At 33.5% G+C, this 144,179-nt stretch overlaps 1 protein-coding gene and 1 long non-coding RNA gene across 3 annotated transcripts; both read left to right on the top strand.

Annotated features, from left to right (window-relative positions):
- Positions 1–21,258: 21,258 nt before the first annotated feature.
- On the top strand, positions 21,259–35,016 carry LOC144362829 (uncharacterized). Its single transcript, XR_013422641.2, has 3 exons — positions 21,259–21,406; positions 29,538–29,641; positions 32,392–35,016. It is a non-coding gene; the product is annotated as an uncharacterized LOC144362829 (long non-coding RNA).
- Positions 35,017–82,275: 47,259 nt separating this feature from the next.
- On the top strand, positions 82,276–124,076 carry LOC144362830 (uncharacterized). 2 transcript variants are annotated; one of them, XM_085502950.1, is made up of 4 exons: positions 82,276–82,495; positions 113,609–113,691; positions 114,204–114,643; positions 122,859–124,076. In XM_085502950.1, the coding sequence occupies exons 3-4, from the start codon at positions 114,228–114,230 to the stop codon at positions 123,022–123,024; spliced, it is 582 nt and encodes a 193-aa protein (XP_085359076.1). In that variant the 5' UTR covers positions 82,276–82,495; positions 113,609–113,691; positions 114,204–114,227; the 3' UTR covers positions 123,025–124,076. The 2 variants fall into 2 exon arrangements, with proteins under 2 accessions (XP_085359076.1, XP_085359077.1); XM_085502951.1 differs by lacking the exon at positions 113,609–113,691.
- The last annotated feature ends 20,103 nt before the right edge of the window (positions 124,077–144,179 follow it).

Below are 144,179 nucleotides of genomic sequence, written 5' to 3'. Positions count from 1 at the left end.
TTGATCTGATACATTCTATTCAGATATACTTTGATATGATACACTCTATTCAGATATGCTTTGATCTGATACATTCTCTTCAGATATACTTTGATATGATACACTCTATTCAGATATACTTTGATCTGATACATTCTATTCAGATATACTTCAATTTGATCTGATATACTATATCCTGATATACTTTGATCTGATACTTTCTATTCAGGTATACTTTGATCTCCTAGATTCTATTCAGATATACTTCAATTTGATCTGATATACTCTATTCAGATATATTTTGATCTGATACTTTCTATTCAGGTATACTTTGATCTCCTAGATTCTATTCAGATATACTTCAATTTGATCTGATATACTCAATTCCGATATACTTTTATCTGATACACTCTATTCAGATATACTACTACTTTGATCTGATACATTCTATTCAGATATACTTTGATCTGATACATTCTATTCAGATATACTTTGATCTGATACATTCAATTCTGATATATTTTGATCTGCTACATGATATTCAGATATACTTAGATCTGATACATTCTTTTCAGATATACTTTGATCTGATACACTCGATTCAGATATACTTTGATCTGATATACTCTATCCAGATATACTTTGATCTGATACTTTCTATTCAGGTATACTTTGATCTCCTAGATTCTATTCAGATATACTTTGATCTGATACATTCTATTCAGATATATTTTGATCTGATACATTCTATTCAGATATACTTTGATCTGATACACTCGATTCAGATATACTTTGATCTGATACATTTTATTCCGATATACTTTGATCTGATACATTCAATTCTGATATATTTTGATCTGATACATGATATTCAGATATACTTTGATCTGATACATTCTATTCAGATATACTTTGATCTGATACATTCTATTCAGATATACTTTGATCTGATACACTATATTCAGATATATACTTTGATCTGATACATTCTATTCAGATATACTTTGATATGATACACTCAGATATGCTTTGATCGGATAAATTCTATTCAGATATACTTTGATCTGATACAATCTATTCAGATTTAATTTGATCTGATACATTCTATTCAGATATACTTTGATCTGATACATTCTATTCAGATATACTTTGATGTGATACATTCTATTCGGATATACTTTGATCTGATACATTCTATTCAGATATACTTTGATATAATACACTCTATTCTGATATGCTTTAATATGATACACTATATTCAGATATATACTTTGATCTGATACATTCTATTCAGACATACTTTGATCTGATACATTCTATTCAGAAATATTTTGATCTGATACATTTTTTTCAGATATACTTTGATCTGATACATTCAATTCTGATATATTTTGATCTGATACATGATATTCAGATATACTTTGATCTGATACATTCTATTCAGATATACTTTGATATGATACACTCTATTCAGATATGCTTTGATCTGATACATTCTCTTCAGATATACTTTGATATGATACACTCTATTCAGATATACTTTGATCTGATACATTCTATTCAGATATACTTCAATTTGATCTGATATACTATATCCTGATATACTTTGATCTGATACTTTCTATTCAGGTATACTTTGATCTCCTAGATTCTATTCAGATATACTTCAATTTGATCTGATATACTCTATTCAGATATATTTTGATCTGATACTTTCTATTCAGGTATACTTTGATCTCCTAGATTCTATTCAGATATACTTCAATTTGATCTGATATACTCAATTCCGATATACTTTTATCTGATACACTCTATTCAGATATACTACTACTTTGATCTGATACATTCTATTCAGATATACTTTGATCTGATACATTCTATTCAGTTATACTTTGATATGATACACTCTATTCAGATATGCTTTGATCTGATACATTTTATACAGATATACTTTGATCTGATACATTTTATTCAGATATACTTTGATCTGATACATTCAATTCTGATATATTTTGATCTGCTACATGATATTCAGATATACTTAGATCTGATACATTCTTTTCAGATATACTTTGATCTGATACACTCGATTCAGATATACTTTGATCTGATATACTCTATCCAGATATACTTTGATCTGATACTTTCTATTCAGGTATACTTTGATCTCCTAGATTCTATTCAGATATACTTCAATTTGATCTGGTACATTCTATTCAGATATATTTTGATCTGATACATTCTATTCAGATATACTTTGATCTGATACACTCGATTCAGATATACTTTGATCTGATACATTTTATTCCGATATACTTTGATCTGATACATTCAATTCTGATATATTTTTATCTGATACATGATATTCAGATATATTTTGATCTGATACATGATATTCAGATATACTTTGATCTGATACATTCTTTTCAGATATACTTTGATCTGATACATTCTTTTCAGATATACTTTGATCTGATACACTCGATTCAGATATACATTGATCTGATATACTCTATCCAGATATACTTTGATATGATACACTCTATTCAGATATACTTTGATCTGATACATTCTATTCAGATATACTTCAATTTGATCTGATATACTCTATCCTGATATACTTTGATCTGATACTTTCTATTCAGGTATACTTTGATCTCCTAGATTCTATTCAGATATACTTTGATCTGATACACTCTATTCAGATATGCTTTGATCTGATACACTCGATTCAGATATACTTTGATCTGATACATTCTATTCAGGTATGCTTTGATCTGATACACTCTATTCAGATATGCTTTGATCTCATACATTCTATTCAGGTATACTCTGAAGGGATACACTCTATTCAGATATACTTTGATCTGATACATTCTATTCAGATATACTGTGATCTGATACACTCTTTTCAGATATACTTTGATCTGATACACTCTATTCAGATATACTTTGATCTGATACATTCTATTCAGATATACTTCAATTTGATCTGATATACTCTATCCTGATATACTTTGATCTGATTCTTTCTATTCAGGTATACTTTGATCTCGTAGATTCTATTCAGATATACTTCAATTTGATCTGATATACTCTATTCAGATATACTTTGATTTGATACACTCTATTCAGATATGCTTTGATCTGATACACTCGATTCAGATATACTTTGATCTCATACATTCTATTCAGGTATACTCTGAAGGGATACACTCTATTCAGATATACTGTGATCTGATACACTCTATTCAGATATACTGTGATCTGATACACTCTTTTCAGATATACTTTGATCTGATATACTCGGTTCAGTTATGATTTGATCTGATACGCTATTCAGATATGCTTTGATCTGATACATTCTATTCAGATATACTTTGATATGATACACTCTATTCAGATATACTTTGATCTGATACATTCTATTCAGATATACTTTGATCTGATACATTCTATTCAGATATACTTTGATCTGATACACTCTATTCAGATATACTTTGATCTGATACACTCTATTCAGATATACTTTGATCTGATACACTCTATTCAGATATACTTTGATCTGATACACTCTATTCAGATATACTTTTATCTGATACATTCTTTTCAGATATACTTTGATCTGATACACTCGATTCAGATATACATTGATCTGATATACTCTATCCAGATATACTTTGATATGATACACTCTATTCAGATATACTTTGATCTGATACATTCTATTCAGATATACTTCAATTTGATCTGATATACTCTATCCTGATATACTTTGATCTGATACTTTCTATTCAGGTATACTTTGATCTCCTAGATTCTATTCAGATATACTTCAATTTGATCTGATACATTCCATTCAGGTATACTTTGATCTCCTAGATTCTATTCAGATATTCTTTTATCTGATACATTCTATTCAGACATACTTTGATCTGATACACTCTATTCACATATACTTTGATCTGATACATTCTATTCAGATATACTTTGATCTGATACACTCGATTCAGATATGCTTTGATCTGATACACTATTCAGATATGCTTTGATTTGATACACTATGCATATATACTTTGATTTCAAAGACACTATTCAGATATACTTTAATTTGATCTGATATACTCTATCCAGATATACTTTGATCTGATACATTCTATTCAGGTATACCTTGATCTCCTAGATTCTATTCAGATATACTTCAATTTGATCTCATATACTCTAACTAGATATTCTTTGATCTGTTACATTGTATTCAGGTATACTTTGATCTCCTAAGATTCTATTCAGATATACTTCAATTTGATCTCATATACTCTATCCAGATAAACTTTGATCTGATACATTCTATTCAGGTATACCCTGAAGCGATACACTCTATTCATATATACTTTGATCTCATAGACTCTATTCAGATATACTTTAATTTGATCTGATACACTCTATTCAGATATACTTTGATCTGATACATACTATTCAGGAATACTTTGATCTCCTAGATTCTATTCAGATATACTTCAATTTGATCTGATACATTCTATTCAGGTATACTTTGATCTCCTAGATTCTATTCAGTTATACTTCAATTTGATCTGATATACTCTATCCAGATATACTTTGATCTGATACATTCTATTCAGATATACTTTGATCTGATACACTCGATTCAGATATGCTTTGATCTGATACACTATTCAGATATGCTTTGATTTGATACACTATGCATATATACTTTGATCTCAAAGACACTATTCAGATATACTTTAATTTGATCTGATATACTCTATTCAGATATACTTTTGTCTGATACACTCTATTCAGATACACTTTGATCTGATACATTCTATTCAGATATACTTTGATGTGATACAATCGATTCAGATATACTTTGATCTGATACATTCTATTCAGATATACTTCAATTTGATCTGATATACTCTATCCTGATATACTTTGATCTGATACTTTCTATTCAGGTATACTTTGATCTCCTAGATTCTATTCAGATATACTTTGATCTGATACACTCTATTCAGATATGCTTTGATCTGATACACTCGATTCAGATATACTTTGATCTGATACATTCTATTCAGATATACTTTGATCTGATACACTCTATTCAGATATACTTTGATCTGATACACTCTATTCAGATATACTTTGATCTGATACATTCTATTCAGATATACTTCAATTTGATCTGATATACTCTATCCTGATATACTTTGATCTGATTCTTTCTATTCAGGTATACTTTGATCTCGTAGATTCTATTCAGATATACTTCAATTTGATCTGATATACTCTATTCAGATATACTTTGATTTGATACACTCTATTCAGATATGCTTTGATCTGATACACTCGATTCAGATATACTTTGATCTCATACATTCTATTCAGGTATACTCTGAAGGGATACACTCTATTCAGATATACTGTGATCTGATACACTCTATTCACATATACTTTGATCTGATATACTCGGTTCAGTTATATTTTGATCTGATACACTCTATTCAGATATACTTTGATCTGATACATTCTATTCAGATATGCTTTGATCTGATACATTCTATTCAGATATACTCTGAAGGGATACACTCTATTCAGATATACTTTGATCTGATACATTCTATTCAGATATACTGTGATCTGATACACTCTTTTCAGATATACTTTGATCTGATATACTCGGTTCAGTTATGATTTGATCTGATACGCTATTCAGATATGCTTTGATCTGATACATTCTATTCAGATATACTTTGATATGATACACTCTATTCAGATATACTTTGATCTGATACATTCTATTCAGATATACTTTGATCTGATACATTCTATTCAGATATACTTTGATCTGATACACTCTATTCAGATATACTTTGATCTGATACACTCTATTCAGATATACTTTGATCTGATACACTCTATTCAGATATACTTTGATCTGATACACTCTATTCAGATATACTTTTATCTGATACATTCTTTTCAGATATACTTTGATCTGATACACTCGATTCAGATATACATTGATCTGATATACTCTATCCAGATATACTTTGATATGATACACTCTATTCAGATATACTTTGATCTGATACATTCTATTCAGATATACTTCAATTTGATCTGATATACTCTATCCTGATATACTTTGATCTGATACTTTCTATTCAGGTATACTTTGATCTCCTAGATTCTATTCAGATATACTTCAATTTGATCTGATACATTCTATTCAGGTATACTTTGATCTCCTAGATTCTATTCAGATATTCTTTTATCTGATACATTCTATTCAGACATACTTTGATCTGATACACTCTATTCACATATACTTTGATCTGATACATTCTATTCAGATATACTTTGATCTGATACACTCGATTCAGATATGCTTTGATCTGATACACTATTCAGATATGCTTTGATTTGATACACTATGCATATATACTTTGATTTCAAAGACACTATTCAGATATACTTTAATTTGATCTGATATACTCTATCCAGATATACTTTGATCTGATACATTCTATTCAGGTATACCTTGATCTCCTAGATTCTATTCAGATATACTTCAATTTGATCTCATATACTCTAACTAGATATTCTTTGATCTGTTACATTGTATTCAGGTATACTTTGATCTCCTAAGATTCTATTCAGATATACTTCAATTTGATCTCATATACTCTATCCAGATAAACTTTGATCTGATACATTCTATTCAGGTATACCCTGAAGCGATACACTCTATTCATATATACTTTGATCTCATAGACTCTATTCAGATATACTTTAATTTGATCTGATACACTCTATTCAGATATACTTTGATCTGATACATACTATTCAGGAATACTTTGATCTCCTAGATTCTATTCAGATATACTTCAATTTGATCTGATACATTCTATTCAGGTATACTTTGATCTCCTAGATTCTATTCAGTTATACTTCAATTTGATCTGATATACTCTATCCAGATATACTTTGATCTGATACATTCTATTCAGATATACTTTGATCTGATACACTCGATTCAGATATGCTTTGATCTGATACACTATTCAGATATGCTTTGATTTGATACACTATGCATATATACTTTGATCTCAAAGACACTATTCAGATATACTTTAATTTGATCTGATATACTCTATTCAGATATACTTTTGTCTGATACACTCTATTCAGATACACTTTGATCTGATACATTCTATTCAGATATACTTTGATGTGATACAATCGATTCAGATATACTTTGATCTGATACATTCTATTCAGATATATTTTGATCTGATACATTCTATTCAGATATACTTTGATCTGATACATTCTATTCAGATATACTTTGATGTGATACAATCTATTCAGATATACTTTGATCTGATACATTCTATTCAGATATACTTTGATCTGATACACTCTATTCAGATACACTTTGATCTGATACATTCTATTCAGATATACTTTGATCTGATACACTCTATTCAGATATGCTTTGATCTGATACATTCTATTCGGATACACTTTGATATGATACACTCTATTCAGATATGCTTTGATCTGATACATTTTATTCAGATATTCTTTGATCTGATACATTTTATTCAGACATACTTGGATCTGATACATTCTATTCAGAAATATTTTGATCTGATACACTCTATTCAGATATACTTTGATCTGATACATTCTATTCAGATATACTTTGATCTGATACACTCTATTCAGATATACTTTGATCTGATACACTCTATTCAGATATACTTTGATCTGATACACTCTATTCAGATATACTTTGATCTGATACACTCTATTCAGATATACTTTTATCTGATACATTCTTTTCAGATATACTTTGATCTGATACACTCGATTCAGATATACATTGATCTGATATACTCTATCCAGATATACTTTGATATGATACACTCTATTCAGATATACTTTGATCTGATACATTCTATTCAGATATACTTCAATTTGATCTGATATACTCTATCCTGATATACTTTGATCTGATACTTTCTATTCAGGTATACTTTGATCTCCTAGATTCTATTCAGATATACTTCAATTTGATCTGATATACTCTATTCAGATATACTTTGATCTGATACACTCTATTCAGATATGCTTTGATCTGATACACTCGATTCAGATATACTTTGATCTCATACATTCTATTCAGGTATACTCTGAAGGGATACACTCTATTCAGATATACTGTGATCTGATACACTCTATTCACATATACTTTGATCTGATATACTCGGTTCAGTTATATTTTGATCTGATACACTATTCAGATATGCTTTGATCTGATACATTCTATTCAGATATACTTTGATCTGATACACTCTATTCCGATATGCTTTGATATGATACACTCTATTCAGATATACTTTGATCTGATACATTCTATTCAGATATACTTTGATCTGATACATTCTATTCAGATATACTTTGATCTGATACATTCTATTCAGATATACTTTGATCTGATACATTCTATTCAGATATACTTTGATCTGATACACTCGATTCAGATATACTTTGATCTGATACATTTTATTCCGATATACTTTGATCTGATACATTCAATTCTGATATATTTTGATCTGATACATGATATTCAGATATACTTTGATCTGATACATTCTATTCAGATATACTTTGATCTGATACATTCTATTCAGATATACTTTGATCTGATACATTCTATTCAGATATATACTTTGATCTGATACACTATATTCAGATATATACTTTGATCTGATACATTCTATTCAGATATACTTTGATATGATACACTCAGATATGCTTTGATCGGATAAATTCTATTCAGATATACTTTGATCTGATACAATCTATTCAGATTTAATTTGATCTGATACATTCTATTCAGATATACTTTGATCTGATACATTCTATTCAGATATACTTTGATGTGATACATTCTATTCGGATATACTTTGATCTGATACATTCTATTCAGATATACTTTGATATAATACACTCTATTCTGATATGCTTTAATATGATACACTATATTCAGATATATACTTTGATCTGATACATTCTATTCAGACATACTTTGATCTGATACATTCTATTCAGAAATATTTTGATCTGATACATTTTTTTCAGATATACTTTGATCTGATACATTCAATTCTGATATATTTTGATCTGATACATGATATTCAGATATTCTTTGATCTGATACATTCTATTCAGATATATTTTGATCTGATACATTCTATTCAGATATACTTTGATATGATACACTCTATTCAGATATGCTTTGATCTGATACATTCTCTTCAGATATACTTTGATATGATACACTCTATTCAGATATACTTTGATCTGATACATTCTATTCAGATATACTTCAATTTGATCTGATATACTATATCCTGATATACTTTGATCTGATACTTTCTATTCAGGTATACTTTGATCTCCTAGATTCTATTCAGATATACTTCAATTTGATCTGATATACTCTATCCAGATATATTTTGATCTGATACTTTCTATTCAGATATACTACTACTTTGATCTGATACATTCTATTCAGATATACTTTGATCTGATACATTCTATTCAGATATACTTTGATATGATACACTCTATTCAGATATGCTTTGATCTGATACATTTTATACAGATATACTTTGATCTGATACATTTTATTCAGATATACTTTGATCTGATACATTCAATTCTGATATACTTTGATCTGCTACATGATATTCAGATATACTTAGATCTGATACATTCTTTTCAGATATACTTTGATCTGATACACTCGATTCAGATATACTTTGATCTGATATACTCTATCCAGATATACTTTGATCTGATACTTTCTATTCAGGTATACTTTGATCTCCTAGATTCTATTCAGATATACTTCAATTTGATCTGGTACATTCTATTCAGATATATTTTGATCTGATACATTCTATTCAGATATACTTTGATCTGATACACTCGATTCAGATATACTTTGATCTGATACATTTTATTCCGATATACTTTGATCTGATACATTCAATTCTGATATATTTTGATCTGATACATGATATTCAGATATACTTTGATCTGATACATTCTTTTCAGATATACTTTGATCTGATACATTCTTTTCAGATATACTTTGATCTGATACACTCGATTCAGATATACATTGATCTGATATACTCTATCCAGATATACTTTGATATGATACACTCTATTCAGATATACTTTGATCTGATACATTCTATTCAGATATACTTCAATTTGATCTGATATACTCTATCCTGATATACTTTGATCTGATACTTTCTATTCAGGTATACTTTGATCTCCTAGATTCTATTCAGATATACTTTGATCTGATACACTCTATTCAGATATGCTTTGATCTGATACACTCGATTCAGATATACTTTGATCTGATACATTCTATTCAGGTATGCTTTGATCTGATACACTCTATTCAGATATGCTTTGATCTCATACATTCTATTCAGGTATACTCTGAAGGGATACACTCTATTCAGATATACTTTGATCTGATACATTCTATTCAGATATACTGTGATCTGATACACTCTTTTCAGATATACTTTGATCTGATACACTCTATTCAGATATACTTTGATCTGATACATTCTATTCAGATATACTTCAATTTGATCTGATATACTCTATCCTGATATACTTTGATCTGATACTTTCTATTCAGGTATACTTTGATCTCCTAGATTCTATTCAGATATACTTCAATTTGATCTGATATACTCTATTCAGATATACTTTGATCTGATACACTCTATTCAGATATGCTTTGATCTGATACACTCGATTCAGATATACTTTGATCTCATACATTCTATTCAGGTATACTCTGAAGGGATACACTCTATTCAGATATACTGTGATCTGATACACTCTATTCACATATACTTTGATCTGATATACTCGGTTCAGTTATATTTTGATCTGATACACTATTCAGATATGCTTTGATCTGATACATTCTATTCAGATATACTTTGATCTGATACACTCTATTCCGATATGCTTTGATATGATACACTCTATTCAGATATACTTTGATCTGATACATTCTATTCAGATATACTTTGATCTGATACATTCTATTCAGATATACTTTGATCTGATACATTCTATTCAGGTATACTCTGAAGGGATACACTCTATTCAGATATACTTTGATCTGATACATTCTATTCAGATATACTGTGATCTGATACACTCTTTTCAGATATACTTTGATCTGATATACTCGGTTCAGTTATGATTTGATCTGATACGCTATTCAGATATGCTTTGATCTGATACATTCTATTCAGATATACTTTGATCTGATACACTCTATTCAGATATGCTTTGATATGATACACTCTATTCAGATATACTTTGATCTGATACATTCTATTCAGATATACTTTGATCTGATGCACTCTATTCAGATATACTTTGATCTGATACACTCTATTCAGATATACTTTGATCTGATACACTCTATTCAGATATACTTTGATCCGATACACTCTATTCAGATATACTTTTATCTGATACATTCTTTTCAGATATACTTTGATCTGATACACTCGATTCAGATATACATTGATCTGATATACTCTATCCAGATATACTTTGATCTGATATACTCTATCCTGATATAATTTGATCTGATACTTTCTATTCAGGTATACTTTGATCTCCTAGATTCTATTCAGATATACTTCAATTTGATCTGATATACTCTATTCAGATATACTTTGATCTGATACACTCTATTCAGATATGCTTTGATCTGATACACTCGATTCAGATATACTTTGATCTCATACATTCTATTCAGGTATACTCTGAAGGGATACACTCTATTCAGATATACTGTGATCTGATACACTCTATTCACATATACTTTGATCTGATATACTCGGTTCAGTTATATTTTGATCTGATACACTATTCAGATATGCTTTGATCTGATACATTCTATTCAGATATACTTTGATCTGATACACTCTATTCCGATATGCTTTGATATGATACACTCTATTCAGATATACTTTGATCTGATACACTCTATTCAGATATACTTTGATCTGATACATTCTATTCAGATATACTTTGATCTGATACATTCTATTCAGATATACTTTGATCTGATACATTCTCTTCAGATATACTTTGATCTGATACATTCTATTCAGATATACTTTGATCTGATACATTCTCTTCAGATATACTTTGATCTGATACATTCTATTCAGATATACTTTGATCTGATACACTCTATTCAGATATTCTTTGATCTGATACACTCTATTCAGATATTCTTTGATATGATACACTATATTCAGATATTCTTTGATATGATACACTATATTCAGATATACTTTGATCGATACATTCTATTCAGATATACTTTGATCTGATACACTCTATTCAGATATACTTTGGTTTGGTTTGGTTTGGTTTTCTATCAGGGTATATTCTATTTGTAAACGATTTTTTCAGCTAAAGAACGTGCCCAATTATCATTCCCATGTTAACATAGATCAGTTCGCCAATAGACGCGATGACGAATTCGAGAGCGAATGAAACATATTATTTGAGGAGCTAAACGTAATAGTGTTTAATGCGCGTGGTCGTCGCGATGTGCATGTGCGACATTTCTGTTGATAAATATTGATTTCCCAACAATCCAATGTGCTCTTCAAATTGAAATCACAAATATGAGGTTTGACCTGGGCACGACTTGCACTGATTACCACCGGTGACTTCTTCGATACCTTCCAATCACCTAAAAATTACCTAATTAAGGCTTGGAATCGTCTCAGTTTGTATTCATCAAAGTCGCCATCTTTGTTTATATGAGTCCTATATATCTCGCGCATGCGTTTCAGTGGTTGTCGCACCGCGCCGCGTCGCGTCCTGTTTGATATGGGACTCATAGCAACAACGCACGCGTGTAATATACATTGTTTGATTACGTGAAATTCAAACACGCGCTGCGCGACGACCACCGCGTCCCCTTTCAGTATCACGTGGCATTGTTGTAAGTAATACAACAATTAATAAATACCATACGCCGGTCATGCAATAATTACTTACCTTAACCTCCAAGCTGCTGTCCATCACACCTCTACATTGTAGGTATAAATATTTGATTCGATAAATTCGATGAAGTTGTATTCGGTTGGCATATTTGTTTGCATACAATGTGCTATAAGAACCAGCGAATCTAAACTGGAATGCAGATGATTTAGATGAGTTTAGATCCAAACACGAATTCGCGTTTGAAATATTATTACGTATTACGTATTTAAAAATAGGGCTCACTCAGACGTCCTTAGCAACGCCATTCCATCCTTTGCAATGCAATATGCGTGTTACCATACAAACTAGAAAGAGATTAAATTTAGAATTTAAATGAAACCAGTTGCGCAGTGAATGAAAGTGTAGTATAATACTTTGCAGTGTTTGTCGCTAAAAGCGTACACCCACACAGACACCAACACAATGTCTATAAAAGTTTATTGACATATCAAGCCGCATTGCTTCGTGAAAAAAAGGTATTCTTGAAATTCGAGTTACTATTCGAATGAAAGAACACGTGCAACAAATAAAAGTAATCGATTAAGAAAAAAAGAACGTTAATCATTTCATCTTGACAATATTCGTGCAGTTTATTGTTTCCAACTATTCATCACTGTCCATGAGATAAATTAAATCACTGCTCAGATTGTGACGTTACTATGGTAACTGATAGATGTACTCCAAGTGCAACATGCTTTTCTGTCGATGTATAGCATCACTAATCTGTGATCGTTTAGATTGTAGAATTTGGGAGACAAGTACATTTCAACGGTGTATGTCTAAGTACAAACTCACAGTTAAAAAGTGGCTGCTTCGTTTACTTCCTGATAAAAGCGATATTGAGATTTGTGTTGTACTATTACTTAATGGGCATTAAAACACGCTCTGCACATTCCCTGTAGTTTTATTCGTATCGCGAAACCTGCGATAAAATGCACACATTGTCACAGTTCTACTAGTGAGTACTTCGAGCCATGGGCGCCTTCCATTTGTGGCGAATAGAGTGACTTTTAACTCAGTATCATGAGTGGGTAGGTGTTTTTTTGCACTTTTGCTATATAAAAAAATAATTAACATCATTAGAGCAACGGGCGGTGACATAGTGATGTTTTACTTGCTATAACACGATGTGTTTCATTATTGTAAATGTAACGAGCGTATAACAAAAGATATACGTAAAGGAATAACACGAAAAACCACGCATGAACTATTTTTAAAAATAGGCCAATCTTTATAGATATAAATGTGGGGGAAAATCGAGAATTCACATTAAGATTCACAGATTGATCATTCTCCGTGTTATCATTTAATGTAGTTTTAACATTTTTTAAAATTGTCAGATATTTTGTGGTATGATTGGTCATTGGTTCACTTGATTGTATACAAAATAAATATTAATCGATCAAACTTAGGGAAAATGGGTCGCGGACGTTTTTGTGGATAAAATGTTTTCGCAAGTGAAAGCTCTTAAGCTTCGAGCTAAGCCACTTTTTCATTCTTGAAAGCTGTTAACGTTGTGGTTGTTACTTGATAGTTATTGTATTGATTTGTATCACAAAACTGAAAATTTAACGGAAACACAACAGCAAATACGTCATCGCTCGACTGTTCACAACACGACATGTCACAAACAGTGACGACATGATTCAATACACGGAGGAGGAATAGCATAATGCCAGTAATCGCTACTACTGAAAAAAAAGTCACACGAAGTACACTTGCAATTACGTTGGGTTTGATTCGATGCTTTATAATTAGACTTGGATGACTTTCCGGGAAAACCCAGATTTGCGATCAAATGTCTGTCTAGAAAAAATGGGAAATTAGGTACATGAAAAGCGATCTGAAAAAAGTATATAAATATGCTTTATAGTTGAAACATCTGATAGATAATCATACTGAAATGCGTATCCTAATCGTATATCTTTCTTGAAGGCAAGAAGATCCGTTGGGAATAGATTTAAAACACATGCAATTACTGTGAAATTTCATCGTCACTTTGAAGCAAAGTGTATCTCAATTTAAACTCCACTGAGGTTATAAGATCGTGTATAGATCATAAGCGAATGTTTTATCTTGAGACGTCTCTGGAATGATTGTAATCTTAACTCTAATCACGTTACTATCGATTCATTATATTCGGTTTGTGCGATAATTTGTTTGTTATATATACTTCACATATGCATTCTTGCTTCTGTTTTTATCTATTGTTTGGATAGTACATAAAAAATAGCGTGTCGATGCATAGATGTTCATATATCAGATAACAACATTACAGATATGACACAACACAATATATACATCTTAACATCGGGGGGGGGGAACTGTTATGTTTATACTACTAAAGATAAACTTTTGTAATTCCTGGTGTAAATGAGATGTACAAAATTGGAAAAAGAGATTATAATTTAACGTAGTATGGCTAGCATCAGATCGCATGTATACACGGTTACAAGAATGTACAGTTTTATAAATGAACAAATCCCGTCGATATTTGTAGTGCTATTGATATATTAGAATCATATAAAGACAATGAAATTATGTTTAAAAGTGAAGATGTGTATTTTGAGCCAGAGAAACAAGACATCGTGCCGAGAAATAGGTACGAATGGACGAACGAATCCCACATCAGTATTCCCATTTTTTTTCGATCTCATACATACTGTGACTAATTATCTACAATTTCTTCTTTGCACTATTTATCTATTTAAATCACATTTATTCATTCTATAAATAGAAATACAGAAGCTAAGAGATATAATTAAAACAACAAATAGGAAAGAAAACTTGAATGTGAGAAAACACACGCACACATGTAGGCGAATAAGAAAGGCCAATACTTGTTTAAACATTACCTGAATTTTTAACACGCGATTGACCTGTAAATTGTACAGGTGGGTTCGTGATGCTGTAGACTATGGGTTCGCGTCAAGAATTCCATTCATATGCCGTTGTTATTTATTAGCTACAGACATGCTACCGGCAGTTCGTTGTCGTTTTTCCACATGTTCCTACCTAAACAAGAATGCAGTTGATAAACAGATACCCAACAGTTTCTTCATGTTGCTGACGAAAAAAAAGTCAGAAAAAAGTCGATAAAAGTCGATGTTTCCAAATCTGTACAGTTTATGATTAGTAAAATTGTGACAATTGTGAGTGAGTTTGGGTTAAAGGGTATAATGTTGTAATAAATCGCAAATGATGCGCAATTCGAAACTTCCACGTCACCAGCAACGTGTGGATATATAACACGAATACAAACTTGTATATTCATGGTCAGAACGACCTACCCATGTACGAATTTCTTCAGCGACAAATATGGCCAACATGCAGCGAAGACCACTTGAGATAAAAAAAAAAAGGAATCGAAATTACAGTCACGTAGCCGAACATACAAACATAAAACACGGGAGCCAAACTCATAACTCGGTAAATTCGCCTCAAAACATTTTTTAAAGAATCTGACAATAAGAAATTCGTCAAGTATTTCCACTAATACTATTTATCTGTGCTGTTGATTATATTAATTATATTTCTATATACTTTTTTCTCCAATGTTTTAAATATGAATAATTAATTATACTGCGCATTAATACATAATTCTCCATTTAAATGATTCGTGAGGTTTGTTTAATCCATTAGCGAAATGTCATGCACCTGGATAACGCAAAGATTATATAAGTAATCTTATATACATCATTAATCACCATAAAACCTCATGTGTAACGCAACAAAACCCAGACGCACATCGTCACGGTAGTAGAGTTGCTCATCATCAGATTACGCGTGTAACACGCTAGATTTATTATTATTATTATAGACACAAAGTATTGTGCTGTGTTAACATGGCTGCTTTCGACGTACTAAATTTTTACCACATGTTGTCTACGATATACTGTTTTACAAATCCAATTCTTGTACTTTTTTTCCATAAATGAAACTACACAACAAAAAGTATAAATTGTCAAAAAAAACAAACAAAGGGGCTAGAACGCTTTCCCGCTGCACTCAAACTTAAACAAAATTACTATAGTAGGTAGTTACGATTTCATACATTGAACGCAACATGTTTCATAATCTATCAAATGCGTTTTTAGAATCCGTAAACGTGCAGTACAACTTGGTATGCATTCCTGTGTGTATGTTTAATTTAGTCAGGTCACATATTTCATGGTGATATCCATGTCTAAAACATAATTTGAAAAAATAGAATCGTTCTGGCATTCATTTTCGATATTGAGGTTTTCTATAATTAATAGTGTTGCTGTGCGATGAAGTGTCATGTGTGCAGTTGCTTCGCTAGAAGATTCGGCAATTAAATTCCAAGAGTTTGCTATGTACCAGATGGCAAGTAACAACAATTGTCTCGGCTTCAATGAAGTAGATTTTTTTCTATCATACTATAAGAACATTTTCTATGATTTTTTTTTCAAAACGTGATTAAAGTATATAGGAATATATAGCAATAGGAGCAATTGAACTGAAAATACACGATGGTGGTCTGATTCCGGTCTATCAGAGAAACCAAATTTACTAAATCGGTCATAATCATGCAAATTTGTCAACAAATAATCTATATAACTACCAACATGACCTTTAACACACGTGAAATAACCTTCATCCTGACCGCATCGAGTCTACCATTAACAAAAAAAGCGAACCAATATGTCTGTAAAAATCTAAAAATAAACGATCATATGCATTAAAGCTCAAATCTTTAAAACTTCTTAGTTGGAACGTCGCATCATTATTATCATCGTTACCAACAGGAACAAAGCGATTTACATCATTTTGAGGAAAAATCAGGCAGATTTGTCTTACGGGTAATGATACTTTATATTCATTATTTTTTCATTGCTTGTAATGGCAAAGGATACAGACATCCTTAAGTCGGCGGTATTTCATCATCAGACAAACCTAAACCTTATCCCTGATCCTATTTACAGATTCAGCATTTCACTGCCACAGGATTAAACATCCACTGATGAGAACGATTCTAAAGTACTGGCTTCAGTAAACTGTATCGCGAATCGCATCGTTTGGATTCAATTTTATGGCCGCGTAAAAGATAATGCAGCAAAGCCTGACCTTCCTCGTCGTTTGTTGTATCTGTAATTGGGAATCATTGCAGCCAAATTGATTTTGCTGCACTATTAATCTGTGGTACATCTCTTTGAACATTCTCCACGATCGACTTTTAAAAGCCTTTTAATTATAAACGTTAGCTACTATGATTATCAAATAAATGAAGCTCGTCAAATACAAATATTCAAAATGCAATTTCTTCTTTGAAAAGCATTTGTTTTGAATACAGGATTGCGTACATTATTGGCGTCCCAGGGGGGTGATGCATTTGTTTGAAACATCCAATAAATCTAATCAGCTTTTTGCTGATGTCTTTAGCGAAAAACCTAACTCGCGTAGTGATATTTTTCAGAGATACAATGCTTTCAGAATCTCTTCAGGGATTAGTATTATTGCCCAACACTTATTGAATTCCAGTTCGTTCCACAAAGTAGCAACACATAAAAATGTTTCTTTAAATCAAGATGTATCACTACAACTAAATGCGTGATTCAAAGTACCCCAAGATGTTTCTCTAATGTTATTTTTGGTACATTAAAAAACAATAGCGTTTTTAGGGTAGCATAGACGATATGCATATAATATACAATAACCTTTTGTACTGAAGTAGTAATGTAATATAAATATTAATTAATTAATTAATTAATTACCCCTTGATTGGTTTATTTATATAATATACAATGTACGTGCGAAATTATTTTTGTAACGACTTGCTTATTATATTCGTGGCCAATAGTCAATATGAATAGTGATCCCTGAGAGAAAAACTTATGGGTTTTGAAAATTAAATTGTGTGAACATTTGTTTGAAATTATAAATGAAAACAAAAGAAAAAGATGACATAGAATAAATATCATAGCGAACCTCGGGACATCTGTGAAATTAAACATTACATTGGTTGTAGATACAAAGCAATTACGGTATATGTACCAGATATCCTATGCGACAACACAGTGCACACAGCTCTAATATCGAAGTCCAGTATACAACATGTTTTAATAAAAGCGTGTATGCAGAAATCTTGTTTGGAAATCCACATCCTAATAAAAACATTGTGAGTAAAAAAATATGAAATTTAACACAACAGGCAGTACATCAGTCAAAGTACCGTATGGCCTAGTTATAATGTATATGTAATGTAACTCTATAGTATTAAGTCTTTGTCATGGAATATACACAAGATACAGTGTTGTCATCAATAATATTTTTTCAATTGCAACCAAAATCAATACAATACTGGCAGAATTCTTTCCACTAATGGCATAGCTGAAGAACAAAACAAAATGACACAGTCCCCACCAAATTTTATGAACTCAACAATATGAAATAACAAAGAAAAACATAGCTCAGAAGTAATAGTGATGCACGTGTATATGTAATTGCACTTGGTAAAAATGTTTTGAAGGTAATTAATAATGTATGTTTGAGCAATGATGAAATGTTGACTTTTTACATATCATCATTACATATCATCATGTATTGTTTCAACTTAACCTTTTTGTTTGCACAGATGTATCTCTTGATATTCCATCGGTGTATTTATGGAGACGACCATTGCATTGAAAATGAACGGGCATGTAAACTACACCATAAAATAGAAAATTGCCACCAATCGACTATATTTGCCCGAATCACAAACGACGATTTAACGCTTTTACATAAAATTGGCTGCCAGTCGGCCATATTGAATCAGTAACACAAATGATGGAAAAGATGTACTTTTATTCAAGAGAAACTGTGCTTGGAGCTTACAAAAAAAAATGCCCGCCTGCCGGTAATATTAGTTCAAATCCTATCGCAAATTGTGTATTTGTGTTTAAAGATTTCATTCAAGGCTTTTAACAACATTAGTAAAAACAAAATAGTCATCAGTCAGCCATTTTGTGTCTGGTATGAGAGAAAATGATATGTATCAAGACGTCGAAATGTGCAATATATGTACACATGTATGTTCTAGTTCAAAATGTATACCACGCCTGCTCGATTACCAAAAAAATAATTATTATTACAACATGGATAGAGTGGGAGTACGCTCAAGTCCCGAAACCGAAACAATATACGACACAAAGACAGACGAACGAGCGGAACAAAAAAAGAAACCAAGAAATTGAAATTAATACTTCAACAAGCCACAGTTGTTTTTAAAAACTCACAAAACAAGATCTATTTAGTTCAACACTTTTTTTCAATAATTGCTGGATGGACGTCAGACGCTTCAAGGAATAGCCCAATCCTTCCTCAATATTAACATTTGATCTCTCTGTAATTTGAGCCTTACACATATAGTCTGTGCTACGTACACGGACGTTGACAACGCTCGTTCATATTCAGCTTCTACTGAAAACAGCATGCAGTTTTTATTCATTTTAACATTCAATAAGCATAACTCTATTCTTTAAATCAACTGAAGTGAGTCAACAATCATTTCGAATCACATACAATAGCACAGTGATTACATCCCACGAGATTGTATTCGAGCAGTGCATTATGTTTACGTCAATGCCTATATTGAATTTCCCCTTTCCCCTATTACAATTTCATTTCAACTTACGTGTCATGTTAGTTCGTATAATTTGTAGCAGCTGTCATTCAGACAGAGTATATATATGAATGCGGTAACCATGGACATTGATCACCCATCGGGATATTGTACAACATATTATGTAATTCGCAATCATATATTTCATGAGGTAAAGCACCACGAGCAACTCATTTAAAACGTAACATTTACAACATATCTTCGATCTGGTCTACGTGTGGATATCTATTTGTCATTTTGAGCGGCGAATATATTCCAAAACCATTCATATTTGTTTTATGTCATTGCAGCATATGATTTTAAATAGACATACCATTTATTTCTAAGTTTAAGTTTGCGCCAACAGGCTCTTGAGGTAATTTTCGAGGAATATAGTTTAGTTTGTTCAATGCATGCATTTTGAAGACTACGTTGACACTGATATGTTGTAGAGCGCCATCACACGTCAGCTCATATTTGCGTTCACAAATAGAAGCTTGTGAATACGACATTATTAGACACTGCGGCATCACCGACATACAGTGGTCGCACTGTGTCTAGGAACATATCGACCGTTGCATGCAACGACTTTGATGTAATGGTGATTGTCACAGCGAGGACTCTTCAATAGAAATACAGTATTTTCACAGATATGACTGCTGCTAGAAGGTAATTAGTATAGAATTGTGTTTTCATTGGGTTACAATTATGTGAATTGTTGTGATCGGCCAAATAGCATACTATGCGACTGTTGAATGAACTATTGACCATTGTGAGTCTATTCCGATTTGACGTTGTCTCGTTTACTGTTATCATGATCGGCACGGCTAGCGTTATCACATCGCATTCACAGCTTTTCTAGCGTACTAACCATTCTGTTGTTTGGTATTGCCGCATGATTCAGTGCGTTAACACCCCACCTTCTCATGCATATCTCTATACACCCACACACGCGCGCGCACACACACACACACACACACACACACTAGCAAACCGTATACATCCGTCAGTTTATTTTTCTAGGTTCTGGATCACCAGTCTGTGTCGCCATGGTTGTCATTTAACGTCATATTTTCAACCGCTAGTTGTTATTCGTATGATGTGGGTTATTTGGTAGCAATTACGGTATCTCAACCTGCATTGTGAGCGTTGTAACCCTCGACATTGCGTCGTATTTTCATAAAACCTTTCTGGGAAAGTGTACTTATAAACAAGCGGAAATTGGTTAGTTACTGCAAAGGTTGAATGGCGTCAATCCTAATAGTTTGAGTTCTATTATCGAGTGTCCAATTTAAACCTTCCTTGCTTGCACAGAAACGCAGCTGTCCAATCTTCCTAATCAAAATGACATAATCTCCGATGAGGTGGTATATACATCAAAATCCGCGTATAACATATAAGCCAACTTCAGTGCCGTAAACAACAAAGGTCTGAAGACAAACTGACATACCGGTGTTTGCTTTTTGGTCACTTCTAAACCTTTTTCATTTTTACTGTGATAATTTCAATTCTGAGTTAATGATAATTCTGACACGACAGAGTAAAATCAGTGAGTGGGTGTACATTAAATTTACCGCAGCATCACACACATAGGTGTGTGTAGACTCATTATAGAACACGTTTACGCCGTGTTAATATGCATAGGTCCGATCCTATTTCCTCAGTCTTACATGTATGCTGTTAGATAGATCAAGTAGTGAACTCCCCTATATCCCTATGGTGTCTTTACACGTTGTATGATTGGTTTAAGGTTAAATACGCATTTTATAGTATACATGTGCAAATCTTAATCACGTCCAATACTAATCTCGTTGAACCGAAATGTAATTGCAATCCACTGGCGTAGTTTCATGATGTCCCATATTTCACACATGAGAGTGTGTGCGCCTCTCGTGTGTGTGGATATTCGGTATTTTTCAAATCCGTGCTTCAATTTAAAACACAACAGATCATGTTACGTGATGATACACTTATCTGCATACGATCGCTGCTTTCTTTGATTTAAACGGCTAAATACGTGCTCGAAAAATAAGAGAATTGCAGGCAAACGAGCCTTGATTTTTCGTTCTCGGTACTCGCGTTGAAATCGACATACTGTTCCCTACTATAGGCCACAGCTGTAGTGGAACTCCACGTGCAAACTGCGATATCTTACTTGGGAACCTTAGTTACCTACTTCATTGTACCATTTACTATATTCAGATGTAGTATTGACGTCACGTTTATTTTTCCGAGAAAATCATTACCTCCCATTACTTTTGTGTCATAAACGCTACACCGCTCTTTGAAAAAATCGTAAACCACAGATGATAATGGCGTGCTTTTTTTCAGTTCACACACGCCAAGATTCCCCGGGCATATTGATATTAGGTCACATTCGCTCTAACTATATATATTCAATGCATGCCTAACATAATACCTTAGGCATTGAATAGATGCAATCACTAAAAAGGATATTGAAGGAATTGTGTAAAAGCAACTGATTTTGCAATCATATACGTCAATCGGTTTCCAATTGTTCCTTTACTCATTGCTTGTATATACAATTAATTTGAAGAAATATATATGTCAATTCCAGTCGCACTCTGAAAATACAAATACCTGGCATTTTGCCATAATGGATTGTTTTTGTTCAGTTGAAAAGTCGAAATCAATAATATAGTACAGTGTCATCCGTTGTATAACTAGACAATCACTGCATTAGAATCAGTGTGACATTTGGCATATAATACAGAAGTAATTGACTCTCAATTTTGTTCGTATGTCTAACAATCTCCATAATAATATAATTCTGTAGAACGTTATAACCTTCTATGCATAAATCACCTAGAGCACATAATCCGACTGTTAGGCAGAAGTGGTTGTATCTAAAGGCAATGTATGACATTCAAAATACCGCGAATTTTGGTATTATTACTACCTTATTCCAATGACATTCTTCGGATCAGTACATGATTTAAGCTGATTGCACTCACTCTTTGTAATAATACTAATGAAAGTAACTTGTACAGCCACGATAGAATTTACCAATATTGTTAATTACAATACACGGCATTAATCATTTAAACTGCATAATGCCATTTGACTTCAAGAAACAATGAAGACTACCTGCTGAATCGATGTGAGGCTTCATTGATACTGAACATGTCGCTGCCACGGGGCATTGTAATTGATGGGATTGGAGACTACTCGACAGGCAGGCACATCCATTTTTTTCTTTTAATATTTGTTTATTATAGTTTATATATATATATATATATATTGAGTGCAATTTCACATCGATCATACTTATTACTGGTAAAATTAATAGGATGATATAAATCACTTGTACATTGTACTAATTCTTTTATTAGAATTATTGTGTTGAGAGACATTTATAATTATTAAATATTAGTAGTATGATTATATATTAATTATTAATTTTCGTTATTATTAGCATTCCAAATTTTCAATGACTCTTAATTTAGTCGTAATTTAACAGCAAGGATTGATTAAATTAAACCAATTGATTTAGAACATTCTGTGCCGGTTTTGTCGACAGAGAAGATATTTACATACATTTCCGAATGTAAAAAAATTCATATTTCATATATTCTTCGGAGATTATATTTTGAACTGTATTTTGATATGCGCTCTTGCATTTTCAATGAAGTATACACAATGAAATATATGACGACTACAAGATGGGTACGTGCAACTATTATCCGTATTATAGGGAAGGCCGTTTTAAATAAATGTGATGTTTTCAATTTATGTTAAAATATCTTTATTACAATTTTCTATAAGTTATGTTCAATGGAATATTAAATGCAGTATTTGTCACAACATGATTTAACGATTGCCTCGTCGTACGTAGCCACATGTATGGGTAACCATGGTACACCAACTGATACGGCAATAATTCGAACCGTGTCTGTTTTATGTTGTGCACTAATCCAGGATCATTTTCCGCTCAGACTACTATGATTTCTTAATTTTGGCAACGTTGTCAATTAACTAAGACTTGTATTTCGTCATGGTAAATATAACCATTGATAAAATGAGAAAGTAGTGGCCATATTTATTTTCTCGTGGAAACAGTGGGGCGATTGTACAATATTCACGAATCGGTCATATGATACACACTTTCGGACATGCCGCGGTACAACGTAAGGTATCATCAGTAAATCTATAAGCCGGGCGTTTCTCCTTTTTCCCACGATCGCGTCGATGGAAAAATCGAATACTATAATAAATTGAATGCAGACAGGAATGGCGTCGTCCGAGTGCGAAAAAATAATAATATTCAACCTCATGTATATTAATTTAATACCATATTTTTTCTATGGCTCATTGTTAAGAACACTCAATGAATACACTCATCCTGCCGTTAGAATGCACATTATTGTACTTGAAACATTTACCGTTGCAGTACTAGTGTGTCTGACGCGAAATTCCGAATTGATTACAAAGAAGACATACATTAAACATTTGAAATTGAAAGTTCTGTAATCTGGACTCATACAATCCACTGTAATGTGTACTCAGTGTGCCTTATCACACACTTGGGCAGTGGAATAATCTCACCATGATGTATCAGTACCGACAGCTGATCAGAAGATCTTGGAATTTAGATCGAGTACTGTTTGTATTAGTCTCAACGATTGGATCGAATATTGGTAGGAAATTAAGCCGTAGTGAAGATGAGATTTCGTCTTCTCATCGAAAGGCATTTATATAGTTTTATTTTATCACTTGTACGAGTTTATATTATAACTGCGTTATCTTCGTGCCAAGACACGGTGTATATAACAGTGCAATGTATCTATTGTAGCATACAACCAGTGAACCTAAGAGCGTTTACTGAATGCATTTTAATGAAACTTTGCTCAGCCACACGCGACTTCTGCAATACACCCGCAGTGTGATAATGGTAAAATGAATGTTGTCAGAAAGAATACTTTGTTTTGTATTTGTTCAAATACGGTATAGTAATCACATTTCCACTAGACTGATTTTCGATAACAATTTATTACGTGTTTACTGTGTTTGTGGCAATTTTGCGTTTTATTGACCAGTGACGTGGCGATTTGATTTGTAATTATTGCCGCATATAGTAAATAGACCACTGCGTGAATCACGCGTTATGCGTGAAATCGAACGTAAAAACAGGACAAACAAAGGTCATAGCGTCGTAGTGGCGTCAAACATCGCGTGGGATTCGACAAACGCGAAAGTATTTTGGGGAACATTTCCATGCTTAATAATGTGCTGTACACATTTGATGATAGACAATTTCGATTAAGTGAAGGTATTCGGAAGCAATATTCCTCTGTCGAAGATCGGCCGGTCGATGTGAGCTACGAAATAAAGAAATTCGAGTTGAAAATCAAATCGTTCGATTTTTACAGCAGACGTTCGACGCGCGTCTTTCATGCATCTCGCGAGATCTCGCAATTGTACGGAAAATCACCTATTACGTGCACGTGATACAACCATGAAATATTTGTTCATAGCGAAACCACATTATATATTTCTTCAAAGATTGATTATATCAAAATCCAGAACATCAGAAATATGTATTATTTTTTTTCTGTGAAAGTTTCGTTTGAAAGGTCTGAAAATATAGAATCACGCAACATATAAAGATAATTAATTTTCACCACCAGAAATTTAGTCTAAAAGAAATGTAGTATATAATTCCACTGCAGATTGTTATTATCTTGAGTAAAACGACAGAAACATTAATTTTGACCATTTTTCTTGCATATATGCATAACGCATTCGCGGATTACAAGAAATGTATCATCTAATAAACGTTTTAATAATATAAACAAATATTTGATTCATGTTCCCATGACAACACATTATCACACAAGCGAGTAATTAATATTTACGAAATACATTATTTGTTATACTGCCAACAGTTCCAGTCTATGATTGACTGGCAATACTATAACACCACCATAACATCAAATACACTAGGGCAAACATGCAGACTCGTTTGCAAACACCTGGTATCACTCCATGCTCCACATATCATAATTTTATCCACCAAATAATGTGAATACTCCAATTCTGATCATTTCATCTCCTGTACACATACGTATGTGCTTAAACGAACGTCACATGCATATTGTTATTGTTTGTTGTTCATTATACTTTGTTGAAATCTCCCACACGACTATTGATTTTCGAATAATATATGGGTATTGCAGTGTTTCGTATTTTATTTACAATGCGTTATTTACTAAGGATGTACAAATAATACAATAGTTAATATTTAACTACACATATGCAGTATCAATGATCAATTGAACTTCGATAGAAATCATAATACAATCTTTACCACAGTATAATACGAAACTTCTTTTATCTGCATTATATACAATGATTTATACAATCTGTGCATGGTGTGCGTATTTAAAAGTTGAAAAAAGTCTTTATATACGCTAAAATAAACCACGTAACAACTGGTACGCGATTTTATAGATGGCAAAGAACACTGAAAACAATTCGTGGACGCCATCTGTGACTCGTTTTGTTGCACAGCTCCAAGGTTCAGTAAATTAATATGATCGTACATTTGCAGTTTTTTTTCACAGTTTTTTTTCCGCTATCGATATAAAAGATTGTCTTCATAATATCCGCTGTCTTTCACTGATTACGCGCTACTTACGTATTCTGCTGGAAGGCTTTTGTCGGCAAAATGAAAAATGCTCCGATCCGTGTAATCGATAACTTACGAGTAGAAAAACCGTTCTGTGTCTCACCGCCGAGCTTTACACAGAGAAACAGAAAGCCACACTTAAATCACATTTCAAGGTGCATTAATTTTGCGATGATGAAACGGCGTTTGAATTTCAAAAAAACAATGTCTTTTACACGCGTTGTACGTGTCGCATGGGACCCACTTCAAACGAGACGTGTCACGACTACCACGGTGATTTAACATGACCTCAAACAGTGGATATTTAGCATAGCGAAGACAAAACAGACAAACACATAACAGGGGCTCTGAAAACTACACGATCAAACACGTCGCCTAGTCATTGAAAATGAACGCGCTCACTACTGGACCAAACGCACTGTCCCAACAAAAGTTAGCTGGAACTTCCCATATAAAGAACTCTTCTCAGAGTATTAAATTTAAAGAAAAAAAACGCAGATAAAACAACCCATATATATATATTCAACCCAGGAAAGAAACAATTAATTACGTAATGTACTCTACTTCACCTTATATTCAAAACCTTGGGTATATTACTAGTAGGTATATATATTTAGTGTATAATATTTCATGCATCATGAATTCAATGACGTCATCCAACATAACCCTGGGGAATCGAGCGAAACATTGGTGAGAAAAGTCATTATAATCTTTCACAACTTTTCAATTGAAAGTTTTATATTTAACATTTCACTTGTGTTATTAATACTTCAGAAAGCATTTATTTTGAAAATACTTTCACTACATAGTAACTGTACATAATTCAGAATTCTATGAGAGTTGTTCAGTACAGTACGTTCGTCAAATATTCTGAACATATTGTCGATGAATATAATAATCAATTCCTGTGTTCAATGTAAAGAAAGTCGAGAATCGTTATATAACAAGCAGTCACATGCATAAGCCTGATTAGACGGATTTAACAGATAACCATCGGAGTAAATCGTGTATTACGTATTTACCCTCTCCTGAATTCACCATTAGTAACTTCTGAGTAGCATTGCCATGAGCAGCAGGGGGGGGGGGGTAAATAACGCGTCCCCGTATATTTATTACGACAAAGAAAGGTACATTATCGAATAAATGTATTCTGATTAATAGTAGTCAGATAGTCTTAGTGTCTTCGAACATATGGTCCATGCGAAGTTAAATGTGAATACTGATTTATTTTCGCTTTTCCTATAACATAAACGCACTCGCGCCACTTAAAAGGATATGTTTTGTTGCAACATACAGTGGTCATAATTATAATGCATATCGTTAAATGTACATTTCAGGTAATAAATTATTGGATAATGAAGATTAATAGGCGACACATCTGTTTTTCCTAATTTCTTTTCAACTCTATGCATTGTATGAGGGAATAGATTTGCTCTATAAACATGGCAGCAGCTCAGATCCTGTACGATCATAAACACTATAATACTGTTTTGTGATTTATGTCGCCAGATACATGCTCGTTTTCCTTACCAAAAAAATAGTAGTAAAAAACAATGATGTCATCACCACGCCTACTAGATGGGTTCTTAATCAGCAAGTTTCGTAATCCGTTTTAAGACATGAAGATGAAGCGGAAATTCGCCTTGTTTAGAAAACAATTCACTGTGCGGAGCTGCAATTTCCGCACGGCGAATAAAAAGTATTAAATACTCAAATCGCAGATTAAAAATTGCAACTTACAATGCATGTTTCAGAAAGTGTATAACAGAATCGTAATGTCCTAATCGGTAAAATCTTTTCAATAATTCTAATCTGACCAATGAATAGCATTTGTAGTTTACTTCCAATCTGCAGTGAAATTATTACTACTTTATTTTGTAAATATTCACAGAAGATTACGCTAAACCTACATTAGTATTACTCGTTTACGGTTGCGTCACTAGTGGGAGATACAATGTACAATTTATTTTTTTACATGCAATACACCCATCTTATATAAACGGCGATGCGAGTAGAAATATACATTCAGTTCTTGTTCATTAATCTAAGCGTACTTGTTAATATGTTACAGGCCTTAATCAAGAAAAGTTGTTAGAATAACACAATATTCAAGAGAACTCAGTTTTCAACCATTTCTATACCTCTTTTCAGGTTCTACTCCCCAGTCACTTACGTCATAAGCCTCTCGGATAGATGATTCAAATCGACTCCTTATATCTAATTTCGTGTTTAAGTTGAGACTGCGTCACACTCAGGTAGGCTTGTATTAATGAAACCAACAGGGGCTTTCTGTCGTCCTTATATAGGTAAATGCACTTTAAGAAAACCGGTTAATGGATCACAAAGCTGTGAATTGTTGATTAACGTTCTGGCAAGTTGTGTGTTGTTTACAGAAACTGTAAATCTGAGTTACGTAAGATATGTTCGATTGTGTGTTTGTGTACCCTTGCCGACCAACTGTGCCTCCGATATCATGTATTCACATTATGAATGTGACCTAAATGATATACATCTGTGATTTGTTATTTTTTTGCTCACAATAGAGAAAAATTGCGAACAAGGAACATGTGCTATTTACAAGACTAAGCTCGAAATGATAAACCGTCACGTAAGCAAAAGCTGACATGTAATCATATCACGTGATATGTGTTGACCAATCACTGTCTTAGTCAAATAGCCCCGATTTCTACGACTAAAATAATGTCAGATACTAGTGCGCGGGATATATTATGAAACAGACATATATATATATGCGTCAGTAAACACACACACACATACTCTCTCTCTTCACAATGCGTCGTCTTCTCTAATCTGCAGAAATTATAGACACGTCAGACGCCAAATAGTTTGCCCCAAATATTCACTAACCCAGTAAATTACATAAACGATCGAATAGGGGGGGGGGTGCGCTATTCGACTACAAATATGCTCAATTGGTAATATAATCCATTCAATCAGATTTCCATTAGGGCAATACAACATCCCAAGCGGCGACACTAGCAGCACAGTGGCGTGTGGGCAATCCTCACAACATGTCTTATCACATTTAATATCTAGCACTAGTAGGTTTGTTTACAACGTACAACGTTAAATGGCCTACGGTATTACTTGAGGAAATGACATCGTAATTGCGGTTTATTTCCCAGAGTCGATACAAGATGTATACAAGAGTGAACGCCTACACACGGATTCCTGAAGTCTGATAAATACAGCAGCACATAATGTCGTAAGACCGCGTATAACTGGTCTCGCGAATCTTTAGAATAAATGTGTCTTTGATAATATGATAATTGATTTATACAATATAAAAATTGCTAAGCAGGACTTAATTCTGGAATCTAATTTTTCAATTATGTAATTCAATTATCGTTTTTTTCGTGACATTCATATTTCACTTTTCAACATGTTTTGCAAGTGATTTGAATAATTATGATGAACATTATACTAATCTAATACTATTCTAAATGTCTATTTTTTTTAACTTAATTGTTATTTACGTATCTTCAGACAACACAAAACCATGAATATTATTAATTAATGTTCGTCCATGTTGCTGCGCGCCTCAACAAGGTAATTAGTAAAAATTAATTATGCACGTAACCATTATGTGTATATGATTTGACCAATTCCTTTCAAAATTTGTATGACAAAAACAATCTTAGCTTGCAGGCTCACATCGTCAGTTGTAAATCTTTACGAATGACTATTTTTGCTTTTGCCATTGTGCAATTCTCTCAGAGATATGCTCCCGGACCGACATTCGATAGGCAGACTGGTGACAGTGCTCTTATTTTTATGTCCATGTTTCCCTTTGATTACAATAAAGATGACACACAAGCAAGGAGTATAAGAATTCATTTGCGTTTTATTTTGTGTATTTGATGCGATCCAAGATGATCGACTGATGATTATGAGGTGTTTTCACGACGGAACAATTTTCCTCATGTTTAGACGTAAACCATATATGTTATTATTACCCTATATAATTGGTTATTGGTGCACAGTTACACAGAATTGTTATTGGCAATATCTGCTCGCGTAACAATTATCGTGTCGCACGAATGGAATACACTACGTTTATAATAAGCAGTAATGAAGTACATTGCATTCATTTTATCGTGAAGATTACTTGAAGGGAATGTTTTCCTATGTTCCCGTGGAGTGAAGTAAATGTTTTCTTTCATTCTCTGTGTTGTGGAGAAAGAGTAAAATTAAGTGAATGTTATGGACATGGCGTTGGATGTTTTTCTCACTATTATTATATATGGGTCATTCAGTGGGAGCAGGCTCATTAGAAGCACTAAATAGATAGATCGGTCAACCAAACAAATGCTTTCAGTGGTCATCGATGTTAAAAGTGAATCATTTATCTAATGATTTGCTGTGACTATCCTCCCACGCATCTGTAACATTACGTACAACTAATGCTTTGATGTAATCAATACGAGTTCGTTTACTAGGTGAATTATATCATTCATAACCCACATGTTCTTATGTTCCACACATTCCTGTGTTCCATATGTGTAAACTATACGAGAAAAGTGCCGATTCATTGTTGTTGTTTATTTTCATGGCAACTGGCATAATCTTTTAAGACCTACAACTAGAATTCACCGATGTCAACGGATTCATTGGTGCGGTTCTTTACTGGAAGTAAACAATATACGGAATTAATTGACAATGTGCATTGTTGCAGGGAAACGTGCCCTGACGAAATCCAATTATGTTTATTTTGTTATTTTAATTTATAATGCTCAGCACGACATTGCCATATGTCTATGTTACCGTACGCATTGCACAAAAAGTAATAAACAACGATTTTTAAATATATAAAACGCAACCGAGAAACGGTTTGGTTATAATAAGAAAACGGAAATTTACGAGAAAAGTGTCAATTCATGGCAACCAACAGAGTTGTTTATATCGTTTCATATTGTAAAGTTTGCACATAATTATTCAAACTATAAATTAATCTTTATATCTTTCGTTTTCTTGATGATAACAGGTTTAACCAGTTGTATTCAAAGACAGTGATGTCCTAGCGGTCATGCAAACATGCCAAGACGACGGGGTTCTGAAAACGGGTTCACTGTTTCAAGGAGTCGAAATCATTGTCATTGCAGTCGGAAAGGACTTGCTTCTGTAGTGGTTGGAGCAATTTTTATCTTTACTGGTATTGCTTTGTTGGTGTTTCCCGATGAAGAGCACATGGTCACTGCTGGCAGCGCTGGGATTTGTATCTTGAGCATTGGAAGTCTTATGATAATTCTTTCGTGTGTGTTCGTCATATTCCCTGCAGTGTGCGCACGACCAGAGAAACGAGACACGGCGAATAACTTTCTACGCGACCGTAGCGCAAGTCATCGACAAACGGCTACTACTGAATTCTCGAATAACATTTCAACTAGAACGGAGAGCATACCCAAAGAAGCAGCCTGAAGGACGCGTGTGTTGTGTTCACACCCGCTGAGTCGAAAACAAAAATTCGTCACGTTTTCTCTTTACCATGATAATCACAGCGACGCCACTTGGCGATGTAGGTGTTTTGGGGAAAGACGTGACATCACGTACTGTGCCGTCCAGAGCGCAGCTTGAGACAATTAATGGAGAGATCATTTATTCTGAATCGACACATGTGTTACATCAACACATTGCAAGTACACCGTGGACCTGCAGTAACTTTTTGTTTTGATGATGTGATGTTGTAGAAGTCATCTTCTCTGTACAAATCTCGTACTCAAACGATGTATATTTTTTGTGATCTGCAATTGGTGAAACATTATATATTACAAAGGACTGGTCTATGTCTGAGCTGTAGCGGAAGCACTCGTCCGAAAATCAGAATTTGTATGAGAATTCTGACGTGGATTCTCAACATATCTCTTGTGATACGTGGCACAATATCAAATATAACACTATTAAAACTATCCAATCAAATTTATTGTATATTCTTACATACACGAGTGTGATGTATACAACAGTATAGCACGCCAGAAATCGTCAAATAACATGACTTTGCTGTTTTAGTTTGCCCAAATAGAATGACGGAGATCTCGTGTAGCAGTATTGCCCTCACACCATTATATGGAATATTTCGCCGCTGTTTATTTGATACACGAGAACATCTAGTACTAATATTGAGACATTAATATTAATAAAACACAGCATTCTTTCATTCAGTTGTTACAATTCTCCTGAAACGTGCCATTCAATGGACATGCGATTATGGTAATTATATTATGTATACCCGACATGACACTGGGATATCTCATGGGAATTAGTTAACAACTCGTGACGTGAGATTGCTATATAACCACACATGGCGACGGCCGTGTCTATTCGTGACGTGAGATTGCTATATAACCACACATGGCGACGGCCGTGTCTATTCCTTTATGCTGCATGCCCTGCAGGTTTTTGTATTCAATTCAGTATAATTGTACCTCACCAGAATACAAATCAACAAAGGAGAAAGAAAAAAGTAAAATATTGAAAATGAAACAGTAGTTATACAAAAATTAGTTATTAATTATTGATACACATGTTCTGGTGCCAGACCATAGATGTAATCAACCCATTGCCCTTGGAAATTACCTTGCATACCTTACTTGTAACCTGATATTTTAAAAATAATTTGTGACAAATTCAATTTTAAATGGAAAAAGTGAATTAAGAAAGTACTAAAAAATAAAAGGCTTCAAAAAAAGTAACGTTCAATCTGTAACAAAATATTGTTTTAGATTTTAGACTTTTTTGTTAGACTTAGTGTTTTTCGTAATGATTAGACCAGAAAATTTACTACACTGGTCAGTTATTTTCAGTTTTAAATGCTTGTAATTTTACTTCACAGAATTTGTATTTTTATTTTGAGTTTGATTGTATGTGTACATTCTGTAGTATTTATTTATCTATTTGGAGAATTACAAATCTTTATAAAAAGCAGTCCTTACCATCAGTACTGTTTGTCATTATTTGATTTAATTTGTTCATATGCATTATTTATATTCATCTGAAAAGAATAAATCAATAACAAATTCCATGATTTCAAATTGTATTACCAAAAGTAGATAAAGTGGGCATGAAATTAGCATGGTGATATGTGAGAAATATATCATATCAGTCACGTGATGCAATGGCAGGAACTCGCCTAGGTAACTGTACATTTGTTATGGATATCGTCGACGAAAGCAACACCACGCAGTACACACTGAACGAATAAGTTTGGTCACTAAAGACAACCCTAACGTCGAATATACATATTTCTTTCACATACTCACAGTGTTTTCAAAACATTGCTTTAGTTTTGCGTTTATTCTATCGTTGTCGTTGGGGTTTGTCGGCGCATGCAACCACAGTCGCATACACGTCAAATGTATTTACCTCGAGCTCATTAGAATATATTTAGCATAACAATTTTATTTTATTTTTGCACAGATGACTCATCAATATCAACGTTGCAACTTATTATGATTAGTTTATTACATATCATTGATTAAGGTGGAAGTTTAGGTTCGTGTCACTTTGTCAAGAATATGCTTAAAATGTAGTGGAGATCTTTATGAATGTACACTGTGTATCATGCACATGTGTCTCCGTGATAGTGAATTAAAATCTTAAAGATATCACAAAACATGTTTTACAGTATCCAGTGTGCATCTTAATTATTTATTATGCATTAACTTGTAGTTTACTGAAGGCATTTTAAAAAATATTTTGCATAATTAACATCGAGGTCCCGATACTATTACATTACAAAATATAATCACAATGTACGTTCGGAAGTATTGTGGAGTCGCATATATTGAGGCGTAACTGATTTACATGACGATGAGAAAACCATGATTTTCAATATGACACCCATTACAATAAAATAGGATTTTATTAAAGTATAAATAATTTAAAAAAAATAGCTGGTTGTACTGACATCACCTGTGTTTTGTTAACCCCAAGGTACATGTATCAATAGTTTATTGATGTTTTGTATTGTATTGCAGTGCGCAGCCGACGATGCCACTATCAATTACATTTTGTAGAATTATATTTGAAAAGCTGAGCTGGATAAAATTATTTAATACTGAAAATATTAGATCCCAAATCTTTAAAAAATAAAAACATTTTTTTAAATGCCTTGTTACCCCTATATAGTCTAAACATCAATTCCGCATTGATTCATTGAGTGTAAATTATCAGATGACAGAGCGACAACAGTTTATTTTGTATTTCATTTTTCCTAATTAATCGTACAACTGTATATTCTTTTAAACATCCAGAATATTTGTATAACAATATGATCAAACTGAAATAAAATACTTTATGTCTGGAATGAGTCAACCTTCTCGGTTTTACAAACAAATGAATGCGTCTTCTGTGTGTCCCGAAAGAACTGACCGAAGCGTGCAAAATATATATCCATGAGCAGCGTCCAGAACGGGCGCACGTCCCAAATGACTATTATCATTCACCACATAGTAATGATATGTGAACTTACAATGGTATGTTCACACTCGCTATAATGGTAGGTGATCTCAAGTTAATTTGACCGAGTGGTGCCGGTGAATTTCACATGTTATTTTTATATAATCGCAAGTCCCCCATAGGTGTACATTAACAATTGGACTTTCTCCTCTTATAAAAAGTAAAAACTATGGTAGCCCCCCACGCCACCCCCAACAACAATTTTAAAAAGATTTACATTAATCACGAAACATTGCATGCTTCCACGTTCCAGCTCTTCTCCCTGTCCTCGTCACTACAGTTTCAGGAACTAAGTCATCAGTCTATTTCATCGGCACTGCTGCTGCTGGAACCTATCTAACAGTCAACAACATCATCTGAGTCCTCTGAGTCAGTTTCTTCAATGTTGCACATTCTGTTTTTTATAGTTTTTAAATATTCAATAGCTGAATGTGATTTCCTGGTTAAATCACTAGTAATTGCTTTTATTTTATCTTTTCCCCACCTTTTTGATAGTTTATTACGCTCCATGTACTTTTCCAACTCGGGTACTGTCAGTGATTTTAATGTACCATTCAATACCAGAGAAATCCAGTCATAATAACTATGACTCTTTTCCTGTGTTTCTTTCTATCCTTTTCCCTAATGGTTTTCATTTACTTTAGTATGATAGGGTGTTGTAAATATAGTCTATGACATATTGCTCTTCCACTGCACACTTAGCTTTCAAAATCTCAGGATGAGGATGGTGAAAGTTGTTGATAGTGATCCTGGTGATAGTGTCGATACTGGCATTCTTTGCGATGAGGATAATAATGACCATGTTACTGTATATAATAATGCAATTAGGCAACAAACATTAACCGTCGTTTAAATCTTACGAATTTTAAATTAGTTATCCATGATATCTGTATGTATTTTAGTGTTGGGAAGGGGGGGGGGGTAAAAAACAATTAGCCTCACACATTAAAGCAAACCTTGTGTCTTATAGCAGTCGATATTTAATACACATATCACGTTACATCTACGTGAGTTAATCTATACATCTGCTACTGAATAATATCGTCACAAAGGTCACTATTTCGCCTTAAACACAAATTAAAAAATACGGTACCGTGTTCATAACCATGGTAATTGTCAATCAGTGTGCTTATTACTACAAATAATGTATTCTACACTATTAACATTTTTCATTAAATCCACGTATTTCCATGTATCAACATTGTCTTTGCAATTTACTCAAATCGTTGCTTTGGCAAATGTATTTCTTTGTCAGTTATATACATTACATGTTACTGTAACAATACATTGTATTACTAATCGTAATCGCACTTCAATGTTGTTGTTTTCTCCATCGGTGTTCGCATATAAAAAAATACAGCAGTAGCAGTCATACTGACTGTTACACTTAACAACTATTTCACAAAGGTCACAATGAATGATGTAAGTCATGTGACAATGTACAACACTATTTCAAATAATATAATTGTATAAATCATTTGATATGATTAATTCTAAAGGATGTGACAGAATAAATAAATGTGGAATACCGAAATACATCTTTTCGCTTTTAATTACAGAATTGTAATGACTCACTTGGACGTCGATGTTTTCAGTTTTTTTATCTGATAAAACATTTACTATACGGGCAATAAACTGCACTAGGCAATTTAACATTGATTAAGCAAAGGTTTTGTTCAGATAGATGAAATATATTGGCTATCACTCAACATGATGTCGAGACTGCATGTGTAGACATGCGTTGGCGACGAACAGCGCTATCCATATAGATCAGACAATGCCTCCTCGATTGCTATAGTCGTACGGAACCCCTTCGGTGATTGGCAATAGCAGGGGGAATTGAGCGTATCGACATTTCCAAATAAAATAATTTAACACGATATCCACAAATATACACATATGGTATGGTAATAAGTCCACCCAAAACACATGTTTCATGTACTAAAATCAGTCTTATGGGAATACGATATAATTAATTTACAATTATTTTAATCATATGAACATACGTTTGAAAAGAGTGCGCAAATTTGGACAGATGGTGAAAAGTAAATCTGTTGGGAATGTCAACAAGCTAATCACATAGTGAACGTCGACATTAAAGTAATGCAGCCAATGTGTGGGAAAACGTACACGTGATTAGAGAGAAAAAAACGCTAAAGTAGTTTGTGAGTTACGATACTCGTAGTTAGAGGTTGGCACATTGTCAGTATTCAGAAGTGGGATTTCTCTCATTAAGAATTGAGCCAGCTAATTTGATTATTCGTATTGAAATGCTCGATACTACAACCATCTGTGGACGACAAAGAAGAGAAAGATGATGTCCTCAATATTATAACATAATTGACGAGATTTATGACTGTTGTAATGATCTCGTATTAAGCTAATTCAGTGGATGTTTCAACGCAATGAGAATTATTAGACCTTTTGTCCAACATCTAGCACATTGTAAAAAAACATTTTCAAATAAGCAATGAGTGTTTTAAAAAGACATAAATGTGTCATTGGATTGTTTATCGATGGGAAATTTAAGGATTAATGCAACCAACTTTAAACAAACAGTAGTAACATAACTATGATTTATACGCCATTGACTTAACTAGACGACCACCTAAGGTGAGATGGTCATGACATTACCTTACCTTACCTTACCAAGGAAATAGTTTTATGTGCTATAATGCTACAACTTATTAAATTCAAACACGTCACCAGTGGAGTAACGAAAACACTTTTTCCGAACTTTTTTTTTATTTTGAAACATATGCAATGTTTCAACGTAAAACACCCGACCGATGTTTCATATCTGTTTATGTACATTACACTTGTGTACGCAGTCTATGGAATGCATTGATGTTATCAAAAATGCTTAATATAGTGATTGCAACACGGATGTGCGGAAAGTATCTCAAAAAATAAAGAAGAAACCTACATTATATTTTAGTATTAATTTTCATATTGTATTGTATTATGATATTTCTGAATTAACAGTGAAATGGTTATGTATTATTATTAGACTTGGAGGGGCTTGTTTAGTTTATACGCAAATGTGCACAGGTGTGTGGGTAATCACTATATTAGATAGAATTCAACATTGAGGCTCATCCATTAGATAGAATGATAGCTAAGAAGTAAATGAATCTATTGATTAGATCACAGGGAATTAACGCCTGTCTAGCGCTGCGTCATTCAGCTTAATAACTCGGGCATTGATAACAACACCGTGCATGTTTAATTTAATCAATCACTAAACTTACGACAGGTACATGGTTTGTACACTACATGAATATAGAAAGCTATTTATTATTGAAAATACTAAAATCATTAAATGTACATTATGTCGGTTGATAACTGACGTGTGTGAACATTTTTTCTAATTAATAAGCTGTATACAGTCAATACTAAGCATTGTGTCTGTTATAGATACATTCCTTAGACACCATACAAATAATCCTGTACATAAATACTTATGAAACATGTATTGTCTGGTATTTTAGACTGAAACATTGCACGTAAATGCGGAGTATCAAACTCCAGTAGAACACTAGGTACTTCGCCACGTGTCTTGATTTTCAGTTGTACTTATATGTTGGTAAGGCCATATAAAATCCGTACAATTATTCAACAAGATGGGATGGTCCTGAATAAAAACATAAAAATATTTCCCGAGAGTAATGCCATTATGCGTTGAATTACGTCACCTTCGGTGGTCGACTAGTTAGATCAATGAAATACACAGCATAATGTTTACTTACGAGTCCCAAGTTCGGTTCTTTTCATTCAATTTTCACAAATGTTTTATTATTACAAATTTATGTTCCCGTAAGACACTCAGTGTTTTATTTTGAAAAAAGTGTATTTTGTGTGTTTACAATGTGCTTAACTCCTTTCCGAAAATATTAAAACACTAATGTTTTGATAGAATATAGTGTTTCATAATATAATACACGTCGTTTAATTTCAACAGCGTGTTTTCAATTAAACGGTGTTTTAATGAAAAGCATGAATAAGATCAATGTATGATTATGTGACCCGTGACCCCTTACACATAACATATCCGATCATTTGAATATTGACTTGCAACACTTTACAAAGAAACATTTTCTTGTTCTTTTTCCATGCTGCCAACACTTCCTATTCCGAAGTCTGTTTGACTAATTTAATTTTTTTGTGCACATGTGCACAGTAGTAGTGTTACTATGACATGTCACTCACAATGGAAATACCAGGGCCAGATAATTCAAGATAACCCTTGAACTATGTTGAGTCATCATTAGGATCCTGCTAGAAAATAGTCTATGGTACGTTCAATCATAATGATAGTATACATACATGTTCAATCATGATCTTGTATTTGACCATGATCGGTTAAGTTATCATGCGCAAAATAGACTATGGTCTAGTTTCATCACTGATCACGTGACGTCCAGACATTAGTTTCGAAATAGGCAATGCAAGCATAGCAGAACCAATAGACATTGTTGGCACTTGCTAGAATGTCGTATGTCTCAAGTTCCTGTATGATTTTCCTGATTCTACATGTTGCATGCAGATTGAGCTATGTCTACTGTGTCCCACCATATTGTCTATTGCGCAAAACTAGCTAATGTCAAGAAGGTGTAAACTGCAGTAGCGTAAGAGTCATTCTGACATTTTGTATTATTCGACCAATCGTTGGATTGTTCATTAGGAGATGTTGAATTGAAATAAATGAATAAATAAAAATGAATAACAACAAAACAGAGAATAATCATGCATACATTTCACTAAAATAGGGAATTGTCCAGGGAAGTGTGCATCGGTGATAGCTTATAGTTCCAGGACGTGGAAATTGATGGGAGTCAATGGCTTCTGCAACACAACAATGAAGAGATACAGGAGTCTTGCTTGCAGGAGAACGCTGTTATTCTGGAGAGCACGTACCGTTGATAGCAGGAGATCGCAGAGCAGTTCATACAAGTCTCACAGAATGATGATTGAAGCCTGTATCACTTGTCTCTCAATATTGCAGCAGCAACACACAGGGTACTCAATTGAAATGGTGGACAACAACTGTCCTCGATCTAGCCTATTTATAGGACATACATAGCCCAGTTTCAGCTACACAACATGGGTTTTCACAGGAGCCAATCAGAATGTGTTCTTGCTATAGCAGCTGTCTCACGATGACATGCAGGCACTCACGTAAGCAAGTCAGTAGATTAACATTACTTGTTATGTAAATTACAAGCACACCTGGTAGATTTAAATTGTCCTTCCAGAGCTGTAAACAAGTCTGACATGTCAATCACCTTTATGACAGTTATCACTCGGCAATGCACACCGTTTCTTCCCATGATTCCATGCACACATAAAATAAAGGATGCTGACAATTATTACCACATAATTATGAGTTTATTGCCTTGCAGTTGAAATTACAGGAACAAATATAAATATTACGACATAACGCACCGGTCCAAAATGACTTGGCATGTATTATTAGTGCATTTTTCTGGATTTCAAAATTAGATTAGAATATGAAACATTGCGTCTGATTATTAATCTGAATGATTCAAATGCTTTTGACATGATTAATAAACATATACATTGTTGACATTATATTAATACATTTTCAAATTAGTACATATGTAGTTCAATGTATCATAGCGCTTTTATACCCTAGTACATCCAAATGAAGGGATAATTGTTCGTAGATACGTCTCTATCTTAAACAGGTGTCAAGCCTTAACTGTGGAGTCTATGTGATCATTTTTAGTCTCAAATTATTTGCATACAGATTGATTGGTTACCAATTCTGTATTGAATGTGGTATCAGTCTAATAGGAGTAAATTGCAATCATTTGGTTATTTTCTTTGAACAAAAGGAGCAATATCAATGAAAGGTTCTTAATTTGCCGAAGGGTACCACTAGTATACTAATGCATAAACTGGCCTGTCGATTGGCCTTGTATTGTCAACTTGATACCTTAATTGTCGATTTGTATTAGTAGTTGATGTGCAACACGTATATTCAATCAATCGTTAGCCAAAGTGAATTTAGTAATTAAACATGTAGTATCATGCATCGTATGCAGTATAATATTAATATGTAGTAGTCGTTTGATGGGCAAAGCAAAATTAAATTTGTTATAACAAATATTACTGATTCAAAAATAATAAAAATCCATACATGATATCACGTAATTGATAAATGAACAAAAAAATAGAAACAGTTAAGAATTGGTAACATGAGAAAGAAGATTGAAATTTGTAAGATAAAACGTAATATAGTGTTTTGTTTTTAGTGTTTATAGTTTCGCAAAGTGATACAGAGTACTTCTATACGAAATTATAGGTCTCAGGTGCTGAAATTCAAATAATATAATTTTGTTGCCGAATCATCTCAAATTCAATCTCTGAAAAAAATGCACAAACACAGTTTCGCGTAGTGGTCATATTCTTAGTGATAGATGCGTTAATATTCAAATGCCTAAATGTGCACACACAAAAAACAACACAAAGTAGTAAAACAAAGTAGAAATTTTTAGTTCACAATATCGTAGTCAGTATTTTTTTTAAATTGATATCACGTCAGTTTTATGAGTATGGCTGCTCCTAAGTAAACAGTGTAACCACGGTATCGGTTTAAATCCATTTGTTCGTCAGCTTAGTCTCGAGGGTTATCCAATAATACAACAAACAGATATTGACAAATGAAATGTGATTAACGAGTACGCAACAATGCGTGTCAGATATTTGTTACGACCCCATCACAAATCGGCACAATGCACGTGAGTGGCGGCGTGGCTACCAGTCAAGCCTACATGCCGCCGTTTTGTATTAATTTTTAACTGGATTTGAAAATTAATTATTATACAAGTACTACATGTAATAACATCACAAACGATTTTCATTTCTGACGCCCCACATGATACAGTGTACGTGATTGGTATATTTTTGGCGACCTCGTTTTCTTAGCCAATCCGTGAGCCTGTCTTATAAAGAGTCATTGGAGTACTCAATGAATTTGTTCGAATTCGTGAACAGCAATTTGTTGCAGCTATGAAGTTTTCCCTTGTTGTAACTATGGATTCGTTCGACTCTGACACAAACTCGTGTCGTTCGGGAATTTCCAGTTTCCGCTATTCACCAGGATTGCGTTTTTTTTAGATGTCCCGTTTTCCATTTCATTTTCAAAATAGTGAAACCAGCGTCGGTATAATGAAAAGAAAGAAATCGAAAGAAGTTATTCGATTCAACTGTCAGCAAAGTGCATCCGATCCGGGATTATGCTAATTGCGACATATGTTATGGGTTTGGCTCAGAAGTACTAAGCAATGCTCCAGATTTCCGTTACATGTATATTTTATTTATTTGTTTCTATAAAATATTTTTTTTTGAAAAAAATGAAGATATCTTTAAAAAACAAGATCGTGTGGCTACCTGTCAGGGTTTGACCATCGTGTTCAATAAAATAGTGAAAATTGATATATGTAAACTGGTTCAGATGGAATTTTCATTTCAGCAATAACAAAACGGATAGTAGTTATTTAGTTAACATTGCCCATAATTTAAGGGATTATCTTCGTCCTTGCCAAGCATTCTATCACGAACAAATGAAATATTTTGATTAGCATGTCTAAGACGCTACTTGTATTACTTAAAATTATACAAGAAATGTGCACGAGCAAACGCCATGGTAACGGAGATGTGTGAGATGTGAATATATTATTTCATATACTATGATCATTCAAGCCACTGGCACTGAGGATTGTATATATGGATTTTGACATTCCTCACAGAAAATTTTCCCTAAAATATACTACTATATACCATATAATTAATTTAATTTCATCATTAAGAACATTCCTTAATGAGTCTAGTAATTACAAATACTACCATTTCGGGAGGAGGCGAACAAAACATTTCAACAAATATATGTAATTTAACACTAATCTTTTGCAGAAAATTCGAAACCTTATACCACCCGGAGATCTTGTGCAGATGGGGTGTTGAAAAAAACCTGTCCTGCAGTAAATACGAATCTGTGTAAATGCTAGTTGTTATTGGCGCTGGATTCGTTTTTCACTATTGAATTTGGAAGGCAATCGATCATTACTTTAATTTTATTTGTTACCTACCACACAGTCATCAGACTCAATCCTGCAAATGCGTTAGTCTGTATTACGTCTAATGGAAACGTGCATTGTAAAAACAAACAAAAAAACAGTATATCAACTCGGTAATCCATGCGAGGTAGAATAAGAGCGAAAAGAAAATTCTGCGTAGCTTCAGGCGCGATGTATTGACGACAGAACGTGTCCGTCCGGGTGTTACTTGAGTAGGCCGCCTTTCAGATTAACTGTATTTAGTTGTTACAAGCTAGGATGTCAGGTATATGTGACACTGTTTCTGCCGGAAATGTAAATCGTACAACGAGTTCCCAGCATGCGCCGAGAGCGAGAGAATTAATTGTTGTATTTCATAGAATCTACAAATGTGCTGGATAATTGTGTTGGAACATTCTAAATTGAGGGTATAAATATAGTTGGATGGGGTAATACAACCATGTGAGCACAACATACGAATTTTTTCTACAAACCTTGCAACAGTCTTACAATATTTTAAATATATGTTAGTTAGTTAATTAGTTCATACCCCCAGTCTAACACATTTTAATTGAGGTGAGTACTAATACATATATAATTTTATTATTATTTTCTTGTTTATCCTGTAGTTCTACAGCCAGCATAATATTTGTATGTGAACAAGTTATTACAGGTTTGGGCACTGAGGTGGATCAAAACTTAAAACTTATATTACATTTGACATCATCTCCTGTTGGTGTAAATACGGATTAAACGAGCGTTACTTCCTGACAGTCTACAAATTGGAAACTCGATTTCAAGTTCTCTAACATTTAATGTATGGAATCGATTTGGAGTGTTTTTTTTAAAGACGCCAGTATGCCAAATCAGAATGTATCACTTAGGGGCAATGTTAGTGCCGCATAAATATATATATTAAACAAGAGTCAAATTCTCCCCGACGGCACCACGAGTATCAGCGAGGGAGTAATTGCTATCGTATGGAAAACCTAACCATAACCCAAACACATACAGACATTTTGATTTGGAGATACAAAACTTTCGTGTATAATGAAAACGTATGGGATAAGCCGCGTTTTAAAAACACGTAGGAGACTGTTATATTGTCGGATGTTTTGACGGACTTGGATTAGGTTTCAAGTTATAAATTGAGAACATCAACTGAGTTACTGTGCGCACTTTTCAATAAAATAAATGTAAAGTAGACTACAATTTAAAAAAAATGCGATGCTGTTAATACTTTTTGCACGACATGTTATATGAATAAAAGTTTACAAATGCATGTACATTCCATGATCTACAACTCTTTAATCTGGGATTACTATAATGCTTTCAATATATGCACAGAATTGGTATTATTTAATAATATTTAAATAAAACGAAACAGTTATGAATTCGTACAATGCAATCGAATAGAATTAACCACTTATACATTGACACTGGTAACACTATTTCAATCTCAGCACAATGTTGAGAATTTATAGCAGATCCGATGACATGATGCAACAATCACTCTCACTAGAACTATTGGTGTAGGAATATTTTACACTGAAAATGAAATCTCCTTCTCGTATATTCATATTTCGCAATCACTTTCAACCTACACCTGTGTTATATATAGTCAAGAGACACAAGTAAGTAAACAGATGCAGTAATCCATGTGCGGCACGATAAGAGAAAAGACAATATTGTGTATATAGCTTTAGGCGCAATGCTTTGACAGATAGAACCTATCCGCCTTTGTTGTACTCAAGTACGTCGTCTTCTAGATTAGCTTCACTCCGTAAAATTTCAGGTATATGTGACAATATTTCTGCCGGATTTGTAAATTGTACATCGAGTTTTCAGCATGCCTCGAGGACGGAAGAATTAAATGTTTGCAGTTCGTAACATTATATTCCGATTTAGAACAATGACTCTCCTTTTACAATCAGTCACAGCAATGTTGTGTTTTAACGTCATTCGGCGGCGTATCCCACTTACTATGACGTTCCCCGGGTCTTGTCAAATTTTGTGGAATTTCACGACTGGAAAACGATCATAAATACATATGTCCTATAAGTCGCCACGTTGACACGTTGCTGTGATGTAAATCGATGAAAGAAAGGCCGCTCAAATCGTCGAAATTTTGTTGATAGGTAGTAATGTTTTCGATTATATTACGGTATTATAAATAACGAACTAACAAACAGCTAAATAAAGAGTTGTGGTTTTGAACGACGTTGCTGCTTTCACCCATTTAAGTCGTTTTCGATTTATATATTTATTTAAGAAACCTCATATATATTTGCGGTATTAATGCAAGTGCTTAATTCTGATTAAATTAATTATGACGACATGACTGTGAAATCACAATGGTAAATGTTGTACATGAGCAAATATTTTCTAATAAATTTTGAATGCAGGAGATGAATGAATATACTCCATACACTTGACTATTCAAGGATCTGTGCTGTTTTCAACTGAAATAAATATATGCCGTATAAAACAAAGTAAAACTTCCGAAAACAGCCTAGTATGTAATTCTGGCGATTCCATTATGCGTTTATTGACTCATACCGTCTATGATTGGGTCTGTTTGATACGAGTGGCGCCACAAATTATTATGTCTAGTGATAACAAACCAATCGAAGGCTATTGAACCATATGCTAATTTATGCTAATAGGTCTTGACGTAAACGCTCGTTGAAAGCGCCGCGCTTATAAACTGTCTTCACGCATTGATGAATCTGTCAGAAGTTTACGTGGCGACCCTCACCACGTCATACAAGCAATAACCGCGGTATTTCACTAGAATTGCCACTTTCAGAATATATACCATGTGTATGGATAAGTCAGTCATTTATTTACCCGCGCACGTCACAGAGAGAAACCTCACACACGACTGAATAAATAATAGTTTTATTTTTACACAAACGTACTGAATACATAATTCATAATAGGCGCCAATAGCGTCACATCGTCTGTTGTAGGATCCAAAGCGCTCTCTGCTGCCACTGTGAATATATTTTAATCTGTATCGCAGTTTTATTATACACCTCTTGTCAAATGGGTATCACGTGTCGCAATTTAATTATATTGTCGCCGACTCCTTAACTAAATGATTGTAATTTAAGTAATAATTAAAAAAAAACACTCAAACCGACACACATGTGCGGCGTCAAATGGGCGTAACATACATAGTACCGATTACTGCCTGTTGTCTATGTAATTATTGATATATTACATGTAGACTCGATTTCTCTTAATACGTTTGTGTTTCGTAAATAAAACTGTCAATATCTAAAAATTATGTTATTAATAAAAGGAAAGGACAAGAATTATTTATAAAAGATGTAAGTATAATCTCCCGTTTTAAGTTACAGTTATATGACCAGGATTATACTAGGCTCTATTTTTGTCCAGAATTATAGTTAGTGTGTTGTTTGTAACGCCAGAAATTCTTACATGCGCATGACCATCTAGTCATTGTGAGTTTACAACATGGGGGAAAGTGCGTTTACCGTAAGGGTGAGTTTGTTTACAGTAGCGAGGGGGTATTTGCCGAGTTGCTAGTTCAAATATCGTGTTTCAGGTTTATGTGATCGTACATATGCCGGTAATTCCGATTAGCGAAGACATCTGGGTGCCGTGGAAATATATTTCTTGGAAAGATTCTTCACCATTGCCACATGTAAGGATAAGAGTCTACTAGTTGAGACGTATCCTTGCTCTATTGAATAAAGAACAACAGAACTTGCTCGGTAAACAATTTTGTTGGAGATTTGGTTAATGATCTTTAGCCAAGTAAAGCTTTGGATTTTTGGTACATGCGACTTCAATGAATGTTTTATCAATAAATGTAGCGTCATTAATAATGCGAATATGAATAGTATGAACGCAAGTATGAACAAGCTGTGACCAGTTGACACAATTAATTTGATAAATTTTACTCGAATGCCGATTAGTGAACGGCGATGCAAAAAAAAGGGTGATATGGTTTTCTCCTACGGTTTAAAAAATCCAGTTAAAATGGCAATTTCGAAAATCCATCTGTGTGTAAATGCGAAAAATATATTACTTGTAATTTTACCTGACATGTCTATCATTAACATGGTGGTCAATAAGTGCTCTCTACATCTGCTACATAAGCCTTTTCGTGATGTTAAATGTCTGATGTGGATCAATGAGAATTTATGGGTCACATTTTTACTATTCATGAAAGATTAATAACAATGTTATTATGGTACATTCATGTCTGCAATTGGTTTTATGTCGCCGAGTTTACTGTTTAAGGGAGCCCTCAAATACAATATCCGACTTGACATTATTATTACGTATGTTTAGTCTGAATCTAGGCGTCTGGTTGGCTGAAACAAGCCGTTATTTCTGGACCTAAATGATATTAGAAGCGTTCAATAACAAAAAAAAACAATCACGATCGAACGACTTTTTTTGCAAGTTTACTGTAGCTTAAACTAACGACGCCATAGGGTGACTCGTCCGCAAAACAAAATGGCGGAAAGATTCGAGAACCTTTGCGGCGCTTTGTGCTAATGAACGCACTAATTGTGTCCTGTGTCTCGACCATCTACGCGTAAATTATTTGGAGTTTTGTGTACACAATCTATCACGCACACGCATTCCAGAACAATTTATTGTCACCCGAAGGCGTAATAGAATAACGGTGTACACAAACATACATGATTAAATTCACAAATATATCTCAAATAGGGGTCCATGACGTAATTTGCATAACCAATGGCAATAGTGGTATAATCCAAGAACAGATATTGGGAGAATTGGAAATTCATACTTAACATATATACAGGACTGGTATTTTGTGGCGCATTTAACATGAAAGCTTAATATTATAATGTGTTTAAAAACGGTAGTAATACAGAATCTTTGCAGCACAAATAACCTCTAATACGGACTTAACATTTAGTTTAGCTATTAATTCATTTCCATTATATATTTGTTTTTCGCGCATAAAAAAATGATACTCCAACAAACGCGTGACACAGAAGATAAAATAAATACAAGACACCGAGGCGGAATGGTACGACAATGTAATACATGACACAGAGGAGAAGAAATACTGAACCTATTCGAGTTTGTTAACCCTTTAATAAATAGATGTGAATACATAGAATATTATATATACAAATGATATATTGCTATCAATAGAGAAAACGTGTCAATTGCTGGACTGTCTGGGGACATTATTATACCATGGTGATTCAACGGAAAAACAAATGAAACATCATCACCGATATCCAATGGGTTATTTCTGATCGATTTTGAAGTTAATTTTGATTTTGAAGTCGCATATACGGTTTTCGAATTCTAATTATACCTGAACATATATGTGTACCTAGTTTGGTCCTATCTCATATCGTTTATTGTTTATATCCTGTTTTGTTTAGCGACCTGATACATTAGCGTATTTTTGTTTTAAAATGTGTCTTTTGTAAAGATGCTTGTATGATAATTTTATTTGCGTGTGTTATATATTTGAATATTCAAGAACATATTCAATTTCAGATCAGATTATTGTAATATAGATTTCAATTTGGAGTATACATATAATCACATAAAAGAATTAAGAAAACAACTTATAAATGGCTTTTCAATGATTGGTGTATCTCCAAATATTATTCAGTGTACAATGTGATCAAAGAAGACATACAATAATGAAACAATACTTAGAATTTGATAAAAACGTGTTTTGCAAGTATTTGTTGTCAATACAGATAAATAAGCGACATCGTTAGCGGGTTATGTATTGTATGACCTGGTATTGTCTATGCAGATGGTATATGATGTATACATTTACAATCAGTGTTTTTATTGCAGCATTTCAGGTATATTTTGCACATAACATATTACGTAAAAAAAAAGTGTCCACTAGAAACACGTATTGAAAAATGTTTCCACCAGGAACATGTATAACAAGTGCTTATTATCGCAACAAAAGTGCTTTTACAAACTGAATATTGACAAGTGCTTGTAACAGAGACACATTTTAACATGTATTTCCACTAATAACTAGGTAAAAAAGTCATTATCATTATTATTTTAGAAAGTATATCAAATGCATTCATGATTAAGCAATTTGCACTATTGTTCACTAATCATAACATACGATAAACAAATCACATAATCAAGTAAGTATTTATTCCTAAATATAAACATTAATAAGGTAAGGTTGAGTGTAATATTTAAAATTTATTTATAAGATTATTTCATTAATCTGGTTTGATTGCTTATTTTCACCACTTAAAATCAGCCCCCCTAAAACGGGAAGTGTGGTATTTTGAAACTATATAATTTACCTAACCAAAGTTCTAGAGTGGCATAGAGGAATAGGACATTGAACCGACAATAACCATATTAACAGGACATCTGAAGATCTGAAAAGTACAATATTATCACAATCCCGCGAGTAATGTTTATTAGTATTCTTATTGCAAGCAATGCGCTATTTGAATCAGAAATATGTGGTGTAAAATATTGTTGTTGTTAAAAAGTAACGCATATGTTTTGTGAAAACAAAAATATGACAACTCACCGCTAACATTGTTATGATTTTATTTGGTAACTCAGAGCATGTCTCTGGAGGATGTGGGCAAGGAAGTTGTGCAGTATGGAGTTCTCTGGTCTGTAAATGCAAGCACTTTTTAATCAGTTATCAAATAACCAACAAACAATTAAATAAATAGCAATGTAGTACACAACTGTCGACGCTGCCTATATCAATTACACGTTCCAAGCGTTTCGTTACGGAATAACAATATCATCATTCCTTCAGGTTTATTTAGGATAACTTCCGGTTTCCTTCTCTGTTCAGAAAATCTAAAAAACATTATTTGGTCCAAGTTGTTGTTGCGTCTCCATTTCAAAATATGGTAGGATGAAAATATTCCGTAAAATACCGCACGGCACGCTTGTAACTTATGGCGTTATGATGACATATGTATAATAATAATGTTTGCCGTGAACACCATCGTTTACGAAAAGTATCCCAAAATGTTTGCAAAGAAGTAGCAAACTAAACTATTGTTCAATATTTGTTTTCATATTGTATTTATTGTATTAATGAAATTTCTAAATAACAATTGAATGGTTAAGTATTATTAGAGTCTTTGAGAAGCTCGTTTAAATTATACGCAAATTTGCACGGGTGTGTGGTAATCACCATATGGGCTAATAGAATAATGGCTGTGACGATCACAGGGAATTAACGCCTGTCCAGCGCTGCGCCATCCAGCTTAATAACCCGAGCATTGACAACACCGTGCATGTTTAATTTCATCGGTTATGCAACTTGTGACAGGTACTTGGTATGTACACTCATATAAGCAATAAGCATTGTGTCTATTACAGATGCATACCGTAGACGGCATACAAAAGTGTCATGTAAATGAACACTTATATAGTAAGATGTTTTATGTTGAAATATTGCATGTGTGTTTGTTTTAGGAGGTGCTTTAAAATAAAACAGTTAGAAAGAGAAGTGTTTTAATTACTCTTACGAATTTGTGCACATTTATGGTCTGGTGTTTTGGGTTGAAACTTTGTTGGTGATTTTGCTTTTTGAAGTGTTTGAAATTGAACAGTTTTCGAGAAAAATGCGGAAATCCTCGAATGTTATTGGAACTACAACCACCGTTCACCAAATATGTAGTATCAAGATCCATTAGGCCACCAGTAAATTAATTCATCACGTGTATCGATTTCCAATTTTACTTATAGGTTGGTAAGACCATATAAGCGTACATACAATTAATTCTTCCACGACTTGGTGCTTGACATAAAACTATTATCTGAAGACAATGTCACGACCATCGCATTATGCGTTGAGTTACGTCACCTTTGGTGTTTGATTAGTTAGCATATATACCATAATTTTTACGAGTCCCGGTCTTTGCACTCAATTTTGTTAATACTGCTTGTATAAAGTTGGATGCATTAGTCCATACATATTCTATCAATAAACACTTTAATAAACACATTTATATCCCCGTAAAATACTCAGTGTTTTATTTACAATGTGCTTAATCTTCATCATTCTAAAAATTCTAAATCACTACTACTTTTGATAGAAAATAGGTGTTTTATAATATAATACACATATTTTTAATTACAACAGTGTGCTTTCAATTAAAAAAGTCCTCTGTGCATTCAAGTGAAAACGTTGTTATCTGTTTTGCAGTGCCACCCTTAATCCACTGTTACATTCAGTTATTATGTTACTATCTATAGAAGCAAACACTTCACACACATTTTGGTCATTTTAGTTGGAATTTTCAAAATGGCGGCAAATTCAGGTGACTGATTCACATTATTTTATTTTTTTCGTGAGAATATTTGGTCGTACATGCAAAATGCAAAATGTTACGAGTCATAGAAAACTCTGCAAACCCTATACATACATGCTAAAAAACCCACCATTTGAAGCAATTAGTCCAGTGGTTCCATGCGACAGATTCTCAAAGGTTGTTTGCGGGAAAAGTAACGTGACTGCTTAAGCTTGAGGGGATACTAATTTACATTAGTCCTTGTTTGAGAAAAAAAACGGCGAAGGTGAGAATGATAAAAAAAAATAAAAATAGAACGAAATAGTATGCCTCCAAGCTTGATAATCTAGGCCCCATGTTGGTGCCATTAAAGAAACGGAAGGGGAATGAATTATTTGAGTAGTGTAAACGTTGGAAATATACAATATAATTAGATTGGCGTCAGCGTGCATTGCGGCATGAAGCAGTTGAGGGAAATAAGGTTGGTACCATGGATCGCTATTGTGATTGGGAAATCGATATCAAATCAGCTGGTCACCACACAAGAAATACAGGATGTCAGACACAGAGTTATTTATTATTCCAGCATGTCATACATTTTAGTCGAATTTCAAGTCGCTCAATTTCCGCAATCACCGAGAGTCAAATTCAGATATGTGGAGATCGACCATTGAAGTTATCAATTTACTCGTTTCTTAAAGGTTTACTGTTCATACATACTCTTTTGCATGAAATAGTTTTAAAATGAGGTTTAGTTAATATTGAATATTCTATAATATTACTTACTATACATCTGTCACCGTAACGCCATAAGTTACAGCGTGCCGTAATTTTGCGGTATTTTACGGGGTATTTTCATTCTACCTTATAAGGAAATGCGAATTCCAAATATGGAATGATTACGCGCATAAGCGTCCTCTAATAATAAAAACAAACATGGCTGCCATCGGGGTTTTACCGGATAAATATATATATCAAAATCAATAAAGCTGGGTTCCTTTCATTTCTAGAAGACATATTCTAAACTAATATTTTCAGTGAAACATGTATTTAAGTTATACATTTTAACAATTGTCACTCTCACGTTTGCTGTAATGTGTATTATGTCAATACGATTTGAACATATAAACCAATCCACATTCTTTAGGAACTGATCCTTATAGAACAAAATATTCAAAATGAACTATTGAAGCAATTATATGATGTACATCCCAGTGTGTTTGTAAATCCATAGATGCCATTGTTATGTTTCGTGTTGAACATAAAACTACAATGTTATGTGCTTTAGTTCTTTCAAATGCTTCAAACATCAGACTAACGAACGTAGACAGGGACTGTTAAGCGACTGTCATATCCATTACATTTACATCAGTAACAAAGCGAAATGTATTACGCAAACATGATAGACAGGCGGCTTGCAAGCAATCAGCTGAAGTTACTCTCAGTGGGCAAGAAAGGTGAATACCTCAGAGGTTATGATTCAATCATCACAAATCCGTAACCGCAGGCTACCAATGAATAGTTCCACCGAATACAAACTGATGAAGAGGTGCTTAACAAAACACACCCATATCAAGAGATTCTCACTAACTCTCTTTATGCAGATCACAAAGCGGTCACTGACTCCAAATGTAGATCGCCTACGCCCTGATGCCAGTCGTCTGACTCGAAATGAACTCAATAACAAAATGCTAGGGGACACAAACAAGATTTATTTCGTCTGTATTGTACAAAAAGCCATGCCAATGTGTATATTTTCTTCATATTAATAATAAATTAATTAGTTGTGTATTAATTTATTTCAGTGGGAAAAAGTCTGTAATTGATTTCAGATTCAGATTTCAGATTACAATTACTATGACGACGATTCTTCAAATATGTGCAAATTTATCAAACCAATTTCCACACTAAAAGCCACATCACCGTATTCGTTACAAATTTAAAGTAACCTGATGTAGTCACACATTACTACTTGTTAGACAGTGCATAATTGGTAGAGATTTCATTGATATCTCCAGTGATGGTATAGATTCCATTGATATCACTGACATTTACATTCGTTCACATAATTGAGTTTGCATAATGCTTCTGCCTAATAGTGTAATTACGCTGTAAATGGATATGATTAACAGACAATTGCATAACAATTATGATGGATTGATGCGTTTATTTCGTGACTCGTCGACTACGACGTGTTCCAAGTGAATTGTCCATTGTAACCAAATAAATATTTCATTTGAGACAGAATTATATAGATGAGACCAAAACAGAAAACACTTTTAATGTGCCACAGTGTTGAGCGAATATACGCTGAAAACGAATATGTTATCTCTATAAAGAGTTCGTTTATATATTACTAGAATTTATAGCGTTGAAATGGGTACACCATCTCTTACGATATTTCAGGACTGATTAAAATCCACTTATCGATGCGTTCCATTGTTTAACATTTACTCGGGTTTGAATTTACAGCTCTGGCTATCAATTCATTGTATAATAAATATTGAACTTAATAAATATAATATAATAAATATTTGCCATACCGTACACTGTGTGTGTTAACATCTTGGAACCACTAACTTGTATCTACACACTGTAAATCTTGGAAGCTCTTTTATATTTTTCATTAAAACACGCTGTTTTTAATTGATAAATTTAAAAAATGTGTATTATATTATAAAATACCCTTTTTTATCAAAACAGTAGTGTTTTAGTATTAAAGTATTAAAAATTAAGCACATTGTATACACACACAATTAACTTTTTTAAGGGGACACAAAAGGGCATTGAAATGTTTATTGATAGGTCATTTATGGATTAATGCATCCAACTTTATGCAACAAGACTAACAAATTAATTGAAAAAAATTAAACTACAGTCTGGGACTCGTAAGTAAACATTGTGGCACTCTTACATGGTCTTACAAGCCTATAAGTACAACATGGAAATCGAGGCTATACATGTTTGGTAAGTCTTTATGTATACACAAGTTCATGTTTTATTTTGAAGCACCTCAGAAAACAAACACACATTTAATGTTTTAACATAAAACACCCGACTATACATGTTTTATGTATACGACATGTACACAAATTCATAGGAATAAATGAAACACATTTCGTCTAAACTGTTTTACTTTGAAGCACTTCAGAAAATGTAATGTTTCAACGTGAAACACCCGATCATAAGTGTTCATATACATGACACTTTTGTATACAGTCTACAGTCCGCATCTATGTTAAACACAATGCATATTATCGACTGTATGCAGCATATTTATTAGAAAACAAATGCCCACACACGTCACCATTGTCAACAGACATACAGAGCATGTAGCAATAATTTACATACTATGTAAATTCGTTTTTTCTACATTATTTAGATCTTGGCAATATATGTATCATAAACATTTTTATAAATGAATGATAATTATTTAATTGATTATTGATGTAATCGGTTTACTGTACGATTTGCGTTTCAATGATGGGAATACGTCATTAACTTCAGATTCACATTTGATCACAAATACTGTGCCGAAAGCATCATCTTAATTAACGTACCGACATCACATAAGCTTTTAGGAAATTCTAAACAAGGGTAACCAAGTGCAATGTACTACAAAATGTAGTCGTACTTGTCTTATTAGTACATACATGGTATAGAGTTCAATGTTATCTCAAGAATATCTTAGCAGACATGCGCATCCGTGCACACAATTGATTTCGCATATGTGTCTAGTGGCGTGATTAAGCTGTAAATTGGCCATGAAATGGCTACTAAATCGTAATTGTGATGGAGTCACGTGTTTACTCGTTGACAACAGTTTCCGGTAAATCAGCTTTTATAATGCCGTTATCTACGTCCTCGTTACTAGATCTCGGTACGTGTAGAACATTTTTAATTCTTCATGTTTTCAAAGGGATTACAACAGTTCCGTTCATGTTAATCGGGCCTACTTAGAACCCACAGGGCCCATGTCGACATTATTTGATGCTGTGACATATCTGGTATTAGTCATCGTGCAAAAAGAACGGCAAAAAGGAATTCATAGGAAAACTTGTTCATGTAGCATTGCAAGAAGAAACCGATCTTAGCATACACTTGCGTCGTCGACAATGTTCTGCATTCATGTTGTTCATGGCGGGAGCTGGTATTCAAACTACTACGGTGATTCGTGCTGAAATGTGCACAACATACTTGTTGGTGTGACACCGTAGTGTCATTGACACAGCACAGTTTTGCTGCCATAAAAAAACATCAGCAATCAATATATACATTCTCTTAGGTTCATAATAATAATAATAATAATAATAATAATAATAATAATAATAATAATAATAATATATTATTATTATTATTATTATTATTATTATTATTTTAGGTTCACCAACGAGGACGTGATTTCAGCTCGTGCCCAGCGTTCAAACAGCCAATCTCGGCAAGTGCTGAGTTTCGATTTCCATTCTCTTTTGGTGCCGACCCGGTCCCGACGTATGTCACGTGCCGAAAGCACTTACGCGAACGCTACTATATAGCCTCAAATTATTATAATCGTATAAACGCGGTGGGAGGGGGAGGCGATATCGCACTTTCAAAATTTGTTGAAATACAAAATTTATTATAACATACTGACTGAAATTTATGCGTTCCTTTTGTAGTGAAATATTTGATATTCAGGTTCTGCTTTAGATAATACATGGGATTTGTATTAAGACATAAATCCCAAAGGCACATTGACACATTCTACATCATCTTTCAGTGTGAACGTTGGAAACCGCACTGAGACCGTGCCCGGGGATATTTTTTCTCGGCACCCTATCAAGATAGTATATATATAGAAACACGGTTACTCGCCATACCCGATTAAATCTTCCCCAACTACGCCTTGTGAAATGTATAAGTGCGTATAAATTACGTTTGATATAGGGCCAACGTTTTGCTGAATATATCATACTGTGAAGACATCATGTACGAACGTGATACTGCTGCGCATCTACAGAGTATATGTTGTGACTCTTCATGCGCATTTTAATTTGGTATTCTGCTTCGTTTTTCGTGGCACGTACATTCCTGCGTCTTGACAGTGATGTAGTGTGACATATAACCACCCGATGATCAAGATCCGTAAACAAATTTGAACGGCAAGAATTCAAATCAATCGACTATCACATGATCCACATAAATTTACACTAATGTTGTTTTCACTATTTAGTTCTTTGTATGAATACTTGTTTGACTTCATCTACGATATCTTAGTTTATGTTACCCACTAAAGCAATAATATATTGTCAGAGTCCTCGTATGTATTAGTGTGCACATATGTATAGAGGGCGAGTACCCCTATTAGCAAGTTACCAGCAGTCTGCATCAGATTAAACCGTATTAGAATAAATGTGTGATGTCGAAGAATGAACATAATATATCATTAGTTATAAATACTGTTATAAATATGGAAATCACGTGTAGACGCACATTGATTCGGTAAGTTTACCTAAATGATTGATTGTTTTTTATTTAAGACACTCAATTCCCAAACACATCATCTGTCGCTCATTTAACGTCTTCGTCGATGATTATAATTTTTTTTTCATGGGTTAACCTAGACTGTCAACCTAAACTGTTACAGCCCTCGCTTGAAAAATGCCTTATGCATTTCGTTATAACGCCTACGGCGTATGAAAATAAGTGACTCTTTATTAGGCCCGAGAAATGTTGACAGTATAGGGTTAACCAAATATATGTTCCTGGCGTTTTGTTTTAGCGATGTCGGTTGCTACAAAATATTATGAATGTAAAATAAAAGCAACCATTAGAACAAGAATATAAAACATATCTGCTTTTCATAAATCCAAAACCTACTTTAAAAACCACCCTACTTTAATCAGATCAGTGCCGTCGTCGATGTCTAACATTGATTTGATACTAACCCCCATTCAAAGAACGATGACGTAATTGCAGTATAACAAGACCATATAATCCTGACAATTGATTGCTGGACAAAGAAACAAAAATTAAATTCATTATTATTCATTGATTGACTACAGTTACACACTGAAATGCACCTGCCGGAAAAACGGGTCTCTGTATCTCTAATTACAATGCTATCTATTACAGGCACTTGTATGTCTTCGAAGCTCTTCATTTTATTTATATATTCAGTTTACGCTATTTTAACAATGTGAAAAGTGAAGGGAAAATTGGCACATAGGCCGTCGACAGAATACCGGTAACCAACAACAGCAGTATTTGTTGGTATTTTTTTAAAAGTACATGCACTGCGTTACAAATTTCATGTTCAGTCTAGATGGACAAAATAGAAATAGCGGAATAAGTGTCATGTACTTATCAGATACCATGAAATCATCGCCGGCGATGTACCGAATATTGTTCATTAAACTGGCTAAATAAGCACCAACATTCGCTTAAGATGCTCAACAGTGCATGACTCATTTGTAATTTTATTCATTAAAAATGTTCAATGAGGCGTTATTTTGGTTTACAATAATTTATAAGGAGATTAGTCGTGTTGCTACACTGCCATTATATACATTCGTCGATAGCATGATCGTGCCATTTCCGTTGATAAACATATTAGAAAGATATAAGATATATAAGTAATCCATGATATCTAATGTAGTAGAAGCGAAATAAAATAAAACTCGAGTTTAATAAATTTGAGCGCGTTCAATTCATATGATTATTACTGATAATTTAATAAATACCGATAATACATGGTCAATAATGAAATAATTTTAACTAATGCAAATAACGGAAAATTGGAAAACAGTGTGAATAGTTTAAGCTGAAACTATAATTGGACACATTGAGTTTTGGTAATCATATTATACGCAAGCTGAGTGCAGAAAGCACATCTACATCTAATGTCATAAACTATTTTAAATATCACAGTATACGTGTTTCAAGTAGAAAAAACACTTTTATGAGAGAATAAAAGCTTTAGCATGAGGTACAACCCTTAAATACATTTCCTCTGATCCGTGTGTCGTGATATGGTTTAGACTGTTCTTACCTGCGTCATGGCTATTATGTATTCGAGTCTGCATCATATTACTAATACTAAGAACATCTTTAAAAAAATCACCAGATGTCGAACGTCGTATTGGTATTGTTTTAATTTTAGTAGTTAATTATTTTAGTATATTTAACCATTCTAACCATAAACGAGAATTATGTGCATCTGAATTACAATATTATTACACATCAATGCTATGTCACACCCCGCTCCAAAATGCGAGACTCGATTCAGTAACCTAAAATGAGACCTTATACTAACTGACTTATTAGTTGTTACACACATACACTTGCACATTGACACAAACAGAAGAACTTCACAGGAGGCTTCTATTGGCTGCTCGGTATTTCTTTTTGGTGAATTAGTATATATACTTGTCTCAGATTTGCAGATCAAACTTTGTTAGTATTGTAATTAACACGTACATTACGAACAAATAAACTGGCCACATGGTACTCTAACGTATGACCATGACAGAACAGATCAGCGGACGTGCACCACTCAGTAAACGTCCAAACAAATGTTGCTCAAAATAATGTACGGGCACGGGTATACAGTGACTAGATAAATATGCACAATCCGGAACCCTAACGTCACAAACAACATCCATGATGTTTTTCTGCGCACATATACAGTTAGGAATGCCATGGTTAGAGCAACCTGCCCTGTTATGATAGCACGCTGAGACAATTTTCAAGTAGAGAAAGAAATGAAAATAACATTCAAGTAGCTATCAGAATCAGCAAAAGCTGCACGCGGCGTAATACCTGCTGGGTTTTCGTATTACTTTACAGCACTAGAGGCAATGTGCGTGAAAATGTAATGAAAGTTCAGGAGATCACCAGATGAAATCTAGGTCGACAACCCATTAGCGTTTTGCATGTCCTGAGCCAAGCCAATTTTCTTTCCTATAGATTTATCATTCCGAAATTGGCAATTAAGACAAATTGTAATAACTTGTATTTGTCCAGTTTTTTTCAAATCATCGGTGTAATCACACCATTTATCCGGCGTATCTAGTAATGAACTATATACATATACGAATTTTTAAATTAAGAATTGATTATACATTGATTGATTGATAACACACTGAACTGTAAGTGTATTACTACAAGGTTAATTATGGAAACTAGTAGTTCACCTCATTCATATTGCGTGAAATAATGTAGTGTATTTCTATTCTTAGTATGGTGTTTCTTACAAAATTTCACTGCTTAAAATAACCCAACCTATCAATTAACAACACATAACATATCGGGCCAGCTGCTTTAGGTTTTGCAGTGCGGAATTATGGCCAGTTACTCCACGGCGTGTCGCACAGCAGAATAACAATTAATGTGATTCTATTTGGCTACTCGCGTTGCCTATCACTTGGCTCGCCTATAAATACAATAATACAGATGATCTCAGATGGCGTCAATGTCACTTTCCGATGTTGACCTTTGACTTATTGAAGAAACCATTTGATCAAGACTCGTGCCACATGTGAAGCCGGTGTGCTCACTCTGTTTTTCGAAACAATTGACCTCACTTCATGTATACCACGGTGTTCATATATTTGTTCTCACTGATTTAACTGTGTTGTTCAGTGTACTTGTCAATTATTTTGCTTTATTCTCAGACTGGTCAAGGGCGGATCTAGGATTCTGGAATGGGGGAGGCGATACGTTGGTGCGAAGCCCTGTTGGTTGTTAAATATAGGGGGCACGGCCCCCTCGACCCCCTCTAAATCCGCTCATGCTGGGGCATTGTTTTGTTGATTGTCGTCAGTCGCTTAATACAGATTATCATCTTCGCCAGCCAAGGAACATTTGTTTCAGGTCACCCCTCCAAAGCAACCTATGACAGATTGAACCACTACAGTGTGTAATTAACGGGCGCTCTTATCGACAAGGAGGGGAGATGCAACAAATATAAACAGCCAATCAGCTATCTTGTATCAAAATACAGTAGAGCGTTTTTTTTAAATGGCGACCAAAGCAGAACAGATCACGCTGTTTTCAAGATAACAAATCTCACCGATCACTAAAACCATGCAATTGAGGCATTGCTAGCTAAACAAAAGATGAGTTTGTTACAAAAATTGTGCAATAGTTCAACTCTTGAATGATAAGTCGAGTAGAGTTTCAGAGATTTTCTTTCAGAGTTGACAGAGTTTCATTACTTTGTTAAAACATGGTCGTAATAAATATTTGTCACTTTGCTGACGAAGTATGCCACAAATAGCCTGCAACGTCGGCATAACAATTTGTCGAAAACTGGTAAAAAATGCAGCGCCGTTTTTTTTGCGTTTGGCAAACAACCTAAACACACTCTACACGCACGGTGACTAGGACAATTTTGAACTAACCGTGTTACACGTCGCCATTTCCGACAGATCCATGCTTTACAGCATGTCACACCAGTTTACAAAATTTATCCTAAAGTCCAATTGATACACATGAATGTCGTACAGTCAACTTCTTAGTACTTACTCACTAGCTAACTAAATCAGTCTAGAGCAGCCTTTTAAAACGCGACTGCACGTTAAGTGACACTTCCTAAAATAGTTACTTTAAGTAATATTCAATAAAATAGTGTGTATGCCCGACTTGTCATGCATCACAATTACCAGGCTGTATCGTACAATAAATGTCTTGTTATTTATATGTACATTTAATGAAAAGCGAATCTTTTAAATTGAGATTATTTTCTAGCGACCTGTTATCTAGATAGTGTATGCATGCAGTTAGACCAAATAACTCTCGTAAAATGCAAACCCGCAAAGCCACAGTTTCAAATAGAACCACTCATTTGAAATTATAAACAAATGCACTATTGAGAGAATAAAATTTAATTGTTTCAACATGGAATTTTGCTCATATTGAAGGGTATCTATAAATGGAACAACGCCATTAATTAGTGTCTTGGTGAAATTATAAAATGTGTTTTGGACAGTTATTTCTTGGCGTAACTTGATTCTATGTTATTTTTTTTGTAGTGAATTTAGCAATGCTAAGTATTTTGTCAGTCGTTGGTATAGGTTATCTGGTGTATGTGCAAACATGCGTTTTTTGGGGGGAAGGTGCAATATTTAATTGGGATAATAGTAGCAGCGTGTTTCGTTTATTGAGGTTGGGTACAAAAGTTCACTTCACGAACATTTGATGGATTACTAGTGATTAAAATATGAATCTTTTGAATTTATATCGAATCTGGTGTCAGCGATGTCGTGTACGGGGAATCAATCATTCGTACTATAACGTACGTTCTTATTTGTTGATATAAACCAAATTGTTTTACAATGCATTAGATCTAACTTTAACGTATATCGTTACGATGCCCGAGTAAGTGTCGTATTGGGGTCAATAAGGTTATGAACGTACACATTAATTATTCTTTTGTGTTCTAAGTAACACTGTATTTTACATCCCATTGTCAATGTGAATAAAATACAAATGTCAACCATACGTAGGAATAACCTCTCATTCACGGGGTCCTACGAATAGATTGCTGAAGTCAAATCGAATCAACGTTTACATAAGTAACAATTGAAAATGCATTACAGTATTACACATTGAAATGGATGAGCCACGCAACTGTCGTATTGCATATGTGTCGCTATGTCAGAATAATACAGATGGATAGTCAGTACCGAGTTCATTCTTGTGTTAGTGATCGTATTACGTGACTGTAAAACTAATATAACATTATTTTGGTTCACAACTAATCAATCCGCCACTAGCAACAACTTATATAGTTCACATACTACTTGCTGCTAAATGTTAAGAGTCCGCTGAAGGCGTTTAGTTAGCTATAGAAACTATTATTGTAATTAAGTAACTATGTGTATATACTTACAAAGACATATTTAATCCGGGATTAGTTCTTTGTGCAGTTTTGAATCATTTCTTGGTGAAATTATCGAAACTGATGGTCTGTCATTGATAAAGGAATGTCATTGGTGACATGAAAGATTGTCCTCCACGTACGGAGCGATGGTTTTGATGATTTATTCAAAGTTTGGTTTCTCCTTAATTAATAAAATAGCAAATGAATGAATGAATATGTTCTTTTCATCAGATATACTTAAATTTTAAAATGACAAGAACAAAGTGTAATAAACTGATTTTTTATATTTGTGAATTGTCAGGTCGTTACTGTTTCAGTTATATGTGGCTTCAATCAATGAACGGAGTTTCATCTCACCTGTTGACTTGTGGTCATTACTTAGAAGTATCAGCATTCTAAAGATGGTAATTATATTGGTAACACATTGTTTTGTTTGTACCATATACGTCACTTGTAAAGGTATTCTAACCGTATATCATTCCTTGACATTATAATAAGCATATATATATACGACTCAAACTTGACCGATGCAATGATGACAATGTGAATTCACTAAATCCATATAAATGCGAGCAGTGTTGGTAATTGCATAAGACATGTGACACTAAAAGCAGGCCAATACTATTAATATCGAGCAACAGCACGAACCGTCTAGCTATATTGAAAAACGATTACTAACTATTATCTACTATATATCGGAACAAAAAGAAATGTTGTTCTGAGCTACATCATACACCATTCAACTTATAATTCCGAATATGAGGTATTGTATGCAGCTGTATGATTTCCTCTATCTGAATGTAACATATACTAGTATATATGTTTCTCCTACGTTTATTTACAATAATATTACAATATATTGCACGAAAAGAAAATGTAATCCAAATTATTACAAACATTTGACACAGTACAGCAATGATACTTTCAATACCCCTCCCCCCGATTTAATTGACTCTTAACAAATGGAATACGTTAAACAGGTGACCGCAAATATACACGTGTCACTCGAAAGAACAATTACAAATAACTGATCATGAAGCAGTAGACTGCCAGGGGTCAACATACCCAATTTGTAAATAATTGACTTTTCCACAAAGTGAAGGTGAATAATCGTTGCCGATGTGGAAGGTCACACATGTGATATCGGTCTCCCCCTTCGGGAATACTCAACACAAATATGTCGCCATTGCAGAAACGAGAGTCAGGCATACGATTTCATATATATCATATTACAGTAATTTACTCATGATGACATATGCAATTAAAATAGCGGAAAAAAAACATATGTCTAGTTTAAATTTGCAGATGATAAATTATTTACATTTCATTGAGATGTGAATCTTTTAACAAAAATGTGAACACATCGTGTCTTCTCATTGGGAGATAATCGATAATCATCTATTTCATCATCCATGCATAAGAATTATACGCAAACTGATGTCACTCAGACAAATCTTATTTTTTATTAGTCGTTACTGCCTTCCGAATCAAAATGGTTTGTTTAAAACAAATGACCTATTACGTGTGCATGTGCTCTCTTACTATTAATAATTTATCCCGGATATTGAGAAATATGTTATTTGCAGAGGAACACAGAAACAATTATCTGACCTCTCTAACATTTCTTTTCGTGTAATGCAATATTTTAACAGGAATCAAAATAGTTCGATTCACTCTGCTCAACAAATTTTACATATTATCCATAATGTTCAAATTGGGCGAGGTTTGTTAAAAAATTAAGCTCACTCTTATGGATTGAGATTTACCCCATCATTTGGGTTACCTCTACGTCATTCAATCTATATAAATGTTTTCATTTGTGCTTGAACACTCTAAATTACCCCCCTTCCAGGCATTTGACAAATAATAATTCGTTGGTTATATTGAATTTGTATGGTGACTAATTGGTGTTGCTTCTATTTGTGAATTGTCACGTCGTTTCTGTTTCTGTTATGTGATTTCAATCAATGAAAGGGGTTTCATCTCACCTGTTGACTTGTGATCATTATTTAGAAGTATCAGCATTCTAAATGTGGTAATTAAATATTAGTAACACATTGTTTTGTTTGTACCACCAATGGAATGATGACAATGTGAATTCACTAAATCCAGATAAATATAAATGCGAGCAGTGTTGGTAATTGCATAAGACATGTGACACTAAAAGAAGGCCAATACTATTAATATCGAGCAACAGCACGAACCGTCTAGCTATATTGATAAACGATTACTAACTATTATCTACTATATATCAGAACAATAAATAAATGTTGTTCTGAGCTACATCATACACCATTCAACTTATAATTCAGAATATGAGGTGTTGTATGCAGCTGCATGATCTGATTGTAGCATTTATTAGTATGTCTGTTTCCCCTACGTTTATTTACAATAATATTGCAATATATTGCACGAAAAGAAAATGTAATTCAAATTGTTACAAACATTTGACACAGTACAGCAATGCCATTTTTAATACGCCTCTGATTTAATTGACTCTTAACAAATAGAATACATTAACAGGTGACCGCAAATATACACGTGTCGCTCGAAAGAACAGTTACAAATGACTGAAGCAGTAGACTGCCAGGGGTCAACATACCCAATTTGTAAATAATTGACTTTTCCACAAAGTCAAGGTGAATAATCGTTGCCGATGTGGAAGGTCACACATGTGATATCGGTCTCCCCCTTCGGGAATACTCAACACAAATATGTCGCTATTGGAGAAACGATTTTAATTTGAGTCAGGCACACGATGTCATATATATTATATTACAGTAATTTACTCATGGTGACAAATGCAATTAAAATAGCGGAAAAAAACATATGTCTCGTTTAAATTTGCAGATGATAAATTATTTACATTTCATTGAGATGTGAATCTATTAACAAAAATGTGAACACATCGTGTCTCCCCATTGGGCGATAATCGATAATCATTTTTATCATCATCAATGCATAAACGTTATATGCAAACTGATGTTATTTAGACAAATCTTATTTTTTTATTAGTCGTTACTTCTTTCCGAATCAAAATGGTTTGTTTGAAACAAATGACCTATTACGAGTGCATGTGCTCTCTTACTTACTATTAATAATGTATCCCGGATATTGAGAAATATGTTACTTGCAGAGGAACACAGAAACAATGATCTGACCTCTCTAACATTTCCTTTCGTGTAATGCAATGTTTTAACAGGAATCAAAATAGTTCGATTCACTCTGCTCAACAAATTTTACATATTATCCATAATGTTCAAATTGGGCGAGGTTTGTTAAAAAATTAAGCTCACTCTTATGGATTGAGATTTACCCCATCATTTGGGTTACCTCTACGTCATTCAATCTATATAAATGTTTTCATTTGTGCTTGAACACTCTAAATTACCTCCCTTCCAGGCATTTGACAAATAACAATCCGTTGGTTATATTGAATTTGTATGGTTACTAATTGGTGTTACTTGACGAAACGCAATGTATTGTAATGTAATTTGAATATGTTCAATACCAATCTACGTTTTCCAGGTAATTCAACACAATGAGCTTAGTTGGAAAGTACTGATTTGCGATTGTTGTGATTGAGCAAACAGTTATTCATAATATATTCATAATGAATAATGAACAACAGGATAATTATGTCTAATTGACAAAATAATTTTCATTTGAAGAGTATATCCGTTAAGAGAATCAACTTACAATCCTTCACTTCCGAACTGCTCAGTTTTTTTTAACCCCATGTGATTCTATTACGCGTGATTCTACCGATAAACCAATTTATTTGACCCCGGTAGATATGTTTTGAAGTGCCTGCAAATCAGGCAGCCAATCAGAGTTGGTATATCCTACGAAACATACTGTCTTATTCCGAGTAAGGGAGCATTTCAAAATACACTTGCTGAGCAGAATCGGCCAAGGTTATATTGGCGGCGTGATGACCGAACAAACGAACCTTGCTGGCGGCAGTAATTACTTTTTGTTTGCCTAATTTCCAAACGAACATTATCTACTCACTGCATTGATTGAAGTCTGACTTTCGTTTTTGTGTATTCCCTCAGCTCCAACTCCAGCTTACGTTTTAAGACACTGCGTAGAGGATGTAAGTCATATGACGATGTTCGTGTAAGACATGATAGCTCACTAGCTGCAAAGCTATTCTAACGCATAAACGACACGCCTGGGAGCTTTTAAAAAAACGTACGAATATGACATGTCCAACTAACCAATTTGTGTTTGCCTTTTAGAGCATGCGACCAACTATTTATCGTTCAATATACGTACAATGTTTGACAAGTTTTCTTTCGATTAAAAACGGCCATTATGTAAGTTATTTTCGAAAAAAATACCATGCGTTCATATGCGTTTTATTCTATAATTCGCCACAAAATTCGGCAACTGCAGCTACGAATCTTATTACAATTGGCGTATTTTGCAACCACTCAACGATTCATTTTGGAACATACATTTATTCTCCAACACTCATGAAACTATTGCATAAAGCGATAGTATAAATGATTATTTGCGTGTCAACCATATGACCGTGTGTTTGAAATAAAAAGATGCAAACAAGACCACATTAGAGGTTAAATTTGAATGGAAAGAAGCGAAGGTGATAATGCATCTCAGCTTTTAGAGTTTGTAATGTACATTGTTTTCTTTCGTCGAAATTATTAAACCAAATTATTTGTGGAGACCAATTAGAGTTAATATTCAAAAGGTGTGTTGGCAGTTGTAATGAGTGGGTAAATAGGTGTTCCCTGGTTATTTGTTTGTTTTTTTACCTCGAGTTTCTAACAGAAACCCTTCATGATTCAGATTAATAAATGGATGCGACACGTGGAGTCGGATGTGCTCACTCTTTGCAATATGTATGTATGTGTTTAATACCAACAACATTTATATGGGTATTTGTACGAGGTCGTTTACACATTTCGATTTCCAGGGAATCAGATGACTCCCCCCTCAATTATTAAAACCCTTTTCCAGGGGATTTTGAAAGAAAATAACATTCTATCGTCGGTTCAATTTATCAAGGCAATTTTGTTCACTGGGTCTCCAGTTTTAACAAGTGACACGTACACTGATCACCATTCCGAGATACATTCGAATCAGTGATTTTTCCAATGATAACAATGAGTTACCCTACATCAAACATATAGCCACAGAGTTCTCATTTCAACGTCTGTTCTTGAGGTTTTATATATTGCATCACTCTTTTGTGAACAATGTAATGTGCGCAATGGATGGAATACCACATTAAAACCAAATGAACAAGTTTTACGCATAAAATAACTCAATGAAAATAACGATTACACGAGGCAACTAACTGCGGTGACGGTACGACTAGTTGCCCGAGAAACCGATTTTCCACGTGACGTTTTCTGACCCATCTAGGCGACTCGATTATATTTTACACACAAACAAACTCGAGAACCAACGTACACGTTGCTTGTTGCATCAATGTTGGCTTTTGATGAAAAATGTGTAATTCCGCGTCCTTTTAATTTTTCCGTGAACAAATCTTGAACGCTTCGTCATAGTTTCAATTTATTTTTGTATTTATTTTATTCTGAAAGTAGTTTTGCATAATATAATATCAAATAATTCAAAATCGTCTACTAAATAAGTACCCCACCAGCGTTTGCACAGTCATATAGTAACATACACGAACCTAGTGTGCGAAAAACTATGTCATAGTTTATTTTATAAATAACCCAGCACAGTGTGGTTAATTTTTTTCGGAGGATTTGTGTTAAAATATCTGTATTAAAATGAAATGTATTAATGAAATTATAACGGTGTTGAAATACGTGACGAATGCGTTTACGATTATATTTTGGATATTAAAAATCTCATTTCAAGCAGTAATATAATGTTTATCAAAAGCGCTGAGCGCTGTTGGAAAGATTGGGATCATGTATCCTTATATTAATATGTATTGTATAAATAAATTACACTACGCAGACTGACAGACTGAGTATTCAATTTTAATAACCATTCGATTCCCGATTTAGAAATTTTCTATCAGAATGAAAATAATAAAATTTAATAGTCAGTTGTGAATTGATTCAATGTTAACAGTGTCGCAACAAAATCATTAAAATGTGGAATTTTGTTCAAACACGTTTTTTTTAGATATATGAACGTGTGTAATTTGCATAATTGATAGTGTCATAACAGAAGAAATGTCTTATGGCGTGCAAAGCAACACAATATGATATCACAAAATGAAGGATAATATCGTATACGTCAGAATATTTTGTCAGTAAAATGTCAGTAATCTGTTATCTTGCCTGAAAACATCTACATGTTAAAATATGTGTTTATAGATAATGACTAAGTAAAATGTAATTTATGTATGTGCATACGAACGTGTCCAATGTACGAATTATCAATCAATCAATCAATTAATTGATTATATTTCCTGCTTAATACTTTGACGTAAAAATTGTTTTGCAGATTCACAATTCATATCGTGTTCATCCCCTTTATCTAGAATGACCACTTCTTCTATAATACGGTGCATTTCTTTATCATTATAATTTATTGTCTCTTAAACCGCTACAAAATATCACTCATTTCCTTGAAAATAAAAAAAATATAACAAGGCGATAAATTTACGTATTTCACTATTCCAATATATTGCCTATTTGCGATGTGTGTTGTGTAACTGCCAGGCACGATCTGACCAACCATTTTGGATAATTGAGTATTGTTCAAGTATTATTACATTCTGGATCACGAAATGGCGCCTATTATTTTTAGGCAATATAAATATAAAAGGTAATAGGCCCGTTTACGTATTTTTCTCAATATGATCAATTAACAAATGCAAACGAATTTCTATTACATCTGCCTAATGCATACGCACTGACATATGGTGTTTGATGTAACCCAGATGTTATAGACACGTATAGATGTTGGTTTGTCGTTTCGTATTGCATGAACCACATTTCTTGTCATAAAATTTAATTGTGACTATTGTCATGATATCGATTCAAATATGAATTTTACTCACGTCATCACCGTCAAAATGAGAAGAATGTTATTTGAATTAGCTTGGAAATTGTATTTTCTTTATGAAATGACATTACAATGATCAATAAAAAATTAAGAAAATGCAATTTACTATATGTCCCCATATAGAAAATATCGGTAGAATAATCGGTAGTATTTATTTGATTATATTACGCCACCTGATTATCATCCAGATTACAGAAATTTCTCAGATTGCTGAACCGGATGAAATAGTCTTCTATGGCTCGCTACGTTTTGGTTTTACTGGCATACTGTTGACAGGCTCTCGACTGACTGGTGTGACTACTATATAACTACGACTATGATTGTGACTACTATGTAACTATTCTTTTTCGACCACTTGTTGGCCACGGTACGTGAGCAAGCGTAAAGTTATACAGTTATTCGCTGAGGTTTCTGGTCGCGTTCAGAGTGTTTTATTTTTGACTATCTTGATGTAAGGAATGTTTGGTTGAAAAATTGTGATAAATACAGCATCGAGTCATGATGGAATTATTTATATTTCCCTCAATGATACTTGATACTAGAATGTTGATGCATGTCGTCCCATACACATACAACGGTTTGCTAGTTTAAGGATAGTATATTTTTTACGGTGCTATTACGTGTCCTAATATAGCGAATGTTTTTCTAATAGATATTACAAATAGTAACTTGCATTGGTCTTAATTTTAATAGAAGATACATTGTAAACAACACTGAGTGCTTGTATAGATAGCATGCCCAAGGGGATTGCAGCAGGAAGTTTGTAGAAAGACGGCGATATTGGCTCCTTGTATTCTGACACTGTTGAATTTCTCGTGTATGCTATACGGAGATGCAATTACGTTCCCTCGGGACACTGAACCGTTTTGTGTCTATACGTCGGAAATGTTACAATTATGCTTGTTTTAGGCTAAACAGTAAGTGCGGTACAGTTCACGTCGTGGTGTAGTGTAGTGTAGTATAGTATAGTGTGGTGTAGTGTGGTGTGGTGTAGTGTGGTGTTGCGTGGCGTGGCGTGGCGTAGCGTGGCGTGGCGTAGCGTGGCGTGGCGTAGCGTAGCGTAGCGTAGTGAAGTGTAGTGTAGTGTAGTTTTGATTAGAGACCACAAGTTGTAGTTGTAATACAATTATTATAAATTACGATCTACTTTAGACAATACGAATACATTTGCCTAGAGTGATTACAATTTAATTATATCAGCAGCGCGTCCCGTGAATTTAAGTTATGTAACTTAACAGGTGTTTCCTATATATCTGATTAAAAAAATACCCGAACTGCTAACCTTTGGATATCAAGCAGAGTGTGTTAACCACGTGATATGTTTTATACTCTTAGAAGTATTACGTAAAACTATATCCCCAGTGAGAACGATAACGTGTCAATCACTCAGATTGTATCATAGGAATGAAACAACACTAAACTTGGCAAATCACGCCTGTGTTATAGTAGTTTGATATAGAACTACATGAGTGATTCTTTGTCAGTTAGCCTTATAAAATGTGATATTCATGCGCGAGTGATGATGTAATCACCATAATTAATAGAGCAAAGCCGGCATTCGTGCCAGACATGTGAATTCTTAATTAATTTAAAATTCCATTTTCTCAACAAACATAATATTTTTTTACTAGATTATAAATGAATAATTTCGAGGTCAATGCGGGTGTGAATTAGCAAAAATAGACTCATACATGAATGTGATTGGAGTGCTATAGTGCATATTCTTGTTATTTAATCTGGCAATCGAGGCAATATTTTCAACAGCTATTGTCAGTGAATCGTACATTCTATGATAAGGCAAGATGCATATACACTTCAATTTTATTCAATTCAATTCAATATGGTGAGTGCATGTAATTTATTCAAATTCATGGATAGACATCTGCGATATGTGAAGCGGTAGTTTCATATCTGAGAACAGCTCCTTCCCTGGGCCAATTGATTCCCGAGTTATAATGTTAGTAGCAGACACGTTACTCTGCGAATAGATTGCAGTAGAACTGTGACACAGTTACATATAATAAAGTGTTATCATAAGTGTTAATTTATATCTGTAAAACCGAAAGCTGTTGGTTCAGCTGCAGTATATGTTTAAAATGACATATAACTGACGCAATGAATGCTGTGGACTTAATTAAAGTAAAGTAAATTAAGCGACGGTTTCTAGTCTTTGATGAGGTTTCCTATGAACACACAGCTGCTAAGTGATAACTGATTATATATGGGAATTGGAATGGCATTTTTAATATTGTTAGGCGAGAGCTTTCAAAGCAATGTATCTGTATTAAGAATTGGGGCGCGTTCACTTTTAAAAGAAATTAAAGTAGCCTTATTTCATAGGCCCTCCTCAACTTATATTACACGTACTGAGACGATGATAGTTGTTGAAATTTTAAGATTAAATAAACAAGAAATGCGATACAGAATTAGCATTTAGATCGAAACATAAATAGGTACACGTGTAGATCAGAATCATTCTCAAAAACATATACTGTCGCACTGATATAATCTATAGAAATATGTTTGCATTTAGTTGTATGCGCCTTTATTAAATTAAAATATACGCGTGAGCTGCAACGAGTGAGTACTATAATCACGTCAAATAACTTTGTTTGTTTGAACGCTAGTTCATATTGAAAATACAGCAATATCTCTATATGCCTTCTCTCCACGCATTTTCGACGCATATAACACAAATACTGCTAATGTTAATGCATTGTTTTTCATTATACAAATCGTTGTAAATTATTTGAAAACAAACCCACTCATCTATGTTCAATTCCGAATGTTCGTCAAAAAATTCAAATACAAAACTGTATTAATCGATGACGTGAAATCAATATTTATGACGCGTAGCTGAAGTCCTATCGCTAAGTCGGACTTACGACCGATGAAACAACCTTAAACAATTCTTAAACAATGATATTGAGCATGACCTTGAATTTCAATTACAAGATATTTAAAATGAAACAAATATGTATGAGTTGAGTATATTTGTGTTTATATTTGACTGTTGTGATTGCCTCCATGAATATGTTAAGCATTTTCATTAGCTACACAACAATTGTTATTTACTGATTGGAAAATAAAGTTTTTCTGACATGTCCACTCAATTAAATTTCGAGATTTTCAACGATAACTAATGTAAAGTCAGAAGTCACTTTTATGGCACTGGCAATTTTTCCTCTTTCTAATTTGGTGTAATGTGATAGAGATATCAAAGCAATTATAGATTATTGCATTTTTTTATAAATATTTTCATATATCACAACAATAACATAGCAATTCAGATTTGGGGGGGATTTAGACATGAATAAACACAATGGTAATTTATTCATAAATTCGAGAGTCAACACTTAAATAATTGCAAAAAAACAAACCAATACAGAACACAGAAAGCTTTATACATGTTTTCCCTTGTTTACTAAACTGCGGCTGAGAACCAATATACAGGAAAAATTGCAATTATTGTCTGGATTGCGTAACGTACAGTTTAAGTGTTAAATGTAAAAAATACAGCTTTTCCGAAAAAAATCATAACTTAAAGTTTCATCAAATTTACGATCAAAACTAACCCAAAATATGTACAAAGTCAAATCCACTCTTCATTGTAAAACATAAAAACTTGGGTCTCACCCTAAAATATACGAAAATAGTACAGTATTTATTTTGTGCGTATTTTAACATGTATATTAATCTGTTCATTAATTAGTTACTCGTGGAAACTAGTTTGTGTACTAATTACACTTACATTATTCCACAAATTCAAATTAGAATTTATGTTTACCAATGTTCCATTCCATTGTGATGTAAGTTACTGTAACAGTTGTAAGATTACCAAATCATATAATGGTGATACGTTCACTAGTGAACTATCCAGTGTATTATTGCCAATCAGTGGAACTCGTCGCATACCAGTATGTGCTAACTGAAAAATAGTAGCGTGGACATACAGTAGACAGAATGCATTTTCGAAATGATTTGATAAATCAGCCACGTACAAAACAGTGAAAGCCATAGTAATGAATCAGTCTGCCTCCCACGCAATACCGATATGTATATTTGTACAAATATATCACTGTACAAGCAGAGTAATCAGTACAAATATGACAAGACATTCAAATGCAAATGTGCGGACATATCCACAGCAATTTGCATACGTAAGTAGTAAATGTCCATGCATATTATATAAATGCGTGCATCTCCGAATATTAATCAACATTAAGTGGGGAACACTGTAACACGTGTGTACGCGCATTGGTAATGTGAAATTGAACACATTTTTTTAATTAATTGATTGGTGGATAGACTGATTGGCGGACGGACGGGCGGCTTAACAACCATGATAGGTCCACCAATTTCCCCAGTCCAGGTGACCCGTTCTTAATATTGTTATCAATCTTGGTGTGTCTAGTTTATTGCTGTCTGTAAGGCAGTGGTGAAAATTAATGGCGTAAAATTTACTGCTTTTGCCTTTTTACTTGCTGTAATTGCGATAGTATACAGAAACGTATACGGATCTGCGTACGTATGTGTAAGTAAATTACATTACGTTTAATAGGCTATTAGTTACTGACCTGAAACACGCCTGGCTTTCACGTGGATGAGAGCCTTGAGACATGACACACTTTTGCGGATTACCTGTAAAAGTAAATCCATTGCAGCAAGACAGTTAACTTAGATAAGGCGAACGCTGTTAGTGTAATTACGTTCTCTCCTCTTACTTTTAGACCTGAACACGCTGCTCATAATAGAAGCAGCGTAATGCAATTTCCCTGAGCTGGTACATGATTCATAGCTCGGGAAGTAACATTGCACTTACATGTGTACGTTGTATTCATTGTAAAGCATTATCGACACGTGTAATTAGAAAATGGGTTACCGATCGTTATATTTTTGTGCCATTGATTTAATGGGGTTAGGTACGTGCAAACTTTTTCAAAATATTCTAATCAATCTGTCATTTTCTTTCTTTGTATTTTGTTAGTGTTTAATTCGCGTAAAGTAGTTTGGACGTTACAGCTCAGACACCTAATTCAATTGGCTAGGTTGTCTGAGGTTACAGGGAGAGGAGTCATGTGGACGAATATCCGACGTTCTGCATTGCAATCTGCCCAACCTCGCTTCCTCAATCACCAGAGATCTCCACTTCAGGGAATGTCCGCCTAATTATAAAACATTAATAGATAGATAGATATGATTTATTGATCGCATTCGTTGAGACATCGTTTACGTTTTGATATCCCGTCATAGTTTTAATTAAAATTAGCAGTGCGATCGATTCGTTGAAATATCTCTTTTACTAAGAAAATGTAAAATGAGTCAAAAGTCCGTACTCAATCATCCAATAATATGATTGCTTTGACGTCTGGAGCAGGTGTGTATATATGGGTAATAATCATATTTTAGTCACTCGTTCAATAATATTGTCACATTGATCGTTGAGACAAGTACGGTGTCCCCGGTGACCAGAGTTGCATTGTGCCCATGCAGACTACGTGGACTGTCTGTTATTATATAATTTAATCGTTGGTGTTCACTAAATAGGCTCAGTCTAGTTGTAATAAATGAAAACATTACGTTAGAATTCATCGGAGGAGCTGAATGATTCTTTGTTTTGAGGCTGAACGTTGCTGTGCTGTGAAGTGCTATGCGTGTCTGGCGTGACGTGACGTGGCGTGGTGTGGCGTGGCGCGTTGCATTGCGTTGTGGTGTGGTGTCTTGCGTTTTCATCCCTTGCGTTTTGTTGTGTTTTTGTGTTATAGTATTCCCAATTTTAAGTCATGTCCTGTTACGTTTTGTGAATTTATGTTGTAATGTTTCAAAAATATGCACAATAAAATTAAAACTATCTTACATTAGTTCCGGATAAAGTTAAAATAAAAAAAATAGATATCAATTTTGTAATCCCGTATTGTCCTTATAGATAGCAGACACACACATGTGAGCACCTGTACATATTCACACACTAAAATAAAATTATTTCAACAGAACAGATTTAGTGTGTTTTCTTGTTATTCTATATGTGAAGTGATATAAAACAATTGTCTCCCTATGCCAGAAAAGGCGTTGTAGTTCACGAAAACAATATATATATATATATATATATATATATATATATATATATATATATATATATATATATATATATATATATATATATAAGCTGATGACGTCAGCATTATCACTATAGATAGTTAGTGAGGATACATGCTGGACTGACGTATGTTCGGTGTTACACGGCATTATTCGGGTTAGTTCACTTCAACGGCGTTGCTGATATAGATAGAGGGCGGTAGATTGAAATTAACGACAGTAAAACAAACTAATGTTCGCTGCGTGGGCGTTGTGAAAATGACGGATGGATGAGTGATTTTAGTGTATTCCATGCTGATGGATGATTGATTTTCAAGAGTAAGCTTATATACATAAGTGTATACCATACCGAATACAACATATGTGTATGCTCTGTGCAAATTGTGGTGTCAAATCGTGACAAGGTAGGTATAAAAAAAATCTTATTATTGTAGTGAGATCAATAAATCATCCCAATTTTACAACACATGTGGTGCAGATGTTAAAAGTGAAAAAAAAATATAGTTATATATCATAAAAGATGATGATAAAACCGTATAAAGTCTCGTGAGATGTTCATAAAATCAGAGCCAGACGTGCATTTTTAGAAATACTCATGCAAAGAGTGGATTTGAAATGGAAAAGATAAGGGTTCGTCTCAGGTAGTTGTGTATTCGACGAGAAAATATCATGTGAATTTTTGAATAGGGCGATAATCTTGCTCATTTCCGTATTGACAATGAAACCTCCCTCAGCGCCCACTGCGCTCTGTTGCTCTTGCCTGGAAATGTTCCCTAGAAACCTGGAGGCCATACCAAAAAAATTACTGTGATCGCGGGTATTTATCACTTTCTTTATTTTCAGATTCGCCATATCATCCGTAACTCGTTTTTGTTTTGTGAACGCCATTACAAAAATATAACTTCAAATGGTGTCATTCGATCAATTAATGAGACTTACTGAATTAACGGTCGTATGGTAAATCGATATATATCTCGTCTTTGCTCGAGAACAATTATTATAGATATAAGTTTTCATGTTTATATGAAATGTCAGGTTTAAGTGACAGCATCATGTTTTTTTTCCCTGTAAAAATATGAGGACTGTAATCTCCATATTGCCATTTTGGATAGCATACACTGGTTGCAAACATCCACGTGGGAACAAGTGCAAACATTCGCACGATAACGCAAAATAATTAATTGCGTGTGTTTTCTTTCACAATTATACGTGAAGAGGTGTGAAACGAGTGTTCGTCTAAGCCAAAATGGCATTATAGTCCATGATAACAGTATACTTGCTGATGGCGTCATCATTGCCATGATGACGTAGTTGATGGAGATGCATGGTTTTAGGTGTTTACACGGCATTCTGCGAATGAGTTCGCTTTAGCTGGATTGTTGGGAAAGATAGAGGGCAGTAGAATGAAATTAACATCGGGTGTACATAGCGTTCTCAACGTACGTCCCGACAGTCACACGTTATATTAATAATTATTACGTCATTTTAGAATTAATTCATGTGTATTTCCTTCTAACAAACATTGGTAGACGGGAGAGGGTTGCAATGGTTATTTAAAATACATAAGTGCATGGCATACCCAATACATTATATGTGTATATTTAATAAAATAGCCGGCAGTAATAGGTATAAAAATATGTGTTTCTGTAGCGAGGTCAATAAATCATCCAAATTTCACCACACACGTGGTACGAATGTTAAAAATGATAGAGTCATAGTTATAATTCCATCGAAGAAGAGGATGATTTGATATAAAGTTACGTGATGTTCAAAAATTAGAATACAGACAACACAAACACGCTATATACGGAGATGAGCGAATCTGAAAAAACAAACAAAGAGGTAATTCTTCATCTTTTTTTTTAGAGGTCTTCATATTCACAGAATGCGTTATGTGTGCTTTTGAATCACATTTCATGATTTTTATTTTATTTTATATATACTTTTTTTAATTTCGGCGTCAACATTGTCGTCAATGTAGAACTAATCACTGATATGCGGCAGACAGATTGTTATCATTTAATGGAAGAGACCTAACCCAGGATGATTTCCCCATCGTTTTTTTATTTCTATTGCTTGCATTGAAATATTCCAGGGAACAAGGAAGCAACAAGACATCTAACTGTGGAGCCTTAGTATTTCAGTCGAAGCATGTATACATGGTAGACAAAAACCTGTCAACAAATAAGCTGCTCTCTGATTGGTCTGATTGTTAGATCTCAGGGGTAGGTAACCAATCAGGTACAATCTTGTAACTAACTTCATATTGACTCAAATATTTGATATGCACAGTAAATACATTGATCACAACACTGGTGGCGCTATACGATGTTAATTACAAACGCCGGGGTGACGACTGACTGATACGAAGATCATGCGTATTCCCGTATATTTTCAAATACGATAATGTATTAATTTGTTATTTTCCAACCCTATTTACGCACTTTATGGCTCTTCGGACAAACCTAGAATATTGTTATGTTTTGTTACATAATGATATGTATTTTCAGAATCGTCACGTATCCACTAACTTGTTTTGTAATTTGTAAACGCAAGTATGTTTCTCGTTTAAAGGTAAAATCAATCACATCAAATTTAAATGGAACATACCCATTATAGAAACAATTGTTTAATCATTCAATCGTTTTTGGTAAAATGATAACACGGAAAGCAGTCGTGTTTATTTTTATTGCGATTTTGTAATGTTTCTTATCGGGGTGATAAAAAAACCACATGCGATTACACGTGATATAAACCATGTCTGTTTACGAAATCCAATTTGGTAACTATAGCAACCACATATGCTAAACTTTTAGTACCTGATAACCGCCCTCAATACTTGGACTGGATGTATAGTTTTTGAAACAAAAATACTACCAGAGAGAACATTTATACACGAAAAAACGTAACTCAGTTTGAAAGAGAAATAAATAAATTAGTTAATAAATATGTATGTACATAAGGCAGGGTAGCACGTGTTGCTTATGAATTACTTGATTTTGATCAAATTGAACTGGAATTTGTTTTTCATAAATTATAATTAAATGAATTATAAATGTGTTTCTGACTTAATGGTGGGCTACCTGTTGATTTGAGGCTTGTGACAGGAACTATCTGGCTATAGAATAAAGGAATCTGGCACCATTTGTTTTACCATCTCAGTCAATGGGGTGACATCATATAAGTGACAATGACATCATTAACACTCGATGACTCGAGAGTATGGGTATCACAATTTCACCGAGTGATGACAATTTGTAGATCGCATGGCTAGATACCGGATAACAAAGCAATGTTTACCGATTTTGAAAAAAATGAATTTGTTTTTGGAGATATTGCAAAATAAATTTAGTAAACCTCAGGCTGGATGAAAGAGTGTGTAGTGTTGTGATGCTATATTCAATAATGCAGTTGTAAACAAAATGTAAATTTTAATATTTATCTTAGCATGTGCTGATAACAACGTACCATGAATTGTTCACTGGGGATACTTTCAATTGTACGCAAAGAAAAACTGGGCCGTTTAATTATGACGTTGTACAAAAATAGAGTTATTGAGAAATCTGGCGCCCTCTTTTGCCTAGCCGATGATCAATTTTGTTTATTGATGCCATTCGCTCTCGTTAGTGTCCACGTCAGTAATTAAACTTCGATGAAACACAATATTCGGGTTCGGGTGTAAATTTAGTGGTGTCTAATCGACTATTGCCAACTGAGTGTAAATCAACGTAAAACAGTGCAGAAAAAAAAACCCTTAATAGAGATAATGCGACCAAGGCTGCCGATAGGCTTATGAGTGATAATATGACAACTGTTCTCGAAGCTGAGGTTGAAAAGTTTTCTTTACTTCGAAATTGCAATATAATAAACGTTAAAAATAATTCAAATTATAAATTTCAGACCAACGGAAAGTTGCCTGCTCAACGAAACAAAAGTTATGTGGACATCTTAGTAATTGCAACTACAGTTGCGCGATGTTAGAGCGCCCTCACTTGTCAGGGCTACTTCAGGTTGTTTGAGAGAAATGCCGACATGCCGTGTAACCCTGGGATCGTGAGGATTTTTTTATCAGTCTTGGAGCGTAAAATTATTTTGAAATACTCTAAAGATACCGTAATTTATTCACATTTCAAGAGGCACCAGCGGATGTCAAGCAGTTTTCGGGACGTCTACGTGTTTCAATTAATACTAAGAAACAGATGGACAGTTTCCCGTCATCGCAGATTTGACCGAAAAATTTAACTTTATTAGTTTTGTCAGATTATCCTAAAATCAAATGAACATGCTTGATTTCAATTTCAATAAAATGCATTACAATAAATACACATGACATATGGGTCTTTAAGAATGTGTTTACTCTGATAGATGACATACTCAACGTCTCGTTTTACCGCAGGTAAAGTACTCATAGACTCACATTCTGCCAGATGTTTTTGATGGCGTAACTTTATACAAAAAAAGCTAGCGAGATTGTCTACTCTCTCATCTTCAAATTACGTGCAAAAGAATCCACAAATACCATGAATATAGTCTGAAGAAATATAATTCACTCTTATTCACGGGAAGCACACGTCTCAAAACGTGGTGTAGCTAAATACTACATATTGATATAACACTGTTATAAATACGCACGACGCTTTAATACTTGTAAAGCTTGCGTCTAAATGTAATTTGAACCATTTATTTGACTTAGCGACGATAATATGTGGTTTAATATGTAGAGCATCTTTATTTGTTGATTACAATATCAAGTCAGACACTACTCCAGTGCGGGGATAGTTATTTCTTCTTTTTTGGCAAATCTCAATCAATAATGCGTTATTGTCTGTGTGTCGTGCCCCTAGATGTTTTCTCCTGTGATGCAATGGTAAGGTAAATCGGGTAAGCAATGCCGATCAAATATTAGAATACTTTCAGCTGTGAAATTGCACGTCGTTCACAATATATGGAATCTAACAATCAGTATTTTGTTTTTATTGACGAACAAACATAAATTAACAATATCTACGCTGTCATGGCGAACAGCGTTCCTTACGTCACAGAAGCGCTCCGTCGCAAGGTGGCGCTACTTTTTATGATGAATGGTGAATTGAAAAGCGAAGGTATCTGTTCGCTGTGTATATATAATAAACATCGAATCAAACATATCCATATAAATAAAAAATTGTTATGAATACGATTATTATGTATTGAGTGGAAAATCGATAGTTGGATAACCTTGCTACCATGAATCAGTTGGCAGGTGGAACAGAACAAACAGACAAACTATAAATGAACATATACTAGATGGGATTGATTGACGGATGTAAATATTATGAAAAACTAAACACCTATGATGAAGGTATTCAGACAGTATATATTTATTCGTCTTCATTTTTCTTTTTAAACACGCACCCCTCCTCCCCAAAAATAACAATTAAACAAACACAAATCCTGTTTTAGGTTTATAGAAAATAGAACCTAGCTGCACAATATGTTTCTCTGTGAACAAGAATATAATATACAAAACATAGACAGCTGGTAAATTATGCATAGAGAGCATTTTTAGAAGCAACCTTGCTCCAACACCGTCTGGTCCACGCAGGTCATTTATTATAAAGCGTGCATAGTTCTACCTAGTTGGCAGCCTACATATACGGTCACACACCCCCAGCATATATCCCATTCACCCGCATGTATGTGCACAGGTTTTGTAACCGCGTCATGTCCGTCTCAGCTGTGGTATTTCAAAGCCCGTTGATTTACGCCGACAGTCAGATTCTACTGAATAATCCGTATATTAGGTTGTTTCATTACACTGCAATATTCTGGTATCGATCAATAGCAACGTGATACCAACTAACCAATTGGTAACAGCCATCATATTTGATACAACGAATAACTGGCCATAGGTTCAACTGACCATCCTTATAAAACAAAGTATACAATTGGTAACTATGGTTTCTACCCAATCACCTATGGCATCTGAAACATTAAAGCAGCTTTAAACATATCGGCTAAGATAAGGAGATTAACGAATTGTTGTCTGAGACGGTATTCTTTTTTTCATTTGTACCAACTTAGGGGGTACGCAATGAAAAAAAAGCAATAGTCAGTCGCTCTATTTGTCAGTAGAGGATCTCCTTATGAACACATTACAACACGATGATAATGGTTTCAAATTGAGGGGAAACATCGCTAGGTTAACTAGAGTAGCAGCTTTGGTGACGTATTTTCTACATCGACACACACTGTTTCGGAGTGACGAGAATAGTGACATGCGCAACGAGAAGGTCGATCGCTTAACAGGTGAGAAATTTCAATTGACGTGTTAATATACACTGTAGTTTAAAGATAGGAAAATCCACCCCTGACATCTCGTTATATTTCATTTACTCGCAGCAAGGAAATGTAGTTATATAACTATCGATTTACAATATAACATACGCAGTTGATATCAGGGGTTTACGTGGCGTATACACAGTGTTCATGTCTTGCGGCTATCTAAATAATACAAAACCATGTGCTGCGTGCAAACAACAAAAAAAGCGAGACGCACGAACTGCGTTTGTCGGTATATAGATAACAGTGTTCAATCGCTGATATCCGTTAGATCTTGCCGAACATATTACCTAGGATTCTTACAATTTCTGTACTGTATCATGTTATTTTAATATTTCCGAGACACACATAAAACCTCCTTTGACTTATTCTACTCCTGGTTGCTGACAAGCCGATATAAAACAGAGGTCATCGTTGGAAGAATATCGCTCCTTAAAACAGTCCTTAAAGTTACAAAGCAATGATTACGGCAAAGGCATTTTTTTTACCTTGGCGTTTGGGGGAAGATTAACAAAATGGCCGCCTTTCGCTCGGATCGCAGTAACATACATCAGTAAATCTACAGCTAATTGGCAATATACTCCCATTGTACATTTCAAGAAGATGCGGCGACATGATACGCGTCTGATTGTCATGGTAATTAGCGAAATGTGACAAAGGCTAACAAGAAATGGTAGGCAAGACTCAATTTACTTGATAATAAAAGAAGAGTTCACTGAGCTTCGCATGTTTAACTTGTGATGGTCTGCGCTCAGACGTTGTCATTATCATTAGTGCTCTACTTGGTAAATTCTAAATACTAATTGACAAGAAGTCGTTAATACCTTGTTAATATATTACTGACTGTTATTAATTGCTGATTAGCAAAGCATCATGCTACAGTGAAACACTTAAACGTATTAATGAATCGTGCGTTATACTATCACACAGTACAATAATATGGTCTTTATGTACATGCGACCATTTACCATTATCAAATAACTATAGTGCATTCATAGCTATGACACATAGTGTGAAATATCACTCTCTGATATGGAACGGTAAACGCTACAATGTTGCATGTTAAAGGTCGGCGGTCGTCGCGCCGCGTCCTGTTCGATTTGGGACTCATAGCGACAAATACAACACGTGTAAAATACATTGTTTATTTACATGAAATTCAAACACGCGCTGCACGACGACACCGCCCATTAAACGTCTCCAGTCAAATCGTGCGTGGTAGAAGAATTACATACAGACTTGTTACTTAAATAGGGGCAATGACACTATCTCATAATAATAATTATAATAACAATATTGCCTTAAAGATATATTTATAGAATCTTTATGCCGATGATCGATAACCGTCAGCAGCCGTAACTGCAAAGTCGCGTCCAACAATGCGCTGAGACGTCATGCATAATTAACATAATTTAACATATAATTATAAACTAATGTGTATATAACTTCTTCACAGAGCTGATTTATACGTGTGTGTGGCGTTTAGTTATATTATTATCAACCCGGATTCTTCGGTTCGTAGATAATACTGGCCACACGTCTTTGAACAAAGTGATATCCACATTATTACTATTACTCATGCTAGTAATACGTACTTTTTAACACAACTATTCGGTTACTAGCACACACTATAAATATTACGTTTTACGACAAATGTAAGTTGTGTAAACACACAGATAAGTAACGCGTTTTACAACACATACATATTTCTGCTTACAGCTCTTTCAAATGGAGATTAGAATTACACCACGATCTAAACCCTACTTAAAGCCAATAAACTTTCATTTGTGTTTATTGCTGAGATCCTTTGTTTAAGTACAACAGCAAATATTTTGTTAAGGTGTCCAGAGAGGGAACAGCCAATGATTTGCTAAAGTAAAAATATTGTTATTGTTATTTACATATTTGATATATCATGTTATACAAAGATGAAGAAAAAAAAAAATATTTTCAAGGAGTTTTAAGCGAGGAAATAAACAAAAACCTCATTGTGGTTTATGGGAATTATCTTACCGTTCCTTCCAAAAAACAAATTGAGAGTGAACCAAATTAAGTTCACATACTGTTGACAAATACTAAATAAATAATCGTAAAACATTTTTGAAACCAAATATTGCCACACGAATAATAGTAGTCAATGCTGGGCAAGCCGTTTCTGTGGCTTCTTTTTTTACGACTAACACAATACGATACGCCGCGTTCCCGGCGCTGTTCAATGAGATTTCCAAATTAAAATCTCCATTAAACGCGCGTGTACATATAACAACAGTGATTCTGGACAGTGTTTAATTTACGAAACGTAACAATTCTTCGTCTCGCTGCGGGGAATAGATTCCAAGAATTTCCAGATGAACTCATCAGCCTACAATATTTATAAGACACTACCCATTACACTTATGAGTCACTGAACACTCGTATTTCCGAGTTAGATTTACAAGTTCGTACAACAAACCTGATAATATAATTATATAGAACAACAGTAATTCCAGACAGTGTTTAATTTAACTCTACGAAACGTAACAATTCTTCGTCTCGCTGCGGGGAATAGATTCCAAGAATTTCCAGATGAACTCATCAGCCTACAATATTTATAAGACACTACTTCTTACGCTTATGAGTCACTGAACACTCGTATTTCCGAGTTAGATTTACAAGTTCGTACAACAAACTGGATAATCTATTATTACTTAAGAAATCAAAATACTGTGACTCGAAAGTCAGTTGAGATTGGACTAAATCATAAGCGCTATTTCTAAAATCCTTGTGGGTTTGTGACTTTTGACATTATATATGCCAGTAAGCAATTATTCTCTGTGTTGCTTCCTATTAAAGGTTATGTCTTGGGGCGCATAGTTGAAATGGTAAACATGGAAACATGTCCAGCGAGAACATCACATTTTGCATGAGTAATATGTGTAAACACACTCCTTGATTTTATTTTACAAGTCGTTGTAATGGGTATGTGAATCTAAATTCTATATTTTGTATTCGTATTTATGTTATTTGATGCAGTGGGCATCGTGTTGTGTCTCGTCGCTACGTTTATAGAAAGGTCGGAGAGCTACGTCACTCATACTGTAACTCATACATTATGTTAATGTTATCTCACTAGCAATGGTCTGAGTGACATGAATACAAATTTATGATAGTAGATTCTTCCAAACCGATGATAATGATTTTCAACATTACATGTATCTTCAAGTACAAAAAAAAGATGACATCGGCTTTGATGCCTTCTGGGCCGAATGTCATACCAACGTCGAGTCTCATGTATACACTTCACTCCTAGCTATTACTCAGAACATTTAATAACCGTCTATATACGAATCAAATAAAAATGAAAAAAAATCTAAGTTTACCTATAATCAGTTTTCAAGTCTCTACAAAATTGTCGTATTCATTTTTTTCTCCTTGTTCAATTTCAATGATACCGTATGCGTCTTTCTAGAAGGTACTCTTAACTTTACAAACGACGGCTGGAATTTTGCAATACGCCAATCAAATATATGACTCATGCATAATACATTTTTGGCCAAATGATTTTAAATTAACATTATCAGCAGCTATAGTGTCACGTAGTCACTTCTTGACAGATGTTCAGTTCCTTCTGATTGTAGATCACGATTGATATTACCAATTTTACCCGTGTATTATCGATTATTACAAATAGCCTTATTAGGAATCTGATACTGCACCACCTCTAGAATAATATAGATCTGGCGACAACCTTCGATGCGAAAAAAGTGTAATTTGCCTTTAATTGTCGGTGGGCCGTATTCATATATATTTCCAAATAAACGGTTTTAACATTTATCTTTAATACTTTAATGAACCATTATCAGCTTCAGTCAACGTGAAATCGCCAATGCAAGACAAATCCTGCGTAAGTGGTTTATGCATGAAATTTTGGAGGAGGAGGAGAAGGAGGGGAGGAGGAGGATGTGAGAGGGCTCTTAGAGTTATTAACTCAAACGAAATAAGATTACTAAGTCAAACTTCATTTGCGTAATACAAATATCCATTTGCCATCTATTTGAAGGTATTGGTTGTTCTAAATAAAATATCGTGGATGTTTTGTCGTTACATATTGCCATGCAATTAACATTTTTAATGTAAGGTAATATAGGTAGTGTATATACTTGCAACGACAAATTTGTTCTTCACATTCAACCGACCTTAAATAATACCGGAAGAGAAATATTTTAAATTCGCTTCCGAGCCATACAAAATCTGTGTTATGCCCTGTTTGCGTTGATAATTGTATTTAAATCAATTATTTCGCATCTAGCCAAAAATATATCCATAATCGCTACTTCCCACTTGACAATATGGTAACCTTATTTTCATATATTAAAAGCAAACATAATATCATTTATATTCTTGATAAAATGTGTTGGCACAGTTATAACTAATACAGTTTTTATTTAAACATAACCATCAATATTCCAAAATAGATAGTATGCAGTGCATATTTATATAAACTTTTTGTAGGTCAATTACAATCAGGTGGCCGACTTCGATTAGAATACTTCACAAAGAGCCTAACAACATTACCAATGATTTCATCCTTATCAACTAACATAACTTTAGTAGCATTTTTCGCATCAACAATTAGGAATATAGGATGCCACTTTTTAATAATAACTGAATGAGTATGATTAGTCCATGGTGTTGTGAGTTGCGTCGAAAAAACTCGTTTCTGTAAACAAAAATATCGATTCAGTTCCTTTGTCAGATCAGTACCACACGAGAAATGTACTTCAGAATACGATTTCAGAGGATTAGAAATATTCTTCCTGTTAGTACTAATACATCCGGATGGTAAACATAATATGTTTCATATTTGTCCTTGCATTACGGGATTTTTGTAAACCAGAGTAAATGTGTTGGCTATCTCTGTGTTCTCGTACAGGTTAACGCGATATATTACTATAGTTTCATTACATTCGTAATGAGGCCATCTGAAAAGGGAGATCCACAAGAGCCTTTTAAATTTGCATTTGTTTGCCACCCGTTGTTTTGCTAGTTGCTTAGTATATTTCAACGAAAATTTAACATAAAGCCAACTTTAAAATGTTTTCCACGTCCTGAACATGTAAACAACAGCCTCTGATAACGAGTCATTCAATCGTCGAGGATATATGTCAATACGTGTATTTACAATATAATGTGATCGATGCAAGTCAAAATTCCAGTCTAGACTGAGTTAATGAAACCTTTTTGTCTCCAGGTAAGCTTATTCACATCAAGATGCCACACAAGTTTTATCACTTATCACTAACTGCAGCGCTCCCCGAAGAGTCTAATTACGCATCAATTCTGCATTCCAAATTTGCATGAAACAAACTTGACACGCCCTTTGCATACTGTTACGCTCATAATGAATACCTCAGATTATGGTTTCAGCTGAAAAATTCCTTTGTAAAAAATCTGTTATCAGTAACTTTTGCTTTCCACTAGAAAATATTTGCGTTCATGCCACGTATTCAAGTTACGTACATTAGGAGAGTCTATTTTTACTCTACTTGGAATTAAATTAAACGTAATATTTATTTGACTTATATTGTTTAGAAGCAACCGTAGTTTTCACAAACAAATAGCTAAAACGACACAAGTGGTGCGTTATTCACAGCAATGGAACGACGTAAGAACATAACCTAAACAAAAAGAATAGCAACATGTCTTCCCGCAAAAACGTACAAAGGCACTTCAAACTTTGAAAAGAGAGGACAATATCTTACTCAAATATATCTCAATATAAAACATGTTAATCGTCATCTAAAAGCTTAGTTTAAAGAGGCGAATTCATCTTCGATCGTTTCTTTTCTTGACAAAAAATGACACCGTGCAACTTCCTACCAGATTTGAATTTCGCTGCGTTGAAGTTTACCATTCCGGATTCTTCTGTGAGAGCGATATCTACGCTGCTGTGTTATTGTTCGAAAAGAATTGAACTTATTGATCTAAGCGAGTAGGCATTGCGCTTCGCATTTCAGTGTGTGGCACTGTATTTATATATAGCTCCACGTGAATACACATTTACTTACCTCAAGCGTAGAGATTGTCACTGCCTCTTCCGTCTGCTCTGAAAGACATGTTTCATGAAACTCCGGGCAGTAGTTTTAATGATTTGCTTCTCGTGCAGGTGATCGGTTTCTACTTTCACAACAGTGTTTTACTTATCTAACATTTTTCTTATTTCCTTTCACCTGTACAAGTGTTGAGAAGGACATCTTGTTTTTGTCCCGTGTAGAAGCGAGTTATCAGACGCTCTACACTAAAATTCAATTAATTTACGTTTTTCTTTTCCACTTTTTCGGTTATATAAACAATGTCAACTGTTACATTACTGGATACAAAGTAATGTAAGAACTAGATTTGTATTCAAAAAACAACGTCAGAGGTGGAAAGTACAAAGGAGTTATGGGTTGAAAAAAACATGTATACCCACCCTCAAAATTTAATCAATACCCAGCTATCATTCAAATTAGTCTTAGCCTTATGTATGCAAACCCTTCACCCATCACCTAGCATTCATAACTTCTTATATGCAAGATCTTAGCCCCATACCCCGCTATCATTCAGAATGAACACAACGTTTTGTAGACCTCTGTAAACGTTCAATAATCTTTCCATCTACCTCTCAAAGAATGTGAAAGTGCATTGCCATCGATCCATTGTGAACTTCTTCACATAAGCTACTTATTCAAATCCCAGATAAGGGTTGTCTATTGCGTGGAACTGAAGGCAGTACATCAGCTGATGTTGGTGATACTGTTTTTTTAGACTAAGTTGGGTATATGGAATACGTATATGTAGCAGTTTATCGTTTAATTTTTGAACCGCGACATTATAGGACACGGCAAATGCATAGATCACATACGATTATTCTAGATCAAAGTGTATGTCATACCTTAATCATTTAGATAATCAATACTGCATAGTTATTGAAAAGGTAAATAACAGAGAAAAACTTCAAAGACGCTAGTAATTATACACCTTAGTAGACAGATTGCTTCGTAGATGTGCTGAATCTCCATCACATCAAATATGCAACATAATGCAGGTTAACTATCTGACTTAAAGGAGTACTCAAAGAAATACATTTTCAGCAATGTCTTGAAAGTTCTATATCAGTGCTCGCAAAAGAGATGGCAGTTTGTACTCAAAGAACATTATGGCATCAGCCAGATAGACATAGCGAGATACGTGTCCAACGAATGTTCTGTTGTTATCATAGGCGATCCAGAATATGGAAAAGCAAATGTATATGAATGTCCATCTAAAACAAGTTGTTAAGGCAAAGGTGAATCCTTATGCGGAAATTGACTCCGGAGACTTGAAACAAATGTACTCAGAGTAGACAGGCAGATTTGGTACAATCTCCCTAAGTAATCTTCAAAAAAAGCTTTTTTTGCGATCATGCTGTACTTCTGTTGGAGAAATGTAAGATATATAGTGAAGTCTATAATCAGTGTGGATACTGCTCCAGATGATATTGAGTTTGTCCACCAAGTCAATGATGAATGGGACAAAAATGAAACATCCAATGACAGTTTTAGTGATACCATTGGTGAAGAAAGAATACATGTTATTCCCGGTGAGTTCATTCATCAACATTTCTGATTATATATCGTAACTATTGATATATATATTAATGTTTGTTGTTAAACTGGTTCATTATCATACTAATTATTATATTTTTGTGTTTATTGTTACTTCAATTTAGGTGACCCAAGATGTCCTGTAGCTGCTTTTAAGCTAGCTTAAGCCTGGTCTATATGCACTCTGCCTGAGACTTTTGGTAAATACTGCAGCCGATGTTGATATCTGGTTCTTTAATGTTCCAATGGGTTATAACATATGAATTTTAACCAAATATAAATAAATCATGGTATAACAAATAATACTAATGTCATCTTCGATGATACTCGTGAATTAGTACATTAAGTCGGGAACAACCAGGTTTTTGTTCTAATAATATGCCTTCTCGACATTTTGGAATCGTTTTAGAAGATGACAACACTGAATCCACTGATGAGGTAGGAGATTCCCAATGTGATATGGCCCTAATGCCACTGACAACGACAGTGCTTCATTTCATTATTCCTGTCTCGCAACCGACAAGTAATGTGTGTCCACTACATCAATTCTGGAGAGTTGTAATCCTGTTTCATATGGCTCAATGAATTTCAGTTTGTCACAGTGTGTTGTAAATATTGATTATCAGAGATGATCATTGCGTAATTTGTAAATTATTGTATATTATAGATATTGCCGTTCTTGATATTTAATAGTAATGTTAATTATTTAAATTATATGAATGTTATACAATAAAAGACACCTTATGTGACATGTAGAAATTTTGTAATTCTTGGCCCTGGAGGATTATCTATATGTCTTTTGTTTGTGTTGTTTCTTTAGTCGTTGTACTAAAACAAATGTTAACCCCAACAGAGGTTCACATACAGTTTTGGTGACATTCGGAGCTCATTGTCAACTTCCGTTTCGTCGTTTCCGGTTGCCAAACTGTATATGTCTGTTGGGATTAACGTTTGAATATTATCGTCTGATAATTCACAGTGACGTCACAAGACGTAATTGTTTATTACAATTAATTTCATTTTTGAATGCGTAATTTGGGAAGATGAGGTTATCATGTGCCACAGCAGCCTCCATGTCACCATTGGGCACAATGGACGCGCGGGTGAACGCAGTGCTTTTCAGCGCTCCCCGAATTATTACAGGTTTGGCCTCACGACTTAGTCGGTTTTCAGTTGTATTGGACATGTCCTGGGTAAGACGTTAAAATTGCATCCGGTTGTGGAGTTTTTGTACTTGGGAGAATGAGGTTACCCTTTGCCACAACTACCTCCAGGTCACCCTTGGGCAAGGTGTAGTACCTGTCAGCCTTGGGTGCCAACTTCCCACATATTAAGTTTGGTTGACGTCAGTAAGGGCATACGGTCATAAAAGCCTTGCACCAACTCAGCCTCACGTGTGAGGTATTATCTATTAAAGGCAACGTTTACGTTTATTTAAATATGTATATATGTGTCCTGGACAAGATTTTAAACTACATCCGGTTGTGGAGTCTATGGACGTGGGAGAATGAGGTTACCCTTTGCTACAACTACCTCCAGGTCACCCTTGGGCAAGGTGTAGCACCTGTGAGCCTTGGGTGCCAACTTCCCATATAACAAGTTTGGTTGACGTCCGTAAAGGCACACGGTCGTAAAACTCCTGCACAAACAGATGCGCATAGGTGGAAAATTTTCATGTAAATATGTATATATTAGTTTCAGTTGTTCTTAGCATTCGGCAGGGGGGTCGTAACCTCATGTGGTGAGAACCTGTGTGACTGGCCTGCCAACGGGGTACTAAGGATTTCATTGGAAAAGTTATCAGTTACATCAGTTAATGTAATTTCGTTTACATACCCTTAAATCAAAAATCACAAAACAAATGTAGTCTATTTTTTTGAAATGTAATATGGTATAACTGATTATCAAAAGTGGATTGTTTACGGAACTTTAGTGCGTCGTTCGCAGTATGTGTTTATGCATATGCACACGCCTGGCTCAACATTGAAACGATAACATAGCTTTGTAAAATCATATTTCTTTAATCAACATAATGACATAATCGCGATCACGATAATGTTCATGTAATTGTGTCTGGTGCTCCTCTCTCTCCAGGGTATATTTCTACTGCATATAACATTGAAATAAGCTGGAAATATGTGTATGTTAATTACACATCATTGTGTCTGTATACAGTTATGTTTGTGTTATGTTGTTATATATGAGTTTGTGAAATTGAAAAAAATATGGACAAATTACGAGTGTCGAGTCATATCTATATATATGAAACAAAATAACAAGTAATAAATCATACATTAACCTTATATAATATTGTTACATACCTTGGTGATTAAAAACTGTATCTAAAAACCATCAGACATCAGACACTCGACTTGCGCTTATCCATCTAGTCATCACGCTATTTCGAGCTGGATTTATTAGTTTAGTTTAGTTTAGTTTAGTTTAGTTTAGTTTAGTTTAGTTTAGTTTAGTTTAGTTTAGTTTAGTTTAGTTTAGTTTAGTTTACATTAGTTTACTTTAGTTTACTTTAGTTTACTTTAGTTTGTTAGTTCAAATCTCGTGCTGCTTATTTTTTAATGTAATGACCTGGTTATTTTTATTGCAGAACACAAAATAATGTTCATATCTTCACTACACATATAGAATTTATATAACGTGACCTGGCTCGGAAAATCAAATATCCGTAGCATATATACTTCAAAGAAACACAGGAAGAATACTGATTAAAATTTGCAATACTGAAATCGCAATTGACTTGGTCTAGCCGGTGGAAAACTCGACCAGATTAAATATTTCCACTTAAATATGCGACGTTATGCTTCCCCCCACAGAGGCGATTTTATGAGTCTCATTTGATTCGCCCCTTTTAAATGTTATTAATTTATCTGCAATTGCTGTCTATCTCATTCTGGAAATAGACTTTGAATAAACATTAAACCGTTATGTCTCATACATATAGCTTTTATTATCATGGTTATTAAATATTAATAAACAGTTCACGTAAATTATTAAGCGATGTAGCAAATCGCATATGGTTTCTCTGCATTAAATTCGTCCATATATGGTTATTAACTGTATCATGTATACCAGCGGCACTCCTTTGCTAATAACATTACTAAATAGTTGGTTGGTGGTCATTACTATTATATACATTTTCATCACCATAGCAATGGAATAAAGGAAAACGTGTCGTGTGCATGGCAACTGGATTGTCCAGATACGGCAGATTAACCCTTATATATTGATATTTTCAGTGAATCTCGGTATTAATCTGCCACATGCACCTAACGCATTTATAATACATATGTTATCTGATACACGGCGTGAAATTGTCGGTGTGTTATCGTCTTTATACGAGGCTATTGATTGGTATACGACATGGAAATACAGGTTCCATTATTATTTTATGGGCATCTCATACATTTATCACTTATCAGAAATAAAGGTAATGCCCATGGAATGCCGCGTTTCAACTGTGGATTAGTTACAGATATATCGCCTGAATAATAATTATAAACGTAGTAAGTAAATGCCACCACTGTTCTTCAACTATTCTATATTGGTGTTAATTTTAAAATTAATTTTAAAGCATTTTAAATTGAATCAAAATCATGAAAAACGTTTTATTCAGAATTTGTATGCAGTAGTTCACGTAATGTCTCATTGTGATGTGTTCAGAACATTTATATGCGTGTACCGTGAAGTTTCAAGACGAGCCACCATTTGTAAAATAATTAAAGTACTTTCCACTACCTATTTATAAACTTATGATGAAAGAAAATCACCCGGAACATCTGGTTATATTGAATAATTGCCAATGATCGAGAATATCTACTTCAACTTTCAATTCATTTGACAAGAAGTAGTGTATATTTAATGGTGCAGGTGCATCACATGCGGGTATCCGACTTATTGTATGGATAATACAATTCAACATATAAATAATGAATAACAAAGTTATAATAATTGTCATTTGGAGAAAAAAAAATCATTCTCTGGTAAATGTCTGATTTAAAAGATGATTATGTTGCTCAAAAACGGGGCATGTGTACTACATTACATTTAACAACTGAGGATCTCGGTAATATTTACTCAACACACTGTAATGGAGTAAAAGTGTTAGGTAAATTCGAAAATTAAATCACTAAAATTTAATCGATAATTTCACGATGGTTTATATATAAAAAGCAGTGCCACTTCATCATTGTATATATATATATATATTAAATAAGCATTCATTTAAGTTTGTTGTCTGACACAAATGACAGAGAAAAACGATTTGTTTCAATTAATTAGAAAACTTTAAAAAGTGCTCAACTCGAATGAAGCCATGACATACACAGAAAAATCATTTTAAAATATATATCGTTACAAGGCTGATATTTCTGTCGATTATCATAGAAATCTGCGGCCGTGACGGAATTTGCGCGTCTACCGACACGCTTAGACGTAATTTCTTATTAGCATAAATTAGCATATGATACGTAAGCGATTTGGCTGTTTGTTTGGTACTCAAAGTTAGTCACGGGATAAAAAGATTATCACATGTTATTATTTATGTATAAAACTATATATATATATACCCGAGGCATTGTGTGATGTATTCGCTATACATCTTCAATTCATGATAACCCATAACAAACATCTCTTTGAACGCAATGATATTGATACTCATGTGCCACACTAAAAAATACAAAATCCACCTACCTATATTCCTTTTGGAAAAACAGCATATGTGATGAGATGTGTTAAATAAGTCTTGACAGACAATAACATTATGCAATTACGTCATGTTCTCGGTATCAGAGCACAATCGATTGTAACTTGTTGTGATTGTTTTTGTTTTTTGTTACGTTGTAATTAATTGTTGATATTTAAAAAAATCGCTTATGTATACACCATATATTTTTGGAACATTCGTTTGCGGGAACAACAACATATCTATCATGCAAATTGACTATATGATTTGTGCGTCGGGATATATAATTACTGATTTTGATCGTCATTATTAATTCTGCAACACGCCGCGCTGCCAATGCTATCTCGTTTTACCGTTTCCTGCCATATTCTTCAACTACACTGTTCTGATAGTGGTGACTCTACATGCTATAATCTCCAAATTGGACTTTGCGTAATCTTTTGATCTGTCATGTTGAGGTAGTTTAGAATCACTGGTACGACGTAACAAGCATGAACATATTTGATTTCAAAAGTAGAGCAGTTTTTCGACAATAATATTAATCAGTCTATATAGAAATGTTTTTTAATCAATCGAGTAATAAATAAAAGCGCTCCAATCACTGAGTGAGATGGACAATAATGACATACGTATAGAAGGAAGCCCGAGTGGCCTTTGTATACACTCAAAGCGTTAAAACGTGGTTGGCTTCGTTTCCTGCTTACTCTAGATTGAAAGTATCAACATGTCTCATCCAATTATTCAACCTATTCTACGGAACGATGAAGCATGTTTGGTTATATTGGTGTGATGATTTATTTCTTTTCAGGAATACCGACTCGCATTAATGAAATGATTTATTTGGCTGATGTTTCAGTAAAGTTCTACATTGATTCATATCGATGTGTATTTGTTTAAAAAACAAAATAAATATGTATGTGTGTGTTTAAGCGACATAAATTATCAACACTACGATGAAGACTTTCCATTTTCGACAGTGTGAAATATTTCGTTTAGGAGAAAACCCTGAAAACAACTGATTTTGACAAGTAAATTCAAAAATACATGAAGAATAATTCATAAAGTAATGTATATTATGTACGCATTTCATAATTACCGATTACAGAAGAATAGTACAGCAAAATAATTGCTATTCTATCTTTGCCTTTTAATTGTTTTGAATTATGACTGACAAGAGGTGAATAGCATTACAAACTATGCAGTATGTTCAACACCTCATGTATAAACAATAACTTTGATAAACTAGATTTTACTTGCCAAAATCAGCATTTTCTAAATAAAAATGAAGGAATTTCACATAGTCGGAAAAGAAGTATTTATCATAAATGTGTCGATCCCACGCCGACTACATTGTTAGTTGCACAATAAAGCGATAAAAGATGCCTTTTCAAAGATAAATTTGTCAGTATATTACATATTTCTTTAAAGAAATTGTGTGTAGCGGGTGTATATTTCATGTAATTAATATGTATGCGTGACCTCATCATAACCCAGTAATAGCACTAGTTTACCACATTAGCTTTATATACAATATAATACTACAATTCATTCATCAACCTCAAATAAATTACAATATCCCAAAATTTGACATGGAAAATTTATATCGAATCACGATTAAAGCACCTACAACACAGATTGTTTCCATTTTAATACTGCATACGTATGTATGGTGAAGTATACAGAAGGATATAACCATAAATCATATTATACGAAAATATACAGTCCTGTTTTAATAAAAATGCACATAGCGTGAAGTCACTGGTTTTAACGCGAGGCTACATTCGTGTTTATCACCAACATACGGTTCTTCTTCGATCGTACTATTATATTTAGTCGAGGATTGTTTTATTTTTTCTGAATTATATTAACATGACAAATATGAAAATACTTAATTTGAAACTACTTTATAGCCTTGTTAATTATTGTCTTTCAAAATTGAATTTAGAAAGCCATAGCAGTGATAATGAACTTATTCACCCATATTTATTGAACTGAAAAGCTTTTAAACTACATACACAAAACAAAATAGGCTACTTAAAAAAAACACAAATGCCTATTAAATATAATTGTATTAGTTCCTCGGAGTCAAATTTCAGTTGTTCACAACTTTAGTGTGGTTCTTCTTCTTTTCATTGTAATGTTCATGGCAGCAAAGAAAGGTTACATGTCTACTGACATTCCATTCGAGTGCAGTTCAACGCGCTCAAAGCAAAGACCAGAATAAGATCACAGATCAACTCTAATCAGCAGAGAATAAATTAGGTTATTTGCAATGGGCGACCATTAACTTCTTGCTAAATAATTCATACAGACAGTTGAACAGAATTGCTAATGTCATTCATTTGGTTGCACTAGATGTTGACAATATTTGAACGTGTGTTACGAAGTAGTGTGAAGAAAACAAGAATGAGCAACTACTATTTTTTTACGGAATCTTGCATGTATATAGTTTGATATTTAATCCGACTAAAGCATTAAAGAGTACATGCATAACTTAGTTTACAATTGCCCGAACAAACTGGCGACACGCATGCGTTTAAAAGTAATTAAAATATAAAAACATAAAAGCATAATAAGCATTCTATAACCTTAATGTCTATGTTTTTATTCAAATCCAATTTTGTCAATATCTTGTTTTAAACGAAGTTTAACGTAATGTAATTATTTATGAAGACGTTCGATTCGGACAAACATTTAAGAAAACAAAAACTAAATTAGCGACATGCGTATGTATAACTGGTGTTCGCAAGGGCCTTGGTAAGACTGTGACTAAAGACTTCTTTGTAATTCACAACAAATTACTGACACGCCACAGGGAGGTATAACGCAGTTGAGCTTGTTATCGTCTGCGTACGGTGTACACATTGTATTTCCATGACGCCTTGAACTACATAAATTCTGTTTGTTCGGTAAGATCTTTGAATGAATACAAACGCTAGTAATATTTTACAAATGTTCCATATTTAATTGATTATTATATACATATAATTGTTGAATTTAAAACTTGACTAATTACGATATCACATGTGTATATGTCTAAGTTATGTTTTATCCCAAACACATTGTACTACATTAGTACTATAAATAATTTAACTTATAGTAATTGTTGTATTCTTCCTTATTGATGTGTGAATACTCGAAGTACTTTTCTTATTATTCGTAGTTGATTTTATATACAAAACACGCATGTAAACACACTCATACCCAGCGCATCGAACCATATAACTATGCTAATTTGTTTACTCGTGTAATTCATTTCAATATTCAATCATTAACATACTAAATTGTGTCATTTATTATGCGGTTTGATATGAGAAATGTTTGAGATCCAGAGAAAATAAAGAAACAAATAGTAGTGTTATCGACATCATATTATCCATGTAAAAACCGTAATCCCTAGATGCAAAAGAATATGCGCACATTATTGTGTCAATTATAGCTTTCAACTACCCTCCGACTCGTGCATTCTCCAGATATACAATACAAAGTTTAAACTTTTAATAGGACAAATTGCTCGTTAAATGTATGTATCGGGATATCAAAGCCATTGAAAACATTATCCGAACTATTGATTAAGTATTTACGTCAATGGAGTCTGTGTTTGTGTGCATTTGTCTCATCTGATACTGTGAATAATTTGAACATTTTTATACCATGATTATAAACCATGATTTTTTGGAATATTTTATAATCGATTAAAAAAACTCAAAAGCTAGTTATTTATAAACTGATAAGTATTTCTTATACTAATATCTCAAAAGATTATGACATAAATTTGAATTCCACGATCGTAATGCGACTTATTCAATTCTCCAAAATACAACGATTTTGACTATTCGAATACAACACAGTGCCACAGTGTTGACAAAATCATATTCACATCATTGTTAACAAATGTTGACGAATATTTCAATATGAACTTGAATACGACTATTATCCCTGACATCTGCATAATGATCCGTATATGTATATTGAACGATAAACATTTATACCAGTTGTAGATATTAAGTGCATGGTTTTAAAGTTTGTGCTACACCTCAAACTCCTGTTAATACACAATAATTACAACACCGTGACGAATTGATTCAATTGAATATGTACGCAGCTCTAACGTTAAATAAATGAAATTGTTGCCTTATGTTGTCTACTAAACCTGTAGCCATATTAAACAATCAGATTCGCCAATTTGATGTTCAATATTAAAGACTTCATATTAGCTTTTGCACCCTAACTTTTGAGCAGATCGAACATATCCTCCTCACAAAATTACCGCACACTAGGGCTAAGTTGTGTTTTCTATTAGTACTTGAATCCACCATTTTCGAAAACACGCGTGTTGTTTCTTCAGATACCATTGTTCATCTCTGCTTTGCCTTTTTTTTACGCATGACAAATATGTACGTTCCCCGGCGATTTGTAAAATATTATATATTAACTATTCAGATTTATGAAATACTATCTTATATCATTTAATTTAATGAATAAATGATATCTCTTACAATATCATATTTATTGAACTCTTTCCTCGTCTAGGTTCAGAACAAAGGGAATATCATAGGGAATACTATCCTATTAATGAATTTGATCTTTTTTATCCCATCTGTGCAGCTTTGATACGCTGACTCTTACACAGTAATTGAAGTTTGGGGATGCATATTCAAGACGGCCTAGGGCGCCCTGATTTCATTTGCATCAAATTTCGCCGATTACCGTTAGTTTACCCTATTGTGGTAGTGATATATAACTATTTTTCAGGTGTCGGGAATACGTAAGTCACATGATAACTAATTTCGAATTATACAATCGTCACTGAGGATCGTAAACCAACATTGTGTGCACTGAGAAGATGGGGTTAAGGGAATTGGTACACGTGGATTTATATCACACATGTGATTTAGATAACATCTGAAACAACCAGAATATATTCAGATTACTTTTATCCCATCAATTTCAAGAAATAAATTGTGAAAACCACCAACATATTGGGAAAATATTGAAATACGAGTCAGCCATGAATAAATGACAAAGAACTCTTAATTGGTATCATAGCATATCGTAGTCTATATGCTAATAATGAAAGACACCAGTAGACGCACAAATGTAGTTACGATCGCTGAGGAATATATGGATGTCTTTTTAAAATAACTTTTCCCTCGATATAATTGCAAGCCGGCATCATTGCATCCTTCCAGTAATTATTATCTATACTGAAGTTCTCGCAACGCCGAAATAAACACGGTACCACAGAAAGGTTTGTTTTTTCCGCGTACTGTTTAGACACGCATGGAATGATGACGTTTAACGTGAATATTGTGACGTTTACCCTACCTTATCAATTATTTCACACCCGCACCAAGTTTCTGCGACAAAGAACAGTATTACGCTGCTATGTCACACAGAACTGCCGCGATGTGGGATTAATCATTTGTTTTAACTACCAATTCTGCTAAGATGACAATGAACATTGTTTAATGTCCACAATACCTGTGGAGGCAATAGTCATTGCCAAGTTGATTCCGAAAACAAGAATGTCATTGACAAAGCGGTGTTTACGCTTAAATAGGCTATGTTTACAGTGACAAATAACAAATGGTACACCATAGATTTGGCTTGCGTATGTCAATGTATTCTGTGTTCTAATGAGACTTCTATATAGATCAGTTTATAAACACACTTCCAATAATTGTAAGATGGGAGACACTGGTTTGCATTCGAAATAGTGTCACGTCAACCAGTTTTATGAATGTGTGCAATATTTACTTGTTTAGCTTTTCTATTACACGGGTATAATACTTTTTCTACATTATATATTTTATTCGCATCCATGATTTAATTTCATCATACAACAGTTGTTTCGTTAGCATCGATGGGTGTATTATTAGTTTTTGCAGTCGTTTTTGTAGGTGTATGCCATTAGGAAGCAACAATTTTGGGGTCAGGGATCACCGGATAATGGGAATATATCTTCTATTATACATGTGGTATATATGCTAATGATGTGAAATTGCTACTAAAGTTAATTTCAAACTGAGTGAATTACATAAGGAGAAAGCCGTACAAGATTCTATGTTCAACCATAGACTATTGACTTGAGTGACAACACAATTATCATAAACTCATTTCCTTTCAACGAAAAATGTCCGGAAAGATGTACTAATGAAAATTGAGCAAATGCTGCCAACTTTATTGAATTTCTAGCGTATTTATTTAAGAAATTAGTTTATTCTGCTTCATATTGATTGAGCTGAATAATCTGTGCAGTTCAATAAAACAATGTCATACGAAGTCAATATAATCCCAGTAAGGCTCTACGCAACATGAAAGAGTTAATACAATATATATATTTCCGAACAACATTGACACTAAAAGGAATACGATGTAAGTTATCTGTGTCTTCTAGATACTTTTTTTTCGTGTGGAGTACATAAAATCGCTGCAAATATACGGGCACGTACACGGTTGTTTCTAGAGCATTGCTAATGGATATGTTTCCTAAAAAAACGGTTGCTCATAATAAAAGGTGAATCAATGGTTATTGGAATTTCAAGACGTCTCGTGGATTGTCTACTTAGCTTTTACGGGATAATGAAATTCTCGTTAAAATCTGACAATGTGTTGGAAATATCGCATTTGAAGACATCATTCGGAATTTATAGTCATATAGTCTACTTTTCAATTATATCTGTGCCGGATTTACACTAGCAGCGCATATGGGCAGTCAGATCTCATAAAACGTGTCACGTTTCAAACTGTAGTATGAATAGTTTTTTTTTATTACTAGGAGTAATGATACAGATAACTGGTGTTATCACAGTAAACTAGGCGTAAACGCCGCAGAATTATAGTATACCCTCGGCGTAGTATAATCATAGTAAACACATGAATTAAATTCAGTATTGTCGTATTTATCACAGTAAATGCTAGGCGAAAATTCGTTATTATCACAGTAAACTATAGGAATAAACTCAGTATTATCACAGTAAACTATAGGAATAAACTCAGTATTATTATTATTATTATTATTATTATTATTATTATTGGTAATCATTATAGAAATCAACTCAGTATTATCACAGTAAACTATAGGAATAAACTCATTATTATTATTATTATTATTATTATTATTATTATTATTATTATTATTATTATTATTATTATTATTATTATTATTATTATAGAAATCAACTCAGTATTATCACAGTAAACTATAGGCGTAAACTCGGTATTATCATAATTATTGTAGTAAACTATAGACGTTATTATTAGTAAAGTTAATCGCAGTCTGAGTGTGTTTACTAGTGTAGTTTTTGTCAACGTACGAACGTACGAGACCGAAGGTTGTAAACACACGACAACGAGATTCAATGACTTACATCACGAAAGAAACTATTGACAACATCAGCAATCAATTGCATTGAAAAATGCGCAGAGGTGAACATAAGTTAATTTACAAAAAATGCAAAAAATGTATTGTACGATTTGTCATTTGTTCATGAATAATTCAATACATAACATTTGACATACGCATGATCTTTCTAATACTCGATTTTTTCAAAACCTCCATCGGAAATCCAATAGGTCAGTCATTACACTCTCTACCTGCTGCGGTGGGTTTTGTGGATTCGAAACCCTTACTTGTCCAATTTGTACATTATTAGAGGAAGAAGTATAACTCTTCGTCAACTTCAAATGTTGCACCTCGACTAAACCTGCTCAAGGTCTGAATCACAATGGCGCTTTACAAAATACGCCAGTTAAGACCATGTCCGTTTACAAAATATGTAGCAATTACACTTAGCATAAGAATGCAACAAATAATATACACTCCATATGAATACATGTGTGACCGGTTTACAATTAGCATAAAAACAAACACATGTGTAGGTATACTAAAATAAACTAGCAATAACTATAATTGGCGTAAAATTGACGCGTAAACTCAGTAATCATCGTATTATTATGGTAAACTATATAAGTAAACTAGAATATTACATAAACTCGTTACCACAATAGACTGTAAACAGATACGGCGCTGTTGTAGTGAAAGTACTATCTTATTATTATTATTATTATTATTATTATTATTATTATTATTATTATTATTATTATTATTATTATTATTATTATTATTATTATTATTATTATTTAACACAATTATATATACTAATGACATATGTACGCAGTAATCACACATGTCATTAGCTACACTAACAACATGTGTATATTAGACATGTGAGACGTGCTGTAACTCATCTTGGCGCCCTGTCTTCTTATCTCTGGATACCGTGCAAATACAACGACCCTGACAATTAGGAATGAGGTTACAAATAATTACAGGTATAATAATAAAGTGTAATACAATATGGCCTTTACAGACGTACGAAAAAGGGATAATAATTGTTCTATCACTGTATTACTTAGAGCATTGAACTGCGGGATACTCTGAGTGATCGCAGCACGCTATTGTCGGAACACCGTATAAATTGGATTTTGGATGCTCTCACGAATGCTTTTCCAATCACGGTTAACCCCATGTTTTCTTTACTTGGTCAGATTTTCTAAGCAGGATATTGAAGTATAACTCATCAAATCTACAAATAATAGTCAGTGGTGAAACATCGTCAATTCGTTCTTAAACGTTGTTTTCTGATACGTACATCCTCGGAACTATGTGATTCGATTTAGAGATGCGTTAACGTTATGCCTTATTCCCGTCTTTATTCATTTTGAACTTACTTAAGTTAAGCAGGTGTGTACCTAACAGTAAAATGAAGATGTTCTTCAATTTACCATTACTCGTGTGGAATCACACTGATGACTAAAGTTGTTTTGTTACATATGCCAGTATGACAACATTTGATCAAATCTGAAATATGTATTTATTTATAAGGTTACAGGATTTTTTTTCAATATAAATTAAGGTCACTGCTATATGAGCTAAAGTGTGCCCCTACATAATCTTCTATTTCCGAACTCTATTTTTCATGGACTTGCGGCAAAACCATCAAAGTAACACAAAATTTAATCTCCCCAGTTCTAATTTGCCGATGCATGTCCACTGCAAAATTAATCACGTGTCATGGTCCGGTTGCCATGGAAACGCGATTTCCATTGACCTTGTAAATGACTTTTTCGAAACGGTTCTCGCTACATTGCGATTGTTGCTGCTGTTGAATTATGTATTATTTTGATCTCAGTCGTTATACAACATAATCCACGACATAATGAAAGCCGATGACAGATTTGAATTTCCATTTTTAAAATTGTTTTTGACATAACGTAAACTAATCACTTTAAGAAATGCAATACTTTCTCTAATTGACGTGGAAATGTGACATAATGTGGTTGACTTTTTTTCTTTTTTGAAGATTACAGCTTACGGTTAACAGATTATCATAATCAAGCATAATATATTGATTTCAGCATTGTAGTATACAATATCTTTAAAAATTAAAGGCATTTTAACCCAATACTTATAATACTTAAATGCTCAAATTTGATCCATCTGAGTAGAGATTTATTTATTTACCTGATTTGATATTCGCTTTGTTTAAATGAGCTACTAGTATATGAATTACAACAATTGACAGGATGCTACAAATGATTAAGTAGTGGATATACCTTGATCATTTTTCCGCTTGTGTAGACAGCGAATAAATATTAGAACTCACTCTCAAGTAATTAGCTCTTTGGTAGCCTTATTCACAGCAATCATGATTGACCAATCAAGTATATTGTCCTGTTATCTGTGTAGCGCGTCGTCGTGGGAAGACGAGACTTATAATAATTTAATCTCTTTAAAGAAAAAAAACGACTGAACGATTTTGTAATTTAAAGCGAAAGTTCACACCACCGATATTGTTATTTGTGCGTAAGGATAATCGGAGTCTGGAAATGTGATTACAGGCATAATTGAAAAACAAATCACACGTAGATGAGTTATTTCAAGTTATGAATGCATGTGTGCCGATAATCTAGTTTTTGTTTACTAACTTGAGTGTCTGAATCAAACGTCTTCAAGGATAGTCAAACGCATTACGTAATGCTTAGTGACGTCACTTGTGAATTATGACGTAGCTTGAACTACATCTCATTATGTAGTTGACTGTCATTCAAAGAATGGTCAGATTTATCTCTGATGTTCAAACTATTGTTTTATTTTATTCGGAAAATATATGTGGATACCCAAACTACTTTTCACACAGACCTCAGGTTATACATCTTTGAAATTCTTTTGGACAATTTACAATTTCGTGTTGTGAAAAAAAGACATGAAAAGTTAATGACGTATGTCGAAATCTATAACTATGTGGCACTTGTCTTAAAGATAGGAAATTGTGATCAATTTTTCGCCCCTATTTATTAAGGTCGAATATAATTTGTCTGTTCAAGGTACATTTATCATTTCTTTTTTTATTGTGAACATAATTGTATATAATTTGTACAAATGCTGCAAGAGTTACGTTGATATTCAATATGGCATCGTGGCCATCATTGATGTTGATTACAAAATCTTGGGTGTTTGAATTCGCAATGACATTATGTATGTGCAATCTGATATCGTGAATGTTACGACATTACGACATCGTGGATTTTTATTATGTTATCATGAATCCTGATAAACACTATTCATTCATGTCAGGATTACATCTTTCTGATCACCAACAAAACTTAAATGATATGTTATTGCTGTAATATATATAAAAAAATACATTTGTAAAAGAATTGAAACAATGGGTTGTTGTGTGCCCTGTAAAACCTATATTAGTTTTTGCATGTAGTGCTAAATTTGTATGGTGAAAAATGAGCACTCTGCATAAAAGTGTTTTTCTAGTTTTGCTCATGGTCTAAAATTGGTAAATTTTGAACATATAGCACTTAATTCTAGTGTAAATAAAAACCCGGCGCATTACGTGTGAAAAATGGAACAAATTTCAGCATTCAGCTTAAAACTGAGTGAATATGGAAGGCAACAAAGAATGGGTTGTATAGAGCAACAGTTAAATAAAAAGACAAACATGCATTCTCTAACTTGTTGGCATTCGCAAATATCAAGTTCGTGAAATCTACCTAAACAGTCACGAATCTGGGTATCATTCTTAATTCTACCGATGTCATGGACTGTGTTATGAAATCCCGACAACGAACATTGTGTTGACAGAATAAATAACTTCATTAACTTTGCTGAGCATTGTGGTCAATTGAATTGCCACAGTCGTCGCAAATTTCTTGTAAAATCATTGTATTGTATATTATGCACATAAAATGGAACCCATATCGAACACGGCGTATCGCGACGACTAGGACGTTTCAACTTGTATTAGTCTCATCTATTTCAGTGTTGTTGAATTTCAGCTTTTTGTCCGTAATATTATGAGAATGCCAAACCGATGGACAGCAGTGCTTCAAATTGTCCATTCTCGTAACTATAGCAACAATTAGAAATGTACTATCGTCACGTAGTAATTGTTCGAAAGCATTCTAAAGTGTCTGACAGTAAATTACTGACGCACGCTGTACAGAAAACCTCCTAACATCGTGTTTCGCAGAAACAACGTATTTTAACTTGATCAAAACCTAACGTATGGACATTACCATCTGGTGATATTTTCAATTGTTTACTGTAAATGGAAATACTGTCCAATCACTGGGAACAAATGCGGCAGATGAGGTCGTGTCTTTAATAATTGATATACATGTAAACTTTCAGCTCATTGCAACGTAGCCTGAAGTGCATGTAAAATACTGAACTAATAATTTACTATCGAAATATTATGTCTTTAATAATATTAAAAACCATATTGGAATCACCTTAATAGTATTAATGGTTTATTGCTGCAACGAAGGTCTTAACAATATGTTTAATACCAATGGGTCGACTTGTCTTGTCGATTTTGTCGAACAAACCCCAGACGTGTTTGTGCAGTATGTTGCATAATAAACTGCCTCGATTTCCCATAATGACACAGTCCGGAGGGTGGTGATTTAAGAAAAAGTCTCTGCGTCTGACGCCAGGGATCACAATACTGGCTTGTAGATATTTTCTCAATGATGCTAATTGGGCCATTTTAATTTTTTTTCATTTGCTGCTCTTAAAACACATATCTTTATATGTATATAGTTCTATACCTTTTTAATATAAAGACAGACCATTTACATAATGTAAGCATGCGATAAGAAATGAATCTCAAAATTAAAAAAAAATAAGCCATAGAACGTTTGTAAAACATGTAAATAACGGTAGATACTTTCTGGTCAAATAGGCTCTGCATGGAGACTTTCTGTAAAAACGCCGAAGACATAACGACGTGTCTGTTGTATGTACGGTGTTAGCATGTGAATTCTTAGCTGTATATTATGTATTTAGTGCACGAGGTTACACAAAAATCAGCTTCAAAGCTTCACTACTTTCAGAATGGCATACTTGGGGCTAGATAGATTACAAATGAAAATAGAATGAAATAAATATAACGTATGCAAAAAAGATAAAAGTTAAAAAGATTTAAAAATAAACTTCGATGTAAAAACAAAACTACACATTTAAATCAATACAATAGAAAAGCCCTGCAAAATATGCCGTACAAAGAAATGAGAATAAGGCTATATCAGCGAAAGGTGCAATACATGACAATCTGAATGAATGTACACACTGTGATAACTGTTAAATGAAATAGTAAAAATTCGAAAAATCCCTAACCTTAGATCGAGTCTAGACTCATTGCCAATGTGGGTAATTAAAGGAAAACATGATAACAAAAGAGTAAAATATGAAAGCGAGGGTTATAAATATTCACGTTTTTTAGGTTCTTTAAGGTAGAGATGCATTTTACCTAACAAGTATTTTAATTAGTTAATTAGGAAACCAAGATGTCCACAAAACTATATATTTTCGATTTGAATTTTAATATTTTGTCAGTATTTTGTTATGGATACTGTAGTTTGAAATATGCACAAAAATGTGCTTTTTGAGTCAACAGTGATTTAAAAAGAAAGTTCTGGGATTTGCACTAAAATGAAGCTTAGATAATTGCTAATTTACATAACAATTCACTCAGTAAGAATTTTGCTAATGCTCATAATTAAAATGGCTCCAAATGTCCAAATTTGAATGTATTATCGTTTTGTTAAAAGATAAAATATAGTGCATAATATGGAGATCCCGTCAATTCTTTTTTTCACCATGTTTCTTTTTTATTATTTATGTACAGCCTTGCTAAATCTTACTAAGCATTCAAAAGAGAGATTGTTTGCACCTGTTATCTATATTTTAAAATCGTTTTTTGAGCATGTTCCACTATTCACAATTTTAAAAAAATCACTCTCAAGTGCCCACCAACCTGCATCTCTACCTTAAGTTGCCTAGTTTGTATCTTCAATAGCACACTGAAAGTGAAAAAAACGTCGCCAATAAACACTAATCTTTAAAGCAATTATTTATATTTTATATTTCCCCGTAACAATTTCTGCATCCTTTATTTTTGATTCAGCAATATCAATCACAATCTACATTTTTTTTCTATATATATTAATTATGAAAGTAGTGAATCCGTACAATTCGATATTTAAGTAAACAAATTTGTAGTGTAAAGACTTTAAAGCATTTAGAAAATATTAGGTAAGAATGGAAGGTCACCTTTCTGAATAAACATAAACGGCGCCTTTTAATCATGTGTCGTCTGCGCAGTTTGAGTAATAGAACACGATTATCGTAAAAGACACTGACAGTGTCGTACGTTTCATGGCGCAATGTAATGGACATTATAGTGCAATTGGCGACAGATTTATTAACGCATCTATTATGTCAATATCTTCATCGAAAATAAAAAAAGTAATCATAATCACAAGTAGGGTAATTTGTTTTATTGTGAGTGAAGAATTATGTCGCATGACTACGCATGTCTGATTTGTTTTTTTTCTAAAAATATACATATATATTATATATATGCGTTCTATAGTGGTATTGAGAAAGCAGCATCTCACATTCTCGCCTCTGGTGTGTGTGTCCCTTAAATAAGTCGAAGTCAATCTACTTGCCAGTAATCAGAGTAATCTCATTAAGGGTTAACACAACCTCAGTCACGGGCAACTGCACTGTCGAAATAGTCACGCTGCAAATCTTACCACCGACTACTCCGTTTCCCGGATACGATAGAACAGCTGGTGTTTGCCAGAACTATGTTATATGCATTTCAATATAAAATTCGTCTGTCGCATTAATAAAAAAAAAATGTTTCAAATATCTAAGGTGCTATAACGTATATTACTTTTGTATCGAATTTGATGTCGCAGCAGTCTGACATTTGATTTGCGTAATCAAACCTAGCGTAAGCCAATTTAAGTGTGTGTGACTCTAAGGTCATCGTCGCTGATTATTGTATCATGTAAGGCACATGTTGTTAATCAGGTAACACATCAATACTTGTACATAAATAACAGTCTTGATTATGTTTGTCGTTTATCAGGAATCTCGGTACTTGACAACATCCGATATTTCCTCCGTTGATAAAACGTTCATCGAGTATTGGGATTGTTATTTCTCCACCGTTGACACTATGTTCTTTTAGGATATCCAGGGAAGCGCTTGTGATTAACTACTAGATAACACGTCAATTATTGTACAAAAATCACTAATAGTTACGTTATAATATGCTGTGACGTCATAATATAATAAATTGCGCTGCAATATGACGAAGTTATAAAATGGGGAGTGTTTAATGAATTACAAATTTATAATAATTTACAAATTTGTAAATTTATATGATCTGAGTGGTGGGTTTTTCCATATATCATGCTGTAGTCAATTTGCCGATTCAAAATAAAAGGTACCCAAGCGATAACTGGGGTCAATACACTCTGCTAAGTATATAATATTGATCCAAAAAGTGAAATTCTAAGCAAACGAAAATAATCCGTAGCCTTTATACTACTGAAAATGAGCTCAAAGCAATAAACGCTCTTCTATGTTTATTAAAAAAAAGAAACAACTTTATTTACAAACACTTATTTTTTTTAAAATCTGCGAAGCTAGATAAAATCATACCCAACAATATTAGGAAAAAGTAATTACCACAAAAGTCAAAGATTTATATTCAAGAATGTCAGAAATAGTTAAATAAGCGGAACAAACAAAACATCTGTTATAAGCCAATGACGTACAAGTTTGAGAACTACCTAAACAAATCCTTACTGATCGTGTGATTCGCACGCCAATACCACAATTATAAATGTCAAACCATCAATTGTCAATAGAAACATGGCGTTACAATAATTCACATATAAATACACGTGATTAAAGACTATAGAAGTACACGGTAATGAATGAAGCACATAATGTAAAAGTACAAGACATGAAACCAAATTATACCCGAGAAGATTTATTTAAAACAGCTTCCCAGAGTTTGTGTTTTTGTGCATTGTTGCGCATACTCATTTAAAAATACACAAAATACGTATATATTCTATTTCGAAACAAATCACAGGATAGCCGTTAATATTAGTCACCAATGTGCTGCACTGTGTTATGTCAAATAAATGAATGTATATTAACATATAATATCAAATCACATCAAACGAGCATGAGTTGAATGCAACTGTGTGTTTTTTTTATTTATCCCGGAATAATGAAATCACGGAATAAAATATACAAGATGGCGACATCAGGGCTTGTACATGAGAATGTGGTAAGATAAATGTATAAGATGTGTATACAGATATCACTCACGAATCTTGCTGTCGATATAGATATTGTTTATGTTGCATGTGTGGTTAATTGCCAACACGACGCCAGGAGGATCATATCAATCAGACATACAGTCTTATAAAATATGTGTGCAGGTTTGCCCAGGCTATAATCACATTAGATTATACTGTAAACAGGTTGATTATTGGTTTATGTTTTATTCACATTCCCATTATCTTTTGAAAATGTAATTCTTATATTTTAAAATTGTGTTGTAGTAAAACATGTTTTATTAAACCAGTATGCCAATTTCTTGAAGAACGACATTCTGATTGGTTCACAATACATTCAGTTTGAACCTTTTCTTCCATGCGTTACATGTCGAATCCATATGGCAATATAAGCAGGCCCCTGGATACGAAACGCAAATAGTGATACTAAATCTTCCACAACGCGGCTATATTAATCGTGCGTGAGTATGTGTTTTATGCTTTATTTTATTCAAATAGTCTTGGCTTCAATAACATTTCAAAGGTGTGCCACAAGTGGAGAATCGTTGAAAATAAAACACGCAAATTATCAGCAAAATTATGAAATATTGTTTTTATTCGAAAGCTTTGTAACGTTGTGTTTAAATAATACATGCTGTAATTATAAACGTCCACAACATGCATACTGATTTTTCAAATATCATTTCATTTCAAAAGTCACGGATGATATGCGCCCGTCTGCGAGGGAGCCTTTCCCTTATAACAATGTTAGTACTAGACTGATTTCCCCATTAGTTCATCCTGCGTGATTAAAAACACCGTGATGACCTATTGTAGATAAACACACCACGCAGTACGACAATTTCAGACAATGCTAAACAAACCATTTGTTCTTTAATTTATGATTGATAGCCATGCCTTTTTACAAACTTGTATTTATTCAAATGAAGATAAATGTTGGCCACCTGCAAATAATACATTGTCTGATGAAGTCTACTGTTTACCTAAGTAGACACGAATACTCAATCATGGGATGTTAAGTGATCGATAGATAAATAAAGAAATTTAACATATTTTGCAGATCGTTAAAAATTTTAAATCTGAAAAAAAAATAATCAAAGTTTTTTTTTTCATTTTTTAAGATCTCTGAACATAATTCAAACTCAAATTGAAAACAATTATTGAGCTAATAGAGGAAATATTTTGAATTTCCCTAAAACTAAATAAAAATATAACTTAATTTACATAATTATATCATTACAGAAAATGCGGTTTCAAAATTCTTTTCACGTGATCAGTTTTCTGACACATTCCACTGTCTAATGGTGTTTCGACGGCTTTCAAATTACTGAATTTCAAAATACTCGATTTTTTAACTTAAAAAAAAGGTTTTTACTATCGCGCAAATAAGGGTATAACATGCGATTACTTTGACTTATCTGGAGTTTTTAAACCACTTAATTTTAAATGTCTGATGTATTTAACTATATTTGAGGGGAGGGAGCTTCCGTTGTATATGATTGGTGAAAGTTGCATTAATGCGTTAAGACCAACGTGTTATATAAATCCATATCTAGGAAACCATAGTCATGTGGGAAATCGACAACTTAAAATGATTGTATACATACATCGGCGCATTCTCATCAACATGCATAATCAATCTAGTTATATTGTTAATGTTACAAGGTCAATATGTTACAGATCATATGTGAATATTTCCTAGTCGTAATCAAACATAATTTCATTTGATTAGGTAACCTGCCTTTGTATGGAAAACAACTACTTCGGTGGATAATAATTTAATGCACTGTTTGAATAGAATCGTCAGTGGAAAAAAATTCTTATCAGTAAATGTAGTTACCTGTCAACTCATACTAATCAGGAGAGGCTCAGCATAATAACCCCATATACATAAAGATCAGTATGGGTATGCAGACAATAAAACACTTGATACCTACACCTTCGGAAACATGCGACTAAACTGTCGTTTCGTGTGAACGTGTTTTGAATACATATTTAGTGTTTAAACAAGAGACGGTGAAATTGAGCCACGTGTGTAGATAAAGACTTTCACAGCTTCGATACTTATCTCACCTAGATGAACTACTTCAATTCTTTTTCTTTTAACTCGAAACAACGGTTATTCATGAATACATCATTACATATTACATTAGAGAAAAGGGATTGGAAACTACTTGTATAGTACATGGCAATGGAATTTGTCATGTGTATTTAAATATTTAAAATTTATAAATTGGATTTTCTTGAGAGAGAAATCACCGTGAACTGTATTGTGCATGGCAAACGACCTCTGATTCTGAAGTGTTCTGATGTCTTGCGACTACGCCTTATTGAGCATATAACTCACTAATCACAAATCATGTGGGTTATTATGTTGGCTCTTTATTGATATATGTTACGACGCTTATGTCACACTGACTATAAATAAACGTGGCATGTTATGCATGTAGTTGTCTGTGATATTCGTCTTACGCATGCCCATCCACTAACTGTAAGTGTGCGTTTATTACACGCGATTTTGAAACTCCTTTGAAGGTGCGCGTCTACTTACAGTACAGAGGCGCACTCTGTCGAGGTTGAGAAATCATATGTTTGTAATACGTCTACAATTATATTGTCGGTTTTGTTTCTATAAGTATACTGGTAGTGATATTCTGCTCAAACCAGCATCAGTTTTTTTTTGTTTTGTTTTTTGAGAATGTGAATGTGAATACATTTCACTTGTTTTGTCGTGGATTCTGGGTTGACCCGTTTTGTGTGTTGCAAGTCATCCAATTTGTGTGACTAATGCAAGATTGGGAATAGAGCAGGAAATTTGACTGATGCACCCCACGGCGTTGAGTACCAATTAGGCTAAGTTAGAAAATGCCCTAGCTTCCTATTCTTCTTCTTCTTCTGTAGGATATATGCTTATAATTGTATATCTTTGCTAAAGATAGCATAGTACGCATTGTACATTAACTACCATTAATACAAACACAAACACCGATACATATTATTTAGTATAATAAAGATTGTGCTCCTGTAAAAAAATAATCACAAAAATAATAAACAATAATTCACTTGTATATCCCCTATCGTATGCAGTATCAGTGTGCCGTTAATGGATAACTCGCACTTGTTGATAGTGCATGGGATCTGTAATCTAGAAAGCAATATATCATTACAAGGTACGCGTTCCTACTTCTTACCTTAATTGTCTGTGTATATGCGATTGGCGCCATGGATTGTTTTGCACAGATTGATACATGGAAAACATGGGTGTCAATGTCGGCTGTCCTTGTTAAGTACTTCCCGGAATTTCGAAAATGTGAATTCACTTACAAATTGTGGATGTCGGATTCGGTTATATAGCTGAGATATATTGATATTATATATCAAAATGTACGATCGAAAAAGAATTAGTTAACACAATTTAATTTATTCATCATGATAAACAAATATTTTTGTTTTGTTTTTTTCAATATATTTACTCCTTTTGTCTGTCATAGATATGTACAATATGACTTTTACTAATTGTTTTGCCATTGTGGGTTATTATGCTAACATTTCCTTTGTGGCCTAATTATCGACATTATCGGCGTATGGCATCTGTTCAGTACTTACCTCATATACTGTTTACGTATACAGCGCACATGCGCATACCATTCTCTTGTTTAGTTATTTGTTCTTTTGTTTACAGGGATACACCACCATTAAAACAAAGATGGATAGCAGATCGGACTCGGCAGAAGACATCAACAACGCCAGGGAAGTAGCAAAACGGGCCTCTATCACCGAATGTAAGTTATTGACTTTGGCCGGGATCGGTATTGCTGTCTCGCTCTCTGGGATTCCGTTCATATGTAGTAGCGGTGATCAAACATCATTCGCCGTTGGACTCACTCTATTTTGTCTCGGTTTGCTCATCTTGATGACTATGTGCTGCCAGGGCATGATTTCGTCGATGCGGAGAAGCAGTAATGTAAGTGAGAGCGATATCGAAGACGACAGGGAAAGCCTTACGCGGATTGAGAATACACCGCTGGAGATCATACACAATGATAACGCGTACGTGTGTGTGCCAACAGCGGCGCCCATCGATGGTGAAAGAAACAACGATGGCGTGATTGTCCATATTAGGTAAGGTTCTGTGCTTCTGACGATTTTTATTAAAATGGGTTGGAATAGTGCCTACATGACAGTTGTGTGTATGTTTCATCTTCACTGCATGTCAAATGTACCATGTTAATGAATGGTAACATAAATACGACTACGTAGCCATACACGCATTTCCCGGTTAGAAGCTTTATAGTCCAAATGTTTTACATTCAGATAAAAGTACCATAAAATAATTTGATGTTTAACCCGCCTTCGTTCTCATGTAAAAATGTGTAATGCCAACATGACTTGTATAAATTCAAACCTTTCTAAATATATTTGTTTATGGTTTACGATTCGGATGTCATTATCAATTTAAGATTGAAATGTCTTCAGGAGATTACATTAGCTTAAGTCTTCATTAAGTCTGCGGTCGTTGTAAACAGCTGTATCTGGTTACGTGCTGTTATTCTGTGGTGATTAATGTTTCATGCGTTTTTGACAAAAAAAGGTTGGAATTGATTGACGAAACCGCATTGATAGGAACTGGAATTAAAATTATAAATTGTATAGGTTTGATTCACCTATCCTGCACTTTTTTGTCGTCTACCTTCTACGAGACCTGAAATTTGAGATGACAATGTCAAATGTCTTATGTATCATTTGCTCCCTAGCGCAATCTAGTTGTTTGGCTGCGAGGCTGATATATTTTGGCGGACACAACGCGATGTCCATGAATACTGTTCTTTGACGGATTTGTTATATTGATTGTCAGTTGTCTATTGTTTAGTGTGTACTGATGAATTCATTTTGCGAATTATGATAATCGATGTGATAGTAATAATGTGTGTATATTGATGTGACAGTAATAATGTGTGTATATCGATGTGACAGTAATAATGTGTGTATATCGATGTGATAGTAATAATGTGTGTATATCGATGTGACAGTAATAATGTGTGTATATCGATGTGATAGTAATAATGTGTGTATATCGATGTGATAGTAATAATGTGTGTATATCGATGTGACAGTAATAATGTGTGTATATCGATGTGATAGTAATAATGTGTGTATATTGATGTGATAGTAATAATGTGTGTATATCGATGTGACAGTAATAATGTGTGTATATCGATGTGATAGTAATAATGTGTGTATATCGATGTGACAGTAATAATGTGTGTATATCGATGTGACAGTAATAATGTGTGTATATCGATGTGATAGTAATAATGTGTGTATATCGATGTGACAGTAATAATGTGTGTATATCGATGTGACAGTAATAATGTGTGTATATCGATGTGACAGTAATAATGTGTGTATATCGATGTGACAGTAATAATGTGTGTATATCGATGTGACAGTAATAATGTGTGTATATCGATGTGATAGTAATAATGTGCGTTAATATCGATGTGACAGTAATAATGTGTGTATATCGATGTGACAGTAATAATGTGTGTATATCGATGTGACAGTAATAATGTGTGTATATCGATGTGATAGTAATAATGTGTGTATATCGATGTGACAGTAATAATGTGTGTATATCGATGTGACAGTAATAATGTGTGTATATCGATGTGACAGTAATAATGTGTGTATATCGATGTGATAGTAATAATGTGTGTATATCGATGTGATAGTAATAATGTGTGTATATCGATGTGACAGTAATAATGTGTGTATATCGATGTGACAATAATAATGTGTGTATATCGATGTGACAGTAATAATGTGTGTATATTGATGTGACAGTAATAATGTGTGTATATTGATGTGACAGTAATAATGTGTGTATATTGATGTGACAGTAATAATGTGTGTATATCGATGTGACAGTAATAATGTGTGTATATCGATGTGACAGTAATAATGTGTGTATATCGATGTGATAGTAATAATGTGTGTATATCGATGTGACAGTAATAATGTGTGTATATCGATGTGACAGTAATAATGTGTGTATATCGATGTGACAGTAATAATGTGTGTATATCGATGTGACAGTAATAATGTGTGTATATCGATGTGACAGTAATAATGTGTGTATATCGATGTGATAGTAATAATGTGTGTATATCGGTGTGACAGTAATAATGTGTGTATATCGATGTGACAGTAATAATGTGTGTATATCGATGTGACAGTAATAATGTGTGTATATCGATGTGACAGTAATAATGTGTGTATATCGATGTGACAGTAATAATGTGTGTATATCGATGTGACAGTAATAATGTGTGTATATCGATGTGACAGTAATAATGTGTGTATATCGATGTGACAGTAATAATGTGTATATATCGATGTGACAGTAATAATGTGTGTATATCGATGTGATAGTAATAATGTGTGTATATCGATGTGATAGTAATAATGTGTGTATATCGATGTGACAGTAATAATGTGTGTATATCGATGTGACAGTAATAATGTGTGTATATCGATGTGACAGTAATAATGTGTGTATATCGATGTGATAGTAATAATGTGTGTATATCGATGTGACAGTAATAATGTGTGTATATCGATGTGATAGTAATAATGTGTGTATATCGATGTGATAGTAATAATGTGTGTATATCGATGTGGCAGTAATAATGTGTGTATATCGATGTGATAGTAATAATGTGTGTATATCGATGTGACAGTAATAATGTGTGTATATCGATGTGATAGTAATAATGTGTGTATATCGATGTGATAGTAATAATGTGTGTATATCGATGTGGCAGTAATAATGTGTGTATATCGATGTGATAGTAATAATGTGTGTATATCGATGTGATAGTAATAATGTGTGTATATCGATGTGACAGTAATAATGTGTGTATATCGATGTGATAGTAATAATGTGTGTATATCGATGTGACAGTAATAATGTGTGTATATCGATGTGACAGTAATAATGTGTGTATATCGATGTGACAGTAATAATGTGTGTATATCGATGTGACAGTAATAATGTGTGTATATCGATGTGATAGTAATAATGTGTGTATATCGATGTGATAGTAATAATGTGTGTATATCGATGTGGCAGTAATAATGTGTGTATATCGATGTGATAGTAATAATGTGTGTATATCGATGTGACAGTAATAATGTGTGTATATCGATGTGATAGTAATAATGTGTGTATATCGATGTGATAGTAATAATGTGTGTATATCGATGTGGCAGTAATAATGTGTGTATATCGATGTGACAGTAATAATGTGTGTATATCGATGTGATAGTAATAATGTGTGTATATCGATGTGATAGTAATAATGTGTGTATATCGATGTGATAGTAATAATGTGTGTATATCGATGTGACAGTAATAATGTGTGTATATCGATGTGATAGTAATAATGTGTGTATATCGATGTGACAGTAATAATGTGTGTATATCGATGTGACAGTAATAATGTGTGTATATCGATGTGACAGTAATAATGTGTGTATATCGATGTGACAGTAATAATGTGTGTATATCGATGTGATAGTAATAATGTGTGTATATCGATGTGATAGTAATAATGTGTGTATATCGATGTGGCAGTAATAATGTGTGTATATCGATGTGATAGTAATAATGTGTGTATATCGATGTGACAGTAATAATGTGTGTATATCGATGTGACAGTAATAATGTGTGTATATCGATGTGACAGTAATAATGTGTGTATATCGATGTGACAGTAATAATGTGTGTATATCGATGTGACAGTAATAATGTGTGTATATCGATGTGATACTAATAATGTGTGTATATCGATGTGACAGTAATAATATGTGTATATCGATGTGACAGTAATAATGTGTGTATATCGATGTGACAGTAATAATGTGTATATATCGATGTGATAGTAATAAAGTGTGTATATCGATGTGATAGTAATAATGTGTATATATCGATGTGACAGTAATAATGTGTGTATATCGATGTGACAGTAATAATGTGTGTATATCGATGTGACAGTAATAATGTGTGTATATCGATGTGACAGTAATAATGTGTGTATATCGATGTGATAGTAATAATGTGTGTATATCGATGTGACAGTAATAATGTGTGTATATCGATGTGACAGTAATAATGTGTGTATATCGATGTGATAGTAATAATGTGTGTATATCGATGTGACAGTAATAATGTGTGTATATCGATGTGACAGTAATAATGTGTGTATATCGATGTGATAGTAATAATGTGTGTATATCGATGTGACAGTAATAATGTGTGTATATCGATGTGGCAGTAATAATGTGTGTATATCGATGTGACAGTAATAATGTGTGTATATCGATGTGACAGTAATAATGTGTGTATATCGATGTGACAGTAATAATGTGTGTATATTGATGTGACAGTAATAATGTGTATATATCGATGTGACAGTAATAATGTGTGTATATTGATGTGATAGTAATAATGTGTGTATATCGATGTGACAGTAATAATGTGTGTATATTGATGTGACAGTAATAATGTGTATATATCGATGTGACAGTAATAATGTGTGTATATTGATGTGACAGTAATAATGTGTGTATATCGATGTGACAGTAATAATGTGTGTATATCGATGTGACAGTAATAATGTGTGTATATCGATGTGACAGTAATAATGTGTATATCGCTGTGATAGTAATAATGTGTGTATATCGATGTGACAGTAATAATGTGTGTATATCGATGTGACAGTAATAATGTGTGTATATCGATGTGACAGTAATAATGTGTGTATATCGATGTGATAGTAATAATGTGTGTATATCGATGTGATAGTAATAAAGTGTGTATATCGATGTGACAGTAAAAATGTGTGTATATCGATGTGACAGTAATAATGTGTGTATATCGATGTGACAGTAATAATGTGTGTATATCGATGTGACAGTAATAATGTGTGTATATCGATGTGACAGTAATAATGTGTGTATATCGATGTGATAGTAATAATGTGTGTATATCGATGTGACAGTAATAATGTGTGTATATTGATGTGACAGTAATAATGTGTGTATATCGATGTGACAGTAATAATGTGTGTATATCGATGTGACAGTAATAATGTGTGTATATCGATGTGACAGTAATAATGTGTGTATATCGATGTGATAGTAATAAAGTGTGTATATCGATGTGACAGTAAAAATGTGTGTATATCGATGTGACAGTAATAATGTGTGTATATCGATGTGACAGTAATAATGTGTGTATATCGATGTGATAGTAATAATGTGTGTATATCGATGTGACAGTAATAATGTTTGTATATCGATGTGACAGTAATAATGTGTGTATATCGATGTGACAGTAATAATGTGTATATATCGATGTGATAGTAATAATGTGTGTATATCGATGTGACAGTAATAATGTGTGTATATCGATGTGACAGTAATAATGTGTGTATATCGATGTGACAGTAATAATGTGTGTATATCGATGTGATAGTAATAATGTGTGTATATCGATGTGACAGTAATAATGTGTGTATATTGATGTGACAGTAATAATGTGTGTATATCGATGTGACAGTAATAATGTGTGTATATCGATGTGACAGTAATAATGTGTGTATATCGATGTGACAGTAATAATGTGTGTATATCGATGTGACAGTAATAATGTGTGTATATTGATGTGACAGTAATAATGTGTGTATATCGATGTGACAGTAATAATGTGTGTATATCGATGTGACAGTAATAATGTGTGTATATCGATGTGACAGTAATAATGTGTGTATATCGATGTGACAGTAATATTGTGTGTATATCGATGTGACAGTAATAATGTGTGTATATCGATGTGGAAACAGCACTCGCACACATAATTCTGAACAAAATAACAATAGCTACTATCGTATGTAAATCAGCTATGCTTTATTGGCGTCCCATTACGTCATTCAAAGTAAAATATTAATGTTCTCTATGATTTTGCATATAATCATTCATTTTGCTAAGTTGTGTTTGTTATATAATATAGATATACAGAATATACAATACAAATCCCAGTCTTTTGAAGATTTATACTCGTGTTGAAGATCTACCCTGGGGTGGGAAGGGGGTTCATACTATATACGGTCGTAACATCACTTCAGGGGATTGCGCAGCTGCTTATTTCAGTCCACATGATAGGGAATGTTTGAATGTCGGTTATGTACGTGTTGTCCTATTTAGGAAGCAAAAACGCAATCAATTTTCAATTTTCAAATCGGTGACACATCAGCTACATCGTAATCCTTTAACGTACCGCTGTCCTACAGTAACATTCGTCATCTTAACAAGAATACAATATAATGAAGATATTAAGGCAGTTCGCGTCGAATTCACATTTTGCGTAACTGAGCATGTTATAATAATTGCACAATATGCAATGCATTATGGGAGAGAACTTCACTTCGTAATTAATGGACATCTATTTTTACACTGGAAACTAACAAAATTAAATGTAATTTTCATTAAAGTTCAAAAAATAATATTAAGATTCATAACATATCATTTTCAAAATATCTTTATAAATGGTATTCAAAGTATCCATGCAAATGTTTCTTATTGTGAATGAATTGAAGCCGTAAAACTATCCAAAACATGATTACCAGTGCAGTGCAAAATGTATTTATTGTTTGTCATTTATCAACTCCAAGCTCATAGGAGGCATTTTTTTTAATATACAGCTATTCAGCACGTGTAATATTGAGGTCCCATATTTCAAGTATAAATTGCCATAGTAATAAGAACCATATACGCTGTAAATATACGTCGGGTCGCAATACAATAGTCGTGTGTACAAGGGCTGGCTTGGTTACCATAGAGACGAGAAAATCATGGCTGGCTGCCCTTTATTTTCATATTGTATAAATAACGTACACTGATCTTTCTCGTATTGTACATTAGTGTACAGATTGTCTCATATTGTTTACTGGAATTTTGAATTAAATAATCATTATTTATTTTGGTATAATAAACAATGTTTAATGAGCGACACGTGAATACTAAAAACAGGTTGAATATAAACAGTTGGTATAAGATGATATTTGTAATTGTAACATTATTATATGCTATCAAGAAATCAAAAAACCAAATCATTAAAAATGCACGGTAACTCCTAACATCTATAATGATAATGTTACTCTCCAATCCAATTCTTAGATTCACGTGTAAGTGTGCCTCACTACTATATTAAATTCCACCGTAATATATGTGTACTCGGACAAGATGGGTGTCGATCAGTGAACGACTTTTTTGTTAAAGGGCGGTGGTCATCGAGCCAATGGCGCATGCGCGAGATATGGGACTCATATAAACAAAGATGGCGACTTTGACCGTTGCGCAGACCAGTGTGTATAAATTGAGACGTTACTAAGCTTTAACTATGTCATTTCTTTGTTGATTGGAAAGTGTCAAAGAAGTCATCGGCGGTAATTAGTTTACCTTGTGCCTTGGTTAAAATACATACTCTTGATTCCCATTAGAAGAGCGCATTGGATTGTGCGAAAATCGATGTTTATCAACACAACTGTCGCACATGCTCGGCGCGATGACCACCGTCCTTTAACATACATTGGCTGTTTGGCAAAAATGTAAAGAAATTACGTCACAATATCCTATTTGAAGACTTACAATGCTCATGATATCAACGATTCGTTCGTAGTTACATCCTGGCGCACAAGACCACCAACCCGTACACGGAAACAAATTAACGCGGTGTTTCAGTCTTACAATCGTGTAATAGATAGATATTTTGGTGATGATTTCATGACTAGGACAAATATTACCACGTGATACTGAAATCTGCAAGCAGCCTATTATCAAAGATGGCAAATTTACAAAACAAATTCCATATTACTGATAACAAAAACTCGTATATGCATCAAATCAACTCGAAATTAATTTTAAAAATGCATGTACTATTATAGCTGTAATAAGTTTCATCAAAATACCCGCTGTATTTTTTTTTTTATTTTTTTTGAGTTCTGAACAGAGAATCGTAACATGGAAATCATTATTCTACTAGCTAACAGTTGTTCATTATGCATATGTAAGTTGGGTGAGCTATCTAATCTAATAAATACATCAGACCTGCACTAAGCACATGTGTTCCAGATTTCACCGAGGTCTAGGCAGGAACGCGCACGTCGGTTATCCAACACTCAAAGACAAAGCCGCACCCTTAAGCATTTTTTTTTTTTTTTTGAAAAATACGTAGAGTGAGTTTTTTTTCATGCATCTACAATTATATCTCTCCTAGGAATGAAGAAAATCAGCCAATACAATTTACAGAGACGGAAGACGAGTACGCTCCGTGCCTCGGTACTAACGGTATAAACTGTGGCGATTACACTCGATTGACGGGACTCGAAGAAGATAAGGAAGAGCTTCCCACGTATGATCAGATTATATGCTCTGACGTTTGAGTGAACATCTGTGTTGCCGTTAACCACAAACCGACTAATCTAGACATGTGATATAACGACAGTCGGTAAATTTTCAAAGAGAATGGGAATACGGTGGTTATAACTACATGAACTTCATTGTGAGATTTACCATGTCGCAACAGTTTCTCTTGAAAACTGTCGCGCTTTATCAAGAGGATAAATGATATTAACAACGTAAAATAACGCGCATAAATCACCGTACCATGGTCGTGACTGTTAACAGTGCGGGTGATTTGTTCGGAGCAACTTGCATGTGTGGCGGCGTACGCGTATTTTCACTGGCATGTGAGAGAGGTGTTTCAACCATACCCATTTGACGATTCAAAGCGAAGGGTTCTTCACCTGCGCACGCGCGGTAATTGAGTCACAGACAACGGTAACAACGCACGCTAAAAACGCAAAGGCTCATGGGTAGACGCTTATTTGTAAACAACGACACGCTATGGCCGTTTGCCGCATGCGCAGGCGACGAATTCCTCCACCTTAAATTGGGATAATCATGGTTTGGACTCGGACCTCAGACTAATAATACAATATTTTCGTCTGAGCTTGGACATATAATATAAATAATAATTTATAATAATAATATTATTCGTAGCACGTGGTTATATATTTGTTGACAATTTAACCGCCAACACATGTCCACACTAATATATCCAATGTTCTTTCCTATCGTGTTACCATTTGACACATTCTAGTACGTATATCTTGAAAAATAAGATTCCATGGCAACGAACTGCTGTTCAAAGTAAGTGACTCTCCAGACACATTTGCTTCATATTGAGAAAATGGATTGAGTACTCGAGGGGCTCTCGGGTCAGTGAATTGTATTTCCCCCACGTTTTATGCCGAGAAATAAAAATAATGTGTATCTTTCGAATATGTTCTTTCAACCGGAATAATGGTTTCATATGCGCCCTTATGTTGATGACAGAGGAGTGTGTCGATGTATTTTCAGTATCAGTCTGTCGAAGTCCTTGTTGTACTACAATTATAGTTTTGTATTAACACAATAAAGCTTTTTATGTTTATTTCTTCTTGGAATTTTCATTTCTACAGCTGAATAATCTCATATTACAAACTGGTCCAAAATGTTAAAGCGGGAGAGTCGTCACCTGCGCACGCGGCGCGGGAATTGAGTCCCAAGCGACGATAACAACACACGCTAAAAACCCAAAGGCTCATGGGTAGATGCTTGTTTATAAATAATGACACGTTATGGCCATCTGACGTATGCGCAGGTGACGACTCCCCTGCTTTAAATTTCTATCCACGATTTGTGTTTGCAATCTGAAGTTCAACGACGCACGTTTGACTCGACCCCAACCAAACAGCACACCTATCCATCCACTTAGCTAGTAAACTGGTCATGTGTCCAAGATTACTAGTTGTATTCAGTTACGGTTCACTGAACTCTTGTTGTTTAATAGCACGACTAGACACACCGATACGTGTACAATTACTCTACGTGAACCGCGTGGCATTTTTGGAATACATAGTACATTTCTGTTATCGGTATTAATTACTGCGTCAATAGAGATTCACTGATTGAATAAATCATTTTCTAAATCGTACAACCTAATTAAATTAATATCTTGGTTTGCGATTTTTATTTGAATGTTAATTTGGTTAAATAAGATCCTGTTTTTTTTTAGTATATGTATATAATTGTTTATTTTCTGGTAGTATGTTTTGGTAATCACAGAAGCCTGCAAAGACATATATAATTGCAGGTTTTTAGCTAATATTAGCCGTGAAATGTTCTCGTTATCATACAACTGCATTAGCCAGAAAAACAAAAACTGAAACTGCCAATAGCCATGCGAAAGTGGACGAGCGAGAAGTGAGAGAACTGACAGTGCGTGTACTTCGTTATTATTGCGGAATATAATGTGGAGATTACTGTTGAACATAATATGATTTGTATTGTCAAATTAATGTCTCCAAATAAATTTCAAACCAGCGAATGTTAAATGCTCTCGAGATACTGGCAAAGTATTGAGTAAATTTGAATGTATATGTTAAATTTGCAAACAATTTTGAATGGGCACATATTGACGAATAGAATCGTCCGGGACTGTTGTAAGTTATAGAACATTCTAAAGTCATCTCTGACGTCCTCAAAAAAACATAGAGGAAAAAAACTACACCTTACTACAAAGTGGTCAACTCTGGCAGGTTGCAGAAAAGTGTTGTTATAAGAAGCATGTGTGTTGTTGGTATTTGCTGTACCCAGGTCAGTCAATAACACAGGGGTTAAAACATATCGTTTGGTGTGGATCGAATACAGCAAAATTATCGCAGATAAAACATTTGGAAACCGCAGATATCACAGTTGCTCGTATGATGATAGTATAGTAAAAATGAAGTAAAACATATAAAATTTGAAGAAAAAAAACACTCCGTACAATATTTAAAATCTTTTGGAGATAATAATTAAATGTCAAGGTGTATAGTACAAAATAACGTGAATATTCAAATCCTGTTTAGGTAACCACTCTCTCTGACAGGGAAACCTGAAATAGATCACGGAATTTAACACGCGTTCTGTTCTAAATCAGAACGCGGCTTGCATAGCTAGTTCGTCAGACGATGTGAGGCGCTGGGTAGTTAGAGGCGATGCGATGTTACCGGTGCACAGGGGAGTCTGCCTTACATCGGATTTTATTCAAACCTATAGCAATTCTGAGAAGCTCAGTGGACGCCGTATTTGTTATGCATTCATGAGCAGTTTCCAACTGCTTCAGCTTCTTTCCTTTTTTCTTATTTGTATGCTATTCCTATCATGGGTTCTATGCACCATAAATACATTTTACAAATTACTTACACTCGAATATTTGTCTATTATAGTCGAACAATCTCTATTATTTGACTAATTTCTCATACGAAAAACAAATTTACAATTTATATGTTTATCATGATACAGGCGCCGGTTGTGTGTCGTGGATTTTCTTTTGTAGTCATATGTAATTATAGTTATATGATAGAAATTATGATTGTCATGTTGATTACGTAATGCCAAAGATTTATAAGATAAGGATCTATGTACTTGTGCGCGTCAATCGAAATCATTTCTGACTTATGACATCCCAGAGCGCACGCGCAGACTAACCATAGATAGGGCCCACCCAGAACACTCTAGACCGACTCGCGTGTCTATTATTCGTAGTCTCATAGACGGTATATCCAGGCTCGATTATCGCCATCATCCACACACACAAAACAACGCAATACTTGCACAATACACGTTTTGGGTATAAACAAAGACACTAGTAAAAAAAGTCGAAGATAAACATAAAGCAGTTCTTTTCATAGACTCGCTCATTTGCATTAGTATTTCTAAAAATGTATGTCTGTCAGGCGATTCTGTGATCATTTCACAATCTCACTTTTTTTCAGTTCTCGTGAGATCTTCATCGCATATGGCAACATTTTCATAGACTCGACTTATAAATTATTGGCAATACAACGAAATATATACTTCGTGAAACTATCGGAGAGTCAACGAATATACAAAATGAGGAGTTCCAAAGAAATCTCCTGAAAGAAACAGCAATTACTTGCTATTCATCAGTATAGATGCATTTACCACGCACCACTAACAAGTAACCATTAGATTGGACCGGCCTAGATATGTACCCTGGTTTGTGATAACACTATGTAAGAGTTCAGTGGCTAAATGTATATGTCTCGTGTTACGACTCTAACACTTATGAATATAATGTTGACGTTCAACAAGGAACAAACAACATATACAAATACATTTTTTCATATTAATATTGAATATTAATATTAAAATTGGAAGTAATAAGATAATATCCCAAATTTCTTTTATTAAATTCGAGAGACCATCTTATATATTGGAATAACAAATTAAGATGACAGAGAGCGGAATAAACAAAACAGATAGATACTAAAAAATGTGAAGAAGACACCGAGACCTTGACCGACTTCAAAACTGACACAATTATATTTCTCACCCAGGATAAAATCCTTATAAGATTGATATAATTTTAGTATCTGTCAAAAGTATGTGCATTTTTATGTTCAGACGCGATTTTTATAGACCACAAAAAGGCATATTCCATCCCTAAAACCCGTTATTTATGAATACCTAAACATCAATTGTGAGATGAGAATGATATATCTACTTTTCACTGGTAGGGCGACCCCATATTAGTATTCTATATGTATAGAAATCCCACTCACACATAGGCTAGAAATGAAAACGTTACACTGTATTGGCAACGACAACAAAAGTGTGAAGGTCAAACCTAGCTGATCCATGTACATGTATAATTCAGTCGTACTATATAACTACGATTGAACGAAATTGACATTGATTCGTATCTCATTTAGAAGGGTAACGTTGTATCAAACCTTTACTGAGATTGCGCAATGCGTGTGGTTCCGATAATACGCGTTCACACATAAAGCTCGTCACTTCCATAGGAAATAGTCTGCATTTGGATAACACTTCCTTTCAACGCTTTAGAAATAACAGTTTATTTGATACTACCTCGATCATCACGTGGTTCTGCAGATAAACGATAAACGCCTATTCGATTTTCGTCTTCGATTGTTAAAAAAAATGTTCTCATTTCCCCAAGGGGATAAGGTGGATTCTGTGATCTCGGTAACATTGCCATGGAAACGAGACTAGTACAATTTATTTATCCGAGTAAACGATTGTGGCGCCTTTCTATGGACTCCATTCATGTTAGTGCTCTATGCCGTTCCTCCTCCAGACATCACTGTATATGCACGTTTTACAGTTATTTCGTCACGTGTCAACGTACCTTCAAGTAGAAACATTGCGCCGAAACAGAAATAGTGATAAATACGTACACATTATCTAAAACTGATTTATTGAAAGTGGCTGTTGCTAATCGTAATATTTGTTTGAGGATTTCAGGTAATTCTGGTGGGCTATTTTAGTGAGCAATGCACGACTACTTACGAACGAGGATAAACTAAAATGGCGGATTTAATGATGTTCTCGATCAAAAATATTGGAAAATCCGCAAATGGTCTGTTATTCTAAATACTGTAAACCATGCTCCCTTTAGTTAATTCAGAATATAGTTAGTTTAAAAGCAATTCTCACAATATGATTGTTGGAACTTTAGCAAAATTAACATTCTGTTTATTTAAATTTGCTAAAAATAGCACGTAGCTATTTCAAAGTGGATTACAGCATAGACCCTCTAAAAGTAGCTAAGTAACAGGAATAACGCTTCCAAGTGAAAGTGTCGATAACATCACTGTGGTGGCGCTTCTTTGTTGACAGTGTGACGTCAGGCGGATGTACTACAGCCGATAAGCAACTTAGTTAAAATAAATAAACAGTTCTCCGTACCAAGATACATCGTACATCCACCCCTCGCGCTTACTTTGATCTTTGCCGGCAGTTTCCCATCCCTCTTTTAGAGGGTCTATGATTACAGTAAACATCACCTCGTCTGTCATTCCTGAACAGTCATATAATGGTAAAAGATAAACACATTGTCTGGGATGTCGTGTTGTTTAGAATAATTCAATAACTCCAACTTACAATTTATGGTCCTGGCAGTTATTACCTATTTTCAATATATTGTTAGTACCTAGAACGGCGGTGGACACCAGTAATGAAACTAATCGTGTAAGAGCAGAGACCACGTACACTGTTGCAGGAATTATTAGTAGTGAATTTAATTACCAGTAGTAGAAGCTAAGCTTGAGTAAGTAAGAAAATCGAAATATATATTCGAATGTATAAGCGCGCTATACCCTGGAGTATGCTGGGGTCAATTATCAGAAAGCATTCATCACAAATTGTATGACTGTTGTGTGTTTTCATAATAAAGATCTTAAAGCGGGAGGGTCGTCACCTGCGCACGCGCGGGAATTGAGTCCCAAGCGACGGTAACAACACACGCTAAAAACGCAAAGGCTCATGGGTAGACGCTTCTTTGTGGCGACTCCCTCGCTTTAATGCAAAGCGACTGGTCTAACATAGAGTATATTGGCTGGAAGAACTGAATTTACAAATCGGTTAAACAAATAATTGAGCCGATACTCGGGGAATATTTTTGGAACATATTGGGTATTCACCCCCGAACTGAAACGGGAATGTTTCCTTAGTGAAGGATTCAAAGTGTGCCAATCGGAATCAGTTGCGTTGTTAACACGTTAGCATACTCACGCCTATAAAATCATATTTAATAGTAACAATCAAAGCATATATTTTATAATAATATTTCTTTACTTTCGTTAATTAATTAATCTACACATATGTGATTTGGACTGAGTTGTTGTTAAACCATTTTTTAAACAGTGGACCAGTCTGAAATACATCTTTTGAAACGATTTCGAAAATTACTGTACAAATGAAGTTTTTTTTTTTTTTGTTTTTTTTTTTGCGATTGCGACGGGTCGTTTCTACTTTATTGTGTGATATGTCATGAACTCATGTTTAACACGTGCCTGAATCGACAGTGGTCTGTGTGCTTGTGTTGTTGCCCCAAGACTATATAATCAATTACTTTGTAGGTTTCATTACACTCAGAAAGTAGAGATAGACAGAAAAGTACTACTATTAATCGTATCGTGTTGAATCCAATCTGATTGCAAATATTCGCCCCAGGAAGTGTTAAACTGGGGACGTCGATTGAAAACACAATTATCACAAATACGGGAACATGCTTTTTATTGATACATGCATGACATAGATTTGTTGATTAAAGCGGGAGGGTCGTCGCCTGCGCACGCGCGGGAATTGAGTCCCAAGTAACGATAACAACACACGTTAAAAACGCAAAGGCTCATGGTTAGACGCTTGTTTGTAAACAGTGACACGCTATGGCCATCTGACGCATGCGCAGGTGACGACACCCGCTTTAAGACCGGCGTTCCTAAAGGACTCAGCGACGAACCTCTAGAAGTAGCCCTCTAGCGACGAACCGCTTATGTGACGTAAGGGGCGGTATTCATAGAGATTATATTGTTTTGATGTGTGGTCATCCATCAATAAAAAAAAACACTTTTATACTGTTTTTGTAAATAATGAACGACTACACAACTAAACATAGTTTTCTATTTTATCACTATTGGTTCATCTACGTTATTTATTGCCCGTCACAGAAACATTTCGCCGCTAGAGGGCGCACTTTATAAAAATGGCATGTTGCGGTTATCTGTACTTTGCTATAAATATATCAATATATATATGCCAGTGTATTTGTTGTTATCATAATTTGTTTCTAAAAATAACATATATATTAATTTTAATAAGTATTTGTGAAATGTCATTTACAAATGTATGTATTTTAAAGAAAGCGTTAACAAAATTCATACTTTTATTCCATATAGCGAACTAATTCCTAATTTTCGAATTGTTAGTTTTCTACGGAATTCCGCTAGAGGGCGCATCCAAAATACCCGGATGACGAGCCTGAGTGGGGTTGTTTTTATTGAAGTTCTGTATTCTTACATGCGTAAATCAATAGATTAGAAAAGCAAAAAAGTCCCAGAACTCCGCAAATTTCTTCAGAATCGTGGTATAACTTGCAGCAATGTTCGTAAAGCTAAACTGTTTGAACTTGTTGAGTTAGCAAACGAGTTAAATGTTCGCCAAGAGTCAAACAATCGTCGTCGTACTGTAAAACACGAGTCGACGATAACTCTGGTAGATCCGTGTAACGTAAAAACTTGGCAAAAAAAACTTTATACTTTGCCTTTGTGTTAAATAGCTGATATGTTCGCATATTTGTTGCATCGAAGTGACTGGACAACAGCCAGACTGAAAGAATATCGACTTATTAATGGTTACTTACTTCATAATTTCCGTAAAGCTTCATCATGTGCAGAATACAGAATTTAATTTCATTATGGCAGAGTGTATTCGGCAATGATCCATGAAGGAAAATCCTTACAAGCCATAGTTTATTATTAAATCAAACTCTAAAATAGTTTCTGGTGTTTGTAACTGTGTAGTGTAAGTTTGATTTAATATTTTATTCACCAGGCGATCAGCAAATGCAGTTATCATAAATGGACACACGTTTTTTTCCTTCCGTAGTTATTTTAACTTCAACTTCGCAAAAAATGCCATCATAAGGATTCTGAACAAGAAGATCGATGTGGGAATCGGCAACGAGCGAATTTTTCATCAAATCCGGCTCAATGTTTTTGTTTGCGCTCGTCTCGGGAAGCTGACAGAGTCTTCGTTTTTCAATCGATGTATAACTGCGGTTGAAAGACGGCTGTCTCCAGTTATTGAACTAAAAAAATACTGGCGCAGGATGGAAAATGCCGTGAACAAACCCGGGAATATAGTTTGGCGTCCACTCAGATTCCCGACGACACATTCGAATCCACTGGCGTTGAAGTGTTGATTTCTTGGACGAAAGAAATGTATGAAAAGTTACGCCTTTCATCTCAGGATATTTCGCTGTTTTTTTCTTTTTAATCGAACCCAAGGAATAGTCTGGGGCATTACAATGCCAGTTAACCATTTTGACCAATTCTTGCAAAACGTTTGTAAAAAATAAGACTTCGGCAACAGTAACTACTAGTATATTGCTTACAGCAGACGCCGCTCAAATTTCAACCCCACCACGAACGTTGAACGGACTGTCATCCGGGTACTTTGAGAACGCCCTCTATCGAATTTCGTGAGAAAAATAGTAACTCGGAAATTAGGAATTTGCAATGGTTCATGAGAACCATTAGAGCAAATAAAATGGGTCTTCGTTGGTCCGGATAAACAACATTCCGAAAAGATATCATGCATTGCACAGTGAAAGTCGAATTCATATAATGACAATGCCGTTTCTTTCATGTCTAAAAATGCAACATAATAAGTAAAATCTTTATCTAGTAACTCATCTTGGTTTATTATTATTTAATGCACTTTTTTGACTTTTTGTTGTGTTGTTTATCAAGAATTATGTGTGATAAGAACGTACGGCATTTACATGATTTGATATTCCACCGACTCAATAGTGGGAATTTGATAAGTTGGTACAAACGGGTGAATGCTCGGTCAATCGGTGAGTGCTTGCATGCTTGTTTATTGTATACGCGATGTAGGTTGGTTGTTGGTTCGTTGGATAGCAAACTGGTTGGTTGGCTAGCAAGTTAGCTGGCTGGTTGACTGACTGGTTGGTGAGTTAGTTGGTTGGTTGGTTGGTTGGTTAACTAGCTGGTGGACTGGTTCTTTGGATGACTGACTGATTTTTTAACTGGCTAGTTGGTTGGATGCTGGGTTGGTTGGTTCACCGGTTGTTTAGTTGGTTTTGATAATTAGATAGTTTGATAGTTTAGATAGTTCACTGGTCGATCCATTGTCTAGCTGGGTAATCGGTTGGTCGGTAGAATTTGTCCAGTTCACTGATTAAAATGGTGCACTGGCTGGCTGGTTGATTGCTTGGTTGGCTGGTTCACTGACCGGATTACTGGCTGATTGGTTGGTTTACCTTCTTTTTAACTGAATGGTGCACTAGTTGGCTGGTTGATTGGCATACACTGGTATTTGGTTAGTTGATTAGTATGGGTTAGTATGGGTTAGTATAACACCCCACATTAATATATTGTTAGTTGATTAGCACTGACTGGTATATATTCATTTGCTTAACATACATAAGTGTATGGTTATTTGATTACCATACGTTAGCGGTTGATTGTGGTGTGGTGAGTTGATTATGAATCGAAACAGTTGCGCATGCGCATGATACGGACTATTTAATCAGAAACATGTGAATACCATTGGTTGTGCAATAACGTTTCAAAACATTACTCTGTTAGTTTTTCTAAATTAAATGTTGTAAAGTATCTGTATTGCTTCATTAAAGGGAGAATTTGCCAAATTGTTTTTTTTTTACAAATGCTTATTTAAATGAGGTATACCACAAGATAAAATCATTTAATGGACAAAAACTGAAATTCCACAGAGCGTAAATGGTTTGTAGGTTGGTTCAACACGCAATATAAATCTAGTTAATTTGACAATTTCATCAAGACACACCATTATACAGTGTAAATAAGATGATAAGTATTACAGTAATATAAAACAGCTATCAGTGTCACGATCCAAATAGTGCAATATAAAAACGCACTTATTTACATTGTTGACTGTAGGTGGCGCTTTCAAGTTAAAGTTTTTATACAAATGTTCATACAATAATGAGTTACAAAGTCTAACGACAACGCAGCCAATACATTATCAAAAGTATTATACAATTTTAATTAATATACGAATTTGCCCAATAATTTTTTTTATTTTCTGACAACACAATAGTATTTTGTTCTCAGTATATTGTTAGTACATGGAGTATAGCTTTGCCACACATTAGTATTTGACTAGAAACCTCATAATATATGCCAATGTATTTTTAAATCACACTAGCATTTTGATGAATGGGTGATAGTATTTTGTAGATTGTATATACTAGTATATTGTTACCACGCACCAGTATTTTGTTAGTTGGTTGTTGGTAAATACTAGTATGTTGTTACCACACATTGGTATATAGGTAGCCGGATGTTGGTATAAAAAGTCTAGTATATTGATACATACAGTTTTTTGTTAGTTGGTTATTAGCATATGCCAGTATACTTTCCCCACACAATAGTGTTGTGTTAGCCGGAAGTTGGTAGATACTAGTGTATTGTTAACACGCAGTACTAGTTTGTTAGTCAGTTGTTAGTATATACTAGTATATTTTTAACACACATTAGTATATTAGTATTGTGTTGGTCACTTTTTAATATATACTAGTATTTTGCTAACACACAAAATAGTATCATGTTAGTCGGATGTTAGTAGATACTAGTATTTTGTTAGTGGAGTCTTAGTATGATACTGATATATTCTTACCACACTTTGGTATTTTGTAAGTAGGTTGTTAGTACATATTAGTATATTGTTACCACACATTAGTATATTAGTATTTTGTTAGTAGGTTGCTAGTATATACTAGTATATTGTTATCACACATTAGTATATTAGTATTTTGTTAGTAGGTGCTAGTATATACTAGTATATTGTTATCACACATTAGTATATTAGTATTATGTTAGTAAGTTGTTAGTGTATACTAGTATATTGTTTTCACACACAAGTATATTAGTGATTTGTTAGTCGGTTAGTGGTACATACTAGTATATTGTTATCACACATTAGTATACTAGTATTTTGTTATTTTGTGGTTATTAGGTTGTTAGTATATACTAGTATATTGTTATCACCCTTTAGTATATTAGCATTCTGTTAGTAGGTTGTTAGTAGTTTGTTAGTAGGTTGTTAGTATATACTGGTATGTTGTTTTCAAACATTAGTATACTAGTATTTTGTTAGTAGGTTGTTAGTAGTTTGTGAGTAATTGTTAGTATATACTAATATATTGTTATCACACATTAGTATATCAGTATTTGTTAGTCAGTTGGTAGTATATACTAGTATATTGTTATCACACATTAGTATTGTGTTAGTAGGTTGTTAGTATATACTAGTATCTTGTTATCACACATTAGTATATTAGTATTTTGTTAGTCAGTTGGTAGTATATACTAGTATATTGTTACCACACATTAGTATTGTGTTAGTAGGTTGTTAGTATATACTAGTATCTTGTTTTCACACATTAGTATACTAGTATTTTGTTAGTCTGTTGTTAGTAGATACTAGTATATTGTTATCCCACTTTAGTATTTTGTTAGTAGGTTGTTAGTATATTGTTATCACACACTAGTATTTTAGTATTTTGTTAGCTGGTTGTTAGTAGCTTGTTAGTGGGTTGTTAGTATATACTAGGATATTGTTATCACACATTAGTATATTGGTATTTGTTAGTCTGTTGGTAGTATATACTAGTATATTGTTACCACACATTAGTATTGTGTTAGTAGGTTGTTAGTATATACTAGTATCTTGTTTTCACACATTAGTATACTAGTATTTTGTTAGTCTGTTGTTAGTAGATACTAGTATATTGTTATCCCACTTTAGTATTTTGTTAGTAGGTTGTTAGTATATTGTTATCACACACTAGTATTTTAGTATTTTGTTAGCTGGTTGTTAGTAGCTTGTTAGTGGGTTGTTAGTATATACTAGGATATTGTTATCACACATTAGTATATTAGTATTTGTTAGTAGGTTGTTAGTAATACTGGTATATGGTTAGCACACATTAGTATATAAGTATTTTGTTAGTCTGTTGGTGGTATATACTCGTATTGTGTTACCACACGTTAGTATTTTGTTAGTAGATTGTTGGTATATACTAGTATATTGTTTGCCCACATTCGTATATCAGTATTTTGTTTGTCCGTAGGTAGTATATACTAGTTTATTTTTACCACACCTTAGCATTTGTTAGTATGTTGTTAGTATATACTAGTATATTGTTATCACACTTTAGTATGTTGTTAGTATATACTAGTATATTGTTACCACACCTTAGAATTTTGTTAGTAGGTTGTTAGTCTATACTAGTATAATGTTATCACACATTAGTATTTTGTTAGTAGGTTGTTAGTATATAATAGTATATTGTTATCACACATTAGTATTTTGTTAATAGGTTGTTAGTATATACTAGTATATTGTTATCACACATTAGTATATCAGTATTTGTTAGTCAGTTGGTAGAATATACTAGTATTTTTTACCACACATTAGTATTTTGTTAGTATGTTGTTAGTATATACTAGTATATTGTTATCACACAAGTATATTAGTATTTTGTTAGTCGGTCGGTAGTACATACTAGTATATTGTTATCACACATTAGTATTGTGTTAGTAGGTTGGTAGTATATACTAGTATATTGTCACACACATTAGTATTCCGTTAGTAGGATGTTGGTATAAAACGTTTAGTATATTGATACATACAGTTTTTTGTTAGTTGGTTACTAGCATATGCCAGTATATTTTTACCACACAATAGTGTTGTGTTAGCCGGAAGTTGGCAGATACTAGTGTATTGTTAACACGCAGCACTAGTTTGTTAGTCAGTTGTTAGTATATACTAGTATATTTTTAACACACATTAGTATATTAGTATTTTGTTAGTAGGTTGCTAGTATATACTAGTATATTGTTAGCACACATAAGGATATTAGTATTGTGTTTGACTGTTGGTGGTATATACTCGTATTGTGTTACCACACGTTAGTATTTTGTTAGTAGATTGTTGGTATATACTAGTATATTGTTTGCCCACATTTGTATATCAGTATTTTGTTAGTCCGTAGGTAGTATATACTAGTTTGTTTTTACCACACCTTAGCATCTGTTAGTATGTTGTTAGTAGTTAGTATTTACTAGTATATTGTTATCACACTTTAGTATGTTGTTAGTATATACTAGTATCTTGTTATCGCACATTAGTATATCAGTATTTGTTAGTCTGTTGGTAGTATACACTAGTATATTGTTATCACACATTAGTATTGTGTTAGTAGGATGTTAGTATATACTAGTATCTTGTTATCGCACATTAGTATATCAGTATTTGTTAGTCAGTTGGTAGTATATACTAGTATAATGTTATCACACATTAGTATTTTGTTAGTAGGTTGTTAGTATATACTAGTATCTTGTTATCACACATTAGTATATCAGTATTTGTTAGTCAGTTGGTAGTATATGCTAGTATATTGTTATCACACATTAGTATTGTGTTAGTAGGTTGTTAGTATATACTAGTATATTGCTATCACACATTAGTATATCAGTATTTGTTAGTCTGTTGGTAGTATATACTAGTATATTGTTATCACACCTTAGTATTTTGTTAGTAGGTTGTTAGTATATACTAGTACAATGTTATCACACATTAGTATTTTGTAAGTAGGTTGTTAGTATATACTAGTATATTGTTATCACACATTAGTATATCAGTATTTGTTAGTCAGTTGGTAGTATATACTAGTATATTGTTATCACACATTAGTATTTTGTTAGTAGGTTGTTAGTAGGTTGTTAGTATATACTAGTACAATGTTATCACACATTAGTATTTTGTTAGTAGGTTGTTAGTATATACTAGTATATTGTTATCACACATTAGTATATCAGTATTTGTTAGTCAGTTGGTAGTATATACTAGTATATTGTTATCACACATTAGTATTTTGTCAGTAGGTTGTTAGTAGGTTGTTAGTATATACTAGTATATTGTTTTCAAACAATAGTATGTTAGTATGTTGTTAGTAGGTTGTTAGTACATACTAGTTTATTGTTATCACACTTTGGTATACTATCATTTTGTTAGCTGGTTGTTAGTAGTTTGTTAGTAGGTTGTTAGTATATATTAGTATATTGTTTTCACACATTAGTATATTAGTATTTGTTAGTCGGTTGGTAGTATATACTAGTATATTTTTACCACACATAAGCATCTTGTTAGTATGTTGTTAATATATACTAGTATATTGTTAACACTTTGGTATTTTGTTAGTCAGTCGGTAGTATATACTAGTATATTGTTATCACACATTAGTATTGTGTTAGTAGGTTGTTGGTATATACTAGTATATTGTTTTCACAGATTAGTATAACAGTATTTTGTTAGTCGGTAGGTAGTATATACTAGTGTACTGTTACAACACATTAGGATTTTGTTAGTATGTTGTTAGTATATACTAGTATGTTGTTATCACACATTAGTATTGTGTTAGTAGGTTGGTAGTATATACTAGTATATTGTTATCACACATTAGTATATTAGTATTTGTTAGTCTGTTGGTAGTATATACTAGTATATTGCCACCACACCTTAGTATTTTGTTAGTAGGTTGTTGGTATATACTAGTACAATGTTATCACACATAAGTATTGTGTTAGTAGGTTGTTAGTATATACTAGTATATTGCTATCACACGTTAGTATATCAGTATGTGTTAGTCTGTTGGTAGTATATACTAGTATATTGTTACCACACCTTAGTATTTTGTTAGTAGGTTGTTAGTATATACTAGTACAATGTTATCACACATTAGTATTTTGTTAGTAGGTTGTTAGTATATACAAGTATATTGTTATCACACATTAGTATATCAGTATTTGTTAGTCAGTTGGTAGTATATACTAGTATACTGTTATCACACATTAGTATTTTGTTAGTAGGTTGTTAGTAGGTTGTTAGTATATACTAGTATATTGTTTTCAAACAATAGTATGTTAGTATGTTGTTAGTAGGTTGTTAGTACATACTAGTATATTGTTTTCACACTTTGGTACACTATCATTTTGTTAGCTGGTTGTTAGTAGTTTGTTAGTAGATTGTTAGTATATATTAGTATATTGTTTTCACACATTAGTATATTAGTATTTGTTAGTCGGTTGGTAGTATATACTCGTATATTTTTACCATATATCAGTATTTTGTTAGTAGTTTGTTAGTATATACTGGTATATTGTTTTCAAACAATAGTATATTAGTATTTTGTTAGTAGGTTGCTAGTAGTTTGTGAGTAGGTTGTTAGTATATACTAGTATATTGTTATCACACATTAGTATTTTAGTATTTTGTTAGTTAGTTGGTAGTATATGCTTGTATATTGATATCACACATTAGTATTTTGTTAGTAGGCTGTTAGTATATACTAGTATATTGTTACCACACATAAGCATCTTGTTAGTATGTTGTTAATATATACTAGTATATTGTTAACACTTTGGTATTTTGTTAGTCAGTCGTTAGTATATACTAGTTTATTGTTATCACACATTAGTGTTGTGTTAGTAGGTTGTTGGTATATACTAGTATATTGTTTTCACATATTAGTATAACAGTATTTTGTTAGTCGGTAGGTAGTATATACTAGTGTACTGTTACAACACATTAGGATTTTGTTAGTATGTTGTTAGTATATACTAGTATATTGTTATCACACATTAGTATTGTGTTAGTAGGTTGTTAGTATATACTAGTATCTTGTTATCACATATTAGTATATTAGTATTTTGTTAGTCAGTTGGTAGTATATACTAGTATATTGTTATCACACATTAGTATATTAATATTTGTTAGTCTGTTGGTAGTATATACTAGTATATTGTCACCACACCTTAGTATTTTGTTAGTAGGTTGTTAGTATATACTAGTACAATGTTATCACACATTAGTATTTTGTTAGTAGGTTGTTAGTATATACTAGTATATTGTTATCACACATTAGTATATCAGTATTTGTTAGTCAGTTGGTAGTATATACTAGTATATTGTTATTACACATTAGTATTTTGTTAGTAGGTTGTTAGTATATACTAGTATATTGTTTTCAAACAATAGTATGTTAGTATGTTGTTAGTAGGTTGTTAGTACATACTAGTATATTGATATCACACATTAGTATTTTGTTAGTAGGCTGTTAGTATATACTAGTATATTGTTACCACACATATACATCTTGTTAGTAAGTTGTTAATATATACTAGTATATTGTTAACACTTTGGTATTTTGTTAGTCAGTCGGTAGTATATACTAGTATATTGTTATCACACATTAGTATTGTGTTAGTAGGTTGTTGGTATATACTAGTATATTGTTTTCACATATTAGTATAACAGTATTTTGTTAGTCGGTAGGTAGTATATACTAGTGTACTGTTACAACACATTAGGATTTTGTTAGTATGTTGTTAGTATATACTAGTATATTGTTATCACACATTAGTATTGTGTTAGTAGGTTGTTAGTATATACTAGTATCTTGTTATCACATATTAGTATATTAGTATTTTGTTAGTCAGTTGGTAGTATATACTAGTATATTGTTATCACACTTTGGTATACTATCATTTTGTTAGCTGGTTGTTAGTAGTTTGTTAGTAGGTTGTTAGTATATATTAGTATATTGTTTTCACACATTAGTATATTAGTATTTGTTAGTCGGTTGGTAGTATATACTAGTATATTTTTACCACACATCAGCATCTTGTTAGTAGTTTGTTAGTATATACTGGTATATTGTTTTCAAACAATAGTATGTTAGTATTTTGTTAGTAGGTTGCTAGTAGTTTGTGAGTAGGTTGTTAGTATATACTAGTATATTGTTACCACACATTAGTATATCAGTATTTGTTAGTCAGTTGGTAGTATATACTAGTATATTGTTATCACACATTAGTATTTTGTTAGTAGGTTGTTAGTAGGTTGTTAGTATATACTAGTACAATGTTATCACACATTAGTATTTTGTTAGTAGGTTGTTAGTATATACTAGTATATTGTTATCACACATTAGTATATCAGTATTTGTTAGTCAGTTGGTAGTATATACTAGTATATTGTTATCACACATTAGTATTTTGTCAGTAGGTTGTTAGTAGGTTGTTAGTATATACTAGTATATTGTTTTCAAACAATAGTATGTTAGTATGTTGTTAGTAGGTTGTTAGTACATACTAGTTTATTGTTATCACACTTTGGTATACTATCATTTTGTTAGCTGGTTGTTAGTAGTTTGTTAGTAGGTTGTTAGTATATATTAGTATATTGTTTTCACACATTAGTATATTAGTATTTGTTAGTCGGTTGGTAGTATATACTAGTATATTTTTACCACACATAAGCATCTTGTTAGTATGTTGTTAATATATACTAGTATATTGTTAACACTTTGGTATTTTGTTAGTCAGTCGGTAGTATATACTAGTATATTGTTATCACACATTAGTATTGTGTTAGTAGGTTTTTGGTATATACTAGTATATTGTTTTCACAGATTAGTATAACAGTATTTTGTTAGTCGGTAGGTAGTATATACTAGTGTACTGTTACAACACATTAGGATTTTGTTAGTATGTTGTTAGTATATACTAGTATGTTGTTATCACACATTAGTATTGTGTTAGTAGGTTGTTAGTATATACTAGTATATTGTTATCACACATTAGTATATTAGTATTTGTTAGTCTGTTGGTAGTATATACTAGTATATTGTCACCACACCTTAGTATTTTGTTAGTAGGTTGTTGGTATATACTAGTACAATGTTATCACACATAAGTATTGTGTTAGTAGGTTGTTAGTATATACTAGTATATTGCTATCACACATTAGTATATCAGTATGTGTTAGTCTGTTGGTAGTATATACTAGTATATTGTTACCACACCTTAGTATTTTGTTAGTAGGTTGTTAGTATATACTAGTACAATGTTATCACACATTAGTATTTTGTTAGTAGGTTGTTAGTATATACAAGTATATTGTTATCACACATTAGTATATCAGTATTTGTTAGTCAGTTGGTAGTATATACTAGTATACTGTTATCACACATTAGTATTTTGTTAGTAGGTTGTTAGTAGGTTGTTAGTATATACTAGTATATTGTTTTCAAACAATAGTATGTTAGTATGTTGTTAGTAGGTTGTTAGTACATACTAGTATATTGTTTTCACACTTTGGTACACTATCATTTTTTTAGCTGGTTGTTAGTAGTTTGTTAGTAGATTGTTAGTATATATTAGTATATTGTTTTCACACATTAGTATATTAGTATTTGTTAGTCGGTTGGTAGTATATACTCGTATATTTTTACCACATATCAGTATTTTGTTAGTAGTTTGTTAGTATATACTGGTATATTGTTTTCAAACAATAGTATATTAGTATTTTGTTAGTAGGTTGCTAGTAGTTTGTGAGTAGGTTGTTAGTATATACTAGTATATTGTTATCACACATTAGTATTTTAGTATTTTGTTAGTTAGTTGGTAGTATATGCTTGTATATTGATATCACACATTAGTATTTTGTTAGTAGGCTGTTAGTATATACTAGTATATTGTTACCACACATAAGCATCTTGTTAGTATGTTGTTAATATATACTAGTATATTGTTAACACTTTGGTATTTTGTTAGTCAGTCGTTAGTATATACTAGTTTATTGTTATCACACATTAGTATTGTGTTAGTAGGTTGTTGGTATATACTAGTATATTGTTTTCACATATTAGTATAACAGTATTTTGTTAGTCGGTAGGTAGTATATACTAGTGTACTGTTACAACACATTAGGATTTTGTTAGTATGTTGTTAGTATATACTAGTATATTGTTATCACACATTAGTATTGTGTTAGTAGGTTGTTAGTATATACTAGTATCTTGTTATCACATATTAGTATATTAGTATTTTGTTAGTCAGTTGGTAGTATATACTAGTATATTGTTATCACACATTAGTATATTAATATTTGTTAGTCTGTTGGTAGTATATACTAGTATATTGTCACCACACCTTAGTATTTTGTTAGTAGGTTGTTAGTATATACTAGTACAATGTTATCACACATTAGTATTTTGTTAGTAGGTTGTTAGTATATACTAGTATATTGTTATCACACATTAGTATATCAGTATTTGTTAGTCAGTTGGTAGTATATACTAGTATATTGTTATTACACATTAGTATTTTGTTAGTAGGTTGTTAGTATATACTAGTATATTGTTTTCAAACAATAGTATGTTAGTATGTTGTTAGTAGGTTGTTAGTACATACTAGTATATTGATATCACACATTAGTATTTTGTTAGTAGGCTGTTAGTATATACTAGTATATTGTTACCACACATATACATCTTGTTAGTAAGTTGTTAATATATACTAGTATATTGTTAACACTTTGGTATTTTGTTAGTCAGTCGGTAGTATATACTAGTATATTGTTATCACACATTAGTATTGTGTTAGTAGGTTGTTGGTATATACTAGTATATTGTTTTCACATATTAGTATAACAGTATTTTGTTAGTCGGTAGGTAGTATATACTAGTGTACTGTTACAACACATTAGGATTTTGTTAGTATGTTGTTAGTATATACTAGTATATTGTTATCACACATTAGTATTGTGTTAGTAGGTTGTTAGTATATACTAGTATCTTGTTATCACATATTAGTATATTAGTATTTTGTTAGTCAGTTGGTAGTATATACTAGTATATTGTTATCACACTTTGGTATACTATCATTTTGTTAGCTGGTTGTTAGTAGTTTGTTAGTAGGTTGTTAGTATATATTAGTATATTGTTTTCACACATTAGTATATTAGTATTTGTTAGTCGGTTGGTAGTATATACTAGTATATTTTTACCACACATCAGCATCTTGTTAGTAGTTTGTTAGTATATACTGGTATATTGTTTTCAAACAATAGTATGTTAGTATTTTGTTAGTAGGTTGCTAGTAGTTTGTGAGTAGGTTGTTAGTATATACTAGTATATTGTTACCACACATTAGTATATCAGTATTTGTTAGTCAGTTGGTAGTATATACTAGTATATTGTTATCACACATTAGTATTTTGTTAGTAGGTTGTTAGTAGGTTGTTAGTATATACTAGTACAATGTTATCACACATTAGTATTTTGTTAGTAGGTTGTTAGTATATACTAGTATATTGTTATCACACATTAGTATATCAGTATTTGTTAGTCAGTTGGTAGTATATACTAGTATATTGTTATCACACATTAGTATTTTGTCAGTAGGTTGTTAGTAGGTTGTTAGTATATACTAGTATATTGTTTTCAAACAATAGTATGTTAGTATGTTGTTAGTAGGTTGTTAGTACATACTAGTTTATTGTTATCACACTTTGGTATACTATCATTTTGTTAGCTGGTTGTTAGTAGTTTGTTAGTAGGTTGTTAGTATATATTAGTATATTGTTTTCACACATTAGTATATTAGTATTTGTTAGTCGGTTGGTAGTATATACTAGTATATTTTTACCACACATAAGCATCTTGTTAGTATGTTGTTAATATATACTAGTATATTGTTAACACTTTGGTATTTTGTTAGTCAGTCGGTAGTATATACTAGTATATTGTTATCACACATTAGTATTGTGTTAGTAGGTTTTTGGTATATACTAGTATATTGTTTTCACAGATTAGTATAACAGTATTTTGTTAGTCGGTAGGTAGTATATACTAGTGTACTGTTACAACACATTAGGATTTTGTTAGTATGTTGTTAGTATATACTAGTATGTTGTTATCACACATTAGTATTGTGTTAGTAGGTTGTTAGTATATACTAGTATATTGTTATCACACATTAGTATATTAGTATTTGTTAGTCTGTTGGTAGTATATACTAGTATATTGTTACCACACCTTAGTATT

This window comes from Saccoglossus kowalevskii, chromosome 8, assembly GCF_978046115.1.
Source record: "Saccoglossus kowalevskii chromosome 8, keSacKowa6.1, whole genome shotgun sequence".
Classification (NCBI taxonomy): domain Eukaryota; kingdom Metazoa; phylum Hemichordata; class Enteropneusta; family Harrimaniidae; genus Saccoglossus; species Saccoglossus kowalevskii.
The sequence above is the reverse complement of the archived record's forward strand: the minus strand, read 5'-3'. Positions and strand labels throughout refer to the sequence as shown.

Excerpts from the sequence above, each read along its gene's own strand:
- LOC144362830 (XM_085502951.1), top strand. The coding sequence starts at position 114,228 with ATGGATAGCAGATCGGACTCGGCAGAAGACATCAACAACGCCAGGGAA. Across the intron at positions 114,644-122,858 it reads GGCGTGATTGTCCATATTAG|GAATGAAGAAAATCAGCCAA; the intron begins GTAAGGTTCTGT and ends TATCTCTCCTAG.